Source organism: Capsicum annuum, chromosome 10 (assembly GCF_002878395.1).
Source record: "Capsicum annuum cultivar UCD-10X-F1 chromosome 10, UCD10Xv1.1, whole genome shotgun sequence".
NCBI lineage: Eukaryota > Viridiplantae > Streptophyta > Magnoliopsida > Solanales > Solanaceae > Capsicum > Capsicum annuum.
In genome coordinates, this window is record NC_061120.1 from 6,464,282 (window position 1) to 6,608,460 (window position 144,179).

Sequence of the window (144,179 nt, forward strand, 5' to 3'; positions counted from 1 at the left end):
ATTATAATTATAAAAAAAAACGAGAAAAAAACAGAAAAAAATCGATTAAAACCGAAATATAAAAACCGATTGTATATTAGTTTGATTTGATTTATAGATTTAGAAAACCGACATTGTTGATTTGGTTATATTTTAATGAAAAACCAAACCAACCCGACCTATGTACACCCCTAATACTGTGGTTGCATTAAGGGAAAAAAAAATGTTAGTATACGTGTCATGATTTGTAAAATAGACACTTCTACTTACACTTTTGTCATCCAAATCCACCCATTAAAAATGAATATTTTAAACCAAGGAAACAAGATGGGGTGGAGGAGCTTTTTTTTTAAAAAAAAAAATATTATATATATTTTACATATATTCTACATATTTAATTTTCTACGTATCATTGAAAAATGACAGCATGCCACGTGTCGTCGAGTATATTACACTCGTATTAGTTGAATGAAAAAAAGATTTAAAATGTTATGTTTTGATGGGCAAAGGGTTTCAAATATTTTGTTTGGACGGGTTTAAGTGTTTAAATGATAAAAATGTAAATAGAAATGTCTACTCTACAAATCAGGACAAAGTACAAGTGTCCACAAGATTATTTCGCCTATTCTAAATTCTAAATATCTGAAATCTAGACAGTAACTTTTCACCTTAAATTTACGTAACAAAACCAAGTTACACAGCCTTAAACGCAACAACAATCGCCCAACAGTAATTCAAACATATCGTTAGGCGTAAGAAGAGTTGTTCCGCCTAAAATCAATTCGACTTCAGGCCTGCTGCTCTCCGATAATGCCTCCTGAGCTTCTCGAACCTGTTGGTACAACAAGGAGAGACTGTTATTTCACGAAGCATCGACGAGCATACATCAATTGAAAGATAAAACGATAGCAGTTTTTTATATTGATAGAACAAGAGGGATTGTTGTTTCACGTAGCATCAACGAGCATACTTCAATTGAAAGAGAAACGAAAGCAGTGACTGTTATTTCGCAAAGCATCAACGAGCATACTTCAATTGAAAGAGAACGGATAGCAGTGTTTTACAGTGATAGAACAAGGAGGGACTGTTATTTCACGTAGCATCATCGAGCATACTTCAATTGAAAGAGAAAGGATAGCAGTGTTTTATAGCCTCTTCCCCTTATAAACTAACATCTTAACCTTTGTTTCGTATAAAGGGTAGCCCAATGCACTAGAGCTCCCGGCTATAAGCAGGGTCCGGGAAAGGGCTCCACCACAAGGGTGTATTGTACGCAGCCTTAACTTGCATCTTAACCTTCGTTTCATACGTACGTCGTAAATTCATTAAACCAATACGAAGGCAGAAATATGAAAGGCTCAGGAAACAGACATACGTTACAAAAGGCACTGAAAAAGGGCTCAAGGAAAACAAACCTCTACACCATTTATGCCCCCCACAACAAAAACGAGAATAACATCGTGATCTGCCAGACTTGGTTTCACCTGCGAAGACCAGAATCAAATCAGTAACCTAGACTAGCATAGAAAATACTAATAGCTAATTGAAGCATACCTGCCCAAGGCCGAATCTCCCAAACCCGCTTTTGAATAGTCGGCCAACAGTAGATGAATGGTACTCTAAGCCGTGTACTTCATGCTTAGCTAGCACCCTCGATAGCACTTTATAAAGCAGTCCTTTGTTTGAGTAAGGATCATCATTGAACTTACTCATAGCCTGTGACCATTCTCTGAATGAGAGATTCTTTTTTAAGCTGGACAATTTGTGAAAGAATTTGAAAAGATTATCCACCCTATCACGTAACTCTAACTTTAATTGCATGTCATCATACACTTGCTCTTTTCTCTTATCTTTTCCAGAATCTTCATCACCCCAACTACCCCAATCGTCATCATCAAAATCAACGTTTTCGGTATTATTAGAAAGATCTTCCTTCTTTTCTTCTGATTTTCTGTTAAAGTTGGCTTCTAGATCCTGAGTTAAACCTTGCAGAAACTTTAATTTCGCAACTGTTGGGTTCTCAACTATTGCATCAACAATTGCTTCTTTCATAAAATGTTCCTCTTGCCAAGAGAAAGGACCAACCGTCCCAGAAGATGGGAAATTCTCACCTGCCAATATATATCCAACAACCGTGAGTAGCAGAGCATCTTGTAGAGTAAGAAGCCCCCGTTGAGCATCCATCTTATTATTTCCCTGTGAACTAACTAAAGCACTTTTATTTATAAGATCACTAATTTGAGCAGCAAGACTTTGGCTTGTGTCCCCAGCATTTACGTTCAGTATCTTCTCAGCACTGTTAAATGCATCCCATTTAGCACTATATGATTCATCTAAAGCAAATAATGCTGCTGCTGCTAACTGGATGATTCCTTTGTTTTTTGCCAGAGATGACTGGCTTTTAGCTAATGCCTTAAGCATAGGCTGCAGATCTGATATTGAAGCATAACCAGGACGAATTTTTGCGTTCAATGATATATTTTCTCGACGTAAACTTTCCTGCAGCCATTTCTTGATCAGCATAGCCCCATCTTTTGTTCTTCGCTCTAGTATGGCTTCTAGGTACGGTGTTCCATGAAAATTTTGTGTAGAGACAAAAGAACCACAAAGAAGGTCACTTTGAAGATCTTGTGAGGACATTTCACCAAGTTTAGCACTAAAATTCACCAACTCAACCATTTGAGAAGTTGAGTCTCTTGAATTCCAACCACGGAGAAATGCTTCAACGCTTTCCACCAGCTGAAAGTTGTCAGAACTTGAAGTGGCCTCTTTTCGGACATTATTGAGTGGTATCTGAACGGTGAGGGGAGAACGTTGCAAGTAAGCAGGGCCAAGTTTAACCGGGCTCTGGGAGCTTTTAGCTTGACTTAAGGACGACATCCGTTCTCCATGAGGCAATGATGAAAACATTCGATCCACAAGTGAATCCCCATGACAGCATGGAGTAAGAAGGTCAAGAGTGCGGTCAATGAGTAGTAGCCCTGCAGATCTCTTACGTCGACCGACATCATAAAGACTTGACATGTCTGTCAGAAGCTTTCCAACAGTTTTTGAACTATCACCCAGGGAAAATATCTCAAGTTTCAGGTCCATCTACAAATTGAATTTATTCGTTTTCAAAATACAGTAACGTAAAAAACTGAAAAAACAGTTAAACACAGAGATAATACAATTGCAGTTCAATGTATCAGTTTATCAAAAGCCATATTAAATTATTGCGATAGCTATTACTTTCTAAATAACAATGTCTCAGTATATAGATTTTATTTGCACAGAAAGCCTCAACATTGTGCTTATCCTCTGTTTTTTTTTAGAATAGGTCCAAGTTTTGCTCCTATACTATTAGAAATTGCTCAATTTTTTCCTCCGTCAGACTTTGGTCCATTCATACCCTTATTGTTAGCAAATTGTCTATACTTGCTTTTGCCATTAACAAGCTCCAACATGAAATTGGTGGACTCAACGGGTCCAAATTTACCCCTCAATTGACTATGGTTTAACATTACCTTCTGATTGGAGTTCTGTTAGGATCAAGGGCAAAAAATGAGACTTTCCTAATGGCGGGGGGAGGATTAGACAAAAAAACTGACGGACGGAAAAGTTGCTCAATGTCGGATAATACATGGCAATTTTTCCCTTTTGAAATAAAGAGCATTAATTTTATCTTTGTTCTGCTATTATTAATTAAATTCATCTTGTAAATTAAAATTAAATATTCAGTAGAAAGAAGGCTTTGCTTGCATAAGCATATCTACGGATATACACTTTTTTTTATTTTAGCAATCTCACCAATTTACAACTTTAAAGCTAAATTTAATAACTGCCTTTGATTTTTGGTTTGCATGGAACCCAACAACTACTGTTTGTTATGTGTATGTCTGTTTAAAGAAAATTACCAGCTACATAGTACTTCTGTATATTCCAAGTAATATTCAGTACATATTAATGGCCCATGCATTGCACAGGTTAGTTCCAAGATAGAGGTAATTCTGTCCTCTGGGCATATTTCACCGCCTTTGTGGATAACAGCGCAGCCATTTGGAAGACATCATTTATATTTTCATGACATGAATCTTGATAGAAGAGAAAACCAAGATCAGTAAAGAAAATTTCAGACAAGTGAAAGGATGATACCTTTGCCGCCAGATGATAAAGAAATTGAGCGGTAAGAGTTGCCCCAGGAGGGACATCCTCCCCATCAGAAGTTGTCCCAGTACTTATTGGAGGTAACCCAAAGCTAATAGAGTTATCATGCTCAGTAGATAGGTATGCTTCGGCAACTGATCCTTCTGAAGGCAAGACAAAGAATCTACGTGAAAACGGACACAAGATCAGAGGGAAGTGATGCACAGAAACTTTCAACTTTTTCCGTACATCTCCTGTCCGGTCAATTACATTGTCTTCATTCAAATTTTGGGCACTTGCATCGGATACGAAATTAAGAGTGTCCTCTTCAATGGTGGTTAATTGTGACCATCCTTCATCTTCAGCGGACGTACTTTCCTTTACTGTGCTTTCTCCAGCATGACTAGAGTCCATCAGAGACTTTCTGGCAAGCTCCTCGTAATCTTGGACAAGCAAAGATTCATATTCACGATATGCATCCGGTCCTAAAGGAGATTCAGGATATGCTGAGTGACCTGTCTGAAATAAGTGAATTTGGACATACACTTAAAATGAGGTAAATATAAGACCTTGTAGATTTTAATCCTACAAGAAGTTATTAAATGACAATTTCCTATGTCCATTGGGTGGGAATGTCAAAGATATGTTTAAGCCCCGACATATACCAGTAAAATAGACAACCTCGAAGTCATTGCAGTAGGACATTAGTCCAAAAGTACTAGACTAAATTTGTTAAAAAGAGATTAAAGAACTTTCAGTTCACGATACAGCCTTCTTTGATATAGATATTTCTGTAGGTGAACAGAGAGTATTTGATATGAGGAGCAACTCCAGTACCAAAATATTGAAATTATTTGATATCAAAGTGATACATTGGTTTTCATCAAGGTTTATGAACAACCTATGCTCACACCTAAAAGAAAAGTGACACAGTGATTACAAAGAGACACAATTGGTAATATGAAATAGGTCGGAAGAAAAAGAAGTTATCCAGGCTATAAGCAATTTACTGCTAAATTTGTAACTAACTTGAAAACATGGCCTTAGACATAGTCTATCACTGAGTTCAGTAAAAATAAACAAATTAAGCAATAATTGTGGTGGCCGGCCCATTTGTGAGTGAAATAAAGTGCTTTCTACTGAACCTTCCCAATCCATCCTGTATTCTCTGCCAAACCTCCACAACTGAAGATAATATGCTCCGTACCTTCAGTTAGCAGAGCTCATAAGTTTTCTTTTGTCCTACTAAGACCAAGAGGACAACCTAACCTTGGCCACAGAAAATTTTCAAGAACAATCCTTTCATTCACAATTATACTTATAGTACACAAAGACTCCACTTTGTGGGAAATGGGAATACACTGGGTTTATTGTTGTTGTTGTTGTTGTACACAAAGACATATATATCTTCAGACAACATCTAGTAATCTTGCCTTCAATTGATTTATTCTTTTCCCTCACTTTTTCTTTCAAGGGGATAGGAAAGAGGGTAATCTGCACGAAATCCTGGACGAGCATACATACAAAAGTTTAAAACTCTAACAGTAAGATGATCTATCTTCATAGAGACATATACTGAGTACCAACCAAGGCAGATCTGCACATCTTCCATTTTTCCAAAAGCTTAAAATTGATTCAGAGGTAATGGGTATATATATGTATTTTTCTTTTTTAATAAAGAATAATGTTGATGTAAGCAAAACATCAGGTAATAAAACCAATATACATCAGATACCATTATCAAATTTAATGAGTAGAAAATCTCATCCTGAGAGGTTAGAGTTCAATATGTTTTGTCAGATACAACCAGATACTCTCATTTCATCGAGAAAACAAAAAGTACGATAAAATGTTCAGGAACAAAAAATTAAATATAATATTTGAAGAACATTTTATTTACGGGCACAAAAAGTACCTCTGAGATGCATGTAAATATAGCACAACTGCAGACAGTTTGAAGTGCACTCAGGCAACGTATAATGTATCTATGTGCATCACTTAGAAGACGTGACGTGATGACAACAATTTTCTTGGCAGGCCCAGAAGTTGAATTCCAATCAACCACCTACAAGGAAGACAATGCAGATTGGTTCAAACAAAAGGTAGATTGGAAACTGGAAAAAAATTAAAAAACAAGAGGCTCTTCTTGTGAATATATATATATTAGCTTTTCTTTTAATCGTGGTAAGAATTTTATGAACACTTTTACTCCTTAACATTCTGTCTACTAATCTACTGCAGATGCTTACACGCCAGCCATGTGCATGACTCACAGTAAATGATAGATTCCTCAACTAATTTCAAGGAGATATTCTTTGTCAATACAATCCATGTTGAGCTTACAGATCTTTCAGTCCAAATACAGTTTCATGTTTTTCCTCTACCCTTTCATTTTCTTGAGGAGGGGAATTAAGCCTACAGCTTATTTTTTCACAACCAATTGCTAACGAGTGTTAGGTATTCTTCATGAAAATACAAACTAAATATTTACAAATGTATTACATTTAAGACATATAGTTTTCAAACACAAATTACTTCTCCTGAAGTGGAAGCATATAATGTTTCCTTTTTCCGTGTGAAGGAAGCCACCAGCCTACTAATTTATGGTATGGTGCAATCTGTGATTATACAACTTTATATCATGATGTTAACTAAAAATGAATTCACGCAACAAATCCCAACCAACTAAAATAAGTGCAACTATTGATACCTTATCGAGAGGAGAAATTTTCTCCAAGCTGCAAATGGCATGTGCACCAAGCTCCAGAAACAGAGAGAATGCTCCAAGATATTCAAAGCTTTCGGTACACCCTGAATCCAGATAAATTATGGCATCTCTAATTTCATCTGACATCTGCAAAAAAGATATCAAGGGTCATGTCCTCAGTATGCTAAAGATTTGTCATATCCTGCATGATCACATATCCCCAATACTTCTCCAGCCTACCCCTACCTCTCCTCGGACGCTCCAACATCAACCTCCCACACCTCCACACTGGGGCGTTTCTACATCTCCTCTTGACATGCCAGAACCATCTCAGCCTAGCTTCCAGCATCTTGTCAACTAAAATTTTAACCTAGCTAAACAATGTAATTTTCGCCACCAGAGGAATCACGTATCCTGTATAATTTAGTTTGGGATTGAGGCATAGCTGATATAGCCAAAATCCTCAATAAACAAAGAAATTTGTGATCTCTTTAGCATGACCTAAATAGCTACTATTTTTTCAACTCCTTAGTTATCCTTAGTTTGAAGGGGAGCCTTGGAGTAGTAAAGTTGATGCCACGTGACCTGCACGGGTTCAAGCAGTGAAAACAAGCTGTGTGACCCTTGTGGTCTGGCCCTTCTCCAGACCTCGCACAGAGCGGGAGCTTTAATGCATTGGTCTGCCCTTTTTAGTTATCAATTCCTAAAAATCATTTCCTCCCTAAATTCTAACGATACAGCTCAACTTTCAAAGCAGATAAATTCGCGAATATACAATTACGATCAATAACAGAAATGAGAAAACGATTGATACATCTAAGAATGTATGATTAACGGAAAATTACTCACTTGTCTAATGGAATCCATACAACATTTGATCACATCAACCGTAGCCATAATTTCTCAAACGCAACGTAACCGGTGCGGGAGCAAGATGAATTTCCGGTGAATTTCACTTCAATTCCACTAACGCAACGTAGCCGGTGCCGGAGCAAGATAAATTCCCGGCTAATTTCAATTTAACTACAGTACGAGATGTAGCCAGTATCGTAGCAGGATAAATTACCGGCGAATTTCACTTCAATTACAGTACGAGATGTAGACGGTGCCGGAAATAGATCAATTTCCGGTGAATTTCAGCTCAACTATAGTACGCAACGTCGCCGGTGAAGGAGAAAGATAAATTCTCGGCGAATTTAAGCTCAATAATAGTACACAGCGTAGCCGGTGCCGGAGAAAGATGAATTTCCGATAGATTTCCGGCGTATTTCAGCACAATTATAGTACGCAACGTCACTGGTGCCGGAGAAGTATCAATTTCCGGCAAATTTCAGCTCAATTGCAGTTGCGAATAGCCGGTGCCGGAGAAAGATAAATTTCCGGCGAAGAATTCCGGCGAATTTCCGTTTAATTATAGTATGATAATTCGGATCTGGAATTGTTAATGTAGCATAATGATGGACCCGGTGGGCTTTTAGTGGGCTCGAAAAAAAAAAAGATAAAAGTGCATAAATAGCCGTCTTTAGGACCTCTATTTAAAGAATGGCCAAATTATGAAGTTTTTAAAGTTTAGCCGTCTTAAAATTATGATTCTGATGGATTTCTAGTGGGCTCGAAAAAGGATTATCTTACAAAGTTTAGCCGTTTCAAAATTAGTATACAACAACAACATACCCAATTATTTCCACCTAGTGGGGTCTGGGGAGGGTAGAGTGTACGCAGATTATACTACTCCCTCAAGAGAAATAGAGAGGTTGTTAATATAAATAACATAAATACCATTCCTTTTAGAAGTAATTAGTATTCGTATCCGCGCGTTGAGCGAAATATTAAGAAATTATAATAATTAAAAATATTTACATGGCTTACTTACATAATAACTTATATCATGTTTTTCAATGTAGTGTACTTAGTAAAAAAAAAATATTATTAGATCAAAGGAAAAATAAAACGCAAGAATACAGGAACCACATAAATTTCAAAAGGAAAACGATTCACAGAATGATTAAAGCAAATAGGAAAATTGGTGAACATATAATTAATAAACAAACTAATAAGAGAACATATTGAAGACAATTACTTCTTAAGCCTCCGTATTTAAGAAAAGAGAGAAACATGATATTGCTACTAATGTTTAACTCGATCTACACAATTATCCTCGACAAAACTATACTTGTGAGAACTTTTGTTGTCGACTTCACCCTCATTGAGTCATCCCATTGCTTCGTTATAAAAAAAAAAAAAGATTTCTTTATTTACTTATAACTTTGTTGCAATGCTCATATTATTTTCGTTCTTGTTTGGCTTTTTAATCATAAGAAGAGAGAAGCAAGATAAAAAAAAAAAAAGTTACCCTAGGTGTATGTGTAACACCCCGCATTTCGGGCTAGAACGTAAACCGTTATTCTTTCACATAGAGGTTGCAAAATTCATGAATCCTATGCAAATTTAGTGTGTAATCAATTATGTAGTATGTGAATCTAGTTGAGCATGAATTGAGATCATAGAAGTCCCTTAACTCAAAGACGGGTTGAAAACTTTCCTATCGTTAAAGTTTTAGTGAACGTTGAAACTTGGGTCAATTTCAATCGATCATAACTCATTATATATGACGAACTGGGTGACCTAATATATATCAAATGAAAGATCTTCGAATTAGCTTTCCATCGATACCAAATTCGCCTAAAACGGATACTCGGTGAAGAAGTTAGAGCATTTTTAGTGTCAACATTCCCGTTTGACTGGCCACCGCGTCGCGATGAGCCTTAAATTGACAATTTTCAATTCTAGTAGCTCATCGCGATTTCCAGCGCGTCGCGGTGAAGCTTTATACGGCGTTCCAGTCCCAAATTTTAAATTCTAAGGTCAAACTAGACACTTCCTATGGCCCCAAACCCATCCAAACACGAGATTTAATCCCAAATACACCTAAATACATACACTTTCACCAAAATTCATCAAAAACTCTCTCTAGGGTTTCAAACAAGAATCCCAAATAATTCAAGATTCAACCGTGAGTTTTTGAAGATAATTAGAGATTTGGAATCCCCAATCCGTAAGCTTCAAGAATCATTCATTATTCTCCAAAATAGAGGTACGTGGGGTTGTCCTAAATTTCATGGGCATGTTTTCAAAAAGGAATTTATGCAAGACTTTAAATTTATACAAGTATATATATGTTTTTACGAATTGGGGTTTTCAATTGATACAAATAACATGTTTTGATATATGATTTTGAAAGAATTATTGAGATATCATGGGGTTATTTGTTTGAATGTATTTAAATAGTTGAATTGTGAACATGTGACCTGAAATTTCAAAAGGGTGCGATGTACATGAGTTGTGAATTTTCTAAATTCCCCATGATAATGTTTATACCCCATATTATACTAGTGTTAAACCATTGAGAGTATGAGTTTTGCAATTGATATAACATTACTCATAAATGATTAAACTTTTTGAATAATTGCATGTTGAGAACCATGGTGTATGTGTTTTAATGGTGTGAAATTCATACATATGTGCATGTGGTAAATGGTATGAGAAGTTGGAAAGTTGATGTGATATTGATGACTTGCAAGTCGGGTATGACGATACCCTGCAGAGTATGACATGTGATTGATTAAAATGAGTTTCATGCATTGATTTTGTGATATAAGTAGTTACCCGAAGAAAGCACGAGTCAAATGACTCTACACTGGAAACCGTGTTTGCCAACTCGGGAACTTGGTACCCTGCTGTGTGATCTTGTGTACCTGACATTATGTCGTCCCAAATTGGGACTATGGTTAGGAGCCCTGCTTTGTGATCTTGTGCACTACCATACTTGATTGGGTTGAGACACCCTGCTGTGTGATCTTGTGTGTCTTTCCCTCACTTATACTCTAATCTCGATGACAATCGAGATTTGACAATTAGTGAAAATGTGAAATTGTAGGGTATACCACCTAGCTCAGATGTGTTGCATTGTTATTGAAAAATCAGTATACTATGCCCATGTATTTTCGAAATCATTTTGCAATAATGTGTTTTATAACAGCTCTCGTTTAGTTTATATAAAAATCTCTCCTTTGTTTTGGATTACTCTGCGTACCAGTACTTTATATTGACCCCTTCCCCTCCCAGGTTCGGAGGCACAGTCTAAGGGTCCAGATCAGTAGATTCTTCAGACAGATTTGCAGAGTCAAGTGGTGAGCCTTCTATATTCTGGAAGGCCTGATGTCTGACAGTTTATTTATCATTTAATAGTTTTGGATCTACTGAGGATCTTGTCCCAGTTTTTAGACGGTTGTTTGTTTTAGTCATGTAGTACAGATTTCTCAGACGGTTTTCAGATATCGATAGATGTTGTGAGACATTATTTCCCATTATTGATTTCATTAGACTCGTGACTATGTTTCCATAATATTGTATATCTTTCGCATTTCTTTTTATCATATGAATTATGTGCATGATTACCAGATAGATAGAGGTGTTTCGGGCCTTTATGTTTCGGAATGCTCGTCACGGTCAGGGCCTTAGTTTGGGTCATGACAAACTTGGTATCAAAGCATGGTTCATGATCTCAGGGTGTCTGCGAAATTGCGTCGGGTAGAGTCTTGTTTATGGGTGTGTAACGCGCCACACTTATAAGCAGGAGGTTACAAGGCATTTAAGAATGTCTCTCTTTTTTCATGTTCTAGTTTGTGCTATAGAGTCAGAATGTTCCTCTTCCATACTCTAATTCATGCTACGGTGTTGTTCATACAAAAGTAAAGTCATCCCAATTCTTTTCTTTGATGTTCTCAGATGTGTCTCATTGTTGGGGTGAATCAAGTGCAGAAGTTCAGAAACTAAATAGTATGGTCCTTTCTAATTGAGCCATAAAGATTATAAAAAAAAATGTTGTGCAAGGATTTAAGAAGAGTCTGTTAGTGCTTCAGAGTATATTGATTCTGGTGTAAACTTTGATATTGATGAAATCGTGTTTCCTAGCCTGCGGTATTAAGTGTATTCAGTCTCTTTCGGAATTTATGTTGTAGATGTCACGCTTAAGGGGGATGATGTGTAACAGAATGTTGGAACTGTATTTCCACCCAAGTAGTAGTAGTATAAGTTAAGTGTCGATGTCATGACCTATTGGTAGTGATGTTGGACCAAGAAGTTGGTGATGTGAAGTCACAAATTTTGAAGTTAGAGAGAGGATGACTTTTGTATAAATAAATATTTTAGTTGAATAACTGATGTTTGAGGATGATTTACCTCTTTATGGTGATAGACTAATGTGGTAGCTAGTAGCATGTGTGGATTGTATGGTAGTCCTTGGAGGAAGTGTTTTGACTCAGAATTTTACTTATACAGAGTAAGATGTGTATTCTTGGGCCATTGAATATTGTGTGTCAAGTTTTTATCTCTTGTAATCTTGATATCATTGTGTTGTTGAAAACAAAGTCTAGGGAAGCCGTGTGGGGCTCTTTCGATTCACTAGCATAGTTGCTTTGTTATTCATTTCATTTCTTTGTTCAAAACACAAAAAAAATAAATCAAAGTCTAGTGAAGCCGTGTGTGGCCTATTTCGATCCACTAGCAATTTGTTGTTCTTCCTGTTGTTCTTGTGTTGGTTGGAACTGGGGGTTTAGAGGCAAAATGACAAGAAAAGTGGTAAGGGCAATTTATTGAATATATGTATAGCCGAATCTTATTGCATGAGATCGAGTTGGTAATGGAGGTGAATTGTTGTTTGCTTGAAGCATAAAAATGGCTAGATTAGCCAGTAAGTTATAATTATAGACTCATGATTGTTTGTGGAATTAGAAGGTAGTCCAAACGTGTGCTTAAGTAAGTAAGTGTGATGTGAAAAAGTCGTATAAGTAGATACGATTGTATGATGTATGATATAAGATTAAGGTTGACCATGTTTATTGTGTGATTTTACCCCCTTGGTCTTCTTTTCCTTGGTAGATGTAAACTAGTACTTCACGTAAGAAGGTATGAAGTTGATTTTGAGCTATAATAGTGATGTCATGGAGGGGATTGTGACTGTAGGTAGTAGTTGAATTAAATGAGTAGTTGGAGTTGATTTCCCAATTTGATGGACTAGTATATTATGTTGCATGCTTTGCGTTATTAGTGGTAGACGATGGATGCTAGACTATAGACTTGAATTATAGATTGTATAATATGGTTGCGAGAAGAGTATTTTATGGTTAATGATGTATGATTTATGGGAATGAATTAGTAGGCTTGATATGATTTGTGAAAGAGCCCAGGTTGAAGATTTATGAAAAGTTTAGGAGGTAATCGTGAGGGATATGTGTACATGAGGACTAGTGTGAAAATGATGAACTATGATTGAATCATTAAGTGGTTAAGAACATAGGTATATTGGAATAAGTTGAACCCCAGGTAGCAGGTTCTTAATAAAGTTTTATGCGTATAAGTGTATGTTGTACCTAGTCTGTATTTTTGAAATTTGTAGTATGGAGGGCGTCTTGATGAAGACTCATGGGTTGTTGTTGTTGTATGGTGTTCGTTATAGTTGAATTCAGGAAATATAGGTAAGAAATATGTGCCTTCGGTATAGTTTTACAAATTTCATTAAGTTGTTGATTATGTGATTTGAGGTGTAATGATAGTATCCTAAGGAAATTGAAGATGGAGTGTTAAGTGTTTAGAAGTGTGGGTGTCTATGAACATGGAAATATTAGTCGTAAGTCTATGACTCTGAAAGTTAGAAAAAAAATGTCCTAGAAAATAATATAGTGCCTTTGTATTAGGGATTAATGAGAGAAGTTTGAGTTCATGTATATACTGATACCCCTTTTGTGATAAGGAATATGGGTTCGTGCACTCACGAGAGTGAGAGTTGTAAAGTGCTGGCTATTGACGCTAGCGAATGTTAAGAGTAGCATTTTTTTTTCCGAAAAGCAAGGCCTTCCGAGTATAGTTCATCAAAGAGAGTTTAGAATTGAAGTTTATGGTGATGTCTCATTTGCGTGGAGGTTGTGGATACAGATTTTGATGTGAGGTTATGTCTGCAAGTCTAGAGGTGTGACTTTGATCTAAGGGGGAGATGGGAAATTAAGTTAGTTCCCAATTTTTTCTCAATTCGACAAGTTGCGGGGGAGAAATCATGATAAGTCTATTCTTACTCAAGCATACTCCTCCTACTTCCATTTCAAAGATTATTCCGCTAATGTCTTACATCATCTGTTCAAGTTATGCCTGTGCCTATGATTCGAGTTTCCCATGGACTTATTTCTATGATATGACCTCCAAACTAGAAGCAATTATGTCTCTCAGTAATCCAGTCTTTCATGTATTCAGGCCATATGTTATGTTGTTCATGATCCATGAAAATCTATGTCTCTCAGCATGCTTGGTTTTAAGGAAATATGATTCTATATGTCACTGATTCATCCTATGTTGGGTTTAGCCAAAGTGATAAGGTTTATGCAAACTTATGGCAAAAATCTTAGTTCTTTAAATGAGGAGCAATCGCTTCAAGCGGAAATCCTTGTCTTAGTTGAGATGTACTAGTCCGTAGCATTCTCGACTCAATACCACCCTTAGTAGCACGTATGGAGATCTTGTAACCTGAAAACTTTTCTAATGGTTAAAAGATTTAGTCATATTTATGAGCTCTTAACTTCCATGATTTTAAATTGATCTTCTCGACCCCAAGGCGTAAGTTTTTGAGTTGATTCATGTTCAGAAGTGTAAAAGGGTGGTTCGGGTAAAGTTTTAGATTTTTTGGACCATGTTTGAGATGCGTTTAAGTAAGAAAACCAGTGGATCAATGCGATATCGGCGTGCCGCGTCGGTAATTGCGTTGGCCAAACTAGTGTCTCGATGCGATCTCGATGCATTGCGTCTCCTATCGCGTCGGGTACCTAGTTTATCTTACCGATTTTTCCAAATCCAGGAAGGGAATCCTGTCTCTTTCCCCTATTTTGTCTTGACATATGCACCAATATTTCTCCCTGTGCTCTGTCCTGAGAATTCATGTTGTATTGTGTTTTCCGAATAACTCTTTACTTATAATCCAGAGACTTGTTATATGGATCACCTTGTGGTTATTCTATCATATCTTCATTTCATGTCCTTTCTTGAGCAGTGCAATGAGTAGAAGTTATGGTTTAATGGTGTTATTTCCATTCTTGACAATTATACTCGAGTCTCTTAATGACCCTCCGTATGATAGTATAATGGTGGCTGTAGAAAAGTGGTGATGTGTTAGGTAGAGGAGTAGATGTGCTTGAAGGTTAAAAATTTGATGTGATTCTCGAGCTGAGGTTATAATTGAAAAGGAAAAAGAAGGAGGTAAACTTTTGTTGTGTGAATTAGCTAAGAAGGAGGATTGTGGTGAAAAATATTTGTAGAGTGATTGAAATTGTTGGTCTTGGTGTGCAGATCCATGAAGTTGGTGTAGTTGATTAGGCTTGAACGTTGTGACTGTTGAAAACGCAAATCTGTGTGCTATGTGGTTAGTACCTCTTAATTAAAAACCCAAGAGTGTTTGATGATATTGATGAGGTGAAGAATTTCTTAAAGGGATGTATAGTACAGGGTCCTGTAGCTTAAGTTACCACCTTGTTACTCCGAGTTAGGCTTCAACATAAAAAGCGCTTTGCACTGAGGCTCAAACTATTGTGGTTAGATGTGTGATGGAAGAATTGTAAGTTGGAAGTGATGAAGTGTGTTGTTTGTTGTTTGGACATGGATGAGTAGTGTTTCAAAGTGCAATATCTATTGCATTGCATCATGAGAGATGGAGAATGATTCTATCCCTACCTTCTGCGAAAAATCTTTTTTCATTATTAGTACCAATATAAATTCGGTCTATGATCACCAAATAAATCCCAGCCTTATATTTGGAAGATTATTATGCATGGAGCTCATGTGCAAGATCATCCCTATGTAAAGTCTCATTATATCATGTTTCGTGCTTACAAATTTCGCTAGGGGTTATCATGAAACTTGTTTGCTAGCATTCCATATTTTGTCGAGGAAAAATATTTAATGTGAGACTACGCTCTTTATTCTACACTTTTAGTACTTCAACAAGTCCCTACCCATCATTCGGGGACGAATGATCCCAAAGGGGAGATAATGTAACACCCCGCATTTCGGGCTAGAACGTAAACTGTTATTCTTTCACATAGAGGTTGCAAAATTCATGAATCCTATGCAAATTTAGTGTGTAATCAATTATGTAGTATGTGAATCTAGTTGAGCATGAATTGAGATCATAGAAGTCCCTTAACTCAAAGACGGGTTGAAAACTTTCCTATCGTTAAAGTTTTAGTGAACGTTGAAACTTGGGTAAAATTCAATTGATCATAACTCATTATATATGACGAAATGGGTGACCTACTATATATCAAATGAAAGATCTTCGAATTAGCTTTCCATCGATACCAAATTCGCCTAAAATGGACACTCTGTGAAGAAGTTAGAGCATTTTTAGTGTCAGCATTCCCGTTTGACTGGCCACCGCGTCGCGATGAGCCTTAAATTGTCAATTGTCAATTCCAGTAGCTCATCGCGATTTCCAATGCGTCGTGGTGAAGCTTTATACGGTATTCCAGTCCCAAATTTTAAATTCTAAGGTCAAACTAGACATTTCCCATGGCCCTAAACCCATCCAAACACGGGATTTAATCCCAAATACACCTAAATACATACACTTTCACCAAAATTCATCAAGAACGCTCTCTAGGGTTTCAAACAAGAATCCCAAATAATTCAAGATTCAACCATGAGTTTTTTTAAGATAATTAGAGATTTGGAATCCCCAATCCGTAAGCTTCAAGAATCATTCATTATTTTCCGAAATAGAGGTACGTGGGGTTGTCCTAAATTTCATGGGCATGTTTTCAAAAAGGAATTTATGCAAGACTTTAAATTTATACAAGTATATATATGTTTTACAAATGGGGGTTTTCAATTGATACAAATAACATGTTTTGATATATGATTTTGAAATAATTATTGAGATATCATGGGGTTGTTTGTTTGAATGTATTTAAATAGTTGAATTGTGAACATGTGACCTGAAATTTCAAAAGGGTGCGATGTACATGAGTTGTGAATTTTCTAAATTCCCCATGATAATATTTATATCCCATATTATACTAGTGTTAAACCATTGAGAGCATGAGTTTTGCAATTGATATAACATTACTCATAAATGATTAAACTTTTTGAATAATTGCATGTTGAGAACCATGGTGTATGTGTTTTAATGGTGTGAAATTCATACATATGTGCATGTGGTAAATGGTATGAGAAGTTGGAAAGTTGATGTGATATTGATGACTTGCAAGTCGGGTATGACGATACCCTGCAGAGTATGACATGTGATTGCTTAAAATGAGTTTCATGCATTGATTTTGTGAGATAGGTGGTTACCCGAAGAAAGCATGAGTCAAATGACTCTACACTGGAAACCGTGTTTGCCAACTCGGGATCTTGGTACCCTGCTGTGTGATCTTGTGTACCTGACACTATGTCATCCCAAATTGTGACTATGGTTAGGATCCCTGCTTTGTGATCTTGTGCACTACCATACTTGATTGGATCGAGACACCCTATTGTGTGATCTTGTATGTCTTTCCCTCACTTATACTATAATCGCGGTGGCAACCGAGATTTGACAGTTAGTGAAAATGTAAAATTGTAGGGTGTACCACCTAGCTCAGATGTGTTGCATTGTTGTTGAAAAATCAGTATACTATGTCCATGTATTTTCCAAATCATTTTGCAATAATATGTTTTATAACAGCTCTCATTTAGTTTATATAAAAATCTCTACTTTGTTTTGGATAATTCTGCGTACCAGTACTTTGTATTGACCCCATTCCCTCCCAGGTTCGGAGGTACAGTCTAGGAGTCCAGATAATCAGTAGATTCTTCAGACAGATTTGCAGAGTCAAGTGGTGAGCCTTCTATATTTCGGAAGTCCTGATGTCTGGCAGTTTATTTATCATTTAATAGTTTTGGGTCTACTGGGGGCCTTGTCCCAGTTTTCAGACAGTTGTTTATTTTAGTCATGTAGTAGAGATTTCGCAGACGATTTTAGATGTCGATAGATGTTGTGTGACATTATTTCCCATTATTGATTTCATTAGACTCGTGACCATGTTTTCATAATATTGTGTATTTTTCGCATTTCTTTTTGTCATATGAATTATGTGCATGATTACCAGATAGATAGGGGTGTTTCGGGCCTTCATGGTTCGGAATGCTTGTCACGGTCAGGGCCCCGGTTTGGGTCATGACAGTATGTATGGAGACGACCCATATTGGTAGTATTCATCACTTGAGCTTTTCGGTGTATGAGGTGATTAGCTTGAAGCAACAACGTTTAGTATCAATAAAATTAAGTAACTGATAAGATACTCCATAAAAATTTTGAAAAATCCAATATCATGAGCAAGACAATGCAAGATACAATTGTTTTATATGTAGTAAAAAAAATTTACAACATGGAAGCTAAATGGATTTTACAGACCCTCCTTATCACCGCCTTATCTTAACGTAATGACTATACTGATGCATAAACCTTTAAACTCCAAGCATGTATATTAATTTTGAAGAGTATTCACAATCAGGACATCTGTTTTATATTTTGTTTGAGTTGAGAATCAAAAATGAAAACGTAATATTTCTTAATAGGTTAGCCTTATAGGAGAATTAAGTAAATCACAATTAACATGGATAAATGACTAACTCCAAAATGGTTAAACTTAATTTGACAAAGCGAATACCTTAGATGAGGAAAAAGGTACTGATATTCGCTCCATTTCAGATAAGAGGTCGATTGATCAGCATTCGAGCTACATGAGGCAATTGAATTCCCATTATTGCAGGGGGAGAGTTCTGTATACAAAATTTAAACACAAAGAATGTAGTTTTCATCATGTTCTTAAAGTATATAGTTTTCATTGCCCGGTGAAGACTTATAGAGAATAGACGCTGCATTGTACTATGGTTTATGACCACCCATGTGGCACTATGATCGGCATTACAGAGATAATTATCTGCTATTAAATACATTAAACGTCGATCGGAAGAATTAAAAGAATTTAAATTCTGCAACTAATCAATAAAAATAGGACTAATAGGAAAAGAAAGAACACTTGTAGATTATTATTGAAGTTCTTAGACAGAGGCTAATAGCTGAAATCAAAGCAGTACAATCATGTGATATCAGTTTAGACAAATTCATGCGACCGAAAGAAAAGGCGAATTCAATTCTTCTAGAAGTTAACTGATCAGATCTTGTTCCTAAAGATTAGACAAAGTATATGGCTGGAAGACTACATATTCCACAATTAAATTCCTGAATGTTCAAGTTTGCTCTGGCCCACATATGCTTCAAACTTGAAGAAAATCTTTATTAGTTATCTGCACTAACTAACGTTTGCATCAGACATAACTAAAGTTTCATGAATTATATAATATGTGTGAAATGCTTACAAAGTTATGATGCGTAATTTCCAGCTTATCATTACGCTTCAGTCCGATCACGACCAACACTAAATGATTTTTATACCATGCATCAAGACATTTAAGATTTGAAACCTTGCTAAGTGTCCTTAAATTCGATCATAGGACTTATGTATTCTAAAATATGAAATGAAGCTGCAAACGTACGTCAATTACAGAATAATTAATAATATGCCACTATCAGGACAAACAATGAGAATGACAAACAAACAAAAAAGGAAGAATGAACAAAAGGAAAAAGTTTCACCTAAATTCAATGCTACTCAGATAGATTGTCGCTCAGGCTTAACATTTTCATATTCTAGATTTTAGTCATAAACAACACATCATTATGGTTGCATCAATCGAATAAATTCGACAACAATGACCGCAATGCAAGCAACGCAATGAACAGATGAATTATTGTAGCATTTATTATGCCAAACATTGTCTGCCTCAATAAGCAATGCATCCCTATGACAATACAATTAATATTGAGTAGATTCTAAACTCTTGTTGCTGTGCTTCGTAGCATACCTGTCGTATCTCAAAAAAATTAGATTCATCCCTTCTGGTGGAAACCTTTGTTTTTTTTTAAATTGTGACACAGCTCTTCTGATGGAATTGTAACATAGATTGTTGATCCGTCCCTTATGAAAATGAGCATCTGCTGCCGAGTGAGGAGAATAAGGACTTTTAAGCATAATCCCTGCAGTGTAATGTAAATTTCCTATCATGTGAAAACATTTCTTATTGATACGAAAAAAAAAAAAAAGCAAGGTGGTTGCTTATAGATTTAGACACAAACAAAACCTGTCAAATTAATTTTTGATTCAAACTGAAGCAACTCAGTTATCAAAAACTGTTGTCAACTCAGTTTTTGGCACAGTTCGTAGCACAATTGTTCCAACAAAGACAATTTCTGGAAAAATATTGTCAAAATCATCATCTGGGGTTGTCCTAAAACCATCCAAATCACCAAAAAAAAACTCAATCTTTAACTGATTCTGTAGAAAATCTAGCGAACGAAAGCGCCAAGATAGCTACTATAGATGTTAACAGATCAAAACCAAGAAAGAAAGTATTTGTTTTCAAGAAACATAGAGTTGGTGTTGCTACTGCTGAGCCTAAAACTCCTGTGAAATCGCCTGTTGTGGTGAAGCCTCGGCTTTCTGGTAGCATTACAGCTTTTCACAGTGCTGAAAAATGCAACAAATGCAGATTTGATAGGTTGGAGACATCAAGTTATTGGCTTTCTCAGATAAAATTGGTTGAAACTGTTGGAAAATATACCACCACCACTACTAACAACAACAACCCAGTGTAATCCCATATAATGGGGTCTGGGGAGGGTAAGATGTACGCAGTTCATACCACTACTTTCGGAGAAGTAGAAAGGTTATTTCCGATAGACCCCCGGCTCAAGACAAGGAGAAATAATCCAATCTGTAATAAAGCATGAAACAAGATGACATGACATACATACGACACCCACAAGGAATAGTACACAAAGACTAGTCAATAAGTTCATAATAAAGTATGAAACAAGATGGCATAACAAGAATAATACACCCACCAAGTAATACCCTCCCCTAACGACCCCAACTGACACTAGCCTTCTATCCTAATTTGCGTCCTCCAGATCTTTTTATCTAGGGTCATGTCCTCAGTAAGTTGTAACTGCTCCATGTCCCGCTTAATCACCTCTCTCCAGTACTTCTTCGACCTACCCCATCTGAAACCATCCAAAGCTAATCTCTCATACCTATGAACCGATGCATCCACGCCCTTCCTCATCACGTGTCTGAACCATCGCAATCGAACTTTTTGTATTTTGTCCTCTACAGAGGCCACTCCAACCTTTTCTCGGATAGACTCATTTCAAACTCTATCACCCCTAGTAATCCCACACATCCAACGTTTATGCCTCTTGTATGCTTCATAACAAAAGTCACATGATCATTAGTTAGATACATAAATAGAGTAATAAAATGTCCATGAGTTTGCTAGAGATACTGATGTCTAGACGAACTTTCTTCAGCAAATAGAAGATGCAGATCTTGTATGCAAAGTTATGCCTCTTTGATGCTTCAGAACAAAACCCACATAATCATTAATTGGATAGATAAATTTTAGTTTCATTTGAACTACTAAAACTGACAAGTGAAGAAAAAGAATAGTTGTTCATAATACAATCTGTAAATTTATACATACAAAAAGAAAAATTATACTCATGTAAATCAAACTTAACCAAATGAAATACACAGTAATAGACAGTGCCTCACCCGAAGTACTAAATTGACAGAAGGCGAATTGGCCAGGCATATGAATAGATTGCCCATTTCTTCCCAATTTCTGTTCCCCACAAAATTCAATTCTGCTTTGCTACAAAAATATATGAAATTGGACCATAAAATTGATTTTTTTTTTTTTTTGAAAAAACTAATGAATTTTTGGAGAACGACATCGAATTTGTGGAAAAAAGATTCACCTTTTGGAAAATCAATGGAGAGTTTTGCTTTGTCTATGAGTAGAAGAGAGGTTTACATTGGTTGTAAATGCAGGTAAGTTTTAAATGACATTTTTCTCTTTACAACTGAACACTTAATTTCACAATAATTATTTATTATTTTTATTTATTTAATAATAATTTTTGTGGTGCTGAAACATGACAGTTTTTGCCTTTCTTATTAGATATAGATAGATTACACTCTCTCCTATTTTTTTAATTACTTTATTCTCTCCCGATTAACATACATAATATAGACGACATATACATAGCATCCTGTGTATATGTGAATTTGTTACTGCCGTTAAAAATAGAAATAACTGATTCCCTTCCTTAAAGGACGCAATTTTTTGCAGCCAATTAATTAAGTGGATTACTGCATCCCTTAAATTATGTAACAATTATTGAAATTCAAATTTTTAATTATACAAATACGTTGAAAACAAATCAGAAGAAAAAACATAAAGAAAAAATAAATCAAACACCTATTTGTCGATCGTTTTGAAGAAAAAAAATAACTGAAATTCAAGATGATGAATATTGCTATTCTTTTGAGGTACTCTAGTTAATGGAGAATCTAAACAGAAAGAGGTATTTTTTTTGCTATTCTTTTAGGTATTGTTGTCGCGGGATCGATGACTTTTTTTTTAGGTTGATTTTGTTAATTTTTTCAGACAAAAGAAGGTATTATTTTTAATGAAAACAATTTTTTTCAGGCAAAAAGAGGTATTATTTTTAGTTCTATTATGAAATTTGTTTACTTAAATTTGTGTGAATATTAGAATGACGTTAAATTTCGTTTTGCGAAGATTGTTTTCATAGTGAGCACATGAAATGTCTGTTTTTTCGCATTGGATTAATTGATGTCCTAAATTTATAAATTGCAGGGAAACAAGTTTATGTTATATACATAGAAATGCCGTCTATTATTCACATATACATTCACTGTATTTTGTATATGTGTAGAAGAACATTTTGATATTGTGTTGTTTGCATTCACAAATTGATTAACAGGCTGAAACGTATATATTTTATTGAGTTGTAATGTATATTTTGTATCTTATGTCGTATATGAATTCTTTTCTCTGTATAACCGATTTGTAATACCCAAAATGAAAAAAAATATAAATTGTTATTACTGCTAATCATATTATGATTGTCTATTTCAGCTATGTCCTCCGATGTTAGAATGAGGATTGTAAATGAACGTTGGAAGCATCTAGTTCCAAAAAAAATTGATTTTTTTTTATTCAGGTCAAGGCTTTTTCAACCTATATCTACTAAGTTTATGATTTTGAAAAAAGATGCATCGTCGACCTCAAAAGTGGATCGTGCATCCGTGGGAGGTTTTAAAAAGACAAGATTCCTTGTCCTCGCGCTATTTCCGTCTTGATGTCAAAACATGTGATAGAATTTAGGTCATACTATTGTTTTAATAAGTGTATTCAATGTATAACCAAAGTATAGTACCGTCTACATAATTTACTATTGATACTGGTGTTAATATGTATTTATATACATATTTGTTATGCATTTGTCCAACTACAAAATATTGTTATGAAAATACATGTTCATTATCGAAAGTTAACATACAATTGAGCTCACAAAATAATTGCCTATAAAACTTAAGTATATTATAATATTTAGTTATGTATATATGATTTGTGGTTGCTAATGTGTATTCTATATGAATTTGTCATTCATTCACGTTTGTTACCACGTGTTCATTAGCGTACGTTAATTCCGACAAAAAAATTAGTAGTTAACCTTCCTTATAATATATATGTCTATTTATTCATAAATCTATGTATATGTAGACATATACATACGTTCATTTTGTATTGCTGCTAATTAACGATGAAAGTATTTTCTACGTATATGTAAATTTATACATAGCAAAGTATTTTGTATATTGTTTATCCTGAAATTTTCAGTTCATATACACAACAATTTCTTTTCCCAACAATTTAATACATATACATAACAAATTCTATATTTCAACAATTTAGTTTATACACACAACAATTCATATATGTATATTCCTTCTGTGTGAATTTTTTTCATACATATCTTTTAAAAATATGTGTATGTATGTGTGTGTACACACACACTTATTCAGTCAAAATCTTGATTTGATAAAGTATAAAAAAAAATCTTTCTAACTTTCAATCTTAAATTTAAGAATATTATTAATGGAGTTTCTGAAAAGAAAAAAAAAAGTCATTGAAGAAGAGATTGAATCAAATATGATTGAGAATTCAAAATTGATAACTCATAGAAAGTTGCTTCTTGATTGTAGGCATCTTTCAAGGCGTGAAATCTGTAAATAGATAATAGTAAAGTAATGTATATGTACTTTTAGAGAGAGAAATTAAAAAAGTGGGATTTTTGTAATATGTTTTGAGGGTTGAGATTTTGTGTAATAAGTGATACTTGAGTTGAGGTTTTATGTAATTTTTAGCCAAAAGTCAAAATTATGATTCCGGTGGACTTTTAGTGAGCTCGAAAAAAAAGATAAAGTGCATAAATAGTCGTGTTTAGAACCTTTATTTAAAGAATAGCCAAATTTTACGAAGTTTTTAAAATTTAGCCATTTCAAATTATATTCAAACTTGTGAGACTAAAATTGAAACGATAATGATAGATATAAAGTTTTAAATTCTAGATATATAGGCTCAACGTTGAATATCATCAAGTTTAACTTCATGTTCAAATATAAAATTAACATGGTGTGTGTACGAAAAAAAAAAAGCAGCCTATTAAATTTGTGAGGCTAAAATTGAAACTATAGGTATAAAGTTTCAAACTTCAGACATACCAGTCTGAAGTTGGATACTACCAAGTTTAACTTCATATCAAAATATATTAAGTTCATACTATGTAGGTATGGAAAGGGTTAAAAATGTTGCTAAAGCATTTAGAATAACTTATAAGCCCTGAGTTAATCCTTAAGTCTAAAAATGATCATTTTATCCTTAACGTTTATTTTGGGCTCAGTTATACCCCTAGACTGACATACTTTTTTAAGAGATATAATACTTATATAATGAAAATTATTTGATGCGCTCAAGGATTTAAAATATATAAAAGATCATCCAAGATACCATTAAAAATAAGATTTTGTCTAAAATATTATTGATTTTGCAGCCACTCTTAGAAATAACACAATTATAAAAAGAGAACGAAAATCAAAAGAACAAGGAAAAAGATTCAAATATATCTCTTAATTATGCTATGTAGTATGTTCATGTCATCCATAAATAGTTCAATTCGAATCAATCGTTGTTTTTACAAAACATACATTATTTCTTTTTTTATATTTGTTTTTAATAAGAACGAAAAATGATTAGAGATTGATTAATTTATAATTCAATTATTTAGTACCAAAATTGTCATGTATCAAATAAATATCAGATGAAGTTATTCATGTTTAAGTAAACGGAGGTGTGATTAACTCATTCTGCAAAGTTCAAGGATATATTTGGATAAGTAGGTGGTGAAAACTATTAATATAACGAGTTTGACCATAATTTTTAAAATATATGGATTTTCTTTCCCTTTTGTTATGAAAAAAAGAGAGTGTAGTTTCGTGTAATACGAGATCACTTTCTACCTAAGTATTATCTCATCGTAGAAAGCTCCTATAGATAAAAGTCGGTTGTCAACTGCTAGACTGATTCACACGATCGTTTACGCTTGCCAGATAAGCATAAGTTGGTTGTCCACCGCCTCTTTTCACATGCTTCGTCAATAATCAAACACATTAACTATAAGTCACCTAACAACCGTTTATGTCAATCAACCTTTATTTATTTCTCGCCTATCAATAAAAACAAATTATTTATTATTATCATTTTTTCCTTCAACATGGTATGCAATACTTCCCTTATTATTTGTTACGGATGTACCCTTCCATATGCTTTATGCTCATAACTGTTTTCTTTTTATAAATTTATTTTAAGTCGAAAATTTATTAGAAATAACATTTTCAATATAGTAGATTTTAAAAAGAAGTAAATTTTAACATCTTCAGTAAAATCTACGTACATACTATTCTCCCTGTGTCATACTTCTGCCCTAAAGAGAAGAAAATTTTAAACCCTTGGTCCCAAATATTAATTACATACCCTTGATTGTCAACTACAAATTGTGAAAAATAAAATTCAATTAGAAAAATGAAAATTAGTTTGAACCAAACTATTAGGGCTTGTTTGATTAGGGAACAAGTTATTTAAGAATTGTTATCTCACCTCCAATATGAAATAAAATAATACTATAATCTTGACATGACTAACTGAAGGATAAGATATCTCACGATTTTACTAAAATCAAATATATGCTAAACTCATCCTAAAATTAATTTTGAGATTAGTTTTCCCTTATAGTGTGATAGCAGCCTCGGACAAAAAAATACAAATCTGGGTACAATAGATTTGTCGCACTATAAGGACAATTTTAGTGTATCAAACTGTATTTTTAATTAACTATTCCTTATCCCCTGCCAACCAACCCTCTACAAGAAGACATGTACAGGGACTCGTTTGACCATGGATTTCTCAAGTAGTTTTTGGAAAAAAAAAAAAATTGGTAAATAGTATTTGGTCATACAATTTATCATTATTTGGCAAATACTTTTAGCAAATAATTCAAATTCTTAAATACTAGAAAATATTATTGAAGCCAAATTTCAATTTATGTGAACTTTAAAAGTAAAATATATTTTCCAAATATTATGGCTAAACACATAATGAAATTTAACCTAAATCTTTACCAAAAAGCAACTTGCCAAAAATATTTGAAAATATATGTCCAAACTTTAGCTAAATCATTTGTTACTGTCTGAACAATAAATTTGGACATTTTGCACCCAAGAATGTGGTCTAGTGGTTCTATAAAGTTGAACTGATCACCACGAGGTCTCGGGTTCAATTATCAACAAAGACAAACACTAGTTGATTTCTTTCCATTTATTCTATCTTTGGCAGCCATAGTTACTTTGTATGTGTTACTAGTCAAAGGTGGCATGTATCCCGTAAAATTAGTTGATGTGCGTGCAAGCTGGTCCTCATCACGGTGCCATGGATATCAAAGAAAAAAAAGAAGCAAATATGGACGAGGTAGCAAGTATTGGTGGACAGAGTTACCTTATATCTGTGCTAGTCGAAGGTGACAGGTATTTCGTGAAATGAGTTGACATGCGTGCAAGCTAGTTCGGAAACTATGATTATCAAAGAAAAAAAGAAGAAAATATGAACGAGGTGAAATTAATTGAGGTGCACACAAGCTGACTCAGACATCGTGGTTATAACAGCAACAACAACAACAACAACAACAACAACAACATACCGGCGTATTCCCACATAATAGAGTCTGGGGGGAGGGTAGAGTGTACGCAGACCATATAACTACCTCAAATGAAGTAGAGAGAGTTTTTCGATAAACCCCGACTTAGGATCGATAGCAAAATATCAAACATAAATGCATATAAACTAGACCTCCGACTTAGGACCGATAACAGTATATCAAACAGAAATCATAAATATATATAAACTAGTACAGTCTGTAAAATAATACTACAGCCACAAGATAATACTAAAAACTATCTATCTTAAATCATAACCATCACTCAACACCACAAACAAAAAACTTCAGACCCAAATTAAGAACACCCCCTTATTATTACCGATATACTCTCACTTCCTAATCCGCGTTCTCCACACGATGATGTCAAGGCACATCATGGTTATCAAAGGGGGGAAAAAAGAGCAAATATGAACATTTTGTTATTTCCCATATGATTTAAGAACAGAAACTTAGGGCAATAATTTCCAGGTAGTCAAAAACTTTAAAAAAACTCCAAAATAATACCCCCAAAATTCGCAGATAAAACAATCTTCACTCCCACGAATTCTTTCTCTTTCACTTTCTCCTCTTTCCATCTCGCCGGGCGATCTCTCTGAATTTCTCTGTCGAAGGTATGATTTTCTCAGATTTTGTTGCCGGAACTTCGCCGAATATGTATAAATATGTATAATTTTTTGTGTATATGTACTCTGATAATATGTGTGTGGTAAGTTAAAGGTGTAATTATTGTAGTTTTAGATCAATTTTTTGAAATGAGGTGTAATTAATTGTGTTTAAGGTTAAATTTATGTGTTTTTCCTTTTTTTTGGTGACATATTGCAGTTCTTTTTAAGAAACTTGAAACTAAATTTATGTGTTTTTCCTGTTAATTAGTGATTTTTTGCAGTTTTTAGGAACTTGAAACTAATTGTGTTTTTCCGGTTAACTTGTGATTTTTGTGTGTGTATGAATTTTGCAGATATGTGTTTTATGGTAGGTATACAGTGATATTAGTTGTTATTGTAGATCAATTTTTTGAAATGAGGTGTAGTTGATTGTGTTTAAGGTATGATTTTCCCCCTTTTTGTTGCTGGAATTTCGCCGGAATTTTTGTGTATATGAATAATAATAATGTGTGTGGTAGGTTAAAGGTAATATTAGTTGTAGTTTTAGATCAACAACAACAACAATAAACCCAGTGTATTCCCACATAGTGGGGTCTGTGGAGGGTAAAATGTACGCAGTCCATACCATTACCTCCACTACCTTCGAAGAAGTAGAAAGTAGAAAGGCTATTTCCGATAGTTGTAGTTTTAGATCAATATTTTGAAATGAGGTGTAATTAATTGTGTTTAAGGTTAAATTCATGTTTTTTTCTTTTTTTTGTGACATTGCAGTTTTTTTTTTTCTTAGAGAAGTGAAACTAAATTTATGTGTTTTTCCTGTTAATTAGTGATTTTTTTTTTTACAGTTTTTAGGAACTTGAGACTAATAGTGTTTTTCAGGTTAACTTGTGATTTTTGTGTGTATATGAATTTTGCAGATATGTGTTTTTTATGGTAGGTGTACAGTAATATTAGTTGTAATTTTAGATCAATTTTTTGAAATGAGGTGTAGTTGATTGTGTATAAGGTATGATTTTCCCCGTTTTTTGTTGCCGAAATTTTTGTGTATATGAATAATAATAGTATGTGTGTGGTAGGTTAAAGGTGATATTAGTTGTTGTTTTAGATCAATATTTTGAAATGAGGTGTAATTAATTGTGTTTAAGGTTAAATTCATGTGTTTTTCCTGTTTTTTTGTGACATATTGCTGTTCTTTTTTAGAAACGTGAAACTAAATTTATGCGTTTTTCCAGTTAATTAGTGATTTTTTTTGCAATTTCTTAGAAACTTGAAACTAAATAAAAGTATGCTCTTTCCATTTTTGTGTTTTTCCAGTTAATTCATGATTTTGGTGGTAGGTATGCAGTGATATTAGTTGTAGTTTTAGATCAATTTTCTGAAATGAGGTGTAGTTGATTGTGTTTAAGGTATGATTTTTGTGTATATGAACTCTGATAATATGTGTGGTAGGTATACAGGGATGTTGGTTGTAGTTTTAGATCAATTTTCTGAAATAAGGTGTAGTTGATTGTGTATGAGGTTGAATTTATGTGGTTTTCCTGATAATTAGTGATTTTTTTATTTTTTTTTGCATTTTTTTAGAAACTTGGAACTAAATAAAAGTATGCTCTTTCCATTTTTGTGTATATGAACTCTGCTAATATATGTGTGGTAGGTTAAAAGGTGATATTAATTGTAGTTTTAGATCAATTTCCTGAAATGAGGTGTAGTTGATTGTGTATGAGGTTGAATTTATGTGGTTTTCCTGTTAATTAGTGACTTTTTTTGCAGTTTTTTAAGAACTTACTCAAGGTTGAATTTGTGTTTTTCCTGGTAATTAGTGACTTGAAACTGAATAAAAATGTGCTCCTTCCATTTTTGTGTATATGAATGCTGATAATATGTGTGTGGTAGGTTAAAGGTGATATTAGTTGTAGTTTTAGATCAATTTTCTGAAATGAGGCGTAGTTGATTGTGTATAAGGTATGATTTTCTCTGTTTTTGTTGTGGAATTTCGCCGGAATATGTATAATTTTTGTGTATATGAACTTTGATAATATGTGCGTGATAGGTTAAAGGTGATATTAGTTGTAGTTTTAGATCAATTTTCTGAAATGAGGTGTAGTTGATTGTGTATAAGGTATGAATTTCTCTATTTTTATTGCCAGAACTTCACCGTAATATGCATAATTTTTGTGTATATGAACTCTGATAATATGTGGTGATATTAATTTTCTGAATGAGGTGTAGTTGATTGTGTATGAAGTATGATTTTCTCTGTTTTTGTTGCTGGAATTTCGTCGAAATTTTTGTATATATGAATAATAATAATGTGTGTGTGGTAGTTTAAAGGTGATATTAATTGTAGTTTTAGATCATTTTTTTTTTTAAATGTGGTGTAGTTGATTGTGTTTAAGGTTAAATTCATGTGTTTCTCTGTTACTTAGTGACTTTCTTGAATTTTTTAGAAACTTGAAACTAAATAGAAGTATGCTTTTTCCATGTTTGTGTGTTTTCAGGTTAATTAGTGATTTTTTTGCAGTTTTTTATAAACTTGAAACTGAATAGAAGTATGCTCTTTCCATTTTTGTGTTTTTCCAGTTAATTAGTAATTTTTGTGTGTGTATGAATTTCACAGATATGTGTTTTTTGTGGTAGGTATACAGTGATATTAGTTTTGGTTTTGGATCAATTTTCTGAGGCATACTTGATTGTGTTTAAGATTAAATTCATGTATTTTTCCTGTTAATTAGTGACTTGAAACTAAATAAAATATGGTCTTACCATTTTTGTTATGAACTCTGATAATATGTGTGTGGAAGGTTAAAGGTGATATTAATTGTAGTTTTAGATCAATTTTTTGAGATGAGGTGTAGTTGATTGTGTGTGAGGTTGAATTCATGTGTTTTTCCTTTTAATTACTGACTTGAAGCTAAATAAATAAGGGAAAAGGCTTAAATATGACATCAAACTATTTGAAATGGTTTATCTATGCCATCCGTTATAAGTTTGGCTCATTTATGCGACCACCTTTAAAAGTTTGGCTCATTTATGTGATTACCATTATAGAAAGGTTCATCCGTGCCATTATTTTGTAACGGTAGTTTTGCAAAATAATTTTTACCACATGATTTCTTATTAGAAGTCCATGTCACTAAATAAATCAACCAATATTACTTAAAATCAAGATAAAAAATTGGACCCATTAAAATAAAATCATTTGGGAAGTAATATTGGTTGATTTAGATTTGGTGACATGGTTAGAAGATCAATTTTAGTTGTAGGTGTGGATCAATTTTTTGAAATGAGGTGCAGTTGATTGTGTATAAGGTTAAATTCATGTGTTTTTCTTGTTAAATAGTGATTTTTTGCAGTTTTTTAGATACTTGAAACTAAATAGAAGTATGCTCTTTCCATTTTTGTATTTTTTTGGTTAATTCGTGATTTTTGTGTGTGTATGAATTTCGCAGGTATGTGTTTTTTGTGGTAGGTATTCAGTGATATTAGTTGTAGTTGTAGTTTTGGATCAATTTTCTGAAATGAGGTGTAGTTGATTATGTATGAGGTTGAATTTGTGTTTTTCCTGTTAATTAGTGATTTTTTGCAGTTTCTTAGAACCTTGAAACTAAATAAAAAGTATGCTGTTTCCATTTTTATGTTTTTTCCTGTTAGTTCGTGATTTTTGTGTGTATGAATTTTGCTGATATGTGTTTTTTGTGGTAGGTATACAGTGATTTTAGTTGTAGTTTTAGATCAATATTCTGAAATGAGGTGTGGTTGATTGTTAATTAGTGAATTTGTGCTCCGCAGATATGTGTTCTTGTGTGTGTATGAACTCTGCAGATATGTGTTTTTCCTGTTTATTTGTGATTTTTGTGTGTGCATGAGCTCCGCAGATGTGTGTATTTGTGTAGGTGAGATCAATCTTCTGAAATAAGGTGTAATTGATTGTGTTAAGGTTTAACGACCATATTGGTTGTAGTTTTAGACATGATATGGCACAGCGATAGCTTAACAAGGGTATGACCCTAGTAGAAAGATGTGGAGGACGCGTATTAGAATAAAATGTTAGTAGAGGGAGTCTGTCTGTCCTAGTAGGTAGGAGTGCTTTGTGTTCTTGTAGTAGTTGTAGTGCTAAGCTTGTAGTTTCTTGTTCTTGAAGCTTTGGTGAAACCTGTTATTTTTGGTAGATCGATTGTACTATTATTTTGTAGTAGTCTTGTTTCTATCCTATCTGTTGTTTTGTTATTATCTATTGTTTCTTGTACTTCTAATCCAATTTATTAGTATTAGAACTCGCCATGTGTAAAACAAATACCCAATGAAATTATTCATGTTCAAGCTATTCAAGCTAATGGAGGTATAGATAAATTATTCCGCAGAGTTCAAGGGTATTTTTGGATAAGTAAATGGTGACAACTATATATATAATGAGATTGACCACAATTTTAGAAGTATATAGACTTTCTTCTTTTGATGAAAAATGAATAGTTTCTTTTAGTATGAGATCACTTCCCACCTAAATATTATCTCATCATTGAAAACGCCTATAGATAAAAGTTGGTTGTCAACCGCTAGACTCATTCTCCGACCGTTTATGCCTGCCAGATAAGCATAAGTTGGTTGTCCACAGCCTCTTTTCACATGCTTTGTCAATATTCAACACACATCAACTATAAGTCATCTAACAATTGTTTTATGCTAATCAACCTTCAATTATTTTTCTTCAATCAATTTAAAAAATTTAGTCACCATTATCATTTTTTCTCTCTCAACATGGTATGTAGTACTTTCCTTATTATTTGTTATATAGATTTTTCACTTTCTTATTTTCTATGTTCAAAATTGCTTTCCTTTTCTTTATTTGAGCCAACGGTCTATCGGAAGCAACATCTTTACCTCCACAAAACAAAAATAAAATATAATTTGCATACACACCATCCTTTCCAAAGGGGGGAGCCTTGGAGTTACGGTAAAGTTTTGCTGCCAAGGTTCAAGCCGTGGAAACAACATCTGACAGAAATGCAAGGTAAGGCTTCGTAGAATAGATTCTTATGTCTGCGCATAAGAAATTTTGACCCCTAATCCCAAGTGTTAATTACGCAATCTTGACGGTCAACTACAGATCGTGAAAATACAAATCCGATTGAAAAGTTTAAAAATGATTTGAACCAAACTATTAACGGAATACATAAATAAATCATTTGCATAATTTTAAATAGCAAATATGGACATTTTCCATGTTGTATTTCATATGACTTGAGAGCAGAAACATAGGGCGATAATATCCAGGAGGTGGTCAAATAGGACAAGGAAAAGAAAGGAAACTCAAATCTCCCACTAATACCTCAAAATGTGCTTATAAAACGATCTTCTCACACACACACACATACTCTCTCTCCCCCTCCTCTCCTCTTTCCTCCGGGCGATCTCTCTATATTCCATTGCCAAAGGTATGATTTTCTCCGCTTTTGTTCCCTTCGCAATCCTCGCCGGAACTTCATTTTTTTTCCCCATGTCTATAATTATGTATGGTTCTTGGGTGTGTGTGAACTCCAATGATATGTGTTTTTATGGTAGGTTAACGGCCACATTAATTGTTGTCTTAGATCATTTTTTTTAAATGATGTGTTGTTGATTGTGTATAAGTTTGAATTTCATGTGTTTTTCCTGTTAAATAGTGATTTTTGTGCTTGCAGATATGTGTTTTTGTATTTGTATGAACTCCACAGATATGTGTTTTTCCTGTTTGTTTGTGATTTTGTGTGCTTTATGAACCTCTCAGGTATGTGTTTTGGTGGTAGGTTTAACGGCCATATTAAATTTTGTCTAAGATCAATTTTCTGAAATGAGGTGTAGTTGATTGTGCGTAAGGTTGAATTTGTGTTTTTCCTGTTAATTTGTGATTTTTGTGTGTGTATGAACTCCACAGATGTGTTTTGTGGTAGGTTTTATTGGCTATTTTAATTATAATCTTAAGATCAATCTTCTGGAATGAGGTGTAGTTGATTGTGTGTAAGGTCATGTGTTTTCCTGTTTATTTGTGATTTTTTTGCAGTTTTGCAACTTGAAATTAAATTAAAATATGCTCTTTCCGTTTCCGATACGTTTGATCAGCGAATGGCAATATTGTTTTTTTCTTTTCATTGAGTTTTTTTGCATCAGCTTACACATTGATCTGCTTGGGATATTCTTCCTCTTATTCCTCAAGTTCCTAAACTTATTGAATTTCCTTTTTTTCTTTTGAGTTTCAATTGTTTGATAATTTGCTGAGGGTTTATTTTTGTCGGTGTAAAGAGATAGGGTAGTTAAAGCTAATTAGTGCTCAGTGTCTATAGTTACTAGTAAGTATTATTGGGAATCTGAAAAATAATGTAAATGACCTGCTATAGGATAAACTACATTGATAGTGTAAATATTTTTTAATTTTTGTTTCTGAAGGTGTTGTCCAGCCACACGCACCTCCAGTATTCTTTTGTGTGCCTGCAACCTCTTGCCAACACATGTATTGGGTAAGTCTGCCCACCAAATCTTAGTTAGATGGGAAGAAATCACGTAGTGGTGTAAATAATTTTAACAGTGTCAGTGTCTATAATTTTGATCCATTTATAACTATGGATTACTAGTGATAAGTGGATTGTTAGATGAAAATTCAATCTTCTATGGATGTGCTTTTTTTGGAAAATGGAATATTGGGTAGATAAACCTCATATGTCAAAACTAATTTGCTTTTAATTGAGCTTCAAGATCTATTTTGGGAATTTTGTTTAATATTAAATAGTCTCTCTTTGGATAGTCAAATTTAAGTTACAGAGCTAATTTTATGTCGTTTTCTGCAACACGGAGTTGTAACGGTCGGTTTTTGTCTGTTCAGTAGGTGGCAATGGTAATAGAAAGCGGGATCCATTAAGCACCACGTGGATATAAGATCATCACTTTTATTTGCATTATAAGTCCAGCTTGTGCCTGATTTGTACTTGAAGGGTCTTCTGAGAAATAGAGGACCCTTCAGACAGGAATTTTTGGGTTAGCTTCAAGCTGTTAGCTACAAGACAAGTTCATTTGCATAGGTGGTTCGGGTAAAGGTGGTCGGTTTGATAAACATGCCAGCTGTACAAAAGCTTTATAATGCCTGTAAAGCATCACTTTCTACTAATGGACCCATATCAGAAGATGCTCTTGAGAAAGTCCGTTCCCTCTTAGGTAGGTATCATAACAACTTTTCAATCTCCTTTTTAATTTTACTTGATTATTGGCCACATGTATAGATTTCAATAAAACACGTTATTAGTTGATTCATTAGTTTTTTGTTCTGTTTACTCTATTTATTTCTCCATGCTGGTGAAGGCGGTTTCAGGGTTTTGTAGTACAACTTTTGATTTGGAAATGTGTTGCGTTGACATCAAGACAGTGTATAAAAGTAGAAAAGCTGAGCACTTTTTGGATCTTGGTTGTTCCTTATCTTTTGTTTAGAAGTTGGAGAACAGTTATGCATATCATTCTGTATTAAAGTAGAATCTCTTGCTTCTGCACTAAGTGGATTGCGTGAACATAACTTACGCTATTTTGAGATTAGGTACTATAAATTTGATTATAAAAAGGAAGAGACTTGACACTATAATTTCCTGTCAGTCTTGTTCAAGTTGATAAATGCAGATTTGTCGGTAGTATCACATTAATAGTATGAGGTCTTAACTACTGTCTGCAGCCTGGGGTAAATGGTGAAATGTATCATCAGCTAAAAGGACAAATACTTTCCTGTTTTGCTCACTGCTCAGGGCGTAATACACTTGTAAAAAATTAGTTTCCTCTTAACAAAATCTGCCTAAAAAATGAAAAGATTATGCTGGTTGTACCATGCAAACTGAAGATGAGTGCAGCCTTGCATGTGTAGCAAACGAGTCGGATATGTTGTATCATCTGCATTATTAATGGGCTTATCTGTATGTGTTTCATGTCCAGCAAACTAACATTATTTTTTTGGATCAAATCAGTATTCAGACTAGTTTTTGTACTTGAGCTTTCTGCTACCAGCATATAGCATGTTCATGGAAATATCTTTCATGATCACTTATAGCCTTCCAGTTTTAAACCTTAAGCATTGCATTTAATTTAGCCCATGATTACTTCAGTGTCATTCCTACTTTCTAGTTGTTGATTAGGAAAGTTTGGAGACTTTATGGAAGTTTGATTCTTTTACAAATTAATTAGGAAACCGTGGAGATTAAATGAAGGTTTTATTCTTTTACGAATTTGCACGGGCATCTTCAAGTGTTTCTTTTTTTCTGTTTTTTCTGTGGAGATCTGTGTCTGAAATGGGAAATTACTTGGGTTGAAAAGGATTTTGGTGTGGACTGGGTGGGTGATGCTTTAGAGTAAAGAAAGTAAGGGCTATTTTGGCGCCGAAATATGTCAAACTATGAGAGTAGGTCCTTCTGAAATTCATTCTCTAAGTTTATAATTATTCTGGAATGGAGTTGGGGCTTATAAATATTATTGAACCAAGTAGGTCGTTAAACACTGAATTGCAGTCAATTTTTTAAAGAGAGAATAATTAATTAAAATAGGTGAAGGTTTCTCCCTCTGAACTCATTAGGCATCAGATATAGGGATAATGTTGCATCTCTACGAGGCTTCCTAGTCTCTACAGTTTTCTGCAAATCACTTTCTCAGTTCCAGTTAGCTGTTTGGATTCAAATGGACCTCAAGCTGTTTGGAGACAGGAATGTGCTTTCCACCATGACTCCATTTGGATCCTTAGAGCACCGAGGAAGGTGTGTTTCTTTGTTTGTTTGGCGGCAAGAGATGCAATTTTAACAACGGAAAATCTGAGGAAGAGGAGTATCACTTATGTTAGTTGGTCCCTTATGTGTAAGAGTGCAGGTGAAAATGTAGATTATCTCCTATTGCACTACAAGGTGGCTAGTCCGTTATAGAAGGTGACCTCAAGTTTTTTGGGGATGCAATGGGTGTTGCAGACACAGTGAAGGAGGCGATTCAAAGTTGGACTCATAGGAGGGAAGAGAATCTCAAGGGCATGGAGAGTTGCCCAGTTAGCAATCACGTGGTTCATTTGGAAAGAGCATAATAGGAAGACATTTGAAGGGATGGAATAAGATTTTGTAAAAATGCAAAGTGTTGTTTTGTTTCTAGATTCTTTTTTGGTGTGCTTACGAGGTCCAATTGGGTCTCTTTTGTTGAGAACTGTTAGAGTGGGTAAGAGTCCCACACTGGTGGTTTGTTTATATAGACTTGGGCTATCCCCCCTCATGAGCTAGCTTTTGGGGTTGAATTAGGCCCAGTTACAAGAACCATATTTTGACGTTGGTTTCTTCTGGTAGATGGCTTGTTTATGGAGTTTCCTGCAATTGGTAATACCATTATCTTAAGTTATCAAAAAATCTTTCCTCGTTGCGAAGATCCTCGACAAACAATGGAAATATCTCGGACTTGTAAACTTGAATTGTGTAAAAATAGTCAACTCTGAGAGAACTAAAATTTGTCTCCTCTAAAAGTAATTTGATGTGAAAGGAACTGGAATTCCAAACCTAAAGAGACTCCTTGAAATGGTTTTGAACACCACAAAATCTAACGAACTTGTACCCCTAGTGTTTTTTAGCTTCATGACAGAATAGAACAATTCTGTAGGCAGCGACTGCAACAGCCACCCTAATGCATAGCTCCATGTTCATTGTGATACAATGAGTGACAGCAAGCTGTCAATGTAGGTTCCATTGAAAAGCAATCTGTCATGTCCAGATCCTATAATTGAATCATAGTTTCTGTTTATTTTTGATAAGATTATGACACTAAACGTAATCAAAGGATATAAATTTAAATATGCTCTTAAATAACATATTTTTTTTACTAACATAAGAAGTGAAGACTTACTAGATTGTAAGGCAAGAGAAGACAACACAAATAACAAGACATAAATTGGCTGCATAATTGATTATTGTAAAAAACTCTTGAGGATTGATAAAGATGATGATTGGCAAACCATTAGTGGAGAATGATTATATTTATACGTGTGTGAATCCTTGCTATGTGTTGGAGTGACTAGTATCATATTGTTTATTAGATATCCTGCCTAGCAACAATGTCTAGTGGAAAACATCCTTTTAAGCTTTCTGCGATGGGAACAGTCTCTTACTGCAAAGAACCAACCAACAGAATGTTATAGCACACATGAGTTAGGAAAATCAAGACATAATTGTTTAGTGACTGAAGCGCAAATGTTATAGCATACTCTACTTCAAAAGTATGTAGAGTGTGCACTCCTTGCAGATTAAATTGGTGATTCATTTCATAGAGTCCAGCTGTCCTGTTTAATCGCTCCTTTGTGCAACAGAGGAAAACTAATTATGATGTGTGGGATAGACTCAGAGTCACATCACCAGTTTCAATCCTACCACAAACAAAAACCTGGTATCTAAATGGAAAAGGGTAGAGGGGCAGGACCATTATCCACCGAGTATTGAGCAGTGTGCCAATGGCCATTGGGAATTTCTTGGTTATAAAAAATAAAGAAAAGAAAAACAATTTTGGAACTTAAATTAGTCTATAAATGTATTCCATTCTTAATTATCATGAAGTTACTAGTTTAGCAAGCTTGACGTTCATGCCATGCAGCTCCTATTTCTTGGAAGGTATAGGAGTTAATTTGCTTTTCCTATGGTTGTGATTGGGTTCGGTAGGGGTTTAGATTGGTGCTAAGCAGGTAGAGATGAAAGGATAAGGTTGGTACTATTTAATCTAACAATAGGTATTAAGGATTTACCTTGTTCGTTACAGGGGTGAAGTGCAGAGGAGCAGGTTCGTGGACTGAATGAGGAATAGAAGTCTATGGAAATAAGTGAAATCTCAGTTCTCCATGTGAGATGCTACTTGGAGGGTGATGGACTCCCTGAAGGAACAATGAATTTTGCTGGACTTATTAGTTATGTAAGGAAAATAGGATAGTCGGAACGCAAGGTTAGGAAATAAAGGGATTGGGGTTCATGATTCTGTATAAAACATTTCCTTTCGGTTAGGGTGCTAAATTTGGAAAGTGCGTGCACTCTTTCTCCCATCTACAACCTGAACCAATTGAGCCAAGTCAATTTGGTATTCAAGTTGTTGGAGTTGTTTGAGTTTGGTTTTTGAAATAGGGCCAAAGTTGATTGATTTTAACTTGTAGCCTTTGTTATGAAGAACCCGTTCTTCCTGAAAGTCTGAAGGGTTTTCATGTTTGTCATTCTTTTGTTAGATGGTGCATAAACAATAACAACATACCCAGTACATTCCCACCAAGTGGGGTCTGGTTTTGTTAGATTGTGCATAAAATCGCAAATTCACAGATTTAAATAAATTTTTTGGGGATCTTCTTCTTTAGTTTCTAAGTTCTCATGTATATAAATACTATGTATTGTAACCATGATGTGGAGTGTCAGTTATTTATTGAATCCTTTGCCTGATACCCCAGACTTTTATTGTTCTACTCTCGAAATTCTCATGCAATTGGTGTGTCGGCTGTTCATTTTGTTTCAGAAAAAATCAAGCCGTCTGATGTAGGTCTTGAGCAGGAGGCACAACTTGTCAGGAGTTGGAAAGGCACTATGCCTGAGCGTAACGGGGGTTTACGACCAATCCTGCCAATCAAATACCTGCACTTGCATGAATGTGAAAGCTTCACTGTAAGTGTTGCAGAACTGTCAGCTTTTTTATTTTTTTCCATTAAAAATAATGATGTTCCTCTATAAGGAGAGATATGAAAATTGTATAATTGAACTCCGTTAGCCTGTTGAATGTTCTTGCAGATGGGAATATTCTGCATGCCACCTTCTTCAATCATTCCTTTACATAACCATCCTGGGATGACAGTTTTAAGTAAGCTTATATATGGTTCCTTACATGTGAAAGCCTATGATTGGATCGATAGTCCAGGGCCTTCAGGTCCACCCGAAGGTGTGTATTATTAAAGCTTATATATGGTTCCTTACATGTGAAAGCCTATGATTGGATCGATAGTCCAGGGCCTTCAGGTCCACCCGAAGGTGTGTATTATTTGAAGTGGATGTTTTTGTAAAAGATGTCTAGTATCCTCTCAATTGACATATAATATGTTCTTTCTTGAAACTTCATTTTATTACAGAACCTGGGGTTGTCTCATGTCATGTTTTGATCTCCAATTAATTCGAGGCGACATCAGTGCTTGATTTTTTCTATGGAATTTTATTTTAGTTAGAAGGCATTTCCTCTATCTCTTGGATTTGATGTTATTTGATTGATGTTTCCTCTGTTATTTTATTTCAGTGTGATTAAGATTACTCAAAAATATGCACTCGTTTTTTTTGCTGGTTTTGTTTTGGCTTTCCGATGCTTTATGTTAAGAATTTGATAACTAAAGGTTTTGCTGACTGAAACTAGGTTTCAGGATTTGTAATGGTACCTTGGTAAGTTGAGTTGATGTTGTAGTCGAGAGTTTAATCCACATCCTGTGTAGAATACGTATACCATTTCAGAAATGATCACTGTTAAGTTCAGTAGACTAGCAAGGTGCAAGAGTTCAGTTCGCATGTTCTTGCAGAAATCTTTCAGTACTTCTGCACAAAGGTTGCATTTCATGTAAACTAAATTGCTAATAGAAAGATCATTAACTGGACTAATGATGACCATTAATATCTTGTCCTGCACAGAGAGACAATATAACCGTGTTCAGTTTATACTGGAATCTAGATCTTTCGAATTATGATTTTGTTACCAGGTAGACGCTGACAATTTTTCTGATTGGGGTCAATGTTTGTCGTGAAATGATTTTACTGCTAAATTTTGATTTTCCAGTTGAACTGGCATTTACTATGTTCATTACCTGTTAAATGTTTTCAGGTGCAAGACCAGCTAAACTTTTTAAAGATTGTGAGATGACAGCTCCATGTGGGACAACTACTCTGTATCCGACCACTGGAGGCAATATTCATTGCTTCAAAGCTGTAACCCCTTGTGCTATTTTCGATATCCTTTCTCCACCCTACTCTTCTGATGATGGTCGTCACTGCACTTATTTCCGAAGGTCTCCTCGAGTGGATCTACCAGGTAATACTCTGGTGCCGCCTTTTATATGTATATGAACATTCAACTGTATACGAAGGGGAGCCTTGGAGTAACTGGTAAAGTTGTTGTCATATGGTTTCAAGCCTTGGAAACAACCTTGCCTCTAGCAGAAATGCAAGGCCCTTCCCCGGACCCTGCGCATAGCAGGAGCTTTAATGCACCGGGCTGCCCTTTTTTTTTGATGAACATTCAACTGTGCTACAAATCTTACTTTAAATACTTTACATCGTTAAGGTGAGCTCGAGGTGGATGGTGAGATGTTCACAGAGGTGACTTGGTTGGAAGAGTTTCAACCTCCAGATGACTTTGTCATCCATCGAGGTCAATACAAAGGTCGTACCATCAAACCTTAGAGGATGGTTCATTTTTGGTTCTATCGATCTACTTTTGAAATGCAGTGATTAGTTGATTTGGGCATTATTGAGGTGAATTTGTTATGTCTTAGACAATGTGGGAAATAATGACTGGTGTTTTATATAGAATAGGTCATTTTCTGATGTACATATCAATATTAATTTAGATCTCACCTTAAATTAGTGCTTTTAAACTTGATAGTCACTATATGAATGAACACATTAGGCATCTGGTCAAAAGTTACAGGGAAGGCTGATGATGTTCTTATATCAGTGGTTTCGAGCAAATTGTCTGAAATTTATTCTTATTTTTGGTTTCCCACCGGTGTTCGGAAAGTGTTCTTTTTAGAAACGGCCTCTCTACCCACAAAGGTAGTTGAGGTAAGGTTTGCGTACATTTTCCAAACTCATAAGTTAACTCTAATATTGTTACTTGCCACTTGCTACTCACGACTCTAAATCATGATTGCAACAATCAATATGGGTTGTGATGGAACGATTGGAATACTTTAATGCTCAGTATAACCAGATATGTTGGATTTAAGCTTCTAAGAATTGAAAAAAATCTTGTTGGCCACCTTTAAAAAATGAAAAAAATCTTGCTGGCCGCTTCTAAAATTTAAAAATATAACTTGCCACATGTAAATCCGAATGATGCGTGAATCCAAATTTAGTCAAGTCTCAAGATATCGAACACCAATGAGCTAAGATATCATTACTTTTAGAAAATTTTGGCCGTATAAATTATTCATTTTTTCTTCAAAATAATTTTTATATACTTTACTTGAATCGAGGGTCCATTGAAAACAACCTCTCTTACCTTGTGAAGGTAGGGGTGACATTGTGTCCCTCCTACCTTTTTCCACTTAAGTTTCGGATTTTCATCTAAATATCAACACATTGTACCCCTCTCAAAAACAAGTAATTTCCTCATCTTGATATGCTTTACGGAGTCTAGGTCTATTAGAAGCAACCCTCTACCTTCACAAAGTAGGGGTAAGGTTGCGCATCAATACATTTTTTTTAATAACCGTGGTGTTCGGATCAGCTTTTGTGCACCTCGACTAAATCCACGGGATACCTGCCACTCCCACCAATAACAGATATGAGGTAACTCTATCCACCAAGGCTAGGACAGATGGAAAGATCACCTAGTGTTTTTTTGTCTGTGCTCGAATTCAAACCTGAGACCTCAGGGTTCAACCCACTTCATTGACCACTAGACCACAACCTTGGGTGCGTGTATCAATACATTTACCTCTATCAAAAACAAGAAATTTCCTTTCATTAATCAATTGTGAGGTAGCCTACTTCATTGCTTCTCCATAAACATCAACAAGAAACTCCATTACTCTATAGTCTATAGGCTATATTTCTCCACAAATCCCTTACAGCATGCAAGGGATTAACTTTACATTGAATTTCATGTTCACCTGTACAGATACCTCTTATTCCATCATGTATTTACATGATATGAGTTGGCAGTTATTAAGCCATTACAACTGAAAACAATGTAGAGTCTATACAGCAAACAATATATTCATCGGTCACCTTCGCGCCAATTGTACTATCTGATATGTACAAGAAAGCGTGAGAAACAAACCAGCAGAGTTCAGAAAAGCCTTCATGTCTCCTACCGAGCTTCTTGTGTATATGTCAAAGCCCCGAGTTCCTGATAGAACGGAGAAATTAAGAAACAGGAAAAATAAACAGTCTGAATAAGCATGGAGTTTAAGAAATGAATGAAGACGGTTGAAACTTGTGGTCTTAAACATGTCATAACATCTGCGTTGTTATAAGGCTTTTGAAACTTGTGAACTTAAACATTTTATAACATTCGTGTGGCTATAAAGCTTCTCATTAAGGATAAATGAGAAGTTATTGTTTCTAAATTTGGAACGTTGTCATTTGTTTTGGAACATACAAAAAAGGAAATGTTGCCACATAAAATGGAACGCAGGGGATATCAGACAATCAGCATACCCGTTCCCTTCACTCAAATGGCGAAGGAGGGGAAGGGGGAGAAGACAAATACATAAACTTGTACATCGGAAGAAATAAAGAATTTACCTCAGGGTTTCACAAATGTTGTTGCTTCTTTGTCATTTTAACAATTGTTTCCCACTTGGAATCATTAGGTAGTGGCTTAGAAGACTGATCATTAGGATTTAGTCCTATAGAGATATAAGCCCGTGAAGATGCATTCTTTGTCGATAAAGAAGGCAGAGTGCGGCAAAGCCATGAATCTGATGGAGATTTTGGTAACGGTGGAGGAGGAACAAGAAACTCTGGGTGCACTTTGCATGAGTTCTCTAACTTTTCTTTTCTCTGAATTGGCTTTCTGGTTTTTGCTCTACCGTCAGCGTCAGGCTTTGCTAAGGTCATTCCATCTTGGTGACAGTCTTGAGCTTGACCAGCAGCTATCGATGCTTTCATCTCCTTTTCACTGTTCAGTTTTTCTGCTGAACATGGTGGATTAAAGTCAGCTTTCCTTTGAAGGTATGTCTTTAATGAAGCCTCGGACGAATCAAGTGAAGAATCTACAAACGATTTTTGTTCTGTCATCTGTTCAAGTATCTCAACGTCCTCATCTTGTAACTTAACTGACGAATCCATTTTATGCACAATATCTATGTACAGAGTTTTCTCTACGAAAGGAGTTAAAACATCTACTTCCCTGCTATTGGTCTGATTGGATAATACTTCATGAAGCCTTCGACAGGTTCTTTCCTGCAAGCCGCTGCACTTCACCATGGGATTATCTTCTTCGGCATTAGTGCCAAGGATTGTTTTATTATAGCAAGGGTCATTACCAGAAGTTGAATAGACCCTGCCCTTGACATCATTTGTTATGGATCCAACGACAGACTTTTGCTCACTTACATCAGATGTTGATTGCTGTAAAAGATAACAAGAATTATAATTATAGTGTACTCAAAGAAAATCTTGGCAAGAAAGTTAGCATCACGCGAGTGGATGAAGTAGAGAAATGAGTGGATGAAGAAAAGTATGGAAGTTCATACCTCATTCTCGGTTCCGCTATAAGAAGCAGTAGAAGAGGATCCAGTTTGCATTCTACTGACAAGAGAGAGGGGTATTCGAGTTCTAACACTTGTTGCAGGTACAGGTTTCAGAAGACGAAAAGAATTTTTCAAGCAAAAATGAGGCAACAATCCACAAATTTTAGCAGGTAAATTTCCATTATCATAACGGTCATCATCACTTTCTTCTTCTTCTTTATTGTCATGCGCTTCGGAATGATAAAGTGTAAAACTAGGTCCATAGCGCAATTGAGGCCGTCTATCCCCATTTATTACCTTCTTTAGCTGTCTTAGTTGATCCTCGACAGGTGGTTGCTTCTTGCGAACGTAGTAAGGTGTTTCTGAAGTCTTATCTGAAGTCATTGCCTTAGCTGCTGGTAGAAACCGGCCCATCATGAAATCCTTAGTCTGTGGATTCGTTGAAGATGTTCCAGATTGTTTTGCACTCAGCTCATCAAATCCACTTACGCCACTAACACTACAATTTAGCAAGGATGATTCAGTTCTTGAAAGTGTATCCAGGGCATCCAAATAGACTTCATCGTCATCCTCCGATTCAATCTTTTCCTTATCGTCCATCATTTCTTTCGAGCTGTCAAAACTCTCAATCTTCTTTACATTTTCATCAGAAGAAATGCAACTCGGCATGACATTTTGAACTTTTCCTTTTTGATTGAAATCCTGGTTATCTCTTAACTTCCACCCAGGGGGAGGTTTAGGGGCAGTAGGAGGCTTTTCCGTGAGACAAGTTTGTGGTCTGCTCTCATCCTTAGGTCTTCCGGGGATCTGTTCCCAAAGGAAAGGAACAGTGCCTGGCTTCCCCACTAGACCTGACTTCAATTCCGATTTGTAATGAGGAGGATGTGTCATAGTGGGAAAGGAGTTGTTAGTTTTCTTTTTCTCATATCTCTGGGAAATCATTGCCGGAGCAATTCGTCTGACTGACAGAAGAGGCTGATTAAACTTCAATTGCTTTTCCTCCATGAGATTCTTTAGCAATGTAACACCACCTTATTTCTGCACGTACAATGATCAAACTGTAAAAAAATTCTTCAATATATCAAAATAACCGGTACAGCAACAAAATAATAATACACGAAAACATCTGCTCGTTTTTAAATCAATGTTAGTCCTCACAGCTGTACATGACAGCGTTCAGCTGGAACATGAAAACGTGACTAAATTGGTCCTAGTTACTCCTCGGGACTAATGAAAGAGTAGAGGTAACTTTGTAACACTAACATTTCTACTGGAAGCGACAATTACTTAAGTTGGCTACATGTCTCGAAAACAATTGTTGTAAACGTATGCAAGATCACATATTTTGGCTAAGATCTGGCAAAAGAACGTTCTAAGCATGTCGCTAAAAAACCAGATATTCAGTAGTTTGTTCTAGAAGAAATTTGTAACTACAACAAACTTGGATCACCTCATTACAACAACAACAACAACATAGCCAGAGTATTCTCATAAAGTGGGGTCTGGGGAGGGTAAAATGTACGCAGTCCATATCACAGCCTCGGACACAATGATATTGTCCTTATCATAAACAAAATGATATTGTCCTGAAAGCTTAGATCGACTCTATGCAAAATAGATATGGATTAAGAAAAATGAAACGACTTTCACTTTCCATAACAAAATGAAAGAAAGTCAACCTATTCCGGAAATTGCAATCAGTCGTGCTACCTCTTTAGTTTCCGGTCCTACTTGCTCATTTGCAATTACTAACACAAAATCAGAAACATTTTTCTTAGAGAACTCTATGGGGAAATCTTCGGTAAATGGTTCACATTAAAACACACTCTAGATCGTTAGCGGTGTCTTCAGAACAATTCCATTAGCCAATAACAACAAAATTGACCCTCTTTCTGAAGTTGTGTTTAGAGGAGGAAAGGAGGTGAAGAGAAAGATACGTTTTACAAGCCAACTATAAAATTTTGAGGACATAGTTCATTCAACCTGAGCCGGGGGTTTATCAGAAGCAACCTCTCTACTTCATATGAGGTAGTGGTATGGACTGCGTACACTTTACCCCCACCCCCCAGACCCCACTTTGTGGGAATACATTGGGTATGTTGTTGTTGTTGTTGTTATTATAGTTCATTCAATCAGTAAATTATGTCTCGACGCCAAATTTTAGTAATGGTAAACTCCATCCCTCCAAACCCCCTACTCAAGAGTCAAGAGTGTTGCACTAACCCTTACATCACTACTTCCTTTTTTGACTCGAACTTCAAACAATGGTGCTCTCATAAGCGGGAGCTAGGATTTTAAGTTCATGTGTTCTGGATTCTAGAAAAGGCAACTTACTAGGTTTTGGATAAATTATTTATAAATATTAAGTATATTTTTTGAACACAAATACAGGGTCTAAGCCAAAACAACTGAGTTCTGCCGATCTGTAACTCCGCCCTTGGGTGCTCTATCGGAACTAGTCACCAGAGTTTCGAATTACTTAGGATCAACTATGACTCCATTATATATTGTCTCCACTTAACTATATTCATATCTCATCCCAATACTAAATGATTCTTTAACCATGACATACATATCTTTAACCAGAATAAGTAGACTCCATAATTTGCATTCACAAAATCAAGAAACTTAACTATATTAGCCCTTTAGAATCCAAATTTTAATAAGAGATACATTTTCCTTTAATAGCTAAACTAACCTCTCCAAACTCCACAATTCTCCATTTCTAAGCACAATATAACAAACATAATAAGAACATAAATGAAGGAAATTAAAGCTTGTTTGAACTTTTAGCAAAAGGTGATTTTGCAAACTTGGTTTCAGGCCAACAATTAAGTCGGTCCAACTTTGACAGTGCGCATCTAGACACCACAACTCGTCTCCACTTCTGTCAATTGAACACTAGCTCCAACTTACAAATGATCAACAAGACAACTCCAAAATTTATGTGTCACGTCAGCGTCGAATGTCCACAAGCCACAGTAGGGACGAGTTGGAGTGCTCAGTTGCCAGTTGATACCAAGTTGAGTCGTCTAGATGTGCCAAGGTTGACTACAAGGACAGCCCGGTGTACTAAAACTCCCGTTTTGTGCAAGGTCCACGGAAGGGCTGGACCACAAGGGTGTCCAAGTTTGACTATAAGGGTACTCCGGTGCACTAAAGCTCCCGCTATGTGCAGGGTTCAGGAAAGGGGCGGACCACAAGGGTGTCAAAGTTTTACTGTCTGTTTATGTATTATGCCTTGAAAAAAAAGTGTGTTTCATCTGCTCCAGTTTTTCAAGATTCTCAAACTCAACTTTCCTTATAATCCTTCAACAAAAGGTCTAGAATAACTTATTTTCAAGAAAATAGTTCTAACCAACACTTTCTGAAAAACCCCAAAAAAATTCTTACAACCTTTAATGAACTTTTTCATTAAAGATTGAAACTTTAAAGAATTCTTCAAATTCAACTATATAAGCCAAGCCCTGAAAAGAAAAGTTTCTGGCATCTAATGGAGCAGTAATAAGCATATCAATCCAGCAAGAAATTCTCAAAAAAAAAAGAAAAAAAGAATCATAGAGATAACACCACATTCAAGATCACAAATTTTCTTTTTCAAGATTTTCAAACTCCAGTCTTTTTTTAAATCCTTCAAACAAAAGGTAGTAGACTAACTTCTTTTCAAGAAAATAGTTCAAATTTAACACTTTCTGAAAAAAAAAAAATCTTGCAAACTTTTATGAACTTTTTCGTCTAATGAAGCAGTAATAAACATATCAATCCAACAGCAATATTCTCAACAAAAAAATAACATAGAGAAACACCACTTGCAAGAACACAAATTTCCTTTTCCAGATTTTCAAACTCCCAAGTTTTTTTTTCAAGAAAAGGGGCAGCCTCGTGCACTAAGCTCCCGCTATGCGCAGGGTACAGGGAAGGGCCCGACCATAAGGATCTATCGTACACAGCCTCACCTAACATTTCTGCAAAGTGTTGTTTTCAAGGCTTGAACCCGTGAGCTTCTGGTCACATGACAACACTTTACAGGTTACTCCAAGGCTTCCCTACAAGTTTTTTCAAGAAACTAGTTCAAAACCAACATTTTCTAAAAATGACAGCCAGATGCACTAAAGCTTATACGTAGGGTCCGGGTCTGGGTCCGGGGAAGAGCCCGATCACATGAATCTACTGTGCATAGCCTCACTTTACATTTCTGTAAGGGACTGTTTTCGAGGCTTGAACCCGCGACCTTCTGATCACGTAACAACAATTTTACCCGTTACTCCGGCGCTCCCCTTCCAAGTTTTTTTTCAAGAATACAGTTCAAAACCAACATTTTCAAAAAATGACAGTCCAGTGCACTAAAGCTACTGCTATGCACGACACTATGTCTAGGAAGGCTCAAACCACACCTTACATTTTCAAAAGGGTCTGAAAATAATAACAATAATAACCTTACAACCTTTAATGAACCTTTTCATTAAAGATTGAAACTTTAATGAATTCTTGAAATTCAACTATGATTCCCAGAAAAGGATTTAAAAACAAAAAAAAAAATCTCAAAACAAGCACACACACACACACATGCAAGAACACATCTTTTAAAAAGAAAAAAGAAAAAAAAAAGAACTATGTAAATAGAGTACCTTTAACAAATGGATGATCTTCACCTGAAAAACTGCTTTTTCCCTAGCTGAATAATTGAATTTAAAAAAAAAAAAAAAAAGTGAGAAATGAGACAAAGAATAAAGTTTTTTTTGGATTATCCAATTCTGCAAGTTTTCAAACTTTGCTTCAATGGAAACTCCAATTTTTTGAAAAAAAATAATAATTAATAATAATAATGAAAAAAGTGTTGTAGGTATTACTATTAATTAACTGTGAAGAATCAATACGTTTCTTTGACATGCAAGTTATATTTATTATACATTTGACTTTGCCTTTTTGGCTTGTGATCAATTGTTTTATATCATGTGATCCCATTTATTTGAGGCAAAAAAAGAAAAAAATTCAAATTTACCTACTATTACAACTACTTTAATACTCCTTCAATTCAAATAAATAAATTGTTCATTTTTTAGGAAATATATTAAATTTTTTTTTTTAATTTATCCTTCATTTACACTTTCCAATGTATGAATTTCAAGAGATTTAATTGATTTTATTTTAATATGACTGGAAATTAATAATAGTTTGATAATATATAAGAGGTTAAACATGAAAAGTAAAGTATAATTTATGTCTTATTTTCTTTTCATTAATAGGTGTGCATTGACATAAAAATTTATTTATTTTAGACTAGAGTGAGTATATGTTACTTGAGCTTGACGTTGTACGTGGAAATATATATATGGGAGGAAATTTGACTATTAAGTCTCTTCAAATTTCTAATTAGCAAAATGGCCTATTCTTCTCAAAATTTCAATTAGCAAAATGGCTTATTTCTATTTTCTCATTTGTCGGATTGATAATCGATCTGTCTATATATCTGTCAGAAAGATAATAAATCTGTCGGATTAAGAATTGATCTGTTTATATATCTGTCGGAGTGAGGGGAATAGAAGGGCCCTTACCTTACAAAAGTCAATCCTAGTCATTGTGTTATAATAAGACATGCATCATTTTGATTTGTTCATTTGAAAATTATTTCTAGGAAAAGATATTTTATTTTTGTGACTCACCAACTTGCACATTTGAATCATTGATGTGTAATGTAATCATAAATGTGTTAATTCTTTTTTTTTTTTTGACACTTCATTCTACGTGTAATAATTAGGGGACTATACCACCATAAAAAGGGTTTTAAAAAAAGGGGGGGGGGGTGATGAGCTAATCTCACCACATTTGGTTGGAAAATAAATTATTTTAAAATTATTGTTTTATTTTGAGATAAATATTCAGTACCCGCTTGAATTATGGTTAAAGTAACTATAATACATTCCAACTTCACATGAATCCTATTACTCCCTGAACTCAATTGTAGCGCTTCTAACGTTAGGGGACTGAGAATCAATCTTTTGATCCTCCTTGAGCCTGCTCTCATCTTTTGAATGTTGCTTCCGATTTAGTTGGTGCAGACGCTGAAGGATCAACTGACACTAGATAGGAAAAGGTGTCGATCGAAGCTCTCAAACATGTTTCGAAGTTACTTTACGATTCGATTTTTTGATCCGATTGATGTTTCGACATCCTAAATCGAAGTATTTTTGCCATCTTTTTTGTGCTGACATGATGCATTTATTACAGAAAATGAGACTCACATTAAAGGTGTCTCGTCAGCTAAAAAGATGTCACATCAGCTAAAATGGGTGACAAAAATACACTAAAATTGAGTTCAGAAGGGGATCAAAATAATCTTATAATCTCATGATAGGATAACTGACACAAGATTTTACATCAACCAAATATGAGATACACTCATTCTAAAATTAATTTTGAAATTAGTTATTTCTTATCTCTTCTACTAAACGATTTCTAAAAGATTGTACTAAAGGTTGTTTTGAAACTGAACAAGACAAATATTCGATACACTAGATACTGTAGCTCGTGTCAGCATGGACCCAACATATGTTATTTACGTTATCTCAATTTATGTAGCACAAATAACATTTGGAGTGTCAATCAAATTTTTATTAATATAAATTTTTAAATAATTTAAGTTGCTAATAATTGTGATTTATAGTATCTTTTATGTAATTTAATAATTTATGTTACTTGTTTTGTCCAAATTTTAGAATCTAGCGAGTCAGTCAATTTTTTTTTTACTAATATATTTTTTTAAAAATATTTTAAGTTGTTAATCTTTGTGATTTTAGTATCTTTTAATGTAGTTTCAAATAATTTATGTTACTTGCTTTATTGCAACTTATGTGACACTATTAGAATTTCAAAAGTCAATCATATTTTTTACTATATGCTTTAAAAATATTATAAGATGTTAATAGTTATGACTTATAATTATTTTTTTACATAATTTTTAAATATATAATATTTTACCAAAATAAAGTAAAAAAAATAAAATAAACAGAGTACTAAATTTTTAAAACATGTTAAATTCGAAAACATCATTTGTATCAACAAATTACTAAATTAAAATAATAAAACATGCAAATTCTAAAATATCAAAACTATCCCGAATTTACGTGACACAAATATAATTTAGATAATCAATCAAAATTCTAATATGTTTTTAAATATTTTAAATTGTTAGCTATTGTAATTTATAATATTTTTTATGTAATTTTTAAATAATAAATGTTACTCTCCTTATCCAAATTTTTGTGGCATTGATATTCAATTATATCCTTAAAATAATTTAAATTTTTAATTATTATGATTTATAATACTTTTTCTTCTATTCCAATTTAAGTAGCAATGGAATAAATTCGAGAGTCGACCAAATTTTTATTTTATGATTGAAGCAGCAAAGTGGATGTGTCCTAAATGACTTATAATACCTAATTAGAAGTGATATAGCAAAATTACTATGAGAAAATATTTGTGAAAAAAATTTAAATGAGTCTTATATAAGATGTCATGTTAATTTAAAACATCAAGAATTAATTTATCATTTTATGTCAATTTTATTTTTATTAAATATTATTCAATTTCTATTACCTAAATGACTTATAATAATTAATTAGGGGTTATATAGTAAAATTACGGTTGAAGCAGCTGAAGTAGACATGTCATAAATGTCTATTTTACCTTTTTTTATTAAATATTATTAATTTTCTTATATGTAAATGTCTTACAATGATTAATTAGGAGTAATATAGTAAAATCATGGAGCAAACATACTTGTGAATTTTTTTAAATAAGTCTCATATAAGATGTCCTATTAATTTAAAACATCAAAAATTGATTTATCATTTATATTTATTTTATTATTTATTAAATATTATTAATTTTTTAATACCTAGATGACTTATAATAATTAATTTGAGGTGATATAATAAAAAAGTTGAAACAAACTGTCATAAATGTCTATTTTACTTTTTTTTTAATTAAGTATTATTATTTTTCTTATATATAAATAACTTAAAATATTTAATTAGAGATAATATAGTAAAATCCCAGAATAGTTGAAGTAGGTGAAGAAACAAGTATGTTGACGAAGAGTAGTTGAAGTAGGTGAAGAAACAAGTATGTTGACGAAGAACTGGCTGCTTCTTTATTCTTATTAATAGTAGTAAAATAATTTGGAGAGAAGCAAATAAATATATTGCTTTTGGGGGAAAATAAATATTTCAAACGCGAAAAATTCTTTATTAATTTAGAAATAAGGAATTAAGGAAATGAAATTTTTGCTCCTACCTTATTTAAGCAAATTATATTATAAATAAATTAATTCTTTTATTTAGTATTTTTTTCAATGTGCAAAAAAGAACTAAATAATAAATATACTACTCTTGAGTTTTTGGACACGTGGTTCTTTGTAATAATTGAGGACTATACTTTTGCCCCCCAAAAAAAGTTATCTTTTTGCAACTATAAAGTATAAAGGATTTGAAAAATAAAAAAGGGAGAAGAATTGAATGATTAACCAACTCATTTTATAAAGGATTATTAGTAAAAAAAATACAAATACTTATTTGAAATCTAACAAAAAAATATTAAATATAGAGAGAGACAAATAAATTAAATATGTCGAATTTCGAAATATGAAAGTCACGAAAATAAAAAAAAGCTTTGTTAGTTTGAAAAATAAGGTCAAGAAAATAGAGTTTTTATTCCCAATTTATTTAATCAAAAGTAGCTTTAAATAGTTAGTATTATTATTTAGTATTTTTTTAATACATCAAAACTATAAATATATCATCTACAATATGGTTTTGCGTAATAATTAGGGGACAATCCTTTTGCAAAAAAGGTCCTCTTTTTGCCATTATAAAGGATGAAAGAATTGAATTATCATTTTATCTCACTTTAATTTAAAAAATTATTTGTTTTTTTTTCTTTTTTCATTTTCTAAATTGGGAAGATTGAAGAATTTAAGGTCATATAACATAATGATACCTTAAAAGAATTCTAGTAGTATTGATTATGGTGGGGACTAACTATTAAGAGAATTTAAAAGTATATAAAGAAGGATTATTGTTGGTGATTAAAGCATATAGTTAGCCTTAATAATTGGAGTTTTTGTATTTTTGAGTTCTTTTTTTAATTCATAAAAATCTGATGTCGCTATCTTTTAAGTTCACACTCAATAAATTTGTTCTTGTGCAATAGTTTGCAAATTACGCAAAAAATGTACACTGCACTGGACTAGCTCGGTGTGATAAGAATATATAAGACGTTTATAGGATAGTCGAGAAATATCACCTGCTAAATAACCCAACCATTCGTACGGGTTCTTTGGAAGTTTTGTCACTAACTTTTAGAAGATTTAATTTTTATTTAAATTGTCTATTGAATATGTATTGTTGTTGTTATTGTTATAGTTCTAATAATATTATCTCAATTATAATTTTGAAATTATAATCTTAGGATTATATATTATGAACCTTCTATCTAAGATAAATAATTTAAAGTTTTTTTATAAATTTATTATGTCTAAAAGTTTAATCAAACATCTTAATTTTTTTAAATAAATATTTTAATTAAAAAAATACTTTTATTTTTTTATATATAAAAGGTTGGGCCTCAACAATAAACAATTAAATTTAGACAAAGCAATCCATTAACCCACAAATTTAAATTAGTTGGGCCTTAAAATAGATATCGAAAACAGAATTTTAAAAATATTTTGAATAATTTTACAAAATGTGATAGTTTTTTGAAAATAATACACATGTAAAACATATTATTAATATTTTGAAAGATTTTTTTGAATGTCATTTTCTTAAAAAGGGTCTAGAGTCTTACCTTGTCACCAAATATTTGACAGATCAAGAAAATAGAAGAAAAAGAATTGTGGGCTCCAAACAGAAAGGGAAGTTTAGTACTAAAAAATTGTCATTTTCTTTTAATTGACAGGTATAAATTAGTACAATATTATGGGTGTTGTATATATAGAAAAATATTTTTCATCAAAAAAATTAAAAAATATTTTCTTATTTTACAGTGTTGAAATAAGTAATACTGACAACAACAATAATATATTCCGTATATTCTCACTAAGTAGGGTCTGAGGAAGATAGGTGTACGCAGTCCATACCACTACCTCAGAGGTGAGGTAGAGAGACTGTTTTCGATAAACCCTCGACTCAAGATAAAAAAATCTAGACAAGGAATAGTAAAAGGATGAGATACAATAAAAAGTACCACACCCAATAATACCATAGACATAATTCACCAATTAACACAACAAACGATCAATATCCTAAAAAAATACTAACCTTTTACCCTAAGTTGGAACTGTTTCATGTCATGTCTAATCACCCCCTCTAATATTTTTTCGATCTACCTCTACTTCGCTTGAATCCATCCCTTCTCCCACACACCTCTGCATTGAGGCATCTGTATCACATGTCTGAACCATTATGAAGGTAGGATGGGGTAAAGGTTTTGGGGTGGTGGGAGCTGGGGTTAAAGGCATTGAGTGGGTGGGTGGGGTGGGGTGGTAGGGGGAGGGATAGAAGGGAGAAGATTATGAAGGTGGCTTTGTTATCAACCTCTGGCTGGGTGAATGGAGATCGGCTCGAGTTTCATGAGTATTAAAGGATTTTGAAATGTTTGTTAAGGACACCAACGCATATACCGGGATGATCATCACCATCTGCACGTCACATCTCGACGCAATGAAGTGTGTAGCTAGAGCTCAAATTTGGGTCCAAATTGTTGGTGTGGTTCATCACTGTTTCAAATTTCAACGTCTCAATTCTAATAAGTTAGTTGTGGTCCAATATTTAAATTTTATAACCTTTGGGCCCGTTTGGTTGGGAAACAGGTTATGTTCGGATTAGTTATACTGAGATTAATTAGTTGTCCTAGGATAAGTTATTCTGGTATTATTTTCCAGTGAATGTTTGGTTTGTGGTACTAAAAATGATAGGCATTACATCCTTCTAAGAATAGATAGTTTGTTTACAAAAATGTCCTTCACCTTATTTAGCTTAATAATTTAAATTACTTATTTTGTCCTAAATTCTATAAAATGTTGATAATTTTTTTTTTTTTAAAGATTCATCATTAAAAAATGTGAAAAAGAATTACTCTCATCTAACATTATTTAGTATCATTAATATTTGAAAAGTTGAATTGTATTTTTTTTACAAATTAAATTTTCAAACATGTTTAGCTATATATAAAAAATAATTTTTTATTTAATAACCAAGCATGTACTAAGAAAGGGAACATAATTACTTGTCCATGATAAGTTTGTTTAAAAAAATAAAAATTTGAAGTAACATTAATAATTACAAAATACAAAAACAATAAATCTTTGGATCAATTTTGAATTTGATTGTATAAATAGTTAAATCCATATAATTGTTTGAATTTACCAAAATGAACGAAAATTTATAGAATAATAAAATTTAAATTAGGGAGAAAATTATCAAAAGATTAAATGTAAAGACTATCAAAATCCCACGTTCTCTCTTATATATAGCAGTAAAGTAACACACACACACACACACACATATATATATATATACATATATATATGAAAAATGATAATTAAACGATTTGAAGGATATTTTTATCATTTTATAATTTTATCCCAAGTTAAAATATGGTGGAATTATTTATACCACCCCTTAGGTGGGATAATTTATCGCAATATTATTTGTTAATTTCGAAATAAATTATCCCGAATTTAGCAACTAAACATAGCATTAAAAATTTATTCTGAGATTATTATTTTATTCCGAAATTATATGTGCTCACACCAAACACCCCTTTCATATTCTTTAAACCTAGTATTTCGTGCATCTCAAAAAGAATTTAATCAGCTTCTTAATTTGGGGATATTTTATTTTACACAATTATTAAGAAATCATAAATTAAATGATGGATTTTACTATTTTACCTTTTATCCATATGAATGATATTAATAGTGGGTGTCAAATGAGAAAAAAATTAATTAATTCTATCTTAATTTAATAAGTGATCAACTAATATGAGATATTTATTTTTAATATACTCTCTCTACTCCAAAATTATTTTTTGCCTCAATACATCCCTATTAAGAAAAAGAGAAACTATTACATAAATTATAATATACTTTTCATGTTATCTTTTAGATATTATCAAATAACTCTTGAAATTTCAATCAAATTAAAATAAAATCAATTGAGTCTCGTGGAGCTCATAACTTGCAAGTGTAAATTATTATTATTTTTAATATATTTTTTTAAAAATAAATAATTTATTTATTTTGAATAATGAAAAATAGTTGAAACTTTTATTTTTTTGAATTAGGGAGAATAAAATGATCAATTAGTTTTCATCACTACCTTTCTCTCTCTCTTCCCTTATATCTGCTCCTTTTCACTTAGTTTTACAAATTTTGATTTTTTTTCCCCTTTCGAACCATAATTTCAGATTCTGAATAAAATAATCTCTATAATATATACTCCTAATTAACAAAATTCAAATATTTTTTACCCACTTGCTACTATATAGTAATTAATTTAACCTTCAAATTTTCACTTCCTTTAAATCTACTCACTCCAGGTAAAACTCTCACATCACATTTTTATTTGTTTTATTGCCTTTATTTACTTGATTACATGTGGAATCGGGTGAGATTTATCACGTAAAATGTATTTATCTATATATATTCAACTTTATGATGATAATATTAACGTGTTTACTTATGCATAACTAAAGTTAAATGACACGTTTATATGCACGCATATTATAGCTCATTTTTTCGTTCACTTTTACTCTTTTTTTTGTTTAAAACTCAAATTGCGGTGCTAAATAATACTACTTCTGACTTAATTTATGTGATATCATACTTTTTATTTTTCGAGATTCAAACTATATAATTTTATCATATTGACATGAGAATTGTTTTCATATATTTTTGAATATCTAAATTTTAAGTTTATCTTATTCAGTTTAACTTCAAATATTAGTTAAATTGACTATCAGGAAGCGAATAAATTCAAACTGTACAATTTCATCGTATTCATATGAGAAAAATTGCTAACTTGTAATGGTTATTGTATAGTGTTTGAATATCAAACTTTTAATTTAAAAAAAAAAAAAGTGAAGGTTCAAAAACACTAGAAGTGCCTCGAGTTTCATACGTGAACTATTAGGTGCGTAAGTTTACTACCTGAACTATAACTAGATGTTCATCTAAACACATCTCAACTATTAGTTGTTTTCTTTTCCTACGTGAAATATCATATCGTTCAGGTAGGATAAGGGAACAACGAATGGTCAAATTATTTTTGACAAATATTTGGTGATAGTTCAGGTAAGAAGCTCGAAAAATGAGAAGACTTTAGGTGTATTTTTGACACTTCGCTCTTTAAAATATTAAGTTGTTTTTATCTGTGCTTGTAGTTTCTTGTTCGTAGTGTTCTGATGATGTTTGTGATCTCGAATAGATAGTTTATAGTATTATTTTGTCGGTGTCTTGTTTATTTTATTATCTAACAGCGTGCTATCGCATTTTGTTGTTTATTTTTATGTGTTTTGTTTGTTATACTGTTATCTGTCCTGAACCGATGGTCTATCAAAACAATATCTCTACTTTATCTGAGGTAGTTGTATGGACTGCATACACTTTACCCTCCCAAACCCTCCTTTGTGGTTAACTCCAAAGATTAGTCAAATTAACTTTCGGGAAGCGAAAAGTGCCAAATAAATTGAAATAGATGGAGTAATAGTAGTAGAGAAGCCAGATAGTAGTGTACATAGTCAATATCTGGATTACAACTGTATTTGTGCGGAAATTTTCTGTGTACCAGTTTGTGGAAACTGAATTGGTGATCAAGCTTGTGAGTAGCATTTGGTGATAGTTCCAGTAGGAAACTTAAGAAATCGGGATACTTAAGGTGCGTTTTTTGACCCAATATGAAGTTGATGTAATCCACTTTAGCTTCAATGATTAGTCAAATTGCCTTTTGTGAAGCGAAAAGTGCCACATAAATTTGAACAGAGGGAGTAATAGTAGTGTATATAGTTTCAATTTCAAAAAATTAGTAGTTATATAATTTCATGTCTAGATTACAGCTGTATTTGTGCGGAAATTTATTGTGTACCAGTTCGTGGAAAATGAACTGGTGATCAAGCTTGTGAGCAACATTTGGTGATAGTTCAGGTAGGAAACTCAAGAAATTGGGATACTTCAGGTGTGTTTTTGACCCCAATATGAAGTTGATCTAATCCACTTTAGATTTAATGATTAGTCAAATTGCCTTTGGGAAAGCGAAAAATGCCAGATTTGGAACAAAGGGAGTAATACTAGTGTATATAGTTTCAATTTCAAACAATTAGTGGTGTATATAATTAATGTCTGATTACAGCTGTATTTTTGTGGAAATTTGTTGTGCACCTGATTGTGGAAAATGCATTGGTGACAAAACTGTCAGCTTGTGAGCAACATTTGGTGATCGTTCAGGTAGGAAACTCAATAAATTGGGATACTTGAGGTGTGTGTTGGACCCAATATGAAGTTGATCTAATCCACTTTAGCTTCAATGATTAGTTAAATTGCCTTTTGGGAAGCAAAAAATGCCACATAAATTGGAACAGAGGGAGTAATAGTAGTGTTTAGAGTCAGTGTCTGGATTACAGATGTATTTGTGCGGAAATTTCCAGTGTACCAGTTCGTGGAAAATGAATTGGTGATCAAGCTTGTGAGCAGCATTTGGTGATAGTTCAGGTAGGAAACTCAAGAAATCAGGATACTTCAGGTGTGTTTTTGATGCAATATGAAGTTGATCTAATCCACTTTAGCTTCAATGATTAGTCAAATTGCCTTTTTGGGAAGCGAAAAGTGCCACATAAATTGGAACAGAGGGAGTAATAGTAGTGTATATAGTTTCAGTTTCAAAAAATTAGTGCGTATAATTAATGTCTGGATTGCAACTGTATTTTTGCGGAAATTTGTTGTGCACCTGTTCGTGGAAAATGCATTTGTGACCAAACTGTCAGCTTGTGAGCAGCATTTAAAGTTGGAACCTAGATGATCTCAGGTTTGGTGATGGAGAGAAATTTTGCTTAAGGAAATTGATGTTCTTGCTAGTGTCCGTAAAATTTCAAAAGCAATGTAAAAGTAATCTAATGGTTATAAATCATTTGAGCATAGTAGTATTTGGGACGTGCCCACCTAGATACATGCTAGCTTGAGGGCACAGTTGATTGTTTGAGTCATTTGTTTGGTATGGCATTATATAGGCAATTTCTTAGTTAGGAAGGATATATTCTCATTAGTTGTGAATCTTGGTTTATATAACTCTCGTCATGAGGATGTGTTGAGTAGGCTCAATGCGTTAACCTGTTGGTTTGCCAATTGTTTGATCAAGTGGTGTAGGCAATAGTACAAACTGTTAGAAGCAGCAGATAGTAAGAGTTAGTTTTGGTGAATTTCACGGTTAAGTGTACCGGAGAAGCAGTTTCAGTTGTCTTTCGGGAGTTGGAAGTCGATTTTTCTTGTGTTTTTGGTAATTATGTTGTTGAAGCACTTGAATGCAGATGCAACAGTTTAGATTGTCAAATAAAATGGTTATATAAATCCACATGGTAATTAGTTAATTTTTGACTTTTGTCTTTTATATATATCTAATATGATTCCTTTATTCTCCAACACCCACAAAAGAACCGTTCTTGATATTATATTATATACTTTCTCCAATTTAATGAACAAAATGTGTAGATCTTTCTTATTCTCGCGATAAATTTCCATCAATCTTTTTAGCAAGAATGTAGACTTTGTTGTAGATATACCAGGCTTAGATCGAAACTGATTCTTTGTCACTCTTTTAGTGTACCCTAAGTCTACATTGTATTGCCCCACAAAGTTTCATTGTGTGGCTCAAAGTTTTAATGCCTTGATAATTCCTCCGCCTTTGAATATCTCCTTTGTTCTTATACAATGGAATCAAGGTACACTTTCTCCACTTGTTGGTACCCTACCACTTCTTAGCCGCATTACATGACTTAGTAAGCCGTCCTACTCCATCCTCTCCGGGACACTTCCAAATCTCTACGGGGATTCCATTTGGGCCACTGATTTTTTAATTTTCATATTTTTCATAGCATTCTTTACCTCTGCTGGACTAATTCAGTGAGTGTAGTTAAGGTTTCTGTCATGCGGGATGTATGGAGATCCAAAATGTTGTTTTCTTGGTTCAGATTAAACAATTGATCAAAATAGCCTCTTCATCTCTTTTTGATCTCATTATCTCATTTCAACACTTGTTGAGAATTATCTTTAATACATTTCACCTAGATTAGGTCCTTACTTCTCCTCTTAATACATTGCCAACCTTTTTCCTTGAAGAAAAAATTACATAGACATGTAGCTAGAGAAATATTCAAACTTGGCCATTTAGCTTAAGTATCTCCAGAAGCATTTGGTTTTAAAGACTTCCATAGCGCTAACAACAACAACTACAACAACATCCAAGTGTAGTCCCACAAGTGGGTCTGAGGAGCGTTGGATGTATGCAGATCCTACCCTACTTTTGTGGGGTGGAGAAACTATTTCCGATAGATCCTCAACTAAAAAAAAGAAATCTAAGAAGAGTTGCAAGAAAAGAATAACATGATTGCAAATAGTAAGGAACAAAGCAAATTGCAAATAGTAAGGAACAAAGCAAATAATCTTTTTACAAAAACGAAAACAAAGCAAATAAAGCAAGATACTAAGACAGGCTAGAAAGAAAAAAAATAATGCTACGAAGTGGCAAGATAGATACAAGCAAAGAAACAAGAGGTAACAATAAAAATAAAGTGAAAGATACTATACAAGTATTAAATAGGAATACTACTATTAAGGAGAAATTGGGAAAAGATAGCCCCTATTTCTTCCACATAAAGGTGCTACAATGGTCAGCTATCTATTAATCTTTTACTATAATCCTCGACTTCCAAACGTTCTTATCTACGGTCATGTCCTCATTAAGCTGGAGGGGTGCCATATCTTGCCGAATCACCTCCCCAAGTTCTTCTTCGGCCTATCTCTACCTTTCTTGACACCCACTGTAGCCAATCTCTCACACCTCTTCATGGTGCATCTTCCCACCTCTTTACGCGCCCGAACAATCTCACCCTCGCTTCCCTCATCTTGTCCTTCAAGGAGTTCACTCTCACCTTGCCCGGGATAACTTCATTCCCAATCCTATCTCTCTAGTATGCCTACACATCCATGAAGCATCCTCATCTTTGCTACCTTCATCTTCTGAACATGTGTGTTCCTGACTGTCCAACACTATGCCCCCATTCAACAAAGTAGGCATAATCATCGCTCTATAGTACTTATCCTTAAGCCTTGGTGACACATTCTTATAACATATCACCCTGAAAGCGAGCCTCCATTTCATCCACTCTGCTTTATTACGGTGCGTGACATCATTGTCAATCTCCCTCTTACCTTGTATTATGGACCCAAGGTACTTGAAACTTCTTCTCCTGCGTATAACTTATGTATCAATCTTCACTTCCAGCTCCGTCTCGTGCATTAGGACACCGAACTTGCACTTTAAGTACTCAGTCTTAGTCCTCCTTAACCTTCGGGCATCTCGTTAATCATTGTTGTTGAGGAATGAGAAAAAGTTCCACATCGATGGTTAATGATATAGACCTAGGTCTCCTTATAAGGCTTAGACAATCCCCCACCTTTTGATCTATTCAATAGGCTCGTACCACTGTATCTTTGAGTTACAAAAAGACCATCCATCTCATACCACCGATGTGGGACTTTTTATCATTCTTCAACACCTCACCTTACGCCTAAGGCTGGACATCTGGAGCATGGGTTATAATTTTGGGGACAACATTAATTTCTTTACATTCGATATGGGTCTCTCGAATTTTATAGGGTTGTAAATATGCTTTTGGTAATCATCAACCATGATTGTGCACACTCCCGTCCGGACAATGTTTGGGCGTGAGGGGATGATGAAAGAAATGTGCCACACCGGCCCGAACCAAGATCCCCACACTCCTTTCGGACCGAGACAAGATCTCCCATATCCTTATATGGACTCGGGCAATCCTCTCAAGCTAGCTTTTAGGGTTGGGTTAGGCTTAAGATCCATTTCTTTATATGGTATTAGAGCAGGATGTCCAACCCTCGGTGTGAGGTGGGGTGTTGAAGAATGAGAAAAAGTCCCACATTGGTGGTTCCAAACATCTCCGTAGAACCTCCTTAGGGACTTTATCGTATGCTTTTTCTAAATCAATGAACATCACATGTAAGTCTCTCTTCCTATCCTATACTGCTCCAACAATCTCTTTGCTTTGTGAATGACTTTTGTAGTTGATTGCCCTACATGAATTCGAATTGGTTCTTGAAGGTGACCACACGTCTCCTAATCCTCAGCTCTATGACCTCTCTCAAAACTTTCATAGTGTGTCTTAGTAGCATGATACCCTATAGTTGTTGCAGTTTTGGGTATCACTTTGTTCTTGTACAATGGGATCATTATACTCCACCACCATTCTTCCGGCATTCTAGCCGTCTTGAAAATCACATTAAAAGTGTAAGGTTTTGGGTTTTTGATTGCTCTCATAGTACTGGTAAGGAAAAAGTGTGTTTACTTACGTAAGGTTATGAGCTTTTAATTGCTGGGCACCTGGCCTTTTTATTCTTGTATGAACTGCTATTCATAAGTATTAGAGCGTCTGTTTTAGTAATCTGATACTTGAAATAGCGAGTAATTCTCTACTTATATTATGGCCCCTTATTTCTCTTTTATTTCCGTTTTCCTATTTTCTATATTTATTTTGGAGGGGAAGGGTGTGTCTAAGGTTTTAGTGAGTTCTTCTGCAGCTTTCCGGATTACAGCCCTGCTTCTTTTGAGTGCATGCAATACGTAAAAATGAATTATAGATAGTCTTTTGTAATAGAAACACTTAAATTTTAGTTAATCATTTCTTAACTTGCAGGTCCATGATATCAGCTTTGCGCAGATCAGAGTAGAAGAAGCTTTTAGATCATGATATTTTATCTTAAAACTGATGCGAAATTTATGAACTCCTTTATGGGGTAGGAGTGGAACGAGATGGTATTGCAATTCAACTATCTATGGACATGGAAGAGATACCAGTTGACGGTGGCTTTCTCGAGAATAGATACCCCAATACTTCATGGTGGCGTTCGGAATTTGCAGAAAAGCTTGGATCCGTCTCACTTGATGGCAAGCAAGAAATTATGAGGAATCGGGAACTAACTGAAAGAGAATATGATAGGTTGTCCTCTCAGATTGCTTCCCAGATTTTCTGGAAAACTGGAACACTTTCAGAACCAATACCAAATGGTTTCTACTCTGTTGTTCCTGTGAGTGCTGACACTAATGATTTCTCTGTATTGTTGCTTGTATCACGACATTCATTCTATTAAAAACTATTTTTGCCCTCTAAGATCTGAATGAATTGAACATTAACCGCATACGACTGATGCATAAGATGCACTTCTGATATGATTTTTCTTATAATCAGTAAGTTACATGTCATGAACGATAGGATGAGAGAAATAAACATTGCATTGGCAGATTGCTCAGTTGTGCTTCCACAACTATACTGTTTTGTCCATTGATAAAAATGTATATTCGTCTTAACCATTTTCCTATCAAGTTATATACCTCATTTTTTTTAGTAGCCGAAAGAGGTTCTTTTATCAAGTATTTGATCTAGGTTACCTATTATTGCTGAAGAAATCATGCTGATAAAGGAAACTTGAATTGTATAAAGAGCTTGCAGTTTGAAAAGTAATCAGAACATATCATGCCATAATTTACACTTCTAATTCTTTTTCTTGATGTTTAAGAGCTTCAAATCATTTAAATTATGTTCAAATCCCGCTATCTAGAAAAAAACTTAGATTTTAGATTGTAGGATTTTCTTTTTAATTGGAAAAGAAATTGTGCCTTCATTGACTGTGAGGAGTTATAAGGCCTTATTTGTTTGCACTTAATGGAGGTCTGAATCTGAATGGTTAAGAGCTTAAGCGCATTTGTTTACATTAAGATTTAAACACTTATTTGGTATGAATAGGTCTTAATCATTAAGATCTTGAACAAAGTGTTAATATCATTTAGAGATATTTTGTGTGGATTCCTAAGGTGCCGAGAAAGATGTATTTCTTCATGTGGTTAGCTACTAGAGGGGCCATTTTGACATCAGGGAATTTTAGAAAATGGAAGGGTGTCGTATTTCCTGTGTAAGGAGGATGGTGAGGACGTGGATCATATTTGTGACATTGCAATCTACCCACGAGATTATGGTGGGTAGGATATCTTTAGATGGTTTGAAGTTTCTTGGCCAAGATCCGTGAAGGAGTTGATGTTCTGTTGGAAGAGGGGGGCAATGAGAAGAAGGCACAAGGCATGGAATGTTACTCTTCTCTCTTTAATGTGGGTCATCTCGAAAGAGAGAAATAGGAGAACTTTTGAAGGGGTGGAGACGAGCTTTGCTCAATTGAGGAGCAGCCTCTAATCCGTTGTTTTCTTTTGGTGCACCCATGTAGTTCCTGTTTGCAGAGAGAATTGGGTGGGTTTTTGAACAGAACCATATTTTGTAGGCCATGTTGGCCTTATTATTTTCAATGAAACCTTTTACTTGATCAAAAACTCTTATGCTGCTACTTCTATTAGAAAAAAACTCTACTCTTAAGCTGCTATTAACTTCGTTTCCTCTTTTTGGGGAAGCTACTGTACTGTCTAGTTGCATGAATGGCGTATATTTGTTAACTTTACCATTGTAATTACTAATCTAGAGTATTTATTTCTGTATGATTAGAGTCTTCTCAAGGTCCATCAATTGCCTTAGCTTTAACTTATTTGAATAATCTGACCCTTTATATTTCCCAAGGAATATACCTAAAATCGACTTTTACATTCTGCCGAGGACACATTTCTGTGGGAGTTATCTTTTCAGTGCCCTTCCTACTTTCTTAGAGCTTCTTATGTGGGTACCGCTACAGAATTTTGATATGGATTGCACTGCTAATTTTAATGTGTGCTCTCTTTTGCTTCTTCTATTTGACTCAGGAGAAAAGGTTAAAGGAATGTTTTGAAGACATTCCTACGTTGGATGAGCTTCACGCTTTGGAGCTTGAGGGTTTAGGAGCAGATGTTATACTTGTGGATGCCAAGAAAGACAAGAAGCTCTCAATGCTGAAGCAACTGATTGTTACACTGGTGAAAGGTTTGAACTCAAATCCTGCAGCAATGATAAAAAAGATAGCTGGATTGGTGGGTAACCATGTATCCTCCTCCCCCGCACCTCCAATATACATATTAACTTGTCCCCCTAGTTTTAATAAGTTAATTAATGGTATAAGGATGACATTTAGCCCGTATAAGAAGAAAAGATAAAGTGAGATTAGACAGGATTATGGTGCGTAAAATGCAGTCAATTCAGATATCCAATCTTAGTGTTTCAGAAATGACATAAAATAAGAAAATGTAACCCATAAAATCAAAATAGGATGAATGAAATAGAGGAGTTCTACGGAAGTATTATGTAATACAAATATACATAGCAAAGTGAAAATCAGTTTCTGTAGAACAGTTTGTGAGGCCAACAATGTTATTTGTGAGTGAATGTTTGGTTTTCAGGGTCCAACATATCTACAAGATGAATGTTGTAGAAATGCAGATGGACATGCGGTCATACAACATTGGATAAGACATACAACATTGGATAGGATTAGAAATGATCACATCTAATAGGAGTTGCAGGAAGCATACCTAGAGGATAGAAGGAGTGCAGTTGTAGGAGATGGTTTGACCCTGCCTTACATAGACTTCCGAATGTACCAACTATAAGTGGGACAAGATGATAATTGAAGGTGCTGATATACCTAAAATCACGTGTAGTTGTATCAAAGACCTAAAATTTCTCTGAATAAGTGTAGACTGTAGATTTAGCTTAGATTAGAATATAACATGGAAGGAAATGATCTAAATATGTTGTATGCAAAGTCCAACTAGTTAGAATTACGAAAAAGTTGTTATTAGTTATTACCCTTACAGTAGTTCCAACATTTTTAGAATTGGAAAATTGTTTGTTATTTGTGCCTGGATCGAGAATGGGCTCTCTCCCCGTTCTATCTTCCCAACAGGCTGTTACACTAAAGTTCTTTACTGTTGGAAATGATAAGGACTGTGGAGTAATGGATGCATACAATAGTGTCATGTAACCCATCCCAACTAATTTGGAAGTGACTCGTAGTTGACATACATATTGACCTTTTCTTTTCTTGATGTCTTTGTAGCAATTTGTTTTCGTGTAATTATTTCTTGTTTGTTTATCTTTTACATCTTAATTGGTGCTCTGTGAATTGATCTCTGATTTTGGGATATTGTATAATTGGTGGCTCTGTGACTTGATCTCCGATTTTGGGATATTGCATAGAGAGGATTAGTAATTTTCACTTAGCCTTGTTTTCTTGTCATTGAAGTTCATCCCAAATTTTCTTCTTTCCTTTGAGTTCAACTATGTTATGTTTATTCTTCATAAACCCTTTTTATGTAATACTTTATGTTTCCTATAAAACTACAGTTGCCTTCCCTCTGATTTACTTAGTCACTAGACCTCCTGTGTAATTCCTGAAGTTGTGTTACCTATTAAAAAGAAAAAAGTTCCTGACACTATGTTGACATCCCTAAATACGCTTTTGGATGTGGTGTATGCAAATTTCTCGTAACTTGCATGTTATTCTACTGATGCCGTCAAGCCTTTTTGTCTCTGATGCTGCATATCCATCCAGTGGATTTTCCAAATCAGCAAAGGGGAAAATTTTCAAATTTTTGAGAGATTATTCCTCGCATGGTCACTCACTTACTGATGTTATCTAGTAAATGGGGTAGCATTAGCAATCAAACTGAAATATTTTTGGTGCTAAAATGGTGATCTCTGTAGTGTTACACTTTGAACTGCTACCCTTATTAAAGGGAAAAAAGTTGAAGTTAAATCTGTGGGCATTTGTGATTTTTCCGTTGCTTGTATGCCTTCCTATACAGGTGGCTGATGTTTACAAACGACCAAACTCGGAACTAAGTCATGCTAAAGCTTCACTTGAGGAAGCCTCTCAGATTTCTGAAAACAAAGGCGTCCAACTGTTGGGTCAAATAAAGAATAGTTCATCCCGTCCTCGAGCAATATTATTCAAATTGCTTGCAGATGCTGTAGGTCTTGAAAGCCAGCTAGTTGTGGTGAGCTGGGAGCTTATTTTTGCTTGCACATTTCTGTTAATCTTTAAAAAAATTAGGACAAAACATTGTCTTGCTACTTGTTACTATGAATTGTTGCTACCATTTCTTTCATTTCCATATCTATTTATATTTTACTTATTATAGTTTTATGCTTCGCAAATCAGGGTTTGCCTGCTGAAGCAGCATCTGAGTGTGCAGAATCGTATAAGCACATGTCTATACTAGTTGTGCTAAATTCTGTGGAGCTATTTGTGGACCTTATTCGTTTTCCTGGTCAACTTATTCCACGAACAACCAAGTCTATTTACCTAACCCACATAGCTGCTGGGGAAAGTGATTCTGCAGAAAATGATTCCTGTGATTCACCTCTGGAGCCTAATAGCCCCCTCTATGAGTTTTCAGAGAGAAATGATACTGATAGGTTGGAAGAAAATTATTGTTCATTTTTAATATATTCAATTTGGATTTTGTTTCTGTACTCTTCTTCTGTTGTGTGCTGAGTATTTTCCATTTAGTTTTTATACGCTTCTTCTGGATATAAAAAAACACTCTTCTTCTGTTCCGTGATGAGAATCGTCATAGACATATTATCTCCCCCTAGAAATTTCTTTTTCTTTGGTGGAGAAACACTTTGTTCTACTTCTCACATATTGTTTTTTGTTTTATTTGTTCTTCCATTTCTACAGTTCTGAGAAAGATGACATCCTCCAGTATCAGAGGAGATTTGAATCATCTTCAAATGCTGCAGGATCTTCATTGAGGAATATGATGTTACGTTCTCACACTTCAATTGACAGAAAACTGAGGTATTTTCTTGCTCATACTGAAAGCCACGATTTAACTTTTGAAAGGTAATTTAAAAGACCATCTTTCAATGTAAGACAATCTGATGGTCCATCCGTCAGATTACTTTTGAAACCTAAGGTTTATTTTGCTTGCTTTTTATTCAATCATCTCTGTACCAGTTTGTCTCAAAGTGAACCTAATACTACAACCATTTGGAGAAGAGGTTGCAGGAAAGTTATAACAGAACCGAGGACTGCAAGTTCAAGGTTATTTTCTTTTCCCAGACCCTATTCCGATTTTTTCCGTGACATATTTTTTATTATGTTTATAAGTTTTTCAATCGTCTTCTAATAATGCACTTATTCAAACTCATGCGATGTTAGGGTCTATACATGCTTGCACATGTCTCAGCATGTTACATGAATTTGGGCGTGAATGTTAGAAATGCTTATGGAATAGATACATGTGTATGTTTTCAGTTTGTAAGGTTTTCTGCTGACATTCCTTCTCAATGTTAATGAAACTCAATGTTACCCAGCTTTGTTCTTGTGAACATATCCCTGATTGGATAATCAGGGCAATGGTGCTAAGCAGGCCATTAAGGGCATAAGATGAACACAAATTTATCATGTCGGGTAGCTTGAATGCAAAGTACAACATGCTTTTGAAACAGAATGTTTGAGGTCTGTGTTTTGCGATTAAGGTACTTTGTGTGTTGCACATTGCATAATGTCGGGTTTTCAAATACGATTGGTTGGCTTTTATCTGATTTATTTCCATTTTAATATTAGACACTATTTTATTATTGCCTTTTACTCTTAGATCCTTGGCACAAGATGAGGACGATCCTCTATGTTCTGATCCTTGGTTCTGTTGCTAGGTTTTTATTCTGAGTTCAAAAAGCAGAATCTTATTTGGTGACGCATTGTCAAATGCTTTATATCCTTAATGTATAGTTGTGTTATTTTTTCTCATTTTTCAAATGCTTTATATCCTTTCAGTCCTGAGCATCCTTCATTTAGAGCACATGTACGGTCCATGCTTGGTGGTGATAACAAAACTTCGAGAGGTTATTCAGATGATGTTTCTACTTCAAGGTATCTGATTCAGTCCTGTTTTCTGTTTCGTCTCAGAGTATAACTGCAATAGTTTTGTTACTTTTGGTCTTTCTATGATTTTGTCTATATCAGGTACTTTTCTCATTCATGTTTAGTGACTTCCAATTTACACCCCTTGGTACATTCACTTAGGTTAAAAGTAATAAAAGAGGTCAATGGTGCATATATATATGTTCTGAATCTTAATAGGCATTTGGCCATAGATTCCAAACGTTTTCCACTTCCATTGGAATTTATGGAGTTGGAGTTGAAGATGGTGGTGTGTTTGGTTATACTTTTTCCAATGTGTGATGACCCAAAGTTGTTACGTCTGCCTGAGCCAATTGAATAATCGTGAAAAAGAGAAATGGGGTCAGCAGATATGTTACAAGGAACGGTGGAGATAATAATAAAACAACGGTGGAGATTAGCCCAATTATTAAGGCAGCCAGCTCAGCACCAACTCAACCAATTCTATAAATAGCCTTAACAGAAATTGGGATAGGCAGTTATGAATTTGACCAGAATTCTCCTTGTCTAATCTTCTAGAACCTTCTTCTTTCTGTTCTACTCTATCTTCTCCTTCATTACTTCATTCTAAGCTTTACTACATGTATCCAAAGTGGAAGTTGCAGATTCATAGTGAAGTATAGCTTAGTGTTTTCTTATTCGTTGATTGTAATCGTTGGTTGTTATCAATAAACTTCGTTCCATTATAAATTCGAATTCACAATTCCAATTGAGTTAGTTACATTACAAGTGGTATCAGAGAAACGAACCTGTCTTGAATGTGGGTAGTAATTCGAAGAAGATGTTTGTAGAATCATCGCCCTTGGTTGAACGAAACAATGCAAATAGAATGACCCCAATGGATGGGATGTTGGGTATAGTTGTGAATGTTAAACAATTGCAGAGGTGGTGTGAGGATTGCATATGTAGCGTTGACTGCCAATGCAACTCTTGCATCTATGGGTGTGTAGCCAGTGTTGACTGCCAATGCTTCTTTTGTCTTGAAGTCTGTTTGAGGGAAATGAATGAAGAGGACAACCAAGCTGAGGTGGTTTAAGATGACCATGAAATGGCTGAACTGCTGAGGACTGGAAATAGCAGTAAAATTGATTCAAAATATAATGCGAACCAGATGTTCGACGAATGTCCTCAATGGTTCAAATCTGAAGTTCTAGTTGAACTCCACTCCATCCCAAATACGACCACCACGGAGACCGTGATCGTGAACTCACATCTGAATTCACGACTTCGTGGTGAACTCGGGCTTCCCGAAGAAGGACGAGCACCTGATCACCTTTCGAAGCGCGGTAGCCAGGACTCAGATTGACTTTTTGTTGCTTAGGAAAGGGGATAGGGCGTTGTGTAAGGACTGTAAAGTCAACCCGAGTGAGAATCTTTCGACCCAGCATAGGCTCTTGGTTATGGATTTGGGTATAAAGAAGAATAGAAAGAGGAGGAGTAAGGAGTGTAGACCGAGAATTAAGTGGGGCGGCCTGACGCCAGTGAATGCATGGGAGATAGGGGAGAGGTTGGCGGGAATGGGGGTGTGGGAGTGTAGGGGGGACGTGGATAGTATATGAGACAGGGCGGCAAGGTGCATCAGGGAGAATGCAAGTGAGGTGTTGGGTGTTTCTAGGGGCCGGGCCGGGCCGGGCACCATCGGGGGGATTGGTGGTGGAATGAAGAGGTGGAGAAGAAAGTGGGGACCAAGAAAGGGGCGTATGCTAAGTTGGTGGAAAGTAAGGACGAAGAGGAGAAACGGGTAAACAGGAAAGAGTACAAGCTAGCAAGGAAGGAGGCGAAGTCAGCAGTCACGGCAGCTAAGACGGCCGCTTTTGAGAGCTTGTATGCAGGGTTACAGGGGAAAGGAGGGGAGAAAAAGTTGTTTAGACTTGCTAAGGTTAGGGAGAGGAAGGGTCGTGATCTCGATCAGGTGAGGTGCATTAAGGGGGAGGACGGTAGAGTGTTGGTGGAGGATGGCCACATTAAGAAGAGATGGCAGTCGTATTTTCATAGGCTCTTGAATGACGAAGGGGATAGAGCTATTGTGTTAGGGGAACTGGAGCACTCAGAGGAGTGTCGGGATTTTAGCTATTGTAGACGTTTTAAGGTAGAAGAGGTTAGACAGGCTGTCCGCAGGATGCGAAGGGGTAGGCGACGGGGCCGGATGAGATACCGGTGGAGTTTTGGAAGTTCGTTGGAGAGGCTGGTGTAAGGTGGTTGACTGGATTGTTTAATGAAATCTTCAGGACGGCAAAGATGCCCGAGGCGTGGAGGTGGAGTACCATGATCCCTCTCTATAAGAATAAGGGGGACATTCAGAGTTGCAATAACTATAGGGGGATTAAGTTATTGAGTCACTCTATGAAGATCTGGGAGAGAGTGGTCGAGGTGAGGCTGAGACGGATAGTGTCTATTTCGGAAAACCAGTTCGGATTTATGTCCGGCCGCTCGACGACGGAGGCAATCTACCTGGTACGGAGGTTGGTGGAGCAGTATGGGGAGAGGAAGAAGGACCTGCACATGGTGTTTATCGACCTGGAGAAGGCTTACGACAAAGTCCCCAGGGAGGTGCTTTGGAGATGCTTGGAGGTGAGTGGAGTACCGCTAGCATATATCAGAGTAATTAAGGATATGTATGATGGAGCGAAAACCCAGGTGAGGACGGCGGGAGGAGACTCAGAGCATTTCACTGTCCTGACAGGATTGCATCAGGGATCTACTTTTAGTCCCTTTTTGTTTGCGTTGGTGATGGATGTGTTGACGCGGCGTATTCAAGGGGAGGTGCCGTGGTGTATGCTTTTTGCAGACGATGTAGTTCTGATAGATGAGACTCGAGGGGGTGTGAATGACAAATTAGAGATGTGGAGGCAAACTCTTGAGTCTAAAGGGTTCAGGGTGAGCAGAAGCAAGACAGAGTATGTTGAATGCAAGTTTAATGACGTGAGGCGGGAGAATGAGGTAGTAGTGAAGCTAGAAGCGTAGGAGGTATGTAAGAGGGATAGGTTCAAGTATCTTGGGTCCGTGATCCAGAGTAACGGTGAGATTGACGAGGATGTCTCGCACCGTATTGGGGCGGGATGGATGAAGTGGAAACTCGCGTCGGGGGTGCTGTGTGATAAGAAGGTGCCGCCCAAGCTTAAAGGCAAATTCTACAGGGTGGTAGTCCGTCCGGCCTTGTTGTATGGAGCGGAGTGTTGGCCAGTTAAGAACTCCCACATCCAAAAAATGAAGGTGGCAGAAATGCGGATGTTGCGCTGGATGTGTGGACTGACTAGAGGGGATAGAGTTCGGAATGAGACTATCCGGGAGAAGGTTGGTGTGACTTCAGTGGAGTGCAAGATGCGGGAAACACGATCGAGATGGTTCGGACACTTGAAGAGGAGGGGCATGGATGCCCCGGTCCGTAGGTGTGAGAGGCTAGCGTTGGATGGTTTTAGGCGGGGTAGGGGTAGGCCGAAGAAGTACTGGGGTGAGGTGATTAGGCGGGACATGGAACAGTTACAGCTCACCGAGGACATGACCCTAGATAGGAAGGTCTGGAGGACGCGAATTACGGCAGAGGATTAGGGCCAGTTTGGGTCGCTAGTGTAGGGAATTACTTGGTGGGGGTTTTATTCTTGTTATGATTCCGTGTTCCGTGTTCCATGTTTTATTACGAATCTGTGTGCTTTCCTCTGCTTTCCTCTGTTTTATATTACTTATGGGTGCCGTATTTATGTTATGTAATCTGCTTCTGTGCTTTACTATGTGTTTGTGTGGTATCTCGTGCCTTGAGCCGGGGGTCTATCGGAAACAGCCTTTCTACTTCATCAGAGGTAGAGGTATGGACTGCGTACATCTTACCCCCCCAGACCCCACTAGGTGGGAATACACTGGGTTTGTTGTTGTTATTGTTGTTGTATGTTCTTGTTGTTAAGGATACAATGCCGAAATTAATGGGTTGCAATGATCTGTCCAGTACTTCTAGTGTCCCGACCCACCTTGAGTCTGCACCTTGGTTAATTTCAATTGAGGTACTTATATTTAAAAACGCGGGACATAAGCTTGACATGAAGCTTGGCGACAAGCTATTCGATATGAAGCTGGAGAGGGATAATTTTGTAGAAGTTTGTGGTCCTCATACAACTTTTGGTCTCCCACATGCTTTGGGTTTATACATTTGTTATTGGGTTGATACTGGGCAAGTTTTCTGGGCTTGCCTTGATAGGGTAAAGTCAGTTGCTATGAAATCAGGAGATTGGGACGATAATGAATCAACAGTGATTGAAACTGAAGGTGCTGAAGTTTCTGAACCAAGGGATAAACCTAGTGAGGTGTTTGTCTCACGGAAAAGTGCAGTGATGGGACTGATGGTATCATAGTTGAGGCATGGGAGAATACCACCAAAATTGTTTCTATTGAAGCCACAATAGAGCAGTCAGAAAATACAAAGAAAGAGCGAAATATAGATGTGGAGACATCGTCCAAGTTCCTGACACCTTTACAAAATCAAAATATGGCAGAAATAAAGGTTATCATGTCTACTATAAAAATTAAAATACCAGGTAGTGGCATGCTGGAGATTGCAATTTTCAGAAAAATGGGAAGTGGAATTCTTCAACTAACTGTTGCAATATCATTATGTTTTTATCCTGGAGGTTCTAACAGATTCATAGTAAAATATGTAGTTGTTTTACATGGCTATGGATTTCATGATAGAGGAATTCTGAATGGAAAAATGTTCTGTGTGGGTGGGGAGTTTAGGAAGGAAATTCAGCTTGTCCCTGAAAATTTGACAATTGCATTGCCCCTAGTGAATACAACAAACATTGGTGATGTGGGAAGCTTAACTGGTAGATTCTTATTAGCTGGTGTAGTTGTCGCGCAGGAAACTATTATTATTGAAGGTTGTGGAACTTCTGTAATCTGCGCTCCTACTCTAATTTTGTTGCATAATTCCTTGGTCTCGAGGGTTACGGTGTATATTTTTCTGTGTGTATCCCAAAATTTTAAGGCAATGCTGATTGTAAACGTGGATCACAAGGTTGTGTTATGTAACCAAATTGTTAGACTGATGCAACATAATGTCGCAAAGACAAGGAGAGTTCATATGATGCATAATTTCTTACCGTTGTTATTTGATCCTGGCGGAACCCTCCTAAAATATCATGCCAGAGCTACTGTTTTTGATGCATCGAGCTATAAGGACCTTATTAAGTTCGGATTTATGTTGTTATATGCTGGTGCTCAAAACCAGTCACTAAGTTGTGTCACGATGAGGGAATTTGAGATGTCGTGTCAGTTAAAGAAATTGACTGGATCAAATATTGCTGCAATCTGCGAGGGAGTCAGAAAATGCATTTTGGTGCTACTCAAGCAGGTTACTAACACCTTTCCGCAGCTTATAATGACTATTGAGAAGCATTGTTATGGTGGTAAAGCTGATACTGGAGGCAAGAAAGCAAAAGTTGTAGGCATGAATACTAGTGTTGTCCTAAAAATTGATGTCAAGTTTTGGAGGGAGTGCAAAAGAGATTTAATTGGGAATGCTAGAGCTTTGGGAAGATCAAGAATTGCTTGCGATAGGGCTAAGAGAACTTTATATTCTACTGCTCAAACCACTACTGAAGTGGATTCCTTATTTAAGGGAATAGAATCTTATGCTATTATCGATTTGAGGAGTTATGCATGAGCATGTTGTTTAAGAGTATGGAACCTGTGGGGAAGTGTTTGAATGAGGCCAAGGTAGATAATGTTCACATGCAGGAAATGGTTCTCGTTAGCAGATCATCTAGACTCCCAATAATTCAACATCTCTTGAAGGATTACATCGATGAAAAGAAGCTCTACCCGAGTATAAATCTGGATGATGATACAAATTGTGGTGCAACAGTTCTAGACACAATTCTGATTGGTAATGGAGATGAAAATGTTCAAGAATTGCTAGTGGTTGATGTCACCCTATTAGAGCTTGATCTTGAGACTATTGGCAGGATGATAATTGTGTTGATTTCTAGAAGTGCTACAATTTCAGCCAAGGAAGAGCAAATTTTCCCAACTTACTCAGATCATCAGCTTGAAAATGCTCCAATTGAAGAGCTCATTCGTTTGAATTACTGTAATTGGCACTGACAATTTTGTGGGTGTTCAGTTCTCCCTGTTGCAGACTAGTAAGAACCAACCATTATCATGGTCGAATGCATCATCCTTGACCTTGAGGACAAGGTCAATTTCAAGCAGGAAGGATTGTAATGACCCAAAGTTGTAATGTCTGCATGCGCCAATTGAATAATCATGAAAAAGAGAAATGGGATCAGCAGATATTTTACAAGGAATGGTGGAGATAATAATAAAACAACGGTGGAGATTAGCCCAATTATTAAGGCAGCCAACTCAGCACCAACTCAACCAATTCTATAAATAGCCTTAACAGAAATTGGGATAGGCAGTTATGAATTTGACCAGAATTCTCCTTGTCTAATCTTCTAGAACCTTCTTCTTTCTGTTCTACTCTATCTTCTCCTTCATTACTTCATTCTAAGCTTTACTGCATGTATCCAAAGTGGAAGTTGCAGATTCATAGTGAAGTATAGCTTAGTGTTTTCTTATTCGTTGATTGTAATCGTTGATTGTAACTCAATTGGAATTGTGAATTCGAATTTATAATGGAACGGAGGTTATTGATTACAACCAACGATTACAATCAACGAATAAGAAAACACTAAGCAATACTTCACTATGAATCTGCAACTTCCACCATGGATATATGTAGTAAAGCTTAGAATGAAGTAATGAAGGAGAAGATAGAGTAGAAGAGAAAGAAGAAGGTTCTAGAAGATTAGATAAGGAGAATTCTGGTCAAATTCATAACTGCCTATTCCAATTTCTGTTAAGGCTATTTATAGAATTGGTTGAGTTGGTGCTGAGCTGGCTGCCTTAATAATTGGGCTAATCTCCACCGTTGTTTTATTATTATCTCCACCGTTCCTTGTAAAATATCTGCTGACCCCATTTCTCTTTTTTCACGATTATTCAATTGGCGCATGCAGACATAACAACTTTGGGTCATTACACAATGAATATTTGGAACAATGTTCATGCTTGTATGTACTTAAATACAATTTCAAAATTGAAAAGTGAGTTGGAGAACAAGTTATAAGATGTTTTCCAAATTTGAAATTCAGCTTCAAGTTGGATTTAGGATTTTCATGCCAAACACTGAGTTTTAAACCTGTTCCAGAAAATGTTTTTCTTGAGCTGAGGGGTCTATCGGAAACAACTTCTCTACCTCACAAAGGTAGGGGTAAGGTCTGCGTACACCCATACCCCTTTTGTGGGAATATACTAGGTACGTTATTGTGGTTGTTGTTGTAAACACTGATTTTTTAATAAAACAAAAAATTATTTCGGAAAAAAAGTGAATAATTTTTGTTAGAATATGAGTAGGAATAGGAATAACATATAGAATTCTACTTGGAAATAGATTGTACTGTAGTGTCCTATTAGAAAAAGAAATGGAATTTAGTGTCTATAAATAGGTCTCAATGTAATAGTGTAGTTACAACAATTCAATAATATTTTTTCTTCATTCATTCTCACATGGTATCAGAGCCTCTACGAGCTTGGTAGAGAATCAAAGAGCTTCCGCTGCCGGCGGGCGGCTATAACCCATATATGCTGCCCATCCAACCAATGATCATGTTAGCAAAAGTTAGGCCACCACACTTCTTTCCCGTACTTTCTCATATCTAATTTGCGTAGTACCGTGCATCTTTTTGGACTACTTTCTCATATCTAATTTGTGTAGTACCGTGCATCTTTTTGGACTACTTTCTCATATCGGAATTGCATAGCGTCGTGCGTCTTTTCAGTGACTCCTTAGATCTGATTTGCGTAGTTTCATGTGTCTTTATGGTGATACCTCAGATCTGATTTGTGTAGGGTCGTGCCATCATTCTGACCCTACCCATATAAGTTCTCTTTTTCAGTAGGGTCGTGTTGTCATTCCGACCCTACCCATATAATTTCTCTTTTTCAGTAGGGTCGAGTCGTTATTCCGATCCTACCCATATAATTTCTATTTTTCAGTAGGGTCGTGTTGTCATTCCAACCTACTTATATAATTCTCTTTCTCAGTAGGGTCGTGTCATTGTTCCGACCCTACCCATATAATTTTTTCTCAAACGGTGACCACTTTTCAGCCATCAAATCTAATAATCCAGTGGGTGAGTATGTTCCGGCCAGTTCTTCAGTGACTATCTTGTTCAAGATCTACTCATCTCTTGATTTCAAGGCGACCCTTATATTTTATACCAGTTTCCGGCAATTTTTCAATGACACACCGACTTTCTAGCGATGTTTACTACTTTTTGGATCACTTTTTCTGTTTGTTCGAAAGACGTCCAAAGCAGTGCTTCTCAGTTTTCTTGCAAATATCTTCACCAAGTCCCTCGTCGATCCTCGTATTTGTTACATTACAACCTTTGTACATGTCTTCTATGCACCAGCTCGAAATAGCATATAGAATCCTACTTGGAAAGGGATTGTACTGTAGTGTCCTATTAGAAAAGGACTGGAATTTAGTATCTATAAATAGGGTCTCAATATAATAATGTAGTTACAACAATTCAATAATATTTTTTCTTCATTCATTTTCACAATTTTTTTGTCCAAACAGTCCGTATGTTTCAGGATAATTTAATGATGCATCAGAGCATCATTGATTCTTACTAGCCACTTCATGTGGGATTATATAATTGATGAGATTCTACTCTAAAGTTAATAATAGCAAAAAATTCTAGTATGTAATTTAGACCTTTGTATCAATTATCAAGGCCACTATATTTTCGTGGGTAGTTGACAGACACATTTCACAAACATCTAAAATGAGATGTCAGCAAATGGCTTTGGTAGCGATCACTTATTTAAAGAAAAGGAGAGAATTTGGGGGCTAGCACAAGCTTTACACTGATGTTTTGATGCATTATTCTTATAGTTTATCGAGGCGCTCTGTGCCAGCAGCCAAAAGTCACAAAATTTGCATTTGATCAAGTAACACATTCATCTTATACTAGTGATCTCCGTGATGCATGAGCAGTGACCGTCACAAAATTGAAGGATCTTTCAAGAGTTCAGTGGCAGATTGAGACTATTGGTATTGAGAAACTGCAACTCATAGGAAGAGCAGTATTATTAAGAATCCTGGGAAGGAGGCAGTAGAGTGTGCCTAAATTAGAGAATACTTTTCTGAGAAGCTTGATTGTTCCCTCAAAGCTTGATTGGGAATTTATAGCAATTACAATGTATACATTTTGGTAAGTGTATAATTACAAAATAAACTCCTAATTAGATAACCGATTAATGCAAATCATATAATACACTCCCTCAAGCTGGTCGTACATATCATAATCTTCGAGCTTGTAACAAATGTACTCGATCCAAGGTCCTTTGAGAGACTTAGTTAGAACATCTTCTAACTGATCATTCGAGAGAACAAAGCTGGTGGCAATGCATCCAGACTCAATCTTGTCAAATGAAATGACAATCCACCTATATATTTTTTCTCATGAAAAGCAATATCTGAGGCAATGTGAAGGGCAGCTTGATTGTCACATGTTAGTTTTATTTCTTGATTGTCACATATTAGTTTTATTTGCTTGACTTCTACACATCTTAACTCTTGGAGATGTTCTCTCGAATGATCAGTTAGAAGATGTTCTAACTAAGTCTCTCAAAGGACCTTGGATCGAGTACATTTGTTACAAGCTCGAAGATTATGATATGTACGACCAGCTTGAGGGAGTGTATTATATGATTTGCAACAGCTCAATATTCTGCTTCTGATGTCCAGTCCTGAGCGAGCAGGGTTAAGTACCACTAGCATTCTTACCACTAGCATTCTTAACTAAGTAGTCATCACACCCTTGGTCAATAAGACATAGTTCAATTGAAGTAGACCATGACATGTAACTGCTACCGCCTTCCAGTTTCACAGAGGTAGTAGTGAAAGTATTTGTAATGGATGAGAAGAGCTTTGATGAGCTTTGATATCACCAACGTTTGAAGAATCACCTTTCTCTGTCATATTTGATATTTCTTTATGGTTCTATGATGGGAAGAGGTAATACTAGAACCCAAAAATAAAAAGACAACTTGCAACTGTAACCTGAGACCTAGATGTCTTGCTGACTTCAGGCGAGCCTACTGGTACCAAATATGGGTGGACGGGATGCCGGAACAGGAGGTTCGACTGGTTAACAGTAAAGGAATTGGATTCTGAAGCTGAAAGAAAGTGATTCAAATAGTGGGATATGCTGGGTTTGGGTGTTTCCTTTCTGGCAAGCCTGTAGGTAGAAGATTCGATGGAAAAGGTCACTGGAAATTGTGGTATGTGCCGATGTGTGGGTCAGGTAACGAGATGGGCTGGCATATAGGAGTTAATAGCTGGTCTTCCGGCAGTAGATTTTTCATGGAAGGATCGTCAGGAACCTGTGAACCTTTCTAGGTGGAAGGTGAGACTTGAAGAGTCCTAATAAGGGGAGATCTGACTCCAGCAGTGAAGAAATCCCTCCGGCAACTCTGTAGCTTTTTAGTGACTCTAAGAAATACTTAAGTGAGCAGGGGTTTTCTGTCTATATCATGGAAAATATTGTAGTATAGACTACTAAAAAGCTTGATTATTTCGTCAGCTTGATTGGAAATTTATAGAAATTACAATTTATACATTTCGTCAAGTGTATACTTACAACATAAACTCCTAATTATATCCCTAACAGGAAGCATAAATTTGTTAGATAGTCTGAAGGTAAATCAAGCCACTTAAATTCATACTGAGCTCACAATGAGTTGTAAGCTTTTAAAAGTTTCCCATCATGCTTTTCTTAACTCAATAAAATTGCAACATTCTGTTAAAAATTAGGGTTACATACTTTTAATAGCAAAGGAGAACAACATGAGCCAGTTGCTGCTGTCAATGTGAAATAGCATCTGATTTTCTTGCAATGGAATGTTCCACTACTCCGGTTTATCTTACCCCCTTTAGCATAGCTTCTAGAGTAAAATAAAAACCTGTCTTTGGAATGGAAAAATCTGTGCAGTTTTTTCATCCATGGTATTTTGAACCAAACTGCATTACCCTTCCATATTTTTGTGGATAGGTAATACCAAAAATTATAACATGCATCTAAGTTAAAATATGTGCAGGTTCTGAACTTCTATACTCTAAAGATGTACTCTTAAGAAAAAAAGGGCAGCCCGGTGCACTAAAGCTTCCGCTATGCGCAGGTCTGGGGAAGGGCCCCACCACAAGGGTGTATTGTATGCAACCTTACCTTGCATTTCTGCTAGAGGCTGTTTCCAAGGCTTGAACCGTGACCTCGTGGTCACACGTACTCTGTTTTCTGTTAATAACTGAATTAACTTCGCAAAAAATTTAATATGTTCAAATGTTTGCTGAGTTTCCTATTGTTTCACAGGTCAGAAGGTGCACCGACATCAGAAGTACGGCGAATACGAAGAAGAAGTATTAGTATAACTCCAGAAATTGGTGATGACATTGCAAGGTCAATATTTCTACTATAATGGTCATATCCTAAGTTGCTTGGACTCTTCAAAAATGTTGCCGCACCCGTGTCGGATCCTTCAAAAATGCATTACTTTTGAAGGAACCGACACGCACCCGATGACATTTTTGAAGAGTCCGAGCAACGTAGGTCATATCAACAGTCTTACTAGTTACTCCAGCACTTCTATACATTGGCTCACATTTCCCTGTATTAATTCTGTACAAAGTTGAACTTGTTGATTCCCTTTGTGTCATTAATTTATTTTCCTGGCAGATATCAAGAAGTTTTTCAGCAGCATTTTCTTTGATAAAGTTTTTCGTTTCACACACTAAAGGTCTTTTGTCTTTCCCAGAAACCAAGAGCTCATAGATTCCATTTTGATATTTATTTCTGAAATTTAAAGAAATTTTAATTTTTTGTGCCTCCCATTTATTTTGCTGTAAACTTTTTGCAATAGTTCTTTTTCTTATGCTACTCCGTATCTTCCATATTTTGCTTGAAGAGTTCTTAAAGGTTTTCTCTAACTTTATTTTTCTTGTTGTAAGCTTAGTAACTTTTTCAATATACTCTCTCCTTTTTTAAATGTTGCGATTGTATTGACTCATTTGCCTAATACATATTTCTTTATTGAAATGTTATCACGTTTCGATAAGAATGGGTGGTTTGGTGAAAATTAAATTAAGTTATGAATACAAATAAACAATTATAGAGAACTATCCAAACATCAGTTAGGGCCACTTACGGCTATAAAAAGAATATCGTACCTAGAAAGGGTGCCTGGAAGTTCTTTCCATAAAATGGTGTTGACATGAAGATTGTTAAAAGACTTTTTATTTGTCCCTTTCTTGTACTTACTTCATTGTTGGGTCATAACCATACCAGGGCTGTTAGAGCAATGACTGAAGCACTTAAGCAGAACCGACTTTTGAAAGAACAAGGGGAGAATAGTTCATATCATCACACTTCAAACAAAAAAGATGGTGCTTCAGATCTGAAAAAAGATGTATGTTACTTTTCTCTCTGGTTTGAGGACCACTAGTAGTTTTTATATCTTTTGCTGTGGTAACAGTTATGTTTTATTCGTGATCCAAGTGATTGGAAAAAGTATGTTTTGTGTTTCCCCCTTTTTAGAATGAAAAGGAATATGATTGAAGGGCAAAGAAGATTAACTTCCCCGACTTTGACTGTTACTTCTACTGAACTGTTGTTTTGGATGGACATTATGTCCATTGAGGCTGGGTCACTATTCTGCTATTCTTGCTAGATGTAATTTTAGGTGCTTATCTGTTAAGAATGTGGCAGGCAGTACTTACTACTTTAGCCCAGAAATGATCTGGCAAGCTTTGTTTAACGAGTATTGTTCTGGAAGTATAATGAAGAGATTAGTTCTATCTTTCAATGTCTTCGTTTTGTTGTGGAGAACGAGGGGAAGAGAAATTCTGAGTGTATCCCTGTTGATCACAGTGTTCTTTCAAAAGATTTGTTTTCAAATTCTCTTTCATGGTCACTGAGGATGCTTGAGATGAAATAACCCTTTTTTCGTTGAACATTTCTAGAAAAATCTCAATATTTGTGAAGCCTCATGCTTATGTGCCAAGAAAATGACCCAAGGAAAACGTGAATAATTATCTACTATAACAAACCTACAAAAGTATATCTTTTACCGCCTATGCTAGCAGTTCTAATAGGGTCAAACAAATCCATGCAATAATTGAAGAGGCTTGGTAGTACTAACAATGTCCTTGGGTTTTAAAGATGAACGAGTTTATTTACCTAATTGACATGCATCACAATTATGATCTTTTGAAAAGTTAAAACTTTGGCAGACCAAAACTAAATCAAGTTTAGAAAATTTTTCAAGAGTACGCATTCTAGCATGACCTAATTTTCTATGCCATAGCCAAGGATAGCTAGAGATGGATGCAAGACAGGTAAGAGTAGGCGAATCAACATTGTTTAGAACATAGATGTTCTCAACCCGATCACAAATAATAATGATGTTCTTTGCAACATTGCTGATGGTGCACTTGACGGCATCAAACAACACTTGAAAATCAGCATCACATAGTTGACTTATGCTCAACAGATTGTGTTTGAGTCGATTCACTAGATATACTTCGATTAAGTCACATGATGAACTAATAGTAATTGCTCCAACTCCCACGACTTCTTCTTTAGCCTTATCCCAAATATGACATTTCCTCCATCTATCTTCTTAACTGATTTGAAGTTCTCTTTTACCCGTCATTTGTCTAGAACACCCACTGACAATGACCATCATACCTTTTTGTAAATTTTGTTGGAGTGTTCTTGCAAAACAAGAGAATCAGTTTCTTTTAGGTACCCAAGTATTCTTGGGTCCTTCAGGGTTAATGCTTGGTTGACCCAGATTTGGATTCTTAGGTCTCCAAATCCTTCTGCTTGAGTGTGTGCTTTTATATTTACAGTTAAACGATTTGTGACCAAGACCACTACAAGAAAAACAAGTAGGATCATTCTGATAAAAAGATTGTTTAGCAGAGTAAAACTCATTTGAAGAATCATAAGAGCGAGTTGATTTAGTTTGAAAAAGCTTCTTCTGAGAGGATTTTTTTTTTCAAAATATGAGAGGAGTTGATTTGATCAGTGTTATTAAATTTAACTGAGCTTAAGACCTAGTGATTTCCTTGTGCTGTTAAATTGCATTTTGATATCACCTAGTTCTTCTTCGAGCAAGTTGACTCTTGCTTCAAGAAGTATTTGCAGATCTTTCTTTTCCTTAGCCAACTTGTTATATTCATCCATCATGTTCTGAAGATCACCGGTGGCTAAATCTAGGAAAGTTTGAAGATCTGTACAGTTTGGACAATTTAAAGATCTTACCTCACCTGGTTCTTCTTCGAGCAAGTCTACTTCAATTTTACTGGCTTTAAGAAGTATTTGCGGGTTTTTCTTTTCCTTAGCCAGATTGTTATATTCATCCATCATGTTATGAAGATCAACCAGTGACTAAATCGAGGAAGATTTGTACAGTTTGGACAATTTAAGGATCTTACCTCACTTGTTTCACCTTGTGCCATGAAACTGATGTTTGCGGCTCCGTCTTGTTCCTCAACAGATGTGTCTCTGTCGCTCCAAGCTCTAAGAGATTTTGGATTATTTTGTTTCCTGTATTTCTTTTTCTTAAGCTCGGAACAATCATCCTTGAATGTGACCTGCTTTTCCATAATGATAGTCATGACCACCATTCTTTTGATTCTCATTGTTCCTGAATCCTTGCTGAGGTCTTTGTCTTCATCTTAACATATTTTTGGCTCCTCTGTTAATCTTTGCAAGGGCTTCATTTCTTTCATCTACGTCTTCTCACTTTCATGAGCTGTAGATTTGAAGGCTACACTCTTCTTCTTTCCTCCTTGCTGTCTGCTCAGATGAGTTTTCTCCAATGCCATCAGGCTTCCTCATAGTTCGTAATATGTAAGACTGTCGAGGATTTCATGTTCCAGAACTATGGTTTTGGTTTCCCAAGCCTTGGGCAAGCTCCTGATTAGCTTTCTGATGTGCAGACGATTCCTAGTGCGGAGGTGCAAGAGGTTGTCTATGAATGGTTTTAAGAGAGGTTGGCTGTGGATGGTTTCAGGAGAGGTAGAGGTAGGCCTAAGTATCTGGAGAGGTGATTAGGCAGGACATTGCGCAGTTCCAGCTTACTGTGGACATGACTTTAGGTAGAAGGTTGTGGAGGGCATGGATTAGGATAGGAGGTTAGTAGGTAGCAGTGTGTTGTCTTGCTGTTGGTCCATACTAGTACGATTGCTCCTGTAGTTTCTTGTCTTCAATTTCTGTTACTATCTGTTGTGTCTTGTACTTCAATTATCATATGTTGTTGTTCGAAATGTTTTGCTATGTTTTCACTTCTGTTTATTCTTTTCCTGGACTGCTTTGGACTGTTTTTCCTTGAGCTGAGGGTCTATCGGAAAAGCATCTCTTCCTCTCGGTAGGGGTAAGGTCTGCATACCCTCTACCCTCCCCAGACCCCACTTTGTGGGACTACACTGGGTATGTTATTGTTGTATTCCCAGTGATTTGAGTTCTCCCACAGTTTTGCTAAATCTGGCAAATACAGATTCGATGTTTTCATCCTCCTTCATTATAAATAGTTCATAATTGTGTACCAGAGCAGACCCTTGATTCTGGTTTCTCAAATTTTGGAAGTTCCTTCATAAGTAACTTCAAGTTTATCCCACATTTCCTTGGCAGTGTCACTTATGGAGATCTTCTCATATTCTTTATGGCTTACTGCACTATAAAACCTCACTTATAGCTTAACATTAGTTTGAATTTTTTCATGTTGTTCCTTAGTGATATCAAAGGATTTGAGACTGATCTTGCTTGTTGAGTCTTTCGAGTTCAATATTGGAATGGGCTTTGGTCCTTTCTTGATCATTTGCCACTCTTGAAAGTCATTCGACTGAACAAATATTCTGAATTTCCTTTCAGTGACTTTAGTGTTGTTCGTTGGAGTAAGACGGTCTGTTAGAAGAGTGTCCGTCTTGCAAAAATGCTCCGGGAGTTTGATATCCAGCCAGCTGATCTTTTCTCACGTGCTATTAGGCGACTTGAGTGTGCCACCTGCTCTAATATTAATTGATACTCAAAAGGGGAAAAAGGGGGGCACTTTTTCGTATGTTAGTGTACTATTAGTTGACTAGAGTGTAAACTTAGTCGATTGTCCTATAGATTAGAAAAGAAACTACACAAATGTAATACGGTAAGATAACAAAGACAAAATGTAAAGACACAAATATTATTATGTTATTTCGGATCACCAATGTGGTGCTTAGGCCAGTTTCCTTGGATTACAAGGGTTTCCTTAGAGCCTTGATGGTAACTTCGGTACACCGATGTTGTCGGTTGTGAATAGTACAAAGTTCCTAAAAGTGGACAGATTCCAATTTATCTTTGGCTACACGCTCTACTCGCATAGCTGCCTATTCTGTCCTTTCTTTTGTTCACAAGTAAACTATAGAGATTACAATGCGTTTTTAAGGTAAAACAGTGACTAGGGTTTGCTCAAGTGAAGTTGCACAGTTTCTTCATTCGACTCAGTCTTCTTTATATAGAGATTCTTGCGGCTGCTTGTCTCGAGTTGAAGATCATTTCCTTGATGTTTTACAGGCCGCTCTAAGGTAACCCAATGGATATCCTCTTAATTAAGAGGATTTGATTTGATTTTGATTGAGCGTAATTCCGTTATCTGTCTTCTAGGTTTTCTCCTTTTAGCTGAGTTTGCCATCTGCTTCCTAAATGCCGTCTTTCTGATTGTGGCTTGACAGTCTTCAATCTCTCATTGATTTTACTTGCTTCCATATAAGTCTTGAAGGTTAGTTGATTTTTTTCCATACATGGCATTGTACGATTGACTATCTGCTGGCCGTTTCTCCACGAACAAGTGAGAGATCATTTCTTGATTTCTTCAATCAATTCTACCATGCTTCTTATCTGCGAGTGACTGATGAGAGATATTCTTCCATGTTTTTTTCAATCCAATCAATGATGCTTCTCCGATTCCTTCTTCTTCTGAGAGTCTTTTCCATTTTACCTACAATAGCAGTATAAATTAAAATATGTATATGTCATCATTAAAATCAGATTGCACCTAAGGGTGTGGCCTAGTGGTTCAATGAATTTGGGTTGAGCACCATCAAATCTCAGTTTCAATTCCCAACAGAGACAAACACTAGGTGATTTCTTCCCATCTGTTCTACCCTTGATGGCCAGAGTTATCTAGTACCTGTTGCTGGTGGGAGGTGGCAAGTATCCCGTAGAATTAGTTGAGGTGCACGCAAGCTGGCCCGGACATCACGGCTATCAAAAAAAAAACAGATTTATAATTAGGCTAACAGGCTGGAGTGGAACAGAAGATGGATCGAAGACTTACCTAATTCCTGTACATTAAATTAGATACAGATCCTTGCATTTTTTTGGTTTAAGATGCCAGGTGTATTTGAGTTCCTCAGACCTAGAGGTTTGAAAATGGGAGGCTATAAATTTTTGCCTTGTACATAATTTCACCTGCTTGGTGCCATCTCTGATATAAAGTTACTTTTATTTGTAAAGAAAAACATTAGAGTGGATCACATTGTTGGAGTGAACAATTTGCAACACTTCTAATCCAGTTATATTTATTTAAATACATGATACTTATACTTTTTTTTAAAGTATGAGTACATGATACTTATATAGTCAAATATTTTATTTTATTTCGTTCTGCCTTTTTTGGTGAGGGAATGTCAGAGGTTGTTGGTGGTCTGGTGAATTTGAGAGAAGAGAATTGTTGCAAACAAATTGAAGGAGGATGAATATTTAGGCTGTGTGTTAAAAGAGTTTCTCTCTGTTACGAACACCGACTTTCTCCCTTTGTAACACTGTTGAAGTTTGGATTTTAGTGGGAATTTCCTCTCGATTCTGGTTTATAGGGCCTCTAATTTTGGGAAATAAATGAAAGCATTATCTTTTGCTTCCAATTCAGGTTTAGATCAAGAGGTTGTCGCATTCCCATCCAAAATCAGTCTAGAACCCAAAACTCATCAATTTGGTGTAAGTTAAGATCTTACTTGAATCTATTGTTGCTTTCTCTAGATTGCTGGACATGTACCAGGTGTATATGCTGAATTCCTTGGTGATACTACGGGAAGTCTGATTGTCACTAATACTTCCATCTTCACCTCACAGATTTTAGCCCAACTGTTGTCTGATGGTTTTTTAATCTCTACTTGTTTCAGTCATTGACTAACTAGAGTGCCTTTTAGGTCCCTGATTTTCACCATGATGTAATGTCGAATCTGCATTCTAACTCTTTTGCTTTTTTAAGGGCGCAGATGAGTTCACAGAGAGCAATGTCATTACCCTCATCTCCGCACGAGTTGAGGCGGCAGGTTCCAGAAAGAAGTGGGCCAGACAGAAAGGATGATGAATTGGTCTTAACCTGGAACAGGATCCAAGAATCACATATGTATCAGAATAAGCCTCTTCTACCTTTTGAAGAATGGAATATAGACTTCTCAGAGTTGACAGTTGGAACTCGAGTTGGGATAGGTAAGCATTGTTCTTAAATATTTTTGTAGTAGTGCTGATGTATTTCAGCTTTTTTTCTTTCTTTCTTTGTTAAGTTCCTGGATTACATATTTCTTTAGTGCTACTTATAGGGCTGCAATGAGCTAGCTAAGTCTGCTCCCTTTGCTCCTTGGTCTCATGCTTTGCAAACTAGAATGATATTGCTGTTGGATCATGCTCTGCCAACTTGTAGGAGTGACCCAGGCTCATTCTTTTTGTCGTCATAATTCATGAAATCTTGATTCTTTAAGGTTGTTGTGTGCCGCGAGGGGGGGGGGGAATCCTTGAAGAGCCGAAGATAAGGAAGTGGATTGAAGATTAGGAACGCAGTGATGGTTTGCCGATGTTTCCTGTTGGGTTTTGCTACATTGATCAGAGATTCTCCAATATGCTTTATACCTCTCTATGCAAAAGATGAGTTTACAACTGAACCAGAAATGTCTCTTTTCATTTTTCTGTGTCCCGAATCTCATGTGCAAAAGGACAACATTTTGTGGCTTCTATGGCAGAAACACCAAGTATGTGGACATTGGGGTGAAATAGGTTCTTCTGTTGGTTCTGACATACTAAAAGTGGCACTAAAAATGGAGATGTGACTATTCGTATTCTTGAACTTCTGTTTCTTGTGACTTATCAGCTCTAATATCCTGTTTTCCATTAAATAAAAAATAAATAAAAGGGCATCCCGGTGCACTAAAGCTCCCGTTATGCGGAGGGTCCAGTCGTTTCGACTTCAAAACAGATTTATAACAAACAGAATCTCGTAATACCTATCTGAATCTTCCATCCCTTTCTCTTTGGTAATCAAAAATCTTCCATCCTTAATAGCATTAGTTTTTGTTCTTACATACATGAGCCTCTGTGATGACCGATGAGCTTATTGTTACTGATCATGGCATGGACAACAAGTAATTGTTGGGACTTGGGACGGGGATGCAAAACTGAAAATTGATGAAACTTGGATGTGGCTCTTGCAGATTGAACTTACACCAGATTTTGCGTCCTATGCAGTCCTCTTGTAATGTTGAGAGGTCCTTACAGAGTTCGACACTCTTCCCAAATAAGAAGCGAATTGTGTCATGTCACTGAAGTGGAAAGATCCACTAGATATGGATACAGATAGATGCCAGAAGGATTTGTATTTATAGGAAAATTTTTGTACATTACCTGTTGAGGAAGTAAAGTCATTTACTCATCTCTTCGATGATCAAAGTTTTTTCATTTTGTTAATTCACTTCATCTGAAACAAAGAAATGATTGTAAAGTGACCTGTAGAATCAATGTGAGTTTAAGAATATGATGCTGACTTCTATTTTTTTAATGAAAGATATGGTTCCACCACCTTACAATGAATTGGAATTTGAGGTCTAAATACTCTGATTATATTTCTAGGGTTCTTTGCAGAAGTGTTTCGTGGCATGTGGAATGGAACTGAGGTTGCTATTAAAGTGTTTCTGGAGCAAGATCTTACTGCTGAAAATATGGAGGACTTCTGCAATGAGATCTCTATCCTAAGGTGTTGTATCTGCTTTACTGATTTTTTTACTTTCAGCTTTATACTGTTCTAACTTGACGTGTTCTTTTCTTGTACTTTTTTCCCAGCCGAGCTCGACATCCAAACGGTACCTCTCTTTTCTTGTTTCTTGCCTGTGTTGGTTTTTAGTTTCTACTCCTAGTTTTGCCTTTACTGTCTCTGTGTCTTGAGCCGGGGGTCTATCGGAAACAGCCTCTCTACTTCTTCAGAGGTAGTGGTATGGACTGCGTACATTTTACCCTCCCCAGACCCCACTTGGTGGGAATTCACTGGGTATGATGTTGTTGTTGTACTCCTAGTTTTGCCTAGAAGTATGATATTTGTAATTGGCTAGTGTGATTGAGCTAATGCCATTCCTCGCAGTTATATTGTTCCTGGGTGCCTGTGCAAAGCCCCCACATTTATCAATGGTTACTGAATACATGGAGATGGGATCTCTATATCATCTGATCCATGTAAGTGGTCATAAGAACAGGCTTAGCTGGCCGAAGAGGCTCAATATGCTGCGGGATATATGCAGGTTGGTTTACTAAAAGCTCAGAAACAAATTCAGCAGACATGTTATTTATACCCTGACAAGATTTATGATAAGTAAAACTGATTTCATGTTTCTGTTGGAGCTAAAGAGGGCTCATGTGCTTACATCGGATGAAGATTGTCCATCGTGATTTAAAAAGTGCAAACTGCCTTGTGAATAAGCGCTGGACGGTCAAAATTTGTGATTTTGGCCTCTCAAGAATAATGACAGATGCATCTATGAGAAACTCAACGTCCGCTGGCACTCCTGAATGGATGGCTCCAGAACTCATTCGTAATGAACCTTTCACAGAAAAATGTGACATTTTTAGCTTTGGTGTGATAATGTGGGAGCTTTACACCCTACAGAGACCATGGGAGGGTGAACCACCCGAACGGGTATGTCGACCTTGTAACTTGATACACGTTAATTAGCTCTAGAAAATTGACATTGGTATTTCTACATGGCCGCTCTATCTCTCCTCTGAGGTAGAGGTATGGACTGCATACACTTACCCTCCCCCGACCCTACTTTGTGGGAATATATTAGGTATGTTATTGTTGTCGTATTTCTACATGGCTGCATCTAGTAATGCATTGTGCTTAAATTTAGGTAATTTATGCTGTTGCCAATCAAGGATCAAGGTTAGAGTTACCCGAAGGACCCCTTGGCAGTCTAATAGCAGGTAATCACAGTTGGATACAAGTTACATACACAATGATTTTTTTTTTTACAGTACCAATATAATTTAGCCTGTGATAAAAGGTTAGTTATCACTTTTATCAGATAATCAATTAATGTTTATCTCTTAAATTGCGTCGACTCTCCACTTCCGATGCTGCACCAGTATCAGATTCTCCAAAAATACACTAGTTTTGGCAAATCTGACACGCACCCATCAACATTTTTGAAGTGTCCGAGCAACATAGGTTTATCTTAGAGATTACTTTTAATCTGTGTTGGTCGGACTCTCCAAAGATGTTTCCACTCCCCTGTCTATTTTTGGAGGATTTGACATGCACCCGTCAACATTTTTGAAGTGCTTAAATAATATAGCTTGTAATTACCTTATAACTAACCTTACAACAACAACATACATGTGTAATTCCAGAAGTGGGGCTTGGGAAGGATGGTGTGTACGCCAACCTTACCCCTACCTACTTTGTGAAGGTGGAGAGGTTGTTGCCGATAGACCATCGGCTCAAGTAACGGAGAGAAGAGCAGTTGCGATATCAAAATAATGCGATAACTAAAGCAAAGAGACAACATTAATAATAAAAATCGACGAATAATATAATAGGAGATATAATAATACTGAAAAGGAAAAGTAGACAACGCTTGACTACCTTTTAACCTTCTACCCTAATTCTCGACCTTCATATCCATCTATCTAGATTCTAGGGTCATGTCCTCGGTAGTTGTTGTCGGTGTGTCATGTCTTGTCTAATCACCTCTCTCCAATACTTCTTCAGCCTACATCTACCTAAGTTACCTAACGTTTTTTCAATCTGTGATGTGTTTGGTAATAAATTTATTTTTGCAGATTGCTGGGCAGAGCCAAACAAAAGACCTAGTTGTGAGGAAATTCTCACTAGACTTCTTAGCAATGAGTTATCACTTTACTATAAGTGAATTCACTTTCCCTTTGCATAGAGGATCACATTTGTAGAGGTGTTAAATGATGTATGTGGCTCAAGTTTTTCACTTTCATATGATTTACTAGTTGTAGAAACTTTGCTGTTTTTGTTGGTGTCATTTACTCATTTCTACTTCTCCGGAGGTAATGGTATGACCTACATACATTTTACCCTCCCCAGACCCTCACTATGTGGGAATCCACTAGGTTTGTTGTTGTTATTGTTGTTGTTGTAATATTAGGATGCAATGGTAAGAAGTAATGTATTGCCGCGGATGGGGTTGCTGTTCCCTTAATCCGAGGTCTTGGTTTCAAGCTTTTGGTATGGGAAAATCAACGACATATTTCTATGCCGTCTTAAAAAAAAGGGGTCGGGTTATTTCGGAAAATATATTCAACCAATCCTAATTTTTTTACCCGTTAACATCTTAGAAGATTTTACAAAATCTTTTATCACATAATTTTTGACTTTTCGAAAATATCTTAGCTGATGAATTAGTAGTTGTTGTTCTTGTTTCTTTAGTACCTTTAGTAGTTCCTATACAACTATGTTATAATCAATCTAGAGTGAGATACTAAAGAGGGAGGAGGAAAAGTGTGGAGTGTTTCCCCTGAATGGGTCCTACGTGGCGCGAATTCAGATTAGTTGGATTTCAATATGGATACTAGACATCGAACGAAAGATTAAAATAAAAATCTTTTTGTCCAGTTTGTGCAATGTGTATAATTTAAACGATAGAAGCACGAGCTTTCTTGAGCTGAGGGCTAATCGATAAACAACCTCTCTACCCCCATAAAAGTTGGGATACGGATTGCGCATACATCATTCTTTTTAGACCTCACTTATAGGATTATACGAAATATTTTATTATTGTTATTATTGTATAATTAGATTAAATAGAGTCCGTGGACAGTAGAACGTACCTCGTGGAGGTGGAGAATGTTTCAAAAGACTCTCAGTTCAAGTAGCTCAAACAAACACAAAGTAGGCATAACAAACGATAATGAAAACATTACATAGCATTTAGAAAAAACAACAACAAAATAACGCGATAATTGAAACAAAGAGCAATCAATATATATTAATAGAATCGAAGGACAAGAAATTACAAAATTAGTACTAATATCACTAGAATGCAAGTAGATAGGGGCGGAGTCACCTTTAGTTTGGGGTTTCATCTGAAGCTCCTTCGACGAAAAATTATAAAATTTATACATGGTTAAAATTATTTTTATGTATATATATAATTGACGTTGAACTCCCTTTGGTTAGTTTGTATGTTTACTTATAAACCTCCTTAATAAAAATTCTAACTCCACCACTGTAAGGAGATACCACTCGACTATTTATTAATTTTCTACTCTAGTCTGTAATCTTTATAACATCTCAATATCAGATTATACGTATATTCTCGATAAGTTGAAGATATATTATGTCCTGTTTAACTTTTGAGTTAAATTTTCTCAAGAAAGGGACCTTCGAAATGATGAAATTATTAAGTAACGTTGTACAATAGGCATGAAAAAACATGTCTTTTTCTTCTACTTTTTGGTAAATAAAGAGACTTGAGACTGACTGATTAATTATTATATTTAGTCGGTAAAAAGACGACAAAGAGAAGAATAGTTCAAAAATCTATTACTTCCTCATTTTTTAAAGGATAAATTACATAAAATCACAAACTTAAGAAATCTTATTATCCAAAATTTCTTATTTTTTAAATAATAACTTAAAATTTTGAATTTTATATTTTATTCTTGATACATATGAATAAAAAATTCATCCTACTTTTACTCTACAATTAATGTATGCAATCTATTTTTCTTTGAAGATTTTTTTTTTCAAATATTTCATCCTCTAAAATCTCTCCCAAATTATCATTAATTGATATAACTTTCATCTCTTTTACCGCAATTTCTTCACCAATTTTATTGTCTTTTTTTTTTAAAAAAATCTTTTTATCAACTTTTCTTTTATCAATTTTGAATTCTTTTTCAATTTTTAAGTCAGTACCTATTAAGGAAGAGAGGAGAAATTGAACAATGTAATAGTAACATATACTTTGTGACAGTGATTCATATTTTTAATTTATTTGTAAATGTTTTGATACATTTAACATATATTTGACAAATGTAAATTATTTGTTTTGATGTGAGATTGAATTTTCGATGGTTAGTGAGTAATTTTACGAAATGTATTATTGTGATACATCTGGAACCAAATGTATCATTTTCACGATTTGTGCCTAATTTTACTCCTCGTAATAATTGTAAATTAGTTGCTTCCTTATTTAACTTAACACTAAATTACAAATGTATCACAATGCATATGACCTATACTGGTGATAAATATGACACAATGCATATGACATATTAAGTCAATATTGGTGATACATTTGACATATACTTTGTGATAGTGATTCATATTTTTAATTTATTTATAAATGTTTGATACATTTAACATATGTTTGACAAATGTAAATTATTTATTTTAGTGTGAGATTGCATTTTTAATGGTTAGTGAGTAATTTTATGAAATGTATCATTGTGATATATCTGAAACCGCATGTATCATTTTCACGATTTGTGTCTAATTTTACTCCCCGTAATAATTAAAAATTAGTTACTTCCTTATTTAACTAATCATTAAATTACAAATGTATCACAATGCATATGCATCAAGACTAAAAATATATATGAAAAATTTAAAAATTTGAAATATGATGTAATTTAACAAATTATTGGGATAAAGTGTTATAACTCTTAAACATTCCGGGATTTATATAAGTTGGATAAATTACACAAATCCCAAACTTAAGAGACTATATTATTTAATATCCCTTACTTTTTAAAAATTTACATAAAATCCCGATTTTGAACTTTACTCTTGATACCTATTAACAAAACCCCACATCCAATTTTACTCCATCATTAACTCATTCAAGCTTTTTTTTTTTAACCAAAGATTTCCTTTCCTAAAATATCTCCCTAATTAAATCATCTTCCTTCCTAATTTTTTCTCCTCCATTAACGCTTAATCATCTTCATTCCTGATTTTTTTCTCCTCTATTAACGCATGCAACTATTTTTTTTCTCTCTTAAAATCTCTCCCATTTTTTTTTAAAATCGATTGATACATATAAAAATTTATTTAGTTATTCTTACATGTTTATTGTTTTAATGATGATTCATATGAATGATAAATATGATATCATTATATGAGTATTAAGGTGATTCATACGATAGATACAGTTTGGATAAATACAGTTTGTATGATTTTAACGGGTGATACATATTGTATTATGATCATTCATATAGTAGATATAGTTATTTATTTCAATTATTGAGTGATTCATATGATATTAATGAGTGATATATATGATATTATGATGATTCATATGGTAGATACAGTTATTTATTTCAATTATTGGGTGATTCATATGTTATTAATGGGTGATACATTTTGTTCACGCTGTATCTAAAAATGGAGCAGTCATTCAAAAAAAAACCACCCCACTGACATCATCAATTATTGGGTGATGTAACAAAACACACAACGATACAAATCTATGCTATTAACTGGGTTAACCCAGAGTCCTTATTTTAGTACTAGTAGTAGCTAAAAGCCATTGTATACTTATAATGCTGAGTTTAATGCTAAAACTTTTAGTGAATTTAGAAAGGAGGCATTGCAGGAGCAATTATGAAATTGAGGGGCTTGATGTGATGAACTCCAACAATCACAACAAATTAAATCGACAACAACTCTAAAATTACACTAACTTCATGCTGAACAGTGTTCAAACAGTAATAACCGAATTTCGGAAATGACTAACTGAAATTCAAATAAATCGCAAAAGTACTAAAACTGAAGGAAAATCCTAGATAAGCTAGCTCAGCAACTCGATTCCAAAGGTGAACAACCCAGCTCGAAGCAATTGCATACCTGAATCAATAGTCAATTTATAGATCAGCTCATTTTCAATTAATTAAAAATAACTTCACTGGAAGGTAAGGATTTAGGAAGATAAGAACAGAATTTGGGAAGAGAAAGACTAAGAATTTGGATTGAGATTTAGAGAAGAAGTTTTGGAAGGAACACGAGTTTAGAACATACCAATTTCACATGTCTTTCTTCAGTTTGTATTTGATATTTATACCCTGTTTTGAGTGAATCTCTGCCCTTGATCTGGTACTTGATCTAATTTAATCACCACCCTTGATTACTAACTGCAGCACCTTATTTAAAAAGGCCCTAACAGTGTCGTTTACTAGTATTGGCTAATATGTGTAACGAATAATCATTACATTCCACCCTTCATCAGGACATTCTTGTCCTCAAGAATGTGATACTAACCCCTGAATGAAATCAGGAAATTGGGCCTTGATGAATGTCCAGTCTTCCCAGGTATCTTCTTCAAGAGCTAAGTTCTCCCATTGAATCAGGACCTTCACTGCTACCACATTGTTCTCCTTTACCATTCTTCTTTGTAAGATAGCCAGGGGCCTAACCAAGATCATCCCATCATTTTCAACCAATGAAAGTTGTTGCAGGGGTGTTACATCTAGGCCAATTCTCTTTTTGAGTAAGAAAACATGAAACACTGAGTGGATAAGAGAATTTGTTGGGAGTTCAAGCTTGTAAGCTACCTTGCCTACTCTTTGCAGAACCTTGTAAGGGCCATAGAATTTTGGGCATAATTTGAGGTGCTTCCTGAGTGCAATTGATGTTTGTATATATAGTTGAAGCTTCAGATAAACCTAATCTTCTACCTGCAGTTCTCTCTCACTTCTCCTTTGATCAGCATACCATTTCATTTTAGCCTGAGCCTGCACTAAATTGTCTCTCAATACTTAATGAATTTTCACCCTTTGTTGGACCAAGTCCTGCACTAATTGCACTGGTGAGTCACTACTACCAGGATCACCTCTTTGCCTTGAGATTTAGGAAGTCCTTCTATAAAATCAAGACTAATGTCATTCCAGGATTGAGTTGGTATAGCTAATGGTTGTAAAAGACCAGGAGATGCTACATTCTCATCTTTACACCTTTGACAGATATCACAACTAGAGACAAATTCCTGCACCCTTTTCTTCATTGCTGGCCAAAAGAAATATAATTGTAACCTCTTCAAGGTGCCCTGCTGTCTACAGTGTCCACCCAAAGCTGATGCGTTCATAATATGTAGTTCTTGTAGTCTCAAAGAAGTATTTTTGCCAATATACACCTTACCCTTGTGTCTCAACACCCCTGAAGTCAACTTGTAGTCCTGGTTATGATTGGGGTTGATTGCTAGGGTAGTAAGAAATTCTTAATCACTGTTATCTCCTTCGTAACTCTTTTTCACCTCCAAAATCCATTCAGGTTGTGCTCTTGACAGTGCCTGAAACTCACCTTGTTCCTCAAGAATTCTAGAGAGGGCATCAGCTACCCTATTCTCAGCTCTTTTCCTATATATAATCTCATAATCCAAGTCCAGTAATTTAGTAAGTTCCTTATGTTGAATAGCACTAGTAATTTTTTGCTCCATCAAATACTTAAGACTGAAGTGATTAGTCTTAATAATGAAATAGTTTCCTTGCACATAGTGTCTCCACTTGTCTATAGCTGCTAGAACAGCCATATATTCTTTTTTCATACACTGATTTCCCCTTATGTTTGGGTGCTAGAGCCTTGCTATAATAAGCCAGGGGTCTGTTGTCTTTATTAAGAACAACACCAATACCTTGATTGCTAGCATCAGTCTCAATAGTGAAGGTCTTGTTGTAGTCAGGCATGGATAGCACGGGAACAATGCTCATGGATTGTTTCAATCTCTCAAAAACTTGCTCAACCTCTATACTCCACTGAAATGAGTTCTTTTTCAGTAAATCAGTCAGCGGCTTACTGATGGAACCATAATTCTTCACAAATCTTCTGTAATACCCTGTCAGACCAAGGAATCCCCTCAACCCCTTAAGGCTCTTAGGAACAGGCCACAACATCATTGTTGATACCTTGGAAGGGTCTGTAGCCACTCCTTTACTCATAATGATGTGCCCTAAGTACTCCACCTGTGACTTAGGAAAACAACATTTTGATCTCTTAGTAAACAACTTGTTGTGCTGCAAAATTTTGAAGGTTTCTCTCAAATGCTCCACATGCTCTTGTAAATTTTTACCATATACTAGGATGTCATTGAAGAAAACTAATATAAACCGTCTCAGATGCTGCTGGAATAAGGAGTTCATTAATGACTGAAAGGCGGCTAGTGCATTTGTCAGCCCAAATGGCATCACCTTAAACTCGAAGTGACCATGATGAGTCCTGAATCCAGTCTGTGGTATATCTTCCACCCTCATCCTTATTTAATGGTAACCCGATCTAAGGTTAATTTTAGAAAACAAACATGATCCTTGTAGCTCATCTAAGAGATCATCGACTACGGGAATGGAAACTTATCCTTCAAAGTAATCTAGTTGAGCTCCCTATAGTCAATACAGAACCTCCAATTCCCATCCTTTTTGTCGACTAAGAGGACTGGGAAGAGTAAGGTGAGCGACTAGGTTGTATAATTCCCTATTGCAACATCTCTGCTACTTATTTTTCCAGCTCATTCTTCTGATAATGATTATACCTGTAAGGTCTCAAGGATATCGTTCTAGCTCCTGGTATGATGGGAATTGCATGATCTTAAGCTCTGGGTGGTGGTAAGTCAGTAGGTTCCTCAAATATGTGGGCAAAGTAATCTAACACTTCCTGAACTTCTCCTGGTATCATCTCTTCACTACTCATATCACCTCCACCTATAGTAAAAAGATGAGCTAGTAAAGCTTGACACTTCTTGAGTATTTTGCCCATTGATTTAGCTGTGATTTGGTGCAAAGCTACCGGTTCTACGTGTCCTTTCAGTGTCACTACCTTACCACCCTATTTGATCTTAAGCTCATATAGTTCATAGTCAAAGGTTACAGGTGTATGCACTCTCATCCAATCACCTCCCAAAACCATATCACAACTACCCAGATTCAGAAACCTGAATTTGTCTTCAAACTCAACCCCGTTAGCCTTTCACTTAACCCTGGGCACACTGTGATGGATATACATCTATTGGCCATTGGCCACCGTTACTCTCATTGGGTTATCCACCTGAGCAACAACCCCCAGTTCCTTAGCAGTTTGCGTGTTTAGAAAACTATGTGTACTATCGGAATCTACCAGTAATACCACTGTCCTCTTTTTGATCCACCCTTTGATTTCGAAAGTATTTGGTTCTGTTGTACCTGACATGGTATTCAAGCACACTGCCTCTTCTTCCATGACCTCTATTCCTTCTTCTTTCTCTTGAGATTTCTCCTGCTCCTCCAGTATAGTTCCCTGTCCTTGCTCTTCTTCTGCTGTGATGGCATTTAACAGTTTGTCTTTGCATACATATCCTGGAAAGTATCTTTCTCCACACCTCCAACAAGTACCTGGTATTCTTTTGAATTCTGCCTTGACTTCACGTTTAAGCAGTGTTGCTTGGATCTTCTACCCAGTACTGCTTTCTTTAATCAACTCCTTGCTAATTGGTCCAACCGTCCCCTTGTGTAACCATCTGGCCCTCTTTTCCCTGGCATTAATAATTCGCTCTTGCTTCCTGGCAAGTGGCACAACTTGGGCTAAGTTTACAAGCTCATACATCTTAACAGTCTCCCTAATTTCTTCTTTCAAACCTCCAATAAAACACTCCAAAATAAAATCCTCAGGAACTCTAGGATTTCTCATCGATACCTGAGCCCTAAGTTCCTCAAACTTTTACAGATAATCATTCACTGTACCTTGTTGAGTGAGCATTTTGAATTCAACCACCACACTTTTATTGTGATCATCTTCAAACCTTATCACCAACTCGTCATAGAACTCCTCCCACCTCACTAGCCTTCTCATAAGCATATAAGAGAAATATCAAGCCTCAGCATCTCCCTCCATGTGTAACGTAGCCATTTCAAGTTTTCTAGCTGGATCATTGATTCTATAATTATTGAAGTACTTGTTGCATTTTCTCAACCAAGATCGAGGCCCAAATCCTCCATATATGGGAAATTGGAGCTTGGGATGAAACTCGTAGCTCAGATGGGGTCCATTTCCCCCACTTCAGCTGCTCTATTAGGCGTAGGAAGCAATCCATCACCTCTGTTGCTGCTTTCAGGAGTAACTGGACTCTTACCAGTGCTTTTTCCAATAGTCTCATCATATTTTCATGAGTTTCCTCCATCATTTGCTTCATATCTCCTTGAGTAGAGCCTATTTCAGGCAACCGTGACTCTATAGCTGAGAGCTTAGAGTCCACCTCTACTTTATTAGCCTGTACTTGAGCTTCAATCTTTCTCAAGTGTTCCTTGGCTTGTTTAGCCCTTGTAGCATCCGCTCCCGTTATTATCCACATGTGTAATCAAAACCGATGGCTTTGATACCAATTTGTAATGAATTCCAACAATCACAACAAATTAAATTGACAACAACTCAATAATTACACTGACTTCACACTGAACAGTGTTCAAACAGTAATAACCGAATTTCGAAAATGACTAACTGAAAATCAAATAAATTGCAAGAGTACTAAAACTGAAGGAAAATCCTAGATAAGGTAGCTCAGCAACTCAATTCCAAAGGTGAACAACCCAGTTCGAAGCAACTGCATACCTGAATCAATAGTCAATTTATAGATCAACTCATTTCCAATTAATTGAAAATAACTTCACTGGAAGTTAAGGATTTGGGAAGATAAGAACAGAATTTGGGAAGAGGAAGAATAAGAATTTGGATTGAGATTTAGAGAAGAAGTTTTGGAAGGAACATGAGTTTAGAACATACCAATTTCACATGCCTTTCTTCAGTTTGTATTTGATATTTATACCCCCTTTGAGTGAATCTCTGCCCTTGATCTGGTACTTGATCTAATTTAATCACCACCCTTGATTACTAACTGTTGAACCTTATTTAAATAGGCTCTAATGGTGTCGTTTACTAGTGCTGGCTAATATGTGTAATGAATGATCATTACACTTGACATCTGATTCCGGTGCTGGTGCGACAAATCTCGAGCTTCTGATCTTAGCCATTCACGGTATCCATGTCCCTTTTTCTCTGCACACAGTAGGTAATGGATGTTACCATACCAAGCAACGCCGTAATTGAAGTCGCCGTCCCCGACGGCGGACGACGGAAGAGAGAAAGTAGAGATGGATGCCATGGAAGGTGGGTCAGCAGAGAAAGTGGATGGGATCATATTGAATTGAATTGGGATTGACAGAAATTAGGGTATTGAATTTTTTTTTGAATTTGATTAATTTATTGTGTAACTGATTATGCGTGATTTGTTCCACAGAATAAAAGAGAATCTGTTATTTCCTTAAAAAAATATCTTGTCCGTTTCAAATGTATCACTTTTTTATATGTATCACCATTTTAAAAAATTGGGATAAAATGTAATTAACAAAATTATCAAAATTTTATGTAATATCACTTAAAGATTCAGGGATTTATGTAAGTTAATTTATGGTCTACATATTTGTATGGTCATAAATCATTTTTTTAAGGGCAAATAAAAAATTTTAAAGTTTAACTTGTTTTTAACTATAGTAAAGTAACATTCTCTTTGAGACGGTTAAAACAAAGTGCAGCAAAAAATAAGACGAAGGGAGTAATAGATAAATGACAATAAAATTTTCAATTACGACTAGGAGATAGTACTATATCGAACTGGTGATAAGGTGAACAAACGTCATTTGGTATGAGGTGTAAGGGATAAGTTATCCCGGAATAAAATATCCCATGTTTGATTGGAGGTATTAGTTAATACCGGGATAACTTATCCCACCATTTACACCATAGTGATGAAATAAGTTATCCCATATGCATAGTGGGATAAGTTATTCTGGATAATCCCGGGATAACTAATCCCAAAATTGATTATCTCGGGATAACTATTTCCCAACCATACGATAGGTCACATATAATTTCTACACTAATAAGTGAATTTTAACAAAGTTGAACCAATTGACATATGGTGTATAATAGAAACATTACAATGAAACATTTTGAAGAACCATCAAACGATGTGGTGCAGTAGATGGAGTTGCTTTTTTTCTTACTCAAAGGTCTCAGGTTTAAGCCCCGAATATGAAAAAATTCTTCATAGAAAGCGTTTTCTTCAAATGTGCCCTACTTGACGCAAATCCAAATTAATCAGGCTCTAATGCGGATACCGAATGAATAAAAAAAACACTATAATAGGTCACCTTATCACTCTCGTTTACATCTATTCATAACAAGAATAAGTCAATTCTTGAAAAAAATTTAATCGCTATAATAGTGGAATCGGTTTAAAAGCGCAAAAATTTTATCACACTACCTTTATAATTATGAATATTCAAAAATGCAGAAATCTTATTGCACTATCTTTATAAATACACAATTAGTCTTATCGCATTACCTTTAAAATTGAGAATCAAATCTTGAAATGACATGTGATAATTTACTAGAAATAATATTATCCTTCTTTCTTTTTACCTGATTTTTTTGGTTATCTATTTATTACAATAATATAAATGCCTCTTTTCCTAAATAAAAAAAATGAAATCCCTAACTACAACAATAATAGACCTTCGAAATTAATTAAGCAAACTTTCATTTGGAACAAATTATTGTCAAGAATGGTGACTCGTGAATGGTCGATTCTTAAAATACTGTGTCATAATAGTAAGGTTTCTTATAATTCCATATGAAAAAGTTTTGTCATGCTACGTTTAAATATAAGAAATCAATATGGTGGAGCTGGGTCGTCGGTTGAACTGACAATTTTTAAGATATCGTGTCATAATAATAGAGTCTTTTGCAGGCGAAAATGTCTTAATAATCACGCTACCTTTAAAATTAAGCTTAAAATGATTGTGTCAGTGCTACGAAACACATAAATTCGCAACAATAATGATAAAACCACATAATAATTTTGTGGTGGAAGCATTATTTTAGGGTAGACATTTTTAGCTTCTCAACAATATAATGTTACTAACTAGCACTTCATAATTAAGCAAAAAAATTTCATTTGTACAAATTATTATTAAGAATATGGTGAGTTTTCAGCTGAACTGTCAATTCTTAAAACACTGTATCAATATAGAGAACCTCTCTTCACATGCATGAACATCTTATCATATCACCTCTCCAACAACAACTATTTAGTGGGCTATTTCGAATTATTCAGAAATCACATCTCTCCACATTATAGTCCTCTCCTTTCACTGAAATTCCTCTGCCTCTGCCCGTGGTTTTTTTCGCAAGGATTTTCATGTAAATCTGTGTGTTCTTGTTTTCTTTCTGCTTGTGGTTTGCTTTATTTCTGCCCGAATCTAACAAAATGGTATCAGAGCATGTTTCGATTGTTTTCTCGAGGATAACAACCGTGTTCCGTTATTGAATCGCAACACCAGATTTTTATTACAGCAAGTTAAGATGCGGGTTGTGCTCCCGCAGATGGATTTGGATGATGTTCTATTAGGGTTTGATCACATGCCCTCATCGTGGACAGATGATGACAAACGGTGTAAGAATCAAAAGGTTCTATCTCAAATCCACCTTCATTTATCCAATCAAATTTTACAGGATATTTTGAAAGAGACCACTGCCGCTGCATTGTGGCTGAAACTGGAATCATTATGTATGACGAAGAGCCTAACAAGTAAGTTGCATCTCAAACAACGACTCTATTCCCATCGCATGTCTAAGGGTGCGTCCTTGAAGGATCACCTATTTGTCTTTAAGGAAATCGCTCTGATTTTAAGACTCTGGAGGCTAAGTACGATGAGGAAGATCTAGGGTTGATTCTGTTATGTTCGCTGCCTGTATCATACTCGACCTTTAGGGATACGATTTTATATAGTCGTGATACCCTAACCATAGATTAAGTCTATGATGCGTTGTTCTCTAAGGAGAAGATGAAACATCTTGTGAATTGGTCGGAGACTCAAGGAGATGGTTTCATTGTTCGAGGAAGGACTCGTGAAAGAAATTCTGGGGTTGATGACAAGAATAGGTCAAAATCCAGAAACAAAAACAAAACCTGTAATTACTGCAAGAAGAAGGGCCATATCAAATCTGAGTGTTGGAAGTTACAGAATATTGAGAAAAAAAAATCTCCACAACCGAAGGGAAATAAACTAGAAAAGTCTGGTGAACCCAGTTTTGTTGAAGATGGTGGTAGTGATGGAGAAATCTTGGTAGTTTCTGATGGTAACTCCAAACCCTGTGAGGATTGAATTCTTGATTCGGCTTACATGTTTCATATGTGTCACAATCGGGATTAGTTTACAACATATGAAACAGTCTCTAAAGGTGCTGTATTGATGGGAAATAACACACCTTTTAAGATAGCTGGTATTGGAACAATCAAATTAACATATTTGATGGGGTTGTGACAACACTTGGTGATGTGCGGTATGTCCCAGACCTGAAGAGAAATCTTATTTCCTTGAATACCCTTGATTCGAACGGATATAGGTACATTAGTGAAGGTGGAGTCTTGAAGGTTACTAAAGGTGCTCTTGTTGTGATGAAGGGATTGAGAAAGTCTGCAAATTTATATGTCTTGCAAGGCTCTATGGTTATAGGTGATGCAACTGTTTCTACCTTATCTCTATCAGAAAGTAAAGTTGCTAAACTTTAGCATTGCGCCTGGGGTATATGAGTGAAAACGGGATGGCTGAACTAAGCAGGAGAGAACTTCTTGATGGGCAGAGTATTACCAAATTAGAGTTTTGTTAGCACTGGGTTTTTAGAAAGATGAAGAGAGTCAGATTCACTAAAGACATCCACTCAACAAAGGCACACTTGATTACATCCATTCTGATCTCTAGGGTCCTTATAGAGTACCTTCAAGAGGAGGTGCGAATTACTTGTTGACTATTATTGATGACAATTCCAAAAAAGTTTGGGTGTTCTTCCTGAAGCAAAAAAATGATGTGTTGCCTACTTTCAAGGAGTGGGAGACTATAATTGAAAAGCAAATAGGAAAGCAGTTAAAATGCCTTCGGACTGATAATGGTTTAGAGTTTTGTTCTAATGAATTTAATGCTCTATGCAAGTCAAAAGAATTGTGAGGCACTTGACAGTTTGTCATACTCTGCAGCAGAATAGTGTGGCTGAACGAATGAACAGGACTATAATGGAGAAGGTGCATTGTATGGTCTCTAATACTGGTTTACCCAAGTCTTTTTGGGCCGAAGCTGCTTCCATAGCTTGTCTTCTTATTAATTGCTCTCCCTCAATCGCGATTTATAAAAAAACTCCACAAAACGTATGGTCTGGTACTCCTGCTAGTTATTCTGATTTGAGGATATTTGGATGTCCTGCGTATGCTCATGTTGATAATGGAAAGTTGGAACCTAGATCTATCAAGTGCTTATTTATGGGTTATAAACCTGATGTTAAAGGATATAAGCTTTGGTTTCCAGAAAGCAGAAAAGTTATAATTAGCAGAGATGTTGTGTTCGATGAAACTGTCATGCTTCGGGCTTCCTCCGAATCTATGTTTTGCCCCCAGATGAGTTTAGTGACATAAATCCGCAAAAGTCTAGCAACCACGTTGAATTGTAGATTGGAGCAAAGTCTACACCAATGCCTACTTCTCAGTCTATCCTGGAGATATAGAGTGGTACTATTCTTCACCACCAGTGATGCCACAATATTTTATTTCTAAAGACAGGCCTAGAAAAAATATTAGACCTCCTCAGAAGTATGCTGAAGCTGATTTGGTTGCTTATGCATTCAATGTAGCAAAAGGTATTGATTTCGGTGAAGAACCTTCTTCTTACTCAGAGGCAGTTAGTTGTAATGATTTTGGCTGATGGATGATTGCTATGTAGGAAGAGATAGAATCACTTTATAAGAATGGCACATGGGATTTGGTAAGATCGCCTAAAGATAAGAAAGTTGTTCGTTACAAGTGGGCATTTAAAAAGAAAGAAGGAACATCAGGAGTTGAAGATGCTAGATACAAAGCAAGAATAGTTAGCTAAAGGTTACAGTCAGGTTCCATATATTGACTTCACAAATGTGTTTTCTACAGTTGTTAAGCATGGCTCGATTCGAGCCTTGCTTAGTATTGTGGCCATGCATAATCTTGAGCTTGAGCAGTTGGATGTCAAAACTGCATTCTTACATGGAGAACTTGAGGAGGACATCTATATGCAGTAACTATAGGGTTTTGTAGTCTCAGGAAAGGAGGACTACGTATGTTTGCTGAAAAAGTCTCTTTATGGCTTAATACAGTCCCCCAGGCAATGGTATAAGAGGTTTGACTCTTTTATGACTTCTCATATGTTTCAGAGGAGGAGTTATGATAGTTGTGTATATTTCAAGGAGGTAAGTGATGGTTCGTTCGCATATCTTCTCTTGTATGTTGATGATATGTTGATTGCAGCAAATAATACGAGAGAGATAATAAAAGTCAAAGCCCAACTCACCAAGAAGTTTGAGATGAAGGATCTAGGAGTAGCAAAGAAGATTCTTGTCATGAAAATTCTGAGGAATAGAGAGAAGTGTAAGTTATAATTGAGTCAAAAAAGATATATTGAGAAAGTGCTTCACAGGTTCAATATGCAAAATGCCAAGCCTGTCAGTACTCCATTGGCTGCTCATTTCAAACTCTCAGCCACTTTATCTCCAAAGATTTATCATATGTTTTTTATGTATGCAATCGTGTGTTCCCGACCAGATTTATCATATGTTGTCACTGAAATTAGCAGATACATGGTAAATCCTGACAAAGAAAATTGGAAAGCAGTTCAGTGGATTTTCAGATACTTGCATGGATCTGCTGATGTTTGTTTACAATATGGGCGAAATAGAGATGGAGTAATCGGGTATGTTGATTCTGATTTTGCAGGAGATCATGATAAAATGAGGTATCTTACCGGCTATGTTTTCACCATTGGTGGTTGTGCTATTAGTTGGAAAGCTACCTTACAGACTACGGTTGCTTTGTCAACTACTGAGGCAGAGCATATGACTATTACAGAGGCTTTCAAGGAAGCTATTTGGTTGAGGGGTCTGTTTGGTGAACTTAGCAAAGACTTACAAATTATCATGGCCTTTTGCAACAGTCAGAGAGCTATCTTTCTTATGAAAGATCAGATGTTTTACGAGAGAACAAAGAACATCGATGTTCGGTATCATGTTGTGCGTGAAATTATTGCTCATGGTGATATTGTGGTGAGCAAGATTAGTACTCATGATAATTCTGCTGATATGATGACCAAGACACTACTAAGTGCCAAGTTTGAGCATTGCTTATACTTGGCTAGTGTTAGTTGTTAAGATGTGCCCTTAGGGGCTTTTGTGGAAGAGGTGGAGAGTTTGTGTTGAAATGAATTTGAGTTCTGATTAGAATTCATGTCAAGGTGGAGAGTGATAGAGTTATGACCTGAATTTTGTTGGTTTGGGCCTGAAAATTTTGTGGTGCGATTCATGTTTTTTGTTTTCAATGAGATATGTGGTGGTAGTATAGGGATAGGGCCGATAGGCCTGGACCTTTATGTTTTTGAGCCTAGAACTTATTTGTAGGGTAAACAACATAAATCTCACCTTTAATGAAAGTAATTACATAGGATCCCAAGTTTCTCTCTCCCAGATTTGAAAAAATACATATACATGTCTTTGGATCTTATACATTAGTGCAATGTATAAGGTAACCGTTTTGCCTAAAATTAAGGAGATAAAATCAGATAAGGTAAACTATTTTCCCTATAATTAAGAAAATCAAATCAGCCACCATGATTCTCTAGCTTAATTAATGGAAATCATTAATTTACTGATTTGGTGGATCCTAAAAATCAGCATCATTAATTCAAATTGAAAAAAGATTTAATAGTGTATAATATTACCATTTCTAATATATAAGGTTAATACAATCAAGATAAGTTATGCTATTATTTTTAATGTATAATATTACCATTATAATGAATGAGGTTAAGTCATTCAAATTAAGTTATTTTTTCATTCTAATGTATCAGGTTACATTTCTAATGTATAATGTAAAAAGTTATTTCTTCATTCTAATGTATGAGGTTACAATTCTAATGTATAATGTAACTTATGTATAGGGTTAACAGATTCAAGGTAAGTGATATTAACATTTTATTGTATAATGTAACCAATCTAATGAATAATATAACCAATTTAATGTATTAGGTTAACACCGTTACGATAAGTTTTGTTATGTATAGGGTTAACACAATCAAGGTAAAGTTATATTACCATTCTAATGTATAACGTAACCAATCTAATGTATAATGTAACCAATCTAAAAGGATCGAACTCGGAAATCGGTTTGGAGTGTAGGAGCGTCGACTTCGACAACGAATGAACGGCCGTTTTCGGCTTCTACCACAACTCTGTCGCTGTATTTAGTGGCGAAGTGGCGGAGCTGTTGCCGGAAGGTTAGCTGGAGACAGTGATAGGGATGCCGGAGTTCCATGGACATTTTTATTGTATGCAGTTGGATTACAGAAAAAATCAAAATAATTTTTTATTTGGTAAATTTGAAAAAAAAATAAACAAACCTCAAAATTAAATGAAGAAGGTGATGGTGTTAATGCTTGAAATTTAAAAATTTTGAAATCCCATAAATCGCGTTGCTTGATTTTAGGCAAAGAATCAGGAACACATTAGAAGGAAGGTCGTGTGTTTGATATGTATGAGAACTCAAGAGAGAGAAAACTAAAAGGGATGGAATATTGTGTAATTAATTTGGGATATATGTAATTACTTTTAAAAAATGGGATTTTATGTAATAACTGAAAGTTAATTTGTATATTTATATAAATTTTTCTTATTTGTATGCACATATTATATAAGTGTTATTTAGTGGGCTGTTTCGGGTTATTTAGAAATTACGTCTCTTCATATTGTACCCCTCTCCTTTCATAGTGAAATTCCTCAGCCACTGCCCGTGATTTTTCCTGTAAGGATTTTCACGTAAATCTGTGTGTTCTTATTTTTTTTTTTCTGCTTGTAGTTTGCTTTATTTCTATCTAAATCTAACACATCTCCATTTAAAATTTTACGTGTATTCTCGATAAATTGAAGATATATCATGTCCTGTTTAACTCAAGATTTGATAAGGTACCTTTGAGTTAAATTTTTTCAAAAAAGTGGCCTTCGAAATGATGAAATTATCAAGTAAGGTGGTACAATATGCATGAAAAAACTACGTCTTTTTCTTGAACTTTTTGTAAATATAAAGAGCCCACTTAGATATTGAGAAATTATGACTGACTAATTATTATATTTAGTCGGTAAAAAAACGACAAAGAGAAAGAATAGTCCAAAAATTTATTACTTCCTTCATTTTATTTTATTTTTATGTAACATCGTTTGATTTAACATGATATTTAAAAAAAAAAAAAAAAAAGTTGTGGTTTACAACAGCTCTTAGATATTTGTGTAATCATAAATCATTTCACTTAAGGCAAATGACGAATTTTAAATTTAACTTGTTCCTAATTATAATAAAGTGACATTCTCTTTGAGACGGACTAAAAAAAATGCTGAAAAAAATGAGATGAAGAGAGTAGTAGATAAACGGCAACTTTTTTTTTTTAATGATGACTAAGAGATAGTACTATATCAAACAAATAATTGATAAGATGAGCACTGACGAAAATATAAGTATATAGGTCAAATATAATTTCTACACTAATAATAAGTAAATTTTAACACAGTTGAACCAATTGAGGTATCATGTATCAAGAGCGGAGCCACCATGATCAGGAGTTCATCCGAATTCCTTTCGATAGTTAAAATTATTTTTTATGTATATAATTAATGTTAAACTCTTTTTACTTTTTGTGTACTTACTTCTTTCGCTTTTAAATTGGCCTTAATAAAAATTCTGATCCTGTCACTATCGTGTATAATAGAAACATTACAATGAAACATTTTGAAGGAATATGTAGAAAGTGAAGGACCATTCTATAAATGGAAAGTTGGAGATTCCATCTCTCAACTTGGGAAGCATAATTGGTACAATTCTCTAATATTTTAATTTACATCATATTTTGACTTTTCTTCTTTTTCTAATTCTTTCGTTTTCCTCATCACTCTCTTTTACATCTATTCATGACAAGAACCAAGTTAATTCTTGAAACTTTTTATTACTATAATAGTGGGGTCGTTTCAAAAGCGCAAAAATCTTATCGCACTATTTTTAAAATTATAATTATTAAAAATCGCAGAAATCTTATTGCACTACCTTTAAATATAGGGGGGCTTTTTTAAAAAAACGGGAACGTCCTATCACATTATCTCCAAAAACAATGACAAAACCGCATAGTAATCTTTGTGCTTGAAGCATAGGGTATAGGTTTTAGCTTCTAATCAATGTTGCTAACTAACACTTCATAATTAAGCAAAAACTATCAATTGGTACAAACTATTGACAATACGGTGGAGGAGGATCATCGGTTGAACTGTAAATTCTTAAGACATTGTGTCATAATAATGGAGTTTTTTACAGGCGAAAATCTCTTAATAATTATGCTGCCTTTAAAATTACACTTAAAATATTGTGTCAGTATAACGGAACACATTAATTCCCAACAACAATGATAAAACCACATAATAATTTTCTGATGGAAGCATTTTAGGATAGACATTTTTAGCTTCTCAACAATATAATGTTACTAGCACACTTCATAATTAAGCAAAAACTTTCATATGGTATAAATTATTGTCGAGAATATGGTGAATCGCTGGTTGAACTGTCAATTCTTGAGATATTGTATCAATATAGTGGTACCTCTCTTCAAATGCATAAACATCTTATCATATCACCTCTCCAACAATAACGATAAAACCAATAATAATTATTTGGTGAAAGCATTTTAGGATAGACATTTTAGCTTCTCAACAATGTCGCTAACTAGCACTTCATAATTAATAAAATACTTTCATTTGGTACAAATTATTGTCAATAGCATATGATGAATCGCTGGTTGAACTGTCAATTCTTAAGAAACTGTATCAATATAAGAGGCCTCTTTCAAATACATGAACATTTTATCATATCACCTCACCAACGACAATGATAAAACCAATAATAATTTTGTAGTGGAAGCACATTTTAGGGTAAATTTTTAGCTTCTCAACAATGTCACTAACTAGCATGTCATAATTAATAGAACACTTTCATTTGGTACAAATTATTGTCAATAGAATATGGTGAATCGTCGGCTGAACTGTCAGTTCTTAAGAAACTGTATCAATATAGCGGGGACCTCAATTTTCAAATGTGCGAAAACCATCAAACCACATAGTAATTTTAGGGTATATAACCTTAGCTTCTCAACAATATATTCTAACAAGCACTTCATAATTTAGCAAAAATATTTCATTTGGTACAAATTAAATTATTTGACAAGAATATGATGAGTCCCCGATTGAATTGTCAATTCTTAAGATATTGTATCATAATAATAGAGTCGCTTATATACAGATACAAAAGTCTTATCACACTACCATTAAATTACAAGTTAATTCTTAAATATTGTATCAATAATGATACCAACTAGCACTTCATAAGCAAAATCTTTCACTTATTACAAATTATTGATAAAAATATGGTGAATCGTTAGTTGGATTGTCAATTTTTGAGATACTGTGTTGTAAAAGTGAAGTCTCTTATATACAGATTTTAATGTGCGATATGACCTAATTAAAAAGTTAATGGCGGATGTTAATGTGTAGAAGAAGGGGTGAATTTAATTATATGCGATATGACAATTAAAAAGTGATGTGGAAATATAATTTCTTAAAAAAAATAGGGAGTTGAAAAATTTTAGCAAAGCAATTAACGGCAACAGGGGTATATATGACCTAAAACTTGACAACAGGGTACATATGGCTCAAGACTTGGATGATAAGGACATTGGTGAGCTAAACTTTTAGCGGAAGGTATATCTGAATATTTTCACAAAGTTTAGGGATATATTTGACCCTTTTCCCTTCTTTTTGTCTGATTTTTTTTGTTTTCTATTTACAATAATATAATGCCTCTTTTCCTAAATAAAAAATGAAATCCCTAACTATAACAATAATAGACCTTTGAAATTTAACAAACTTTCATTTGGAATAAATTATTATCAAAAATGGTGACTCGTGAACGGTCAATTCTTAAAATACCGTGTCACAATAGTAAGTTTATTTTATAATTCTATATGCAAAAGTCTTGTTTTACTACCTTTAAATATAAGAAATGAATACGGTGGAGGTGAATTGCCGGTTAAGTCAATTTTTAAGATATTGTATCATAATAATAAAGTTTTTTATCGGCGAAAATGTCTTAATAATCACACTATCTTAGGAATTACGCTTAAAATGATTGTGTCAGTATGACAGAAACTTCTTAAAAAGTGTGAAAGTCTTATCACATTAATTTTCAACAACAAATGATAAAACTGAATAATAGTTTTGTGGTGGAAGCATTTTAGGGTAGACGTTTTTAGCTTCTCAACAATATAATGTTACTAACAAACACTTCATAATTAAGTAAAAAACTTTCATTTGATACAAATTATTGTCAAAAATAAGATGAATCGTTGGTTAAACTGTCAATTCTTAAGAAACTGTATCAATATAGAGGGGAGCTCGATTTTCAAATGTGCGAACATCTTATCATATCACCTCACCAACAACAATGATAAAACCATCAAACCACATAGTAATTTTAGGGTATATGATCTTAGCTTCTCAACAATGTTACTAACTAGCACTTTATAATTAAGCAAACAATTTTATTTGGTACAAAGTATTATTGACAAGAATATGATGAATCGTTGGATGAATTGTCAATTCTTAAGATACTATATCATCATAATAGTGGAGTCTCTTATATTCAGATGCAGAGGTCTTATCATACTACCTTTAAATTACGAGTCAATTCTTAAATATTGTATCAATATAATGACGCCTCTTTTAAACCCAAACATATTTTATCATATCACCTCCAACAACAATGATAAAACCTTTAAACCACATAGTAACTTTGTGCTGTGGAAGAAATTGAGGGTTTACAAACTTAGCTTCTCAATAATGATACCAACTAGCACTTCATAAGCAAAATCTTTCATTTGGTACAAATTATTGTCAAGAATATAGTGAATCATCGGTTGAATTGTCAATTCTTAAAATATTGTGTCATAATAGTGAAGTCTCTTATTATATACCGGTGAAGAAGTCTTATCACACTATCATTAAATTACAAGTTAATTGTTAAAATATTATATTAATATATATTGTGGGGCCTCTTTAAAAAGCACAAATATCTCATCATATCACCTCAAACAATATGATAAAACCACATAGTAATTTTGTAGGGGATTCATCTTAATGGTATATGCCTAATAGGTATCTCAAATATATACTTATTTTCTCAAAAATAACATGTCATGTATAATTTTATAGTACAAAGCATCATTTAAAAGATTACTAGTGTTAAATTTCATAAAGTAGAACATATATGTATCTTATCTCCTCATTGCTTCATTTTTACTAATTATGAGATGGTATTATGCAAACTTTGTGTTAGGATTGAAATAATCAGGTGTGATACAGGATGTCAGCAAAGCAAATTTCAGAAGACAATAAATGAGAGATAACAAAAGAGAAATATATTGTAGGAGAGAATACAAAAATTTAACAATGCTCAGTTAATTAACCTATATCCACATATAATCGAGAAAGGATGAATTTTTATTATATAGTAATTGAGATCAGAGAGAAAAGAAAATGGCAAAACAAAAAAAAAAAAAAAAAGAAAAAGAATCGAATCTCACACATTTTCAGATAAGATTTACCAATCTATGCAAAATATATGGTCAATTACCAATATTACTCAATTCTATCATTTTAAATTAAGTCAAAGTCAACTCTTGATCAACTCAATCAAAATTAAAAATAAATTATAGAATTGGATTACTATTATTTTAAAAACATTCAAATATTTATTTAATTTCTCATTAGGAGTAGTTCAATTGTTCATTCACATCTATAATTTACAATTTAAAGAACTTAAGTTTCAGGTTATATAAGACTAAACTTTAAGTATATTTTTTTTTGTATAAAATTCTGTTAGGTTTTGAGTTCTTGATATGAAAAAATCCTTAGTAGAACGTGTTTTTCTCGAATGGACCCTAAACAGTTTGAGACCAATCCAAATATCAAACACCGAATGAAAAATAAAAATAAAATTTTTTTTAAATAAATACTTAAACCCACCCAACCCACCAAAAAGAGAGAGATTACACATACAAAATGACTAGTATTGCGACTTATTTTTCTCTTCTTTTTAACTTATATTGGGCTGCTGTTACATTTGACCCAATAATGTATTGGGTCAGATTAAAAAATTAGGAAAAATTACAGAAAATAGCATATTTAAAACTATAATTACAATAAATAATAACATTTTTGTAAAATTATAATTTATAGCAAGAGTAGCATTATTTTACTCATTAACTAGGCAAGTGCATGTTTTACTTTCACTACTTTACATTTTTCTATTTTCATTCCACTATTTCACCTCCCCAAATATAGTCATATCTTTTACCCTTTTTTTTCATCTTATTTTTTTATTATTTTATTTTTTTATTTTATTTTTCACTTTATTTTCTCTCTCTTTTTTTTTTCCTTTTTCGCTTTTTTTATTTTTTTATTTTTTGTTTTCTTTTCCCCGCTTTTTCATATTTGAAGATAATTATCTCAATGATCTTCAAGAAATAAAAATAAAACATTATTATTGTCTTTCACTCTCTTATATCTCTACCTTTTTTTCTTGTTAGTTTTTTTTCAGCTTACATTTTTATCATTTTATTTTTTATTTTGATTTCTTTTTCTTTTTTCATTTTTTTCTTTCAACTTTATTTTCTCTCTTCTATTTCTCTTTTTTTTCCTTTTTTGTTTTCTTTTTTTTTCCTTTCTCATATATTTTTTTTCTTTTTCTATTTTTATTTTCTTCTTTTTTTCTATTTTATTTTGTTTTTTTCCTTTTATTTTTACACTTCTATTTCTCCTTCTTCTTTTTTTTTTTCACTTCTCTTTTTTTTGTTTTTTTGTTTTTATATTTTTTTTTATTTTTTATTCTTCTATCTCTAACTTTTATTTTGAAAAGACAAATATGTATATTACATACACATATTCAAAAAACATACAAAAAATATAGCCATAGAGCTATGGATATGTATTTACAGTACAAAACATACATATGTATTTACGAAATATATATCATATTCATATTAAACAGTAACAAACATAACTATACTATATATCTTCATATGTATTTGCGAAATACAAAGGTGACTCATATAAAATAAGAATATATATATAGATCAGGTATGTATTCTGTAAATACATATGCAGAGCTATATGTATTTTATACGGTGTTGGATTTATCTTTGAACTATACATATTATGTCATTTTAGAGGGTAACATATGTATTTACTATTTAAGATATGTATCATGTATCTTTTTACTACCTATATGTATATGTATATAATTGTCATTTTTGTTATAAAGATTTTGTGTCATATATGTTTATATATATATGTGAGTCAGATATGTATTTCTGTAAATACATATGCAGATATATATGTATATTTTTTTACCGTAAATACATATGCAGATCTGTATGTCTATTTATTTTGTATATTTTTTAAATATGTATATATGATATAGATATTTTTCTTTTAAAAATAAAAGATAGATATAGTAGAGAATTAAAAAAAAATTGAAAAAAAAGAAGTGAAAAAGAAAAAAAATAAGAAAGAGAAATATAAACTAGAAATTGAAGTGTAAAAAACAAAAGCGATTTTAAAAAAAAAAAAAAAGAAAGAAAAAAAAAAAAAAAAAAGAAAAAAAAAAAAAAAAAAAAAAAAAAAAAAAAGAAAAAGGAAAAAAAAAAAGTAGAGGAGAGAAAATAAAGTGTAAAGAAAAAATGGAAAAGAAAAAGAAATTAAAATTAAAAAAATAAAAAGATAAAAAAATGAAAAAAGCTAACAAGAAAAAATAGTTAGAGATATAAGAGAATGATATTTTGAAATTTTGAAGATCATGAAAATAATAATCTTCATATTTGAGTTTGATTTGAAAAAGGAATCTACTAATTTAAATAAGAGTAATTTATGAGTGTAGACACCTAATTCTGTCTCTTCCGAAGACCCAAGTTACACATTTTTATCCTTGTCTTACCACGTGCCTTCACCTGTATGATTATATCCCATAAAAATATAAAAAATAACAAACCCACTAATAAACCTAATCCCCAAATATTCTTTTGTAACAAAATTAACCACCCTCTTATCAATTTTGGACAACACATCATTACCTATGCCTAATACCCTACCCCAATACCCACCCTCACCTCATATATATGTACACACATACACACAAAAACGAAAAGGGAACCTCAGCATACAGAAAAAAAAAAAAAAAAAGGGCACGATCAGGAAACCAAAAAAAGAACATTGGAATTTTCTTTTCTTCTTCGAGGATACACCCACACAGAATTTTTGGTCCATTCTTTTTTTTTCTTCTTGAAGCACACAGCAACACACTTTCTTTTCCATGGAGAGGAGGGAATAACAGAACATACACTCACCACTCTCAATTGATACCCATACAGCCTTCACTCAGTCCTCGCTGATCTTGGAAGATTCACACACAGTTTCCATGGAAAGAATGAGGGATAGAGAGAGGTAGAGATCGATAGAGGGTGGGGGCGAGAAAGATTAGGCTGAAAAGGGAGAGGAGATGACACACAGAAACCTCCATTAACACAGTCGAAAACTTGATTTTTTTTATTTTTTTCTTCTTTTCCCCTTCATCACGCACAGTCACAAGCTTGCGTACACCCACAGAAATAGAGTAGAACGGAAATAGAGAAGTCACGACGAGGGAGAGATAGGGGAGATCGAGAGAGACAACAGAGTATTTGAGGTTTTTCGGTGAACCCGGCGCCGTAGCCGTTGGTTTTGGTCGATTCCAGTTGAATCTGGCCGGAAACGGCGAGTTTCACCGAAATCGATTGTTCGCATTGGGGTTTTCGTCATTGATACGACCAACGCTGATTTGTTCATTGCTGTTCTCGATCATTTTCTTACGGAAAATCTCATTTGGGTTGAGTTTATCACGATTTCTGTTTTAAAAATTTGGGGTTCGCGTTGGTTTGGGATTTGATTTCTGTTCATCTCAAATCGTGTCGTATTATAGTCAGTAAGTTTCGGGTTACTATTTATCGATACCGAGTTGGGGCTTCATCGTTGTTGAGGTTTTCTATCTGAGCCTTCAGATTCGGACTTCTTTTGACTCTTATTGTCATCAAAATTCAATATCGGAAGGTCCATTCCTTAACTCTATCCTTTCATTACTTCCAATGTGGTTTTGTTGTGATTTTGCGATTTAGATTTGGATATTTTAGTCGTATTAATTATTTCTACGAGTATGAATTACTCATGTGCATGAAATGTTTGAATCTCTGTTGGACGTATATGTTTGATGTTGGCTTCGATTGTTGAAAAGGGATTTGATGGTCGAATGGGTTTAGTCATGTGGTTGAAAAAGGATTTCGGGGTGGGAATAAAAAGTTGTTAAAAAGTTGAATGTAGTTAAATTTTGGACCGTTGTCGTTTTATTTAATTCGGATTAAGTATGAATTTGATAGAATCATTTTAACTCAAAAGCGGATAGGCAATATAGGTTCGGGCAGGCAAATTTTAAAATTTGTTATTTTGGTTGAATGTTAGAATGTGCGTGTGAATGTTTCTTTCTAGCTTATCGTATTTAATTCAATTGTATAATTTGGCCGGGGAATGCCCCGAAGTATCTGTATATATTTATTCATCGGGGAATGCCCCGACGTATCATGTTTGGCGAAAAATGATCGTGATGAAGACCCGCGGAATCGGGTAAGGTATAGTTTAGAATAGGATTTATATTTTCTATTTTTGGACTGTATAATTGGACTGGACTTTATATTTTGGATTATTTTGTTTTTGTTTGCTTGAGTGATTATTTTTGTGTGCGTTGTGTGGTTTATGCATTTGTAACGTCAATTTAGCTAATATGTTCTGCCAAGCGACCGTGGTCAAATCACGGAATTGAGGGGTGCCTAACACCTTCCCCTCGGTCAACAGAATTTCTTAGCCGGAATCTCTGTTCGCAAATCAGTTTAAAGAGACAAATGGTTTTGGAAAATATATGACAGTTAGCCATTCAATAACAGAGACAATAACGTGGTTATTTGTGAATTTTACCTTATAAAATGTTAAAGAATGTAAATAATAGGGATCTAAATTTTAATTAATACAATTATCGTCAGTGGCAAAATCAAGACTTTCATTAATGGGGATCAGAAGTAAACAAACAAAACTAACTGGAGGGGGGTCAACATCTACTTTATATATGTAAACAATAATTTTAATTATATATAAATAGTAAATTTTTTTTACTGAAGGAGGTTCAAATGAACCCCCTGGTCTAAGGCTAGCTCTGCCTCTGATTACCATATAAGTTACACACTGCTTTCCTTATTAATTGACATATTTTTTTTATCAAACTGTTCTTTTCACAGTTATGTTGATCTGCTGCACTTGAAGCAAGGCTCTTTCGTAAACAACCTTTATATCTGTACGAATGAGGGATAAGGTGGTTTGTGCACTATACCCTTTCTCGACCTCACTTGTGGGATTACTCCATTGTTGGTGTTGTATTATTATGTTATAATTTGTATATAATCAACATGTATATATTTATAATAAAACGGTAGTTTGGTGTACTAAAATTTTTGTTATGCGCAAAGTTCGGAAAAGGGTCCCACTATAAGGGTGTATTGTACGCAGCCTTATCTAGCATCTCTATCAGAGACTGTTTTCAAGACTTAGATCCGTGACCTCTTGGTCACAAGACAGTAACTTTAGAGATGTATATATTTATAGAAATTATATTTTTTATATATATTTATTATACACTAAATATACTAAGTCACCTAACAAAGTCGTCGAGATTCCTAAATAACGTGTGTGGTAATAGTTTTAGTCGGTAAAAGAACGACAAAATGAAAAGTCCAAGAAAATATTATTCTAGTAAACTAACTTTTTGAAAAATAATTACACCGTAAGGTTCTTTTTTAGGTGGGACCAACCTCGTTTTTTTCTTTTAAATAATGTGTGAAAAGAGTTTTTTTTTCGGGGGGTTGGGTGCGGGGGAATGGGGGTTGGTGTACCCAACCCGACAGGTCAAAGACTAATTTTTCGTGGATCTGAGTTCCATTTAAAAGTTTGTCGTTGGCCAATTGATTGTTACATGCACAAGGTGGGAATCGAATCCCCGACACTTGCTTAAGCGACCTAGTGAGCTAACCACTAGGCCAGCCAAACTTGGTTATCCTTTAGTAAAGTTGATATTATGTGATCAGGGTTCATAAGTTGAAGTCGTGAAAACATTATATGATAGAAATACAAAATAAAACTGTATACAATAGATTATTGTGGTTCGATCTTTCTCGAATGCCACATATAGAGGAAACATTAGTGTACCAAACTGTTTTTAACTTTGGTATTCAGTTACAAAAAGGAAAGAAAAAGGTTCATATTGCATGGCTTGCTTAAATTTAGATTCGTCTATTGCGTGACTCATATAGAAATAACACTTTTAATAGGATTTTTTATCAGTCTCATAGGTTTAAATTCAAAACAACCAATAAAAATAAAGAAATTTCAAATGCAATCATCTTACCCAAATTAAAAGCATTTTAGATTAAATCTCTAATGACCATAATTGACTCATTATCTAAGTTAGAGTAATTGTGTCATGAATCAAATTCTATCTTAGTGCGATTTGAGTATGTTTTCGCCAATTAATGAAAGAGATATAATGTAATGTTAAAGGTAACTGAACAATTTCATTATAATTAACTCAATAGACCATTCATTCATCTCGTGATAATGCATTTAGATTAATTCTCTATTGATTACAAAATTATTCTAGCATATAGTGTTCATTATACTTGCTTTTAAAGTTAGAGGAATTGTATGAATAACCAAAAATTTTAGTGTGATACTATTATATTTCACTAATTCATAAAAGAGATGTGACTTGACTTTGAAGTTAAATATACTGATATAGTCATTCTATTTTTTTTTATAGGTGTGAGGTCAAATATTTTTTTCGATATTCATAATATAGTCTAGTACGACTTGAGTATTTTTAATATATTTGTGAGGATCGAGAACCCGGTTATTGAGAAATTTAGTCAAACAATGTTATAATTACAATAACAAAGACAATAACAAGTTGATAGTAGCGGTAATTAAGGAAAATAAAGAAAACACAAATTTAATGTGGTTCGATCAGTGTGGCCTACAGTTACGAGCGGAGAAAATAGTTTCACTATATCAACAAGAATACAATAGAAAGGTTACAAAATTAGAGTAGTCATTCTAATTAACCCAAATATCAAGAGAACAACCTCACAAGATCACTCTAAAAAGAAGGGCTCACACAAGTGTTTCCCAACACCAGGGGCAATTCAACCATATTCATGGCTTAAGCCAAAAATCAAACAGAGGCCTTAAAGTATTAAGAAAAAATAACCTCTTTCTAATTTTAAAATTATATAATCAATTTTTTCTAATTAGTCTTTTTTAAGTAATAATATAATCAATGCATCTAATCTTTCTTGAACATAGTACACTAGATATGTGAACTTCTTTTAATAATTCTTTCCTTTTATATAAAAAATTACTTTTTATAAATAATATTCAATTTTTATAAAAAAAAAATTATTTATATTATTATAAATAATTGAGGCCCCTCAAATTTGAGGGTCTAAGGCGGTCGCCTATTTTTTTTATAAGGTAGAGTCATCCCTGAATGAGAGAAATTTACAACGAAATCTTTAGTAGTAACTTTGTTTGACAAAACCAACAAATAATCTTCCAAAAATCTTTGGTTGACTTTTACCAAGTGTAAATCAAAGAAAAAAACAAAGGCCACATTACAATGTTAATAAAGTGAAATGACCTGATGATATTGAACGTAAGCAGTACAAAATAATCATTAAAGAAAAAAATCATTTTATTTCAACTGTGTGAAATGATACTTTTATGTCTTTATTAATAATTGAAATTAAATATATTCTTGCTTCAATATTGGTATCAGAGCATAATTGAAATTGCTCATAAAACATGCATAAGCAAATTCTTATTGTCTTTAGCAAACAATTAACTTTAATAACCTTGTAAGAATATAAAGTAAAAAAAAAAAAAAGAGGGAACCCTAATTGACTTTAAACTTGTGATAATAAATAATGCAATTGAGCTCGTTTAGTACGAGGGATAAGAGATAACTAATCACAAAATTAATTTTCGGATAAATTTATCTCAATGTGTTTGGTTGGAATAAAATTATGGAATAATTTATCCCAAGATTAGTTATTCAATTTTTATTTTATATTAAGGGTAAAATAACAATTCTTAAATAACTAATTATAAAATAATTTATCTCAAAATAACTTATTCCCAACCAAACAAACTTCTACATTATATCTTTGTCATTATAGTATATTATCTTTAAGGGAACAAAAAGAGGAGATTCATGCAAAAAAAATTAAAGTGAATATATTTATATATATTAAAAGTGTGAAGATCCTTAGAAATGTGATTTGTACTTTTTGCCCTTCATTAAAACATTGAACAATAGACAAAATAGTCTTTTTATTTTTTTTAATTATTATTTAATTTCATTATAATATTGTCTCCTAAAATATATGGTAAAACTTTTTTTTCTAAATTAGGTGTTCTAAAATATATGGCAAGAGATAGTTTTTATTTTATAATTGATCTAGGTTTAGTTTTTTTTAATTCACACATATTCATTATAAGTACATTTCCAGACAACACTTCGTCCACCAAAATACATCCAACCGATTATTCTTATTTTTTTAATTCTTTGTACCAATTATTGGTTCATTATAGGTGTATTGTTTTCTTGGTAATTAATCCCAAATTATTTTTTTCATTGTCAAAAGATTTTCTTTGATTTTTTATATTTGTATTTATAGTGGTTCGATTTAATGTATACGATATTTACTGGTGAAAATAATTAAATTTTTTACCATATTTATTCTTTATTTAGGGTTGAATGTATTATGGACTCTAAAATAAATATTGTTATTGTGATGCTGATTTATTCTGTTGCTATCTGTTATTTTTTATTTTTTTGCTTAATACAAGTAATAGATGTTAGGCCGGACTTTAAGGAATTTCAGTGTAAATATTAAACTTAATTGTATTATTCAGATATCTTGATTATCGTATTGTTCAATTGATATTTGTTATATTTTCTGCTCAGTATAGGTGATAGATGAAAGTTCGATCGAGCTTTAAGGAATCTGTGTAAAGGTGAGGTTTAATATTGTTATGATATCTCGATTATTGTATTGTTTGTTGTAGTTTCTATTCTGTTGTTATTTTCTATGGTAGATGAATATTTAGTCAAGCTTTATGACTTTTTATATAGAGATTCGATTTTTAATCATATTGTTCTGTTGTAACCTGTGTTCTGTTATTATTTATCTTTCTTTTTTTTTTTTGCTTAAGAGGGGTGATAGATTAACATTGTATTTGACTCTTTTGGTTAAAAGAAAAGTTATAGTACTTATATTAATTTGTATCTAGCTTTTTTTTTGGGGGGAAATTATTTACCCTTTTGAGTAGGAGTCCATTTTTATTTCCTCAAATTTATCATTATTAATTATATTTATTGTAAAATAGTAAGAATTTTAAAACTTAAAATATGATTATATATAATGCATAAAGTGTACATATTTTCGCTTATCATGACAGTGTACGAATTCTGCTAAAGTAAAATAATTTTGGTTATCTACTACGTGTTAGGTTTTGATTTGATTTTGATTTTCTTGATATCCTCATAGAGTGTGTTATGTGTAGTTTGTTTCATCGTTTTGAAAAAAAATAATTTTAATTATTTGTTTCATTACTTATTTTCTATTTTTGTGATAGGTATTGTGGCAAAATTATGACGTCATTGATTTTTTGATAGATGATTTTTAATTTTTTTCCATCACAATTTCAAATTGTTCTCTTCTACTTTACTATTATGTTTTTTGTTATTGTCAGTTTATTACAAATAGTTATACTATATTGTTAAACCCAAATACAAGGTAGTTCATTTTTTAGAGGCCGAAATTTATGCCTCTTATATAATATCTTTTGATTGTGGAGGTTATAGTAAATCAAGATGCAGGAAATAGTTTGAGAGGAGAAGACGAAAGTAAGCTATTGATTCACTTTTGTACCTTTCAAATTAAATTAATACTCCTTTGATTATCGGTATTCACATCTTATTATTATACACTTCTAATATTTATTTTCAAACTTTAGTATACTTTTCGAGTTACTTTTATCTTGCTCCTATTTTTCTTGGGAATTACGTATGAGCCATATCGTGTTGTTAGTCTTTTGATAGATGACTTTTAATTCTCTTCTATTGCGACTTTCAGGTTGCTATCTTTAGTTTTACCATAATCTTTTATGTTATTGTTAATTTGTTATAAGTAGTTATTTTTAAAATGTTGTTCATTTTTTGGTGTGTTTTCGTGTATCAATAGTCAATACCAATAAGGTCGCAACAATTATAAATATATTTAACCATTATTATGAACTCCCTTCGTCTCATTTTATCTGTCCCAAATTGGCTAAGCTGATGTCCCATTTTACTTATCAAGATAAGACAAACTTTTCTTTCCATGATTTACCCTTTGCATTAATTACCTTTTCTTTAAATTAAAATGTAAACATCATTTAATAGGGGTACTTTGGTAAATTAGCCATGTTATTTATTATTTTTTTTTAATTGTTGTGTCATCCCAATTTGGGACAAGTAAAATGGGATGGAGGAAGTATTAAAATAGAATATTACATTGATTTTAATGTTAGCTACTTAGAAATGTTGTTTGAATTTTTTATTATTTATTAAAAGACTTAACAATAGATAAAACCGTCTTTTAACATCTTCCTCAAATTATTATTTAATTAAATTTATTTTAATATTATAAAGAATCCTAAAATATATGATAAGAAAAATATTATAATATTGAAAACATTGTCAAATTAATTAGAATTCTACCAAGAAAACTAAAAGGTCGGTTGGTTTAAATATGTCACTCCCGCTACTTGAACATATTAGCCAACATAATTTGTGAAACTTTATAGGGTTAGCTTTATGGCATAATATTTTTTTAAAGATTTTTATCTTATATAAAAAAGTTTTATAATTCTATTTAAGTAGTATCATAAATCAAGTTTTACAGCAAACACAAAGTTCTTAATGCTTCAATATATTCTTCTTAGTTTATGTTTGATTGATTTTAATTCAAGTCGTTTTCTTATATTCATGATGGCTTCTTCTACTTGATAAATTTTTGTCACAAGATACTAAAATTTTATCACTAAGGATAACTTATATTTTATTGCACTACATGTTTTCTAATATAACACGATATATAAGATTTTTAGGAGTTCTTCATTTCTGCACCAGTGAAGAAAAGCAGCAGCGATAATTGCACTCTATTAAGTTAATTTTACATGTTTGAGGTGGTTTGAATGGAACTTAGCTTAATAGTTTGAGTTCTATAGAGTAGCAATACTTTTAGAATAATGTATTATCTTTCAATTTTATAGATCAACATAAATAATACGAGAAGTATATAGTTTTTTTGTTAAGGTATGTAGACAAAACTAAATAGTTTGTATATGCCTCATTTATTTGCACTTGATGAAGGTACTAATCTTAATTATTCAGATTTCCATTATTATATATCCTGAGAATATACTCTTGACAACAGGTCAAGATTTAGGCTCGGGTTCCCCATCAGGATCGGATCTCAGGTCAAGATTTAGTGTCGGGTCTCTGGTTGGATCCCGAATCTGGAGACGGGGTCAGATCTGGGTTCGGGAGTCAGGGTCGGATCCCAAATAGAGATTCATGGGGCTCCCAGGTTAGGATTCGGGCTCAAGTCCATGGTAGGAATTCGAGGTCCCAAGTTCTGTCTTAGGTACAAATTCGAGGTCAGGTATGGATCGAGATTTGGGTTTGGGACCTCGGTTAGTATTCGGGGTCAGGTCTCAGGATGAGATTTAGGATCAGGTCTGGGTCAATACTCGGGAGAAAATTATTTAGAGATTTATAATTTTTTAAATTATTTTCTTTATCTTAATTTACGTGGTATAATTGAAATTTTGATTAAATTTAATTTTTTGATTGTTTAAATACATATAACATGTATCTTACATTAGTTGCTACCTCTCAATAATGTGTTCTTCTTATAAAAATATTTTTATCAATCGATGCGACACATACGTGCAAAGTTAAGCGCGTACACTAATCTACTATATGTGTGTGTACGCACCAAAAATGGAAAGTCTTTATATGAATAAAGTAGAAGATTTTAGCTTTAACCTTGCCACTTGTATGGAGTATTAAACATAGACAACTTGAAATAATGTTAATTAATTACTTTCAATTATAAGTTTTGATTTTGGTTAGGACTAATGAGCGGGTGTGAAGTCATATCGTTCTATTTAAATCTAATATATTTTAGTGCGATTTAGAGCGTGTTTTCACTAATTATGTTTGTATATTCCCTTCACATTAAATTAGTTTTTTTGTTTGGCTTTTTGAAAACTACACAACGTAAATTTTGATCTACATTTTAAAGTGTACATTTTTAACATCAAATTGACATAAGAAAACTTTCAATCGTATTTTAATCTCTAGAATTTTTAATTGCAAAACATTGAGTTGAGCTATTTCAATTTAGTTTTGAAGATTAATCCAATTAATTTTCGAAACAAAATAACAACTAATTTGAGACAGAGAAAATACTATATGTTAGATTTATGTTGCTTCTTCATGAGTTTATTCAATTTAAGTCATCTTTGACTTTCATTAGCCAAAAGGAAAAAGAGTCAAGAGAGATTAGGAAAAAAGTGATCTAATTTTTTATTTAATATGCTTGTGCACATACTCTAAACTTCTAAATTATTAATAATGTCATTTACTAATATGTACTATTTAGTTTGAAAGTACAAAGATTTATATATTTACTTTTTTTTAAAAAAAAATAAGTTTTTCAGTCTCTCTCCGTACAATTTTATATTAACAAAAAATTTCTGATACAAAACACTTATTTGAATTATTACATCACCCAACAAAAGAACCAAAAGAGATTATACAACACATGCCAACTTCGAAAGTACTTTAATTTGTTAGAATCATGATTAAGGCACATTGATTATTATTATTATTAATTACTATAAGCAAAAAAAGGCAAAGGGTAAATAATTAATCATCAAGAATTGAGTGCACGTGCAATCACATATTTGAAAAACTCTTTCATCCAATAAAACTCTTGTCATGATACCTTTAAATAATGTGTTGAACGGACAATTTTTAATATAATGTGTCATAATAATGAAGTCTCTTACAAGAGGGAATATCTTAATAATCACACTACCTTTAAAATTATGTTTAAAATAATTGTGTCAGTATAACGAAACTTTTTGAAAAGTGTGAAAATGTTATCACATTAATTCCCAACAACAATGATAAAAAACCACATAACAATTTTGTGGTGGAAATATTTTAAGGAAGACGTTTTTAACTTCTCAAAAATATCTATAATCTATATCTATAATATATTAAAAATGTTAACACTTTTAGAAAAACGATTTGAACTTTTTGTCCTTCATTAAAACACTCTCTTTTAGACAAAATTGTCTTTTCACTATTTTCTTTAATTATTTTTATTATATTAACTAAACTCCTAAAATATATGGGACTCCTAAAATATATGGAACGAGAATCAACTAATATTTTTCTTTATACTAATCAATTAGAAAAATACTCCTGAAGTAAAATAAAAAAATACACATAAAATAAAACTTTATTAAAAAAATTATTCTATAAATATTAAGATGAACGTTAAACTAAACTACAGAAGAAATACACAATAAAATGAAAACAAGTAAAATTATAATAGTACACGACCCAACGAAAAAGGGCTAAACAAGTAAAATGGTAGTAGTACTCTACCAAAAAGGAAAAACAAGTATGAATGTTCATTTATGAGTTTTTTCTTATTAATAAAGATTTCTTCCATATTCGGTCAACTCTTTCTTGAAAAGAAATAATTTTTGAACTTCAATATATTGAGATTTTTTTTTTCAACTAATAACAGAATAACATTCAAACGAGAATTTATTCTTTCAATAGATTTTTTGTTTTTAATAGTAGTTAAAATTCTAAATATCGTGCTTCTTTTATTATAGTTTTATTGATTGATATTCATCTAACTTGATTTGGTCGCATTTATAAATTGGTGAATGCTTAATTTTCTAACGCTCAACTTCTTCACTATTTTTGCAACATAATAGATTTCAACATGTGCGTATGTATTTATCTTCTTTATTTTCATTCAAGTCATTCTTCAGTGTCAAAATTTTCGATCAGATAAAAATTATTTTCATCAAAACTGAAACTTTGTGATCACTATTGTATTATTTTGTTGTAGTTTACAGATCGTAAATGAATTTACAGGTGGTAAATGAATGTCGATCGGCTTAAAAAAAAATTTTAGGTAAAGGTTAGGTTTAATTGTATTATTTTTATATCTATGTTTTGAAAAAAAAAATTGTGTAAAGGTAAAGTTTAGTTGTATTAATTATTTTGATATCTATATATCACATTATTTTATTAATAGTTTACATGTCGTTGATGAGTGTCATAAGACTTTGAGAAAATTTTTATGTAAATGTTAGATTTAATTATATTGTTTTGATGTCTCTATCATCGTATTATTTTTGTACAGTTTCCAGGTGGTAGATGAATGTCGATCTGCTTTGAGAATGTTTTTTGGTAAAGATTAGGTTTAATTAAATAAATTCTTCAAAAGATGTTGAATTTAATTATTGTATTCATCTTTATTATTTAAACAAATATTCTATTTAGTATAGTGTTTAAATTCAATAAAGTGAGGTACACACGCGAGACTCGTAAACCTATACTAGTAATATTACTAACACACACTTCATAATTAAGCAAAAAACTTTTATTTTAATACAAATTATTATCAAGAATATGGTAAATCGTCTGTTGAACTGTTAATTGTTAAGATACTGTACAAAGAGACCATTATTCAAATGAATAAACATCTTATCAACAAAACCACACAGTAATTTTGTGCTAGAAGCATTTTAGTATAAGGGGGCCTCTTTAAATACATGTCTTTTTCTTGAACTTTTTGTAAATAAAAGAGCCCACTTAGATATTGACACATTATGACTAACTAATTATTATTTTTAGTCGGTAAAAAAATGACAAAGAGTAGAATAGTCCAAAAGTTTATGTTTTACAATTCTTAAATATTTATGTGATTGTAAATCATTTCACTAAGCATAAATAATGAATTTTAAAATCAATTTATACTTCCTTCGTTTAAAAAAAAGACCTAGTTTGATTTGATATGGAGTTTAAGTAAATAAAGAAGACTTTTAAATTTTGTGGTCTTAAATTAAAGATATGTTAAATATACCAAAATGTCCTTCTATATTGTGGATTTAAACATGTCACGTGAAAAGTTAAAATTTAAAAGTTACTAAAAAGGAAAAGAGATCATTCTTTGTTCAACAGACTAAAAAAAAAAGTAGGACATTCGTTTTTTAAATGGAGGGAGTATCTAATTACAGTAAAGTGACATTCAATATGAGATAAACTAAAACAAAGATGCCACAAAAATGGGATTGAAGAGAGAAGTAGATAAATGCCAATAAAATTTTCAATGATGACTAAAAGATGGTACTATATCAGATTAGTGATTGGTAAAGTGAGCAGTGACAAAAACACAAGTATATAGGTTAAATATGGTTTCTACACTAATAATAAGTAAATTTTAACGCAGTTGAACCAATTGAAGTATCGTGTATCAGGATTTATTTAAATTTCTTTTGATAGTTAAAATTATTTTTTATGTATGTATAATTAATGTTGAGCCTTTTTAATTAATTTATATACTTATTTTTTTCACTTTTGAACCAATCTTAGTGAAAATTCTGACTCTTTTTCTATCGTGTATAAAACATTACAATGATAACATTTTGAAGGAATATGTAGAAAGTGAAGGACCATTCTATAAATGGAAGTCCAACCAAGCATAAAGTTGGAGATTCCATCTCTCAACTTGCCATTGTGGGAAGCATAATTAGTACATACAATTTTCTAATATTTTTTACTTAGTACATCATATTTTGCCTTTTCTTCTTTTTCTAATTCTTTTGTTTTCCTCATCACTCTCTCTTACATCTATTCATAACAAGAACAAGTCAATCCTTCAAACTTTTTATCATTATAATAGTGGAATCTTTTCAAAAGCGCAAAAATATTATCGTGCTATCTTCAAAATTATGATTATTAAAAATCATAAAAATCTTATTACACTACCTTTTAATATAAGGGAATCTTTTTAAAAAATGCAAACACACATTACCTTCAACAACAATGATAAAACCACATAGTAATTTTTGTGGTTGAAGCATAGGGTATAGGTTTTAGCTTCTCAACAATGTTGCTAACTAACACTTCATAATTAAATTTGGTACAAATTATTGACATGAATATGGTGGAGGTGGATAATTGGTTGAATTGTAAATTCTTAACACATTGTATTGTAATAATGAAGTCTTTTACAAGAGAAAATGTCTATTTCATATTCCCAGCTGATTTCGTAATACTTGATTGTGAGGTGGACGTCCAAGTCCATGTCATCTTAGGCAGATCCTTCCTAGCTATGGGTAGGGCATTGGTTGATATGGTGCTGAGACAGATGAGGTTCAGACTCAACGATTGTAGACACATAATTTTTGTTCCTCCCAAAAGTCAATTTTGCCTATTTCTCTTACCTTACCATGCACCCCACCCCTGTGTGAATAATCGCCCAACCTTTAAAATTACGCTTAAAATGATTATGTCAATATGACGGAACACATTAATTCTCAACAACAGTGATAAAACCACATAATAATTTTGTCGTGGAAGCATTTTAGGATAGACGATTTTAGCTACTCAACAATATAATATTACTAACACACACTTCATAATATAGCAAAAGACTTTCATTTGGTATAAATTATTGTCAAGAATATGGCAAATCACTAATTGAACTATCACTAATTGAACTATGAATTTATAAGATATTGTATCAATATAGAGGGGACCTCTTGAAATGCGCAAACATATCTTACCATATCACCTCACCAACAATAATGATAAAACCAGTAATCAATTTTTGGTGGAAGCACATTTTAGGGTAGCCGTTTTTAGCTACTCACCAATATAATGTTACTAACACACACTTCATAATTAAGCGAAAAACTTTCATTTGGTACAAATTATCAAGAGAATATTGTAAATCATCGACTGAACTGTCAATTCTTAAGATATTGTGTCAATATAGAGGTACCTCTCTTCAAATGCATAAACATCTTATCATATCACCTCACCAACAACAATGATATATAAAACCAATAATAATTTTTTGGTGGAAGCACATTTTAGGGTAGACATTTTTGCTTCTCAATGATGTTACTAACTAGCACTTCAGAATTAAGCAAAAAACTTTTATTTGGTATAAATTATTGTCAAGAATATGGTGAGTCGTCGGCTGGACTGTTAATTTTTTAAGAAACTGTATCAATATAGAGGGAACCTCGATTTTCAAATATGCGAACATCTTATTATATCACCTCACCAACAACAATGATAAAACCATCAAACCACATAGTAATTTTAGGGTATACGACCTTAACTTCTCAATAATGTTCTAACTAGCACTTCATAATTAAGCAAAATCTTTCATTTGGTACAAATTATTGATAAGAATATATTGAATCGTCGGTTGAATTGTCAATTCTTAAAATACTGTCTCATAATAGTGGAGTCTCTTATATACATATGCAGAAGTCTTATCACATTACCGTTAAATTACGAGTTGCTTCTTAAGATATTATATTAATATATATTTTGTGGGGCCTCCTAAAAAGCACATATGTCTTATCATATCACCTCAAATAATATGATAAAACCACATAGTAATTTTTTGGGGGATTCATCTTAGGGGTATATGCCTGGTGTGTTCATGGTTTGGTTAAAAACTAAATCAAACCACGAACCACATCAAATCGATTAAAAAAAATTGATATTTGATTTGGTTTGATTTTAAATTTTAAGAATCGATATTTATGTGGTTTGGATTTGGTTTTACTCTAAAATAATCGACAAAATAATCAAACCGAACCGATATATATATAAATTATTTATATATTATTCATGAATAAAAAAATAAATATTTGTTACATTTTAAATTTTAATCATGAATTTAACTTTAACCGTAACTCTTTTAGTCATATGTCTCAATCTAAATGATTCTAAATGGTTTTCGGACTTTGAATAACAAATGACACTAATTGTGAAAATTATCTTGTTGTCTAGAAAATTTTACAGGTGAATTTAATTAGATTATAAATAATCACTAATTTTGAACTCTTTTTTTTTTTTTTAATTTCTATTGAGCAAAAAAAATTATGTGTTCACCTTTTAGGGGGTTTATTATATCGTTCTCTTACATGTAGTTTCTAAATAATTTTTGTAAAGCGTTCATATGGTGTTCTTCATGGCTTTGCCTAAATATAACACTAAATTGACATCTTAGTTTCAAGATTAGGGCACAACATTATGTTTGATTGGATTTGTTTTTTTTTCTAACTTCAACTTTATCATTAGTTAAAGTTGTAAACCGAAAAAACCAAACCAAACCGAACTAAACCGGCAAGAACCAAACCGACAGTTATTTTCTTGTGTTGGTTTGCTTTGGTTTTTGAAATTTATAAACCGATTAAGTTGGTTTGGTTATGATTTTAATCAATAACTGACCCAAACCGACCCATGAACACCCCTATATATGCCTAATAGGTATCTCAAATATATACCTGTTTATTGTTTTCATCATTTATTTTCTCAAAAATAACATGTCATGCATAATTTATAATACAAAGCATTATTTACAAGATTACTAATAAAGTAGCACATATATCGTCTCCACATTGCTTCATTTTTACTAATTATGAGATGGTATTAAGCGAACTTTGTGTTCGGATCGAAATAATCAGATGTACTCCAGGATGCTAGTAAAATAAATTTCAAAAGATAATAAATGAGAGACGACAAAAGAGAAATATATTAAAGTGGAGAATACAAAAGTTTAATACTGTTCGGTTAATTAATCTATATCAACGTACAAGCGAGAATGAGCAAATTCACTATATAAAAGATAATACAATATTTCATTTGATACAAAATTATTGAAATAAACATTGAGAGTCGAAAGTAATAATACGTATTATGTGCGACTTTGGGATTCTTATAATTTCTATTACTATATAACAACTGAGATCAGAAAGAAAAGAAAATGACAAAACAAAATGGACAAATGAAAAAAGAATCGAATCTCACTCAGTTTTACCAATTTATGCAAAATATATGGTCAATTACCCATATTATATATTCAATTCCATAATTTTAAATTAAGTCACAATCAACTCTTGATCAATTCAGTCAAAATTAAATATAAATTATAGAATTGGATTGCCATTATCATTAAGAGTAGTTCAATTGCCCATTCAAATCTATGATTTACAATTTAAAGAACTTAAAAGTCAGAAATTTTCTAGTTATGGCAGATTTTGCAATAACCTCACCTACTAAGTCATATATGACTAAAATTCAAGTATTTTTGTATAAAAATGAAGTTAGGTCATACATGATATTGTTCGTGGCAATGCAATAACTTATAAGGAAGGACCAAGGAATGTGATGCAATATTCTTTATCAGTGGTCTCGAGTTTGAGTTCTTGATATAAAAAAAATCCTTAGTAGAAAGTGTTTTCCTCGAATGAACCGTAAGCGATTTGAATTCAATACAGATATCAAATATCTAATAAAAAATAATTTTTTTAAAAGAAAAAAAAGCTTAAAATAAACACTTAAATCCCCCACCCTAGCATTGGGCCGCTTATTTTTCTCTTCTTTTTTTATATGGACAAACAAAATAAATTTTGACAGTTTGGGGCAAAAAAATACTGCCATTTTGCATAGTTACCAGAAGTTTTGATTTTGGATCTATCGAGATACATAATTAGCTGTCAATACATCCAACAAAGATACACTTTTTTTGTTTGTAAAGATACATAATTAGTTTCCGATATATTTTTTTCATTTTGAGTCTGTCGAGATATGTAATTAGCTTCCAATACATCCAACGAAGATAGATAATTAGTTAAATTTTTTGTGATTATTTTGTAAGGATGAAAATTTCTGTAAATATGATAATTTAAGGTGTATCTTTATGTTATTTTTCCTTTTAACATATTGGGTTGTTGTTACACCTGGACCAATAAACTATTGGGCCAGATTAAACTGCACCATCCCAAGCCCATAAATCATCAAATGAGTATAAAGAGTTTTTGGAGTAATCAGTTAAAGTTGCTTTCATCTACCTCATAAGTTTAAATTGTGGAAACAGCCTCTCACAGAAATACAGGATAAGAATGTGCAATAAATCCTTGTGGTTCGATCATTTAATGGACCTCACGTATAACAGAAACTTTTGTACAATGGACTACCATTTATATCTTCACTTTGTCCTTTCTCTTATTGATTTTGAAGTTCATTTCTTTAGCCAAAATCAATTTAGGTTGTCTTTCTTTGGGGCTTGCTTTTTAAAAAGAATGTCATTGTCATGAAATTTCAAATTTCATAAGTGAAACGGTATGATAATATCTTGAAGTTTCACTTGTAGAATTTGAAAATATATGACAGTTAGCCATTCAATTACAGAGAGACAGTAAAGTGGTTATTTGTGAATTTTACCTTACGTATAAAACATTGCCCAAATTTATAAGGTATAAAAGTCTAATCACCTTATAATAGAATTTCAAACCTAACATCGTCAAACTAATTCGATTTCGCGGCAGAAAGTGTCATGTTTGAAGGTGAAACATTTTTTAACCAAAGATAACTCCTTTCTCAGCCCTCAAACATGAAATCTCTAGTTAAAAATAGATAAGGTATGTATTACCTTACAATGTTCATGAACTCTTTGTAAAGAATGTAAATAATAGGGATCTTTTAGTTTACTCTAATTAATTCAAAGGAGGTTTGGGTGAACCCTATGGCGTAAGGCTAGCTCCACCCTTGATTACCGTATAATTTACGCACTATTTTCTTTATTAATTGACATATTTTTTTGTTAAACTGTTCTTTTCACAGTTACTTTGATCTGTTGCACTTGAAGCAGGGATCTTTCGTAAATAACCTTTATATCTGTAAGAATGAGGGATAAAGTGGTTTGTGCACTATACCCTTTTCCGACCTCACTTGTGGAATTACTCTAGATATCTTGTTGGTATTATATTATTACGTTATAATTTGTATATAATCAGCATGTATATATTTATCGTAAAACGGTAATTTGGTGCACTAAAACTTCTGCTATGCGCAGAGTTCGGAGAAGGACCCCACCACAAAGGTGTATTGTACGCAGCCTTACCTAGCATCTCTACCTAAAACTGTTTTCAAAATTTAAACCCGTGACCTCCTCGTTACATGACAGTAACTTTATCGATGTATATACTTATAGTAATTATCTTTTTGTATATACATATTTATAATACACTAAATATAACCAAGCCATCTAATAAAACCGTTGAGATTCCTAAATAATGTGTGTTAAATAGTTTTAGTCGGTCAAAAAACGACAAAACGAAAAGTCCAAAAAACTATTATTTTAGTAAACTAACTTTTTGAAAAATAATTACACCATATTCTCCTTTTTTTAGGTGGGACCAACCTTTTTTTATTTTCTTAAATATGTGAAATAGTTTTTTGGGGGATTGGTTTTCCTTCTGTATAGCGTACGAAATGGTAGGGTTTTTGTCCTGATTTTCTTATTATATTTAAGTTTTATTTTTTTTTAGAAGGAAAATAAAAGTTATCATAATTACTTTTACCTTTTTTAAAATAAAAAAATATAAATTTTTTTTCACATTTGGTTAACCTCTTTCTTGAAGGAAAGATTTTGGACATCTATAAATAAAAAAATATCCTCTCATACCATAACACAATATCATCCACAATATAGTTTTTAAAGAGTCTTTGTTTAGGGGAAGATTTCTCCCAATAAGTTTTAGGATTTTCAATTTTTAGGATTTTCAATTTTATTTTTAATATGTAGGCCGTTTGGTCAAACCATATATAATAATATATTTTTAGTTTAATTTTTCATGTGTCGTCTGATTTATCATCTTATGATTTGCAAACTAATAGCTTTCGCATGACGCCATCTCAATTTCGAACCCAATAAGTGGTATCAGAGCCCACGGTTCAATAAATCGATGGTCCAATTGTTGAACAAAGTTGCAATCAATTTGATGATAATGAAGATATATGTCCAAAAGCTACATGTGGAGATAATTGTTAATCATATTTTCAATAATCCTGTTGTCACATATTTGAAAATAAAGCTCACTTTTAACCCTGCAAAAGGATTCCAATATTTTTAACCCGAAAATGGCTCATATACTTTTAACCCAAAATCTCCATTTTTAAGTATGTCAAGCAGCAGTGATGAAGACTATGTGAAGAACAAAGATTAAAGATGTGAAGAAGGCAGATCAAGAATATTTTGAAGAAAATCAAGCCAAAAAGGGGAGATTTATTAGGGGTTCTGCCCTGATTTTCTTACTATATTTAAGTTTTATTTTTTCTTAAAAGAAAAATAAAAGTTACCATAATCACTTTTACTTTTCCCGATAGAAAAAAATATAATTCTTTTTCATATTTGGCTAATCTCTTTCTTGGAGGAAAGGTTTTGGACATCTATAAATAGAAGACCCCTTCTCATACCATAACACAATAGTATCCACAATGTAGTCTTTAAAAGTCTTTGTTTAGGGGGAGATTTCTCCCAATAAATTTTAGGATTTTCAATTTTATTTTTAATATGTAGGCCGTTTGGCCAAACCATATACAATAATATATTTTTAGTTTAATTTTTTACGTGTCGCCTGATTTATCGTCTTATGGTTTGCAAACTAATGGCTTTCGCATGACGCCCTCTCAATTTCGAACCCAACAAGAAGGAGCCATAGAGTAACTGATAAAGTTAATATTATATGATCAGAAGTTTATAAGTTCAAGCAGGGGCGGAGCCACCTTATGGCTAGGGGAAACTCCCTTCAGCGAAATTTTTTACAATTTATACATGATTTAAATTATTTTTTATGTATATATAGTTTATGTTGAACCCCCTTTAACTAGTTCGTGTGTTTACTTCTTTCGATTTCGAACCTCCTTAATAAAAATTTGGCTCCGCCACTGAGTTCAACCCGTCAAAACAGTATCTGATAGAAATACAAAAATTGTGTACAATAGACTCTAGTAGTCCGACTCTTTTCCAAATATCGCATATAGAGATATCATAGTGTATCAGGTTACCCTTTTACTTTGGTATTCGGTAAAAGGAAAGAAAGAGGTATGTACTGCATGGCTCGCTTAAATTTAGATTCGTCCATTACATGATTCATATATAGATGACGCTTTCAACAAAAAAATTTTTCATTCTCAAAGGATTGAATTCAAAACCGCCAATAAAAATAAAGAAATTTCAAAATTCAATCATCTTACCCAACTCATAAGCGTTTTAGATTAAATCTCTAAGGATCATAATTGAATCATTATATATACTTATTATCTAAGTTAGAATCATTGTGTCATGAATCAAATTCTATCTTAGCGCTATTTGAGCATGTTCTCACTAATTAATAAAAGATATATGACGTGATGTTGAAGGTAACTGAATACTTTTATTATAATTACTAGTGATTATGTCCATGTTTCGCGCAGTCTTAAAAATATTTTAATATATATTTAAAATTCTTAATTATTTTCAAAAAAAATAATTTGAAGGCAAAAATAATAATAATGTGACTAAAATAATGTATATTTAAGATTTATATAGATAAAATTATTTAATAACAAACATTTTTTTGGAGGGGTAAAAATAATAAATAAAACTAATTAAAATATGTATATATGATAAATCATTGATTTGGTTGATTCATAACAAATTTGTTTTGTCATTAATATCGGAGAACTATGAAAAAAAAATTTCCACGTATTTTTGATGATTTTGTTCCTATGAACCATCCTTATTTCAATATTCTTTTTTTTTCATTTAACTTTTTAATGAAACACCAATACACCCTTAAGATTTATACTTTTTTTAGAACTAAATTAAATCTTATTTTACATATGTGTGATGTGATTCATATATAGTCGAGAGTATAAAGACAATTACATAGTAAAGAAAATATTATTGTAATGTCAGTTTTCTTCATATTTTGCTCATAATTTTATATTTTATGTATAATCGAATAAAATATATCTTTACTATATAACTTTTTTCTACAACTCGATGCGTACCAAATTTTTTTATCCATTCCTAGAAGCTCCCATCTCTTTTGCTTTTATGAAGGCTCGAACTCACAACCTTCAAATTGAAAGTGAAGAGTGTTTACCATCCGAGCAACTTTCTCTGTCCATGCATACAAATCAACTCTTTCAAACAAATAATTCTTTTACATCTCGCACCATTTAAGATTTTTAGTTTTCAGTATAATAGATAAAAAAAATTGTGATTAAAAATTATAAGTTAAAGTAGATAACTTCACGCTTAAGATGGTTGAAATCTACACTTCACACTATCTTTTGTATTGTTAAAATTTTCTTTTAATATCATAAAGAACAGAAAAATCGAAATTAAATCTATTATTTGCACTAATTTTTCTCTCTTTTTTTTTCTTGTCCTTATTCTCTCCCTCTATTTCCTATATCACTAAAATTAAGAGATCGTTTTATTTTAAGAGTATATATATAAGATAAGAGAATAAAAAAAATGTATCTAGCAGTTTTTAATTTTCACTTTTTTTTGTCTTTTCCTTTTCCCTTCTCCTCCCTACCTTGTTACTAAGCTAAACTCTACTTCTTCTTATAGTTTGACTTTATAACAAATTCTAAATACATCTATAAAATATAGTATCTCATAGATTAAATAAGCCATTTATGTAATTTACTTTTTATTTCATATAAGTAAATATATAAATTTATGCAATTTATATGCAAAACATGTTCATTTCACCTTCTTATATAGTCACATTCATTTTTTTTTCAAATAACGAAATAGAGAAATTTAAAGACAAAACAAAAGATGTCATGAATTAAAACGTTTTGATAAACTATGCAAAAAAAGATTAGAAAGAAAGTACTTTTTTTTAAAATTTATTTCTCTCTTTTCTTTCTCAAACTTTTCTCATCCTCTAGTGCCTCTATCACCTTTCTTTAGAAAAAAATAAAGTATAGATATAAAAACAGTAAAAAAAAAAAAGTACATATCTTCCTTTCTTTTTGCTCCTCTTTTGTTCCCCCTAACTTGCTAGTTCCTCCATAAGGACCCGTTTGACATGAAAATTTAAAATATATTTACTTTATTGGGATTTTAAAAATGGGCTATTTTGAAGTTAAAAAAATATAAAAGTGAAAATAAATTTTAAAAAAAGTTTTATTAAAAATGAGTTGTATTTATGAAAATAAAAAATTAGATATTTTTGAAAAAATAAATTAAAAAATGCAAAACGTGAATTCAAAAATAGTAAAAATATCTCTTGAGATGTTCTTTCAAAAAGTCAAATATTGTGAAACGTATTTCAAAATATTAATGATCAAATAAATATTGTGAAATAAAATGAAAATATATTTCGAAATATTGTGAATAATATTCATGATCAATCGCCTACTAAAATGGAATTTCCTTTTTCTTCTTTGCAATTATAAGAAATTCTTAATATATCTATAAATTCTAGTACTATAATTAAATACATAGTCTTATGCAATATACATTCAGAGCATGCATCTTCGTCTAACCTTATTCTAAAATCTCATACACTATTTTGTAGCATTCGAATCTTTGCAAATGAAACCTGAAAAACAACCAAGTATATATATTAACATACGTTGTGAATCTGTGCAACAATTATTCTATTTTACAATTACAGAAGATACATCAATCACATAAAAGTGTAAGCAAATGACAGATAAAAAGAATAACTATAAGAGAGTCACATGGAGAGATTAACATAAAGAAAAACGTATATGTTTAATGGGTAAGGAAAATAAAACTTAAAAGGAGGGAAATAATGAAAAAAAAAATGAAACGTTGAAGCAATTGGAAGAGTAATAAATGTGTAATTAAGAAGTAGGAACGTGTCAGTAAGGAATTTTTAAAACTGCAATAGTGTTTTTCTTCCATACTTAATGTGGCAATTTAATTATCAGCAAGAGTATTGAATTTTTTTCTGGGTTAAAATCGTTTATACCCTCGAACTTTGCTGTAAAAATCAAGCACCTCCTTCAACTTCGAACAATAATTATTCTATCTCCTTTTTCTATTTGATTTTTTAAAATATCTATTTTACCTTTAAATTTATATTAACATATGTATCTCTTTTTTTAAAATAAAAAACTCTTTTATAAAAATATTTTTTTATTTTTTAATCTATATAACATATTTTCTATAAAAGTTAAAAATTATTTTTACGATAAATAATAATAGTGAAAAATATTTTTTTTGATAACTATTTTTTTTATTACCAGATAATCGTTTAAACAAGAAAGGGGACCAGTGATGGACATAGTCCCATCCTCATGTCATTACTACTACTGTTAATTTACTGCATATAGCTACATAATGTTCTAAGGGTAATAGTTGAGCTTTTGCATAGTTCCTGCCAACTTTGTATCCATTTAGCTCTACTGTGAATGTCTTGGAGAATCTGTCTGATCATCATATTACTTATTGTTGACTTTTTCTGAAAGATTCTTTGATTCCTCTCCAGCCATGTATAGTATACCATTGCAGCCATTGTCATTCTGAAGATCACTGCTGTAGCAGTCTTTCCCCCTGTATGTGTGGTAGCCCAATCAATTTCTTCAACCCATCCCAGGCACTGTCTGTTAATGTCTTGCCATTTTAGTAGCCTCCACCAGATGCTTGCTAAGTATTGGCATTCAAAGAACAAGTGTTGATGGTTTTCAGGTGTTTCAGCACATAGAGAACATTGCATATCGGTACTAATGCCCCATTTACTTAGCGTATCTATGGTATAAAGTCTCTTGTTCACAGTGAGATACAATATGAACTTCTACTTAGGACTTCCCTGGTTATTGCATACTAATTTCCTTCATAAGACTTTAGGATGGGATGTTGACCTCTCAGCTGATTGTACATTCTTTGTATAGAGTATGCTCCTCTACCCATTTCCTCATTCACATCAAGGCAAGTTGCAACAAGCCATTGTCCAGTTTGTAATATTTTCTTGACAATCCAAGAGGCTTGCTTGGTCTCAACTTCCCATGGCCTTTGTCCCTTCAAGTAATAGGTGTGAACCCATACAAGCCACAACTTATCTTTCTTCTTTACCAAATTCCAGGTATGCTTCAGAATAGCTACTTTGTTCCATAGGGAAATATCGGTAATGTTGAGTCCACCCGCTAACTTTGGTAAACACAGTTGCTCCCAGGCAATTACATTTTTTTCTCTTACTTTGTATATCTCCCGTCCAAAGAAATCTTCTACATAACATTTCATCACTCTTGAGTATCCTCTTGGGTAGAGGAAAAATTTGAGACCAAAAGCCTTGGATTGTATACAGAACACTTTGCAGTAACTGCATCCTTCCTGCATAAGATAGAAACTTTGTTGTCCAACAAGTGATTCTGTTTATCATCTTGTCTAGGAGAGGCTGACATTGACTAATGGTCAACTTCTTGGAGCTCAGTGGTACTCCTAAGTATTTGAAAGGTAGGGAGCCCAGAGTGAGCCCTAGTTGTTGCAGGATATTACTTTGCACATCAGCTGCTACTCCTCCAAAATATACACAACTTTTAGCTTCATTTGCCTTCAAACCAGATACTCTTGAGAACTGCTGAAAGTATTATAATTTAATGACAAACTAAAATAGTAAAAATTAATTTTATTAAAAATCAAAATTCTAAAATATATTTATATGTGAAAATAATAGGTAATTATAATTTTATAAATATATTTTAGTGTAGGTATACAAAATAATTAATAGTTGAGAATTTTTCGAAAGTAATTTCTCTACCTCTCTGAGGTAGTGGTAAGATTTGTGTGCCCCTACCCTCCTCAGATCTCACTTAAATTTTTTTACTAGATATGATGTTGTTGTAGATGTATATTTGTCACAAATCAAATGATTGTTGTTGATGAATTTTAAATTATAATTTAGAAAATAATTCATATTAACAATCAAAACTCGTTTATCTATATAGACATTAAAGAATAAGAGAAAATCAAAATATGCATCTATATACATAATTACATACATTAAAGAATAAGAGAAAATCAAAATATGCATCTATATACATAATTACATACTTAATACATATAATATAAAAATTTTGAATGTAAAAAGTACCTTTAAATTTTGTAATTAATTATAAAAGAATTTATTAATAATGTTAAAAGGTGGACTTGAGAATTTGTATACCTACATTGAAATATATTTATAAAATTATAATTACTTATTATTTTCACGTATAAGTATACATATTAGAGTTTTGAATTTTAATAAAATTAATTTTTACTATTTTGCTCATTTATTTCATTATAGTTTGTCGTTAAATTATATACTCGATTAGTATTTCTCACTTTAATTTTTTATCTTAAAAATAATTTTTAAATTTTATAAAAAATATATTATATAGATTAAAAAATAAAAAAAATTATAAAAAAGGTTTTTTTTTTTTAAAAAGAAACAAATGTTGATATAAATATAAGGGTAAAATGGGTATTTTAAAAAATCAAATAGAAAAAAGGAGGGAGACTGATTATTGTTCAAAGTTGAGGGATTATTGTTCAAAGTTGAGGGGGGTGTTTGATATTTACAGCAAAGTTCGGGGGTGTAAACGATTTTAACCCATTTTTTTTAATTTAAAAATGTAAAGAAAATTCAAAAAATTGAGAAAAAGGATAAATGTTATTCTTGGCTTTAAAGACATGCCACATCATCACTCTAATGTTTCTCTTTTATATTATACATAAACATAAAGGAGGAAAATTAACTCAATAGACCATTCACTAATTTCATATTAATGCATTTAGACTGATTTTTTATTGATTACAGAACTATTTTGACATATAGTGCTCATCATACTTACTTGAAAAGTTAGATGCATTGTGTAACTAACCAAAAATCTTAGTTTGACATAGACGTATTTTTCTAATTCATAAAAGATATGTGACTTGCCGTTGAAGTTAAATATATTGATATAATCATTTTATTCTTTTTATAGGTGTGAGGTCAAATTATTATTTCAATATTCATAATATATTTTAGTGCGATTTAAGTGTGATTTTAACATGTTAATAAAAAATAAATGACTTGATGACATTGAAGGTAAACAGTACAAAAATAATTATTAAAGAATTTTTTTTTTCAACTATGTGAAATAATCCTTTTATGTCTTCATTAATAATTGAAATGAAATATATTTTCACTTCAATATTGGTATCAGAGCATAATTGAATTTGCCCTTAAAACACCTATAAGCAAATTCTTATATACAAAGTGAAGCAAACAAACAAAAAAAGCTAATTGACATTAAACTTGTGATAATAAATGATACAATTTATATTATGAAGTCAAATTAATTCTTGATATATAGCATTCATTATACTTATCATAAAAAAGTTAAAATAATTGAGATTAATTCATTAACATATAGGATTCATTATACTTATATTTTAAAAATTTACTGAATAATAAATTATTTTATATTTAACTCAGTATCACCATCAATACACATTACTAAGTAGCATAGAGTATAATAATACACGTCTTATCAAGAAAATTTTAAATTTATTTTTTCAATTGCTAATTCAAATTTAATTTGTACTAGTAGAAATTAAACGATTAGGATAAATAATTCAACATGAAGAAATTCTTTATTTTTTTTTAGTCGAACACAAAATCTTCTTTAAAAGTGAAGAGATTTTGATCAGACTTAAATTTTTATCAAAATAAATTCAACATCCATCATTTACATAAAAATAAATTTCTTAAATTTACAACGTATGATTTATTGACAAAGAAGTCAAATTCGGATGAACCACGTTTTACCTTTTTAGCTTTAACCCTGATAATTTAAAAATAAAATCGACTAATAATTAGTCTTACACCAAATGTAAATTCATGCTGAAAACTCTCACATTAGGAAATAAAACCTCCATAACAAAAATAATTGAACTCATTTAGTACGAGGGATAAGAGATAAACTAATCACAGAATTAACTTTACGATGAGTTTATATCATGTTTGGTTGGAATAAAATTACAGAATAACTTATTCCTGAATTAATTATCTCTGAATTATAATATTAATTTTTATCTCACATTAAGAGCGAAAGAACAATTCCAAAATAACTAATCATGAGATAAGTCATCCCGAAACAACTGCTTCCCAACCAAACGAACTTCTATATTATAAGTAGCAAAGTTCGAATAAGAGGCGGAGCCAAGATTTTTGCTGAGGGGGCTCAAATTCTGAAGAAAAACTCACTGAAGAGGGTTCAACATCTATAATATACATAAAAATTATTTTAACTATATATTAATAGCATAATTTTTAGTTGAAGAAAGTTCGGACGAACTCCCTATTACTAAGTTGGCTCCGCCTCCAACTCGAACCCACTATATCTTTGTCACTATAGTATATTATCTTTAAGGGAACAAAAAGTGGAGATCCATTCAAAATAGTATAAAGTGAGTGTATATATATGCACCAAAAATGGATGTGTCTTGTTTTGATAAAGTAGAAGATTCTAGTTTTACCCTTGCCACTTGTATGGGATATTAAACATAGACAAACTTCAACTAACGTTAATTAATTACTTTCAATTATAAGTTTTGATTTTGGTTAGGACTAATGAGTGGGTATGAAGTCAAATCATTCTATTTAAATATAATGTATTTCAGTGTGATTTAAAGCGTGTTTTCAGTAATTATGTCTATTTTTCAATCAAAATTTTATAGTATTTCAATATCAAATTGGCATAAGAAAAGTTGTAACCTGTAATATTTCTCTTTTATTTTTGCCGATTTTTTAATTTCAAAAATTTTAATTATAAAATATTGAGTTGATCTAATTCAATTTAG

General features: G+C 33.6%; 4 protein-coding genes and 1 long non-coding RNA gene across 20 annotated transcripts; 3 read left to right on the forward strand and 2 right to left on the reverse strand.

Annotated features, from left to right (window-relative positions):
• Positions 1-514: 514 nt before the first annotated feature.
• Positions 515-8,290, reverse strand: LOC107845423 (sec1 family domain-containing protein MIP3). Of its 2 annotated transcripts, XM_016689722.2 has the most exons (7): positions 7,661-8,290; positions 6,815-6,958; positions 6,020-6,169; positions 4,114-4,623; positions 1,534-3,072; positions 1,395-1,463; positions 515-811 (listed from the first exon to the last, which is right to left on the reverse strand). In XM_016689722.2, exons 1-7 carry the CDS (start codon positions 7,706-7,708, stop codon positions 683-685), a joined length of 2,589 nt encoding a protein of 862 aa, XP_016545208.2. In that variant the 5' UTR covers positions 7,709-8,290; the 3' UTR covers positions 515-682. The 2 variants fall into 2 exon arrangements, with proteins under 2 accessions (XP_016545208.2, XP_016545209.2); XM_016689723.2 differs by lacking the exons at positions 6,815-6,958; positions 7,661-8,290 and having other exon boundaries at positions 4,114-4,589; positions 6,020-6,165.
• A 19,281-nt stretch (positions 8,291-27,571) lies between these two features.
• Positions 27,572-41,472, forward strand: LOC107845365 (plant cysteine oxidase 4). 4 transcript variants are annotated; one of them, XM_047398450.1, is made up of 7 exons: positions 27,572-27,766; positions 34,614-34,942; positions 39,269-39,414; positions 39,538-39,622; positions 39,712-39,774; positions 40,607-40,813; positions 41,066-41,472. In XM_047398450.1, the coding sequence occupies exons 2-7, from the start codon at positions 34,843-34,845 to the stop codon at positions 41,182-41,184; spliced, it is 720 nt and encodes a 239-aa protein (XP_047254406.1). In that variant the 5' UTR covers positions 27,572-27,766; positions 34,614-34,842; the 3' UTR covers positions 41,185-41,472. The 4 variants fall into 4 exon arrangements, with proteins under 4 accessions (XP_047254406.1, XP_047254404.1, XP_047254403.1 ...); XM_047398448.1 differs by lacking the exon at positions 39,712-39,774 and adding an exon at positions 34,181-34,251 and having other exon boundaries at positions 27,575-27,766; positions 39,538-39,685; XM_047398447.1 differs by lacking the exon at positions 39,712-39,774 and having other exon boundaries at positions 27,575-27,766; positions 39,538-39,685.
• A 1,084-nt stretch (positions 41,473-42,556) lies between these two features.
• Positions 42,557-54,938, reverse strand: LOC107845364. Of its 4 annotated transcripts, none has more exons than XM_047398445.1 (5): positions 54,527-54,938; positions 48,833-48,879; positions 44,208-45,242; positions 43,255-44,082; positions 42,557-42,856 (listed from the first exon to the last, which is right to left on the reverse strand). In XM_047398445.1, the coding sequence occupies exons 3-4, from the start codon at positions 45,207-45,209 to the stop codon at positions 43,264-43,266; spliced, it is 1,821 nt and encodes a 606-aa protein (XP_047254401.1). In that variant the 5' UTR covers positions 45,210-45,242; positions 48,833-48,879; positions 54,527-54,938; the 3' UTR covers positions 42,557-42,856; positions 43,255-43,263. The 4 variants fall into 4 exon arrangements, with proteins under 4 accessions (XP_047254401.1, XP_016545129.1, XP_047254402.1 ...); XM_016689643.2 differs by lacking the exon at positions 54,527-54,938 and adding an exon at positions 49,055-49,159; XM_047398446.1 differs by lacking the exon at positions 54,527-54,938 and adding an exon at positions 48,161-48,250 and having other exon boundaries at positions 48,833-49,031.
• A 1,671-nt stretch (positions 54,939-56,609) lies between these two features.
• LOC107845449 (RAF proto-oncogene serine/threonine-protein kinase) lies at positions 56,610-92,003 on the forward strand. Of its 9 annotated transcripts, XM_047398453.1 has the most exons (18): positions 58,167-58,710; positions 58,798-59,005; positions 63,204-63,594; positions 65,306-65,509; positions 67,283-67,474; positions 67,639-67,895; positions 68,161-68,280; positions 68,440-68,526; positions 69,262-69,357; positions 80,823-80,909; positions 81,795-81,915; positions 87,767-87,983; positions 89,394-89,517; positions 89,604-89,623; positions 89,899-90,055; positions 90,162-90,450; positions 90,665-90,737; positions 91,596-92,003. In XM_047398453.1, exons 3-18 carry the CDS (start codon positions 63,343-63,345, stop codon positions 91,682-91,684), a joined length of 2,385 nt encoding a protein of 794 aa, XP_047254409.1. In that variant the 5' UTR covers positions 58,167-58,710; positions 58,798-59,005; positions 63,204-63,342; the 3' UTR covers positions 91,685-92,003. The 9 variants fall into 9 exon arrangements, with proteins under 9 accessions (XP_016545272.1, XP_016545273.1, XP_016545267.1 ...); XM_016689786.2 differs by lacking the exons at positions 58,167-58,710; positions 58,798-59,005 and adding an exon at positions 56,610-56,807 and having other exon boundaries at positions 89,406-89,517; XM_016689787.2 differs by lacking the exons at positions 58,167-58,710; positions 58,798-59,005 and adding an exon at positions 56,610-56,807 and having other exon boundaries at positions 68,491-68,526.
• Positions 92,004-116,141: 24,138 nt separating this feature from the next.
• LOC124888109 lies at positions 116,142-118,533 on the forward strand. Its single transcript, XR_007046082.1, has 2 exons — positions 116,142-117,099; positions 118,332-118,533. It is a non-coding gene; the product is annotated as an uncharacterized LOC124888109 (long non-coding RNA).
• Positions 118,534-144,179: the final 25,646 nt, after the last annotated feature.

What these genes read in the sequence shown, in the direction of transcription:
- LOC107845364 (XM_047398445.1), bottom strand. Translation starts at nt 45,209, where the DNA reads ATGGAGGAAAAGCAATTGAAGTTTAATCAGCCTCTTCTGTCAGTCAGA. An exon ending in ATAGCGGAACCGAGAATGAG is followed by an intron (nt 44,083 to 44,207) that starts GTATGAACTTCC and finishes TATCTTTTACAG; the next exon opens with CAATCAACATCTGATGTAAG.
- LOC107845449 (XM_016689781.2), top strand. Translation starts at nt 63,343, where the DNA reads ATGGACATGGAAGAGATACCAGTTGACGGTGGCTTTCTCGAGAATAGA. An exon ending in GAGAGAAATGATACTGATAG is followed by an intron (nt 67,896 to 68,160) that starts GTTGGAAGAAAA and finishes CCATTTCTACAG; the next exon opens with TTCTGAGAAAGATGACATCC. An exon ending in AGGGTGAACCACCCGAACGG is followed by an intron (nt 90,451 to 90,664) that starts GTATGTCGACCT and finishes GCTTAAATTTAG; the next exon opens with GTAATTTATGCTGTTGCCAA.
- LOC107845423 (XM_016689722.2), bottom strand. Translation starts at nt 7,708, where the DNA reads ATGGCTACGGTTGATGTGATCAAATGTTGTATGGATTCCATTAGACAA. An exon ending in AAATTTCTCCTCTCGATAAG is followed by an intron (nt 6,170 to 6,814) that starts GTATCAATAGTT and finishes TCTTCCTTGTAG; the next exon opens with GTGGTTGATTGGAATTCAAC. An exon ending in TTTATCATCTGGCGGCAAAG is followed by an intron (nt 3,073 to 4,113) that starts GTATCATCCTTT and finishes TTCAATTTGTAG; the next exon opens with ATGGACCTGAAACTTGAGAT.
- LOC107845365 (XM_047398450.1), top strand. Translation starts at nt 34,843, where the DNA reads ATGCCAGCTGTACAAAAGCTTTATAATGCCTGTAAAGCATCACTTTCT. An exon ending in GAAAGTCCGTTCCCTCTTAG is followed by an intron (nt 34,943 to 39,268) that starts GTAGGTATCATA and finishes ATTTTGTTTCAG; the next exon opens with AAAAAATCAAGCCGTCTGAT. An exon ending in TCCTCGAGTGGATCTACCAG is followed by an intron (nt 40,814 to 41,065) that starts GTAATACTCTGG and finishes TACATCGTTAAG; the next exon opens with GTGAGCTCGAGGTGGATGGT.